Raw genomic sequence first — 133,162 nt, 5'->3', positions numbered from 1 at the left:
CCTGTGGTTTGAAAAAGAACACTGACCTCCCCTGAGCTTACTAATCCTTTGCAAATTTAGTCCAAACGATTAAAATATTATTTTAAGAAGTGAAATTAGAATTTTGTACCAGATTTATCCTTTGTGCTACATATCCAATGAATGACAAAGTACTATAAATTAATTAATAATTAATAAATTTTAAGGAGTATAATTTATGGACAAACACGTATTACTCATTTAAAGTACCAGTTCTTTACAAGTATTTTACTTTCAAATATTTAATTTATGATAAATATATCAATATTTGTAAGTAAAATTAAAAAATTGTTATAGTAATATTCTTGCAAAAAAGAAATCGATAGGTTATTTATTTAATATAAATTTTTTTTAAAAATAAATGGCCATAAAGTATTAATTTTTTATGATTTTCATCCATTACACGAGTAAAGTATTCGCTCTTTATGTGCATTTATTCTGAATCATTTAATTTATGTTAAATATATAAATGTTTGTAACTAAAATTGAAAAAGTATTATATTAATATTTTTACGGAAGAGAGAATGGTAGGTTTTGTATTTAAAAAAAATTAAATATTTGAAAGTAAATACAAATCTGTATTTGAGTGTAAATATTTGTATTAAATTAAATGTTTGAAAGTAAAATACCCTTAAAAAACCGGTACTTTAAATAGTTACCGGTTTTTTATAGGTAAATACGCATTACTCATTTAAAATACCGATTTTTTACTGATATTTTACTTTCAAACATTTAATTTATGATAAATATATCAATGTTTGTTAGTAAAATTCAAAAAGTGTTACAGTAATATTCTTGCAAAAAGGAAATCGGTAGGTTATTTATTTAATATAAATTAAATATTTTTTTAAAAAAATGACCCATAAAGTATTAATTCTTTATGGTTTTCATCCATTACATGAGTAAAGTATTGGTTCTTTATGTGTATTTTATTATGAATCATTTAATTTATGTTAAATACATAAATGTTTGTAACTAAAATTGAAAAAGTATTATATTAATATTTTTACGGAAGAGAGTTTGGTAGTTTTTGTATTTAATAAAAACTAAATATTTGAAAGTAAATACAAATATGTATTTGAGAGTAAATATTTGTATTAAATTAAATGTTTGAAAGTAAAATATCCATAAAGAACCGGTACTTTAAATAAGTAATGCATATTTGTCTATAAACTATACTCCTTAAAGTTTATTAATTGTTAATTATTTTGTAGTATTTTGTCATTCATTGGACATGTAGTACAAAGGACAAATTTGATAAAAAAAATTTTAATTTCACTCCCTAAAATAATATTTTAATTATTTAGACTGAATTTGCAAAGAATTAGTAACCTCGGAGTTCAGTATCAGTGCAAATGTCAGAAACCTCTTCTGCAATTATCCCTTAAAATTGACCTGCAACTAGACGTTGTCGTTTACGGTGATTACAGAATGCGCCCACAGTCTCGCGGTCGAATCAGGGGAGGAACAAGAGTTGATTTTGACTGTTTTGGGTTTGCGGTGGTGTCCTCTAAAAAAAATTGTGGGAAAAACATGTAAGATTTCCGTTACCGGAAATCGAACCCGGGTCTCCTGGGTGAAAGCCAGACATCCTAACCGCTGGACGATAACGGATCAAGTGTGGGCATTGTCAGAATTTTTTACACTTGAACAGAACATACAAAATGATGCAGAGAAAAATTTTTTTTTTCCTAGTGTGCAAAATTTATTGCTGTAAAAACTGTGGTAATGCTGTTCTGGTTAATCAAAATTCACAAGAAACACATTTGTGTTTCGAGAAATATTTTTGTGGGACAATTCTCATGCACATGATTATAATCTGGTCTTTTACTTTTATCTATAGTGTGCAGAGTTCATGTATCCAAATGGTGTATGAAAAGGGTAACAGAATTCAAGATTTTGGCCGTAAAATTCATATTATCCTATTTTTCAGGCGTATGTAAAATATTACCTTTACATGAAAGGAAGAGGGGTGTGTATACTGAGACATTCAGGAGAAGGCAATTTGTCCATGGTCCGTATGAAATTGGTAAAATTGAAGTGAAAGTTTCAAGCCATAATTACGGGATATATTGTAGCTTTCCTTTTTCGAATGTTGTGATAATAATTCTAAAATAAACTACTTATGTGCGACAAGTTTACAGGGTGCAAATTCCGAGTGCTTGCAAGCTTTTTATGTGTTCACAATTGTCAATAAAAGGGCAAGCTGATGATGACATGTTCTCAAATAGATTTTGAATCGTGTTTGTTAATTAAACTAATATTCATTTTTTATTCTTAATATTTTTTTTGGTTACATATTATTCAATACAATAAGTACTTATTGAATTATGTTTCCAAACAATATATTTAAAAGCACTTAAACAGTATATGAATATTTTTATTAGGAATGTGTTTTTGAATAAACTGTCGCAATCCCAAACCGGCCCTGATATTCATTTTTTTTTATTCTTAATATTCCTTTTGTTACATGATTTATTACAAATTGAGACATTTGCCGGTGGAAAGACAAATTTATAAGAATTATAACAACTAAGACTGAACACATGCACGTGTCCGAAATTCTATAGTTTTCGGTTCCTAATTCTTGGAACTCATGGCTACTTTGTATCCGGCAATAATTAATGTTAGTGCCTGTTTTTGTGAAACGCGGCACAAAAGGACTAGATCAGTGGTAAAAGTAAATGTAGGGTCCAATGTCCAAATATGATTCAACAATTTCTGATATATATAGAAGATGTAAAGAAATCTATTCCACATAAATGATAAATATTGAAACAGTGAACTACAGCACAAGCAGGGCAACAACATATTAGGCAACTCGAGCCTTTACAAATTACAATTATCAGGCAGATTCCTTCTCCACGCAGATACCTATACTAGAACCGTGGCACTCTCATTCCACTCCAAACCAAATACAAGCCACAAACCCAAGAATCAGAGAATTTCTGTGCTAGTCACCACTGCTCAAAAGCTACTCCAACAACTGAATTGGATTCCTCTGGACTCTTAGGCCTCTCCACCAGGATATTGACAAGCATTGTAGCCTGCAAAAGGTTCAGAATCAAGAAAAAATTCAGTTAGCATAGACAATAAGGCCATGAAACCAGCTTAGTCAGCCCCAGAAAAATGCGACAAGAAGATCAAAGAGGAGCATTTATTTGAATGGGACAGGTTTATTTGCATGGCTTCCTTTTTCGTATTCCTCATTTCACCTGATGATCAGATTGTTATTTATCGTAGTAGAAATGGGGAAATCATAAACACTACTTCTTTGATGATATTAAGTCAGCCCCTGAAAAGTTCGTAGCTCGTGCTAAAGATGAATATGAGTTATCAGTTTCGATACTAGCTCATTATCCCTATAGAAGTAAGTCTAACTCTGTGAAACTGATAACTAGCAGCGCCCATAAAATTATCCATGAAACTGTTAAGTATCATCAAGAACATGACTGATTAAGAAATGTTAAGCAGAAAATTTTCTCACAGCTAAAAGTAGAACTGTAGTATGGTCCTTGACCCAGAATGTATGCACGCCCAAACAAGTGTTTAAAGTTGTTCAAATCCAGTAACTTACTAGGATTAGTGGTTGAGAGGGTGGCAGTCTGTGAAAAATCACAATTCCATGGATTTCTGCCGGCAGTTTGGTACAGAAGGTTCATAGCATAGGTGGCATGTGATGCTATAGTATTTGGCTCAAAACAAGCCCCACCAGGTTGAATTGAACTGCAATCTGTTCCATGACTACAAGCATAATCCAAATTTGCTTGCAACTGGGCATCTGATACCCCGGCCTTAGGCACACACCAGACACTCTTCTTCGCCTTTGGCGCTGGAGTTGTAGGAATTGTAGGAGTTGCAGGATTCTTTGCATTTGAAGGAGCCTTCACAATTAAAGTAACTTGTGTCATTCCAGAATCCAGAGAAAGATATTAAAGCTAAGCATTTTCTTTTTTTTTTTTTCCAAAAAAAAAGGAACCAACTTGTAGCTCTGGATGGCATTAAAACTAGACCAAAAAAGAGGGAAGCCTTCGGTTATAGAAGTCAAGAACGCTAAAGGTAAGGGAGCTTCCCCCAATGTAGACAGATCACAGTCTCCTGAAAGTTATCACTGCGTAAAGATAAGATTTTGCATTTTGTGCTGTACTTATCCCAGTCCAGCTTAGAAGTACAGTATTATTTTGTCAATTAGTATCATTTTTTCACTGATCACTTTTGGGAATAGACTATAAATTCAGCAAAATTTCACTTTCATCCACTATTTTTCCAAAAAGACTTACGGTATCCAACAAGTGAATACAGATTGCACACTCCAATGGAAACTTTTTTGTTTGGTAGGTGGCTATCTCTTCAGGGATTACCTAAGCAAAGCTAAGCTTCTTACGCGGAACCCAGCAAAGATGTATGTACCACAAGAGACCCACATGGAGATAATCGTTTTGAGTTCAGGAAATCATCAGAAATTAAGTCAGTTGCACAAACATTTAGAACCCTGGTCTAAACGAGGAATAGAAGCAAATCAACTAAGTCATTAAAGTACAAACTAAGCAATTAATTAGGTTTCTGTTTCAATCGTCTGGAAATCACCTGACTGGTCTTCGAAAGTCCTGCATCATAATTCATTGTCATATCCAGCTTGAAAAGCCCAAATGCTCGCTCTGAACCCGGTCCAGGCTTCAAATCTTCATCGTACAATGCAAAAAGATATGTATCAACTGATTTTCCGGGCATCAATGGTGTTCCGACCATAGACTTTAGGTGTGCAATCAAGTTGCCATTGTAAGCCTTGGCATTCTCTAAACTCGGGCCAACCTCATTGCTGTCACCCTTATATGGCCAACCAGTCTCAGCTACCAAAATCTCAACTCCTTTGAAACCCATAGCATTTAAGGCAGATCTAACAGCATCCACCTAACACAACAACAACTAGTTGAAGCTTTGAGTCTGTAACCTCGTACAGTTTCCTTAAAAGGGGAAAAAGAAATCCTACACATCATATAGTGTTTAAGATATGATACCTCTTAATAGTAATATGTATCAAAGCTCATTCAAGTGAACAATATTTATTCAATGAAATGTTCGCTCTTCGTTACCCTCCCCACATGTAGTCTAATCTTTTCTTGATCAGATAAAGAAAGTTCTATCCTCCCCACCAAAAATCGAAGCTGTGTTGCTTTTACTAACCTGAGCATCAAACATGTTTGTGTACTTGATCTTGGTGCCTGAATCAACCCGGCCTGAGTTAGGCTGAAACAAGCAGAAAGCCAGGGTCTCGGGCCTGGGATCACTCTGGTACGCAAAGAAAGGATAAGGGTTGATCACCAAAGGTGAACCAGTGGCATTATTGAACTCCAATAAGCCTTTCATCAAGTCACCGAAGCTGGGATCAAAGCCGCCAGAAGACGGCGGATCAGACTGCCTCAATACAGCCATGGAATGAACCGTGGACACCTTAATCTTTCCATTTAAGGAAGCTGAATTTAAGGCATTTTGAAGATTCTGCATCGCCGGCAACAGCTGAGTCATCAGATTCCGGTCACCGGATAACAGCACCTCGTTGCCAATATTGATGTGAACAATCTTGCTCGCCGGATAGAACGGACTAACATTAGAATTAACCCAGTTTTTAGCAAAGCTGGGGTCCGTAGCCATCGCCGGGATGTCGCCGTTGGAAACTCCAATCATGATTCCGATTCCTGTATTGGCGAATGCTTTGATAATAGCCGGGTCTGCCCCGTACAGCCGAACTTTCTCTATTGAAGTAGACTGTAGCATCTTAGCCGTAGCATCAGGGGACGGGAGATTATCTGCTACTTGGCCGTAATTTATGCCGATAAATGATTCTGACCCTGCCAATAATTACAAAGCCCAGTAAATAATTCAAGTTCAACAACTACCTGTTGTCCAAGCTCCAAAATATAAGCAAGTTCTAATTAGTAAAAATCATGTACTCCATTTTTTAACTAAAAGGAGAGTAATACCAGAACTGAGAAACTTACTTGAGAGATGATTTAGTTGGAAGAAGAAAATTATAATGAAAGCCCACGTAAAAAGGCGATTTGCCATAGCTGAAGAGGGTTCTCTGTTTCTGCTCTGAGGTAGTTAACTGCCAGTGCAACTTTAAATGTCTGTTCAAGTTTAGGTTGCTTTATGAAGATGAAGATGAGAAGACGAGGAGAAAGAGTAGAAAGGGGAACGTGGCAAAACTGGAAAGGAGTTTACTTTTGATCGGAGAAAATTAATGTCATTGAAAGCACACTGTAGACACAGTGGAGCAGATGAACAGAGCAACTAATTGATTTGTAAATTCCACGGTTAACCGAACTAAGTACGTTATAAATACGTAATCTCTTCGGACCGGAGCCGCGGGTGCACGTGAGACTGCAGAAATCCCGCGTGTGTTCAAGTGTTTCTTGGGGTTGGTCATAGGGGTATAATGGGAATTTGAAGATGATATTAGTGCAAAACTCGATTTATTTTTGAAGACCGTTGTAAGAGTATGAAATTAGGGATATACTGATTGACGACAGTAACCCCTTTTATAGCCGTTACGACGTAGGAGTGGAGATGTAACCAATCCACCGACAGAGCTTCCAACTCTTCCAATTAATTTGGATAGCTTTTTTTCTTTTTTTTTTTAACTTACATCTTAAAAACATTTTTAAATTTATTTTTTATTTTTTAATCACTTTTTTTATCTCACATTTATCATATTAAGAAAAAAATACTACAATTTTATTTTTAAAAATTCCAAATAAATCCGTTCCAACTCCTTCATTTCGGTAATTAAAAGGATCTGGAATAAGAGTAACACAGCTAAACTCGTCAAATTATTCAAAAACATAAAATTGTACGCAAAGTTCCATAATTTCAAAGAGCTCGAGCAATTTAAACTTGATTTTTATCGAAATAACGATATAGTTAACTCTAAGCAACACAATAATTTGATTTTTGTTAGAAATCACAAAATGACGATTGTGATTTTCTAGCCAAAACTACCAAACAAAAAAATAGGCCTATCAATTAGGGCATTCGAGTTAAACTTTAATAAGCTTAGATTTGACTCGTATTGTTAATATCATTTTTGAATTCTGAATTGATAAATGCGAAACTCATACTTGTCTTACAAAATATCTGGACCGTGAATCCAATTTGGATTTAGTTCAAACTCACTTATTGTTCTTTAATTTTCTTAATATAATTACTATAACTATTAAATTCTAAAATTAATCAACATTCACGGGACCGCAACATTAAAATATATATGAACTAGTCACTATTCATCAAAAAATATATAAACTAAGAATTTTTCAACAATAATGTATCCAATTAGTCCAAAATACATGAAAAATGGAAATAAAATATGATTGATAGTTAAAACATCTTCAAAGATCCTCGATTTGCTTGTACTAAGACTTGTCCTTTTAAATCTTTTGACATGATTTAGTGTCATCGGACCTTGTCGGACGAATGAGCGGAATTCGGACCGACCCGGCTCCATTAACCATCCTTAGAAACAAGTCCTTAAACAAAAGTGCGTTTAGATTAGTCGCAATTACCCCTATCCCTTCGCTGGGGACGGGGAAACATTATTCCTTTTTGACTCGAGCGTGGGAGAATTATGGAAAGGTAGAGCGTAAAGTCCATAAGCCAGCAGATACTCACGTTCAAAGCAGTTTCCCAGCTCCTTCAGTCCATAGGGAAGTCTCCAAATCTGAAACAACTTTTCCTTGTACATTAAGAAATCACTTTTTGTCCTTTTAATTATTTGTTATTCATTTTCCAATTCGGATGTCTACTTTTCTCTCCCCAGAAACGTGATTACATTCGGTCTTTGTAAGTAGAATACTACGTTACTATTAGACTCACGAAAAAGGAATGGACCATAGAAAGAAAGAGCCTGCAATTTTAGCATTTTGGGAAGGAGGGAGCTTCTAATAGAATAGTAGAATAAAGGAGAGCCAACTTTGGGAAGAAGGGGAGCATAATTCGATCACAAGTAATCCTTCCACAATAAAAGCAACCCGTTTAGGTAAAAAGAAGTTTGCAACAAGCTGTCGAACATTAGACCTTGGGTGCATCACATCAACACATTTTGTCATCGTCTTCTTTATCCTTTCAAAACATATGTCAAGCATGGCAAGGCTTGAATATGCTACTCGGAAAGAGACCTTTATTATGAATAAATTGAGCGTGTTTCGACAGATAGAGGATTGTTTAGAAAATTTTTTTTTTGTTTTGAAATAATGCTGCAGTAATTAATATGAGACATATAATATAGGTGGTTAAAATGTTTTCCAAGTCAAGTGTTAAAGTGGGGCATAGGAATTATTGCCTTTTTCTTAGAAAACTCTGCTCAATTTTTTTTTTTCCTCTGACGAAGTGGGTATTCGGACCTTTGGCCCGACTAATCTCACTCCGGCTCGGGAGAGGAGGTCTCATTCCACTCCGAGCACGGTAGCAAGGGGGTTCGAACCCTGATTGTCCAGATAAATCTACTATGCCCTAAAAAGGAGGAGCTGACCGCTCGAGCTAACCCTTGAGAGCCTACTGCATTGGTTTATTAAGATGTTCTTAATGGTCTGCTTAGATGGCAACTCCACCCACATAAAGTTGTACTCTAGGGCATCTTTATCTTTGCCTTGCTCCAAAACATGGACCCGTCGTCAATTATTAGGGGAGACATGAAAAAGGCATCTTTCTCATCAATTTTCCTCTTTGCGTGCCACCGAGAAATGACTTTTATGGTGACGATATGGCTTCCTAGAATTAGTTATCGTGCGTTCCTGTTCTTGGTAGCTTGTGGTGATGGGCAAACTTTTTGTGCGCAGGCTTGTCAAACTTATTTCCAGATTCAGGTTCCTTTAGCTTTTCCTTTTTCCTTTTTTTTTTTTTTTTTGGGTAATACTTTTGAGACGACAAGTATCAAAATCTTCGTGCATACATTTACTACTAAAATCATATTTTCAACGTAAAAATCCTGCTGTTCATCTGCTGTACTGTGTAACAGACCTTAATGAAGCTAGCTGCTGTTATAGTTATTTGCTTAGAGTGAACAGATGAAAGCACCCACTTAACGGAGGTTCTTGACAGTTGACACCATCATCGAGATTCTTGACTATTATGGTTAGTTTCAATTTTCAATGAGTACCACCTGCTCAGTACTTCTTGGGACAGCAGAAGACAAACTAAATGCTTATCTTTGTTCTGGAGTCCTAAATGAAGAGAGAGAGAGAGAGAGAGAGAGAGAGAGCAATGGGGGAGGAGGATGAAGAATTAAGGAAACCTATCTCCCATATGTGGAGAGAAATTAATAAAGAGAGTGATTTGAAGCTATTCAAAAGAAGACCTATTTCGTTGATAAACGTTAAAGAACAAATGAGAATGAGACCTAAGATGTCTAAAGTCATATTTTCTTTTCACTAAATCTCAAATATTATTATTTTCTCCTCCAAACCTCAAATATTATTATTTTTTGTCCTAAGGCTATAATCCAAACGAACTACTTGTGAGTTACCCGCAAGTGACTGAGTTCTAATCGAGATTGAGCATGCTCTATTACATAAATGAACCAGGTTCAAGTATTAAGATACTGCACTCTCGAGTACTCAACGAGTTTAATCAAATAGTCTACTCATTTGAATATTATTAAATTACATATTTATACAAACTTGTTAGAAAATTTAGTACGATGCCATATCTTAAAACAATTATTTTTACAGGCAAATTAGTAAATATAGCACCCAAAAATCAGAAACCTATCCCTTGCAATCTTACGTGCGTTTCTCTGCGTACCTTTCTTTCTTCTCTGCAATGGCTTTCCTTCTTAAACACAGCACAAATACCCATCTCTCTCCCTCTCCTCTCTCGAGCTCTCTCTCAGGGGTGTCATCGTAAATGACACGAACTCAAAGGAACGACTTCTCTCTCTAGTTGTCCTTTTCTTTTCATCTCTCTCTATACCAATTGTTACTTTAGTGATGGAAGTTTAGACTAATTGCCGGGTTTAAAATTGGGAAGGCAGGGAAATCAAGGGTTAAAACAAGTATTCTTTTTCTCTGTCAATTGTTGCTGGGTCTTTTTTATTCTGGAAATTTTTTCTTATTTCATTATGTGATTTTAAGATTAAAAAGCTACATTTTTCTTGTAACTCTTGCCTTATTTCATTTGGTATTTTTAAGATTAGAAAGCTATATATTGTTGACTTATATTTAGTTGAATTTGGATTTTTAGGCTTATGTTGAAAATTATTGGAAATTTTGAAACTTGGTTTGGAATTTAATATTTGGATTTGTTGGAAAATGTTTGAAAACTAATTTTGGAAATCCAACTCGATCTCAAGTTGGAGTTCAAATTTTTACGAAATCAAGTTCGAACTTTATAAATCTAAACAAGTCAAAACTTTGAGTTAGAGCTTGAGTCAAGTTCAAATTTTAAAAATGTAAATAAGCCTTGGTTGAACTTGGATAGGTGAGTTCAAGTTTGTTCGAGTCAAGCTCGAGCATGATAGTTGGATAGGAATGTTCCTTTGAGCTTGAATTCAAGTAATGCTCAATTATTCGAAGTTCAAACTCAAAGATAGTACTAGCCCCCGACGGGTTGCTCGGGTGGTCGTGTAGGCCTCATTAGGGTGAGACGGCCTGGGTTCGATCCCGAACTCAGCAACTTGGCGTAATTTCCTGAGGATCGGTGGGGCCCGTTCTCTTCAGTTGGGGGACTAGTCGGATGTAGGTCCGGATACCCCAATTGAAAAAAAAAAAAAAAAAAACCCAAAGATAGTACTATCTTGAATGCACCCCAAATTTTTTCACCGAAGCCCAAATTTCGGCCTCCATCCCACTCTCAAACGAGAAAGGCGCCATGCAGAAAACACATGGGAAAAGAGCTAAGACGGGACACAACTAATTTAAGTCCCATAGGCGGTCGACAATCATTAAGAAGAAAAGGCCCATTAGATCGGACTTTAGCCCAAAAGACTCGTAAAACCAAGGGGGCATTGACTGCGGAGGTACTAGGCAAAATGCTGACGCGGAAACGCCGTCTGTGGGAATCGAACCCACGACCACGTGGTTAAAAGCCACGCGCTCTACCGGCTGAGCTAAGACGGCTGTGCTCTGTCTTGTAAGTTCATATTTTTAAAAGTCACAAACGAAGCTTTCGGGTGAAATTTACGCTTTTAAGTTGTAATGGCAAGATTTTCGACACATCCTGTTCTGGGACTTTCAGTTTCTGATTTGCCAATTCGGGTGATCAGAGACTTTCGTGAAGTAAAGCTGCAAATCTGATTCTCGGAGAGACGCTGCGTCTAATGAAGCCATTTCTGTATCCTCTCTTAGTCTTAGACCCCCAGAGAAAAAGTACGCCATATAAACTAATGCATTCAATAAAATTAAAAGGAGCATTTAACCATATTCTTCTTCAACAGTTTTAAATCTTTGAACTTTAGTCCCAATATTCTAAGTGGCGATGGGTTCTGTGCATGGTTCATTTGGCCAAAAGAGTTTTTTGGATTATCAATGGAGAATGGGAAAATCAGAAGGTAAGTGACAAACGAATGCAATGGCAAGAAAAACAGTAAAAATTTAGACCTTTTGGAAATTCAAATTTCCAGGAGAGAAAACACACACTATGGTGAAACTGGAGTTGGAAGGCTAGGATGTATAGTGGAAAATGAAGGTATCTCCGTGTCACTGTGTGTGTTACCTAAGTGCAATTGCAGCAAACCAGACGCCAAAAATGTGACTGAGAAAAAGAGTTTCTTTTTGTTTTCCGATTCCCTCGTTACAAAACTGCAAAAATCAGTTCAAAACTATTACATAGGTTTTTTTTTTCTTAAATTAATAAACAAAATACGATCTCTAGACTGTCAAGATGTGTGCTTTGAAACAATCAAGCCGAAACAGCAATGTGTAATAGATTACGTGTGATCTCATCTAGAAGTCCATTTAGTATATGCTTCTCTAAATCCTTAACAAGATCATCCTTTTCAAGGAAGGCAAATGTCTTCTCATTCCAGCCAAAATCCCACATGCTGCTCACATCTGCATGCCAATTTCGGAAATCCTTCTCCAACATCTTATGCAAGTAATCTGCCGCATCACAGTCTTGGCTCCCAATCGTCCCTCCATAAAATTTTAACACGTCAAAGTCCTTGCTCAGTTGCTTGACCAAATTATCCAATGACCTTACTTTGATATAACTGATGGACATTCCTTTGCATGGATAAACTGAAAATTCTTGTCTTTGTCCCTTTTTCTTTAGCAACTCATATCCACAGTCTAATATGAGTTTAGTTTCTGTATCTCGACCAATGTGATCATGGCCATGAAGTATGCTGACAGGTATGTTGAGTTTGAAAATTGCCTCTGCCGTGTTTAGAAATAGTTGACCTTTTATCAACTTTTCCTTGAGGTGCTTTTCAGATTCTGTGAGTAGCTCCGCTGCCCCTGTTGGAGGGATCCTCGTGTGATCACGACGCACCACATTACTAATTCCTCTACTTACTTCATCCATACCTGCAACATCAAGCATTGGGAGAACATGTCAAGGATGCATATCTACAGATAAATTTTTAGAACTGTACTTGCCATGGTTATATACGACTAGTTAAGGTTCTACCACATTATAAAAAATTTTGGTCGGAAATTTTTGATGTTAAATTAGAAGCAGTAGATGCTTTGGTGCCACTCCATGAAAAGAAAGCAAAGGGACAAAAGGAACCTTAGAGATGAATTAGATAGGTAATTTGTTCTGCAAAGGAAAGCTTTATCGTTGAAGAAGAGTGTTGATCTAAGAGAATAACAATCTCAGAATGTTTTCTTTTATTCTATGAAGTTGAGGAAATATTTTCTGCAATGGGAGAAATATAAACTGTTTTTAGGTTTGGCTAATAGTGTCAACTTACATATCACATCCCACATTTACCTGTAAGTTGAATATGTAAGGCTTTCTGAGAGTTCAGTGGGAAATCATTGGAGGACATTGTTGCTTTGTCTCCATGTTGCTGGTCTTCTGGAATTTCTTGTATGTCTGGTGTCATCTCATTACTCTGCAGGGAGCCAGTAAATCATCAAGTCAGGATATTCCAAATTTACCCACAAGTTAAATAGGTCAGAAGTATATGATTATTTTCCCATGTTAAACGATAGTTGATTCATGCAGCTCATAAGTTTGACGATGTTAATCTTTACATTGTCATCACAGGTTTGAGATTTTGAAGCTTCCAGAAGTGCATAGTCTTCTTCTCCCGAATTGGAGAAGTTCTGCTCTTCACATTCATTGTCCAAGGAATCCTTCCTCTTTAATGGTTCTGTGCTAACGTCTGGCTTATCAAGACCTCTGATGCCTAGATTTGCTTCTTCAGATTCAATGTTTGTCTCCTGGTTTACTCCGTTGGAGTGGCTGAGTTTCTCATCCTTCTGCTGTTTCTTCTCTTGTGGAATTGGGGACTGATGATTGATTGATCTTGCCTGGTCATCGTAAGTTCCATTTATTTTGTTCACTGCTGCATCTTCCTTCTGATGGGTCTGACCTGTCAACGTTTTCGTGTAATTAGCTTTTCCATGTGGCCGAGGGAAATGGACAGAATGTATTGCACGATGCTTATGGTGTCTGCTGTTGGCCAGATCTTTTGACGGCTTTACTTCAATGTGTTTCATTGCATTTTTCTGGTTAGCTGCAGCTGTAGCTAAATTTGCAGATGATTGCTTCTTTTGTGAACTTTTTGGTCTGTTCTTGGCCTTCAATGTAACAATTGACTCCACTTGATTTCCTTTATGTTCTCTAGCCTGCAATCTTTGTTTTGGAGGTTGTTGCCTATTTTTCCCTTCTGGATGATCACGTCTTTCAAGCATCTGCGGCTGTTGCATATGATTATGGTGCTTCTGTTGCTTGCTCGTGTGAATACTGCTGCCATTGCTATTTTTTGTTTGAATTGCAGTTCTATTTGCTGTTTGATTTGCATTTCTTTTGACCTCAACATTTTCTTCTGATACATCTTCACCTTCTGACAATCTGTGTCTGTCTGGTCCGTTTTGCAGCGGGACATCATTTAAGAATAGATCCTTCCTTTCGCCTGCCTTTCTGATGTTCTTTTCTTTGTCCTCTTTGTTATCTTCTGCTTTCTCCTTTTCTTGTAAAACTTTTGTGTATCCAAGCGTTTCGTCATGTTGGCTGATTCTGTTTTGTTGTTTACTTGCCACTGTGGCTCTTTTTGAACCTGGACTTGCATCTTTTCTAGCTGCAGCTTCGAAGTCCTGCCAACGGGAGTTTTTGTGAGAAACAACCACTGGAGAGCTGCCATTTGGGATGGACTGAAAGTTTTCTGCTTCCATCATAAGTCTGGCATCCCTCGTTGCTGATTTGTTTGATGATAGCGCGTTTTTATTAGCTGTGGTTGGTGGGTTACTCCCTGTTTCTTGAGCCTGTGATTCCGCAGGAGTTTGACTTTTCAATGAGACTGTCTTTTCCTTTTTCTTGGATCTCATTTCTTTTGGTGTGGTTTTCGACCCATCTTTTGGTGCAAGTTCTTCGAGACCCATAAGTTTTGCGATGACATTTGGTATTCTCCCTTTCTCAGGTTTTGAATGTGAAATCGAGTGACCATTTGGTTCCAAGTACGTTGAAAGAGCTTTGAGGTCTGGAACACAAGTAGCAGATCTTGCATGAGAGAATGAATTGGATCTACTTCGAGGTTGCTTTTCTTGCAGTTTCGGAGTTTCTTCCGGATATGTCAAGGCCATCAATTGCTGCTTGATACCATTCTGTGGTGCCTCCTTGGTGCTTTGTGATTTCCTGTTGGGCTTATCAAATGAGAATCTTGGACGAGCCAGTTGCTTCAAGTCAATTTCTTTTGCTGTCTCAGTTTCGTCATCTTCATCTTCCTCAATCAATTTGATCTTATTCTTCCTTTGAGAGTTGATCATGTAATCCGAAGCTTCCTGCAGGTTTACCAGCATTCGGAGGGACTCTTCCAAATCCATGGCACCTCTGAGCAGTTCCTTGCCAACTTCAACGGAGTATCTATCAAAATTGAGGCCATTGGAACAGGCTCTGAGAATCTGGTTTAATTTTTGCACCCCTTTTGATATTTCATGAATATGGATATGCGAGAAAGAAGGAAACTGAGTGGTTGAAGTATGCATGTCAATATTAGTCACTATGTCCATTCTTCCAGTGTCTAGAGATCTCCTGCCAATTCGCTGGAGAAAATTTAGCATTGGGTTCCCGCCTGAAGCATCTATTTTGTTGAACTTCCCCCCATTTCCAAAGGCAAACGCTAGAGCTGTTGACAGATCTCCTATATGCTCCGAACTTCTGCCTTTTCCATAGAGAACAATTTGATTTGAAGAGTCTCCAATGTGAAGCTGTCCAGTGCCACTACTGGTTTTTCTGATTAAGCCCCCAGATCTAGGACCAACCTGCAGGATAGCACAATGTTTAACCAGCTAAAAGTATGCTCCAGAAACTCGCCTGTCTCAGGCGGATTAAACAATTTTTCAATATCATCAAAATCAAACTTACAGGTTCTAAAGCTTTAACTTGTCGAGAGCCTTTATACGCTGGCCCTGGGCTTCCATGTGCACCTGCTCACGCATTGAAAATTTTCATGAAAACTCATGCACAAGCAATTAGGACGTGTGGTCCTGGCTACACTTTGATATGCAAGCCACAACAAGACAGGCTGATTAGATCTAAAGCAACTAAATAAACATGTGAGTATGTGCCTTTGCATGATATTATCCAAGTACAGCATGTATGCATTTCCATCACATATTGTGTCCTAACCAGTGATTTCCCACTTAATCTGCTTACCTTTTGGAATTGCTTGAAACCATTGAACGGTAAATGATAATACTCAAAAGGTAATAAACAGAGAATTTGATGGTGAAATGCAATAAATATAGTCGTAACTTCTTTAACAAATCTACAGTTATAGTTATACTTGGAGAAAGCAATGCTGCACTTAACAAGTCTTGTAATTGGCTGAAATTCTTTACCTCTGGATGTCAAATTTGAGCTGCTCGAGTTCTGAGCGGCAGCCATTCTCTCTTTCCTCAGCCGAAGATCGTGGAGCAGCTTCTGAGCAAAGTCTGATTTTGCGGCCATGATTTGGTTGATGCTATGTCCTGACAGCAGCCAAAAATAAAACGGTAAAGCAAAGAACCGGTTCAGCTAGAAGCGGAGAAGTAGAGCACACAGGTCATAATTTTCGGACTTTGGCAAATGGGAATAGAAAAACATCCTCAGATTTTTTTTGGGGCTCTGCTCTTTTTTTTTTCGTGTATAGATGGGACTGAAATGAGAAAGAAATGTGTTAATTCTCTTCACTTAGGTGCGAGGGATCTTTCAGGGTTGGGTAAGGTTGAAATGAAAGATTGACGTGAACGTTATGCCTCACTGCTATCTGCCTCTGCTGCTCTATTCTCCGTGGCACTCGAGAGTTACTCTAGACTTCAATTGTAATCCAAGCAATGTGGCCATAGGCATTTTACAGCTTCTTGTAAAAGCAATTTGAGGAGAAACAACTTTGCCTAACAAATCCCAATGTATTATGCATCATCAGATGAGTTGCATTCTGATTCTTAGCAAGAATCGTATGAGAAAAAGCAAGTGCATGCAGTCTGCAAAGAATCAATTCTGCCTTCTGATCAAAGTTTACCATGTGAAAGGCAATAGTGGATCTAATTCTCATTTTATGAAAGGCTACACTACTAAGCTTAACCACCACACCAACTTCATTTCAACGGATTTTAAAAAAATTGTCAGCCGAATCTTCTGCATGGTGGAAAATCATTTGAAAATGGGTTTGCATTCTGAATCTGGGAAAAGGACTAGAAAGATTGAATATGTAAGAACTCTTGTTGTTCCGCAGGCTTGATTTGGTTTAGTTGCAATGTTAATATCTCAATTTTTTGAAGTCATCGCTCATGCCCTAACAAATAATTACTCATGTCCATGTCTCAATTTTCTTTTTCATCAGTGATAGAGACTTATTAATTCCCAACCACACCAAGCCTTCAAGTTTCATCAACATTTATCATCCAAATTGATCTTCGAGACTTGATGGATCATCTGTAGTGAGAGATTATACAGCTTTGTTGTTTTGTGCTAGTAAAAAAATTAGACCTATTTTTTAATTTTAATTGAAAGATGCAAACTATTAGGGGGAAAATTCGTAGAACCAGTTGAGGAGGCCAATATATGGCCATCATATAGGTTGGAATGAAATTTTAATTTAGATATTAAGCTACCCTTTGTTTATATTATACTTTTTATATAAAAAACAAATTTCATTAACCCTTGTTTATATTGTACATTTTTTTTTATACAAAATGAATTTCATTAACCAATTGTTGGAAATCATCCATCACAATTTGTATTATACAGTTTGATTTAACTAGAAATTATAAATATTAAAAATATGTAATTTAACATATACAAAAGATCTAAAAAATTATAAATAGATATGAAAAATACAAGAATATAGTAAAATAAGATATTGCATCGTCAGATCTGCTAATCAATGGTTTTAAACAATATTTATTATCCAAATTGATCTTTGAGACTTGATGGATCATCTGTACTGAGAGATTATATAGCTTGTTGTTTTGTGCTAGTAAAAAAATTAGTACTATTTTTTATTTTAATTGAAAGATGCAAACTATTAGGGGGAAAATTCGTAGAACCAGTTGAGGAGGCCAATGTATAGCCATCATATAGGTTGGAATGAAATTTTAATTTAGATATTAAGCTACCCTTTGTTTATATAATACCTTTTTATATAACAAAAAATCATTAACCCTTATTTATATTATACTTTTTTTTGCTAAAAAGCTAATTTCATTAATCGATTGTTGGAAATCAACCATCACAATTTGTAGCATACAATTTGATTTAACTAGAAATTATAAATATATAATTTAACAGATATAAAAGATCTAAAAAGTTATAAATAGATCTGAAAAATATAAGAAATCCTTATACTATATAAAAGAGTTTGGGTTAAAGAATGGATTTGAATTTCAACCACAAGAGTAGGGGTATTTTGGGATTATGAGATTGTTTTGAGTTTAACTATTTAAGATAGCATATGTACTCTTGTGTTCACCGAAATATCATTGTATTTTAAAAGATGCAATGATGATTTGTTCAAATGTTTGGGTATTTTGGAAATATGAGATTATTTGGTCATCTTTTCTAAGATGGCTACAATGCATAATAGTTTTTTTATTGGTGTAATTACTTAAATGTTCTTACAGAGACATTCATTTTGGCTTACATCAATTATTAGTGTTGGTTTACTATTATAACTTGAAGACCTTTAAACGTCATTTTTATCTCCATTAAAGCAAGAACAACATGACTTATTAAGGAATTTATAACCAAGCATTAGTTTCAGCTTCAATTCTTTAAATGTCCACTCCTTCGCATTCTTCCGTTATGTTCCTTTCGTCTTCCAATAAATAGTTATTTGTATTGCCATGCACTTTGGGATTTCAATATGGTTCTCTGGTGAAGCTACTCTTGGTGGTTTAGTTTTATGTGAGCTTTCATTCTTTTTTTTTTTAATGGTATAATTTGCTTTGTAAAATCGTAGTTTCTATTGTCAACTAAATGCTTCCATTTTGAAATTGGATACTCGATTTGCGCAATTTAATGTTGACATTATTATTTTCCTATAAAGTTGATTGTTCTGTACAATTTAAACGGTGTGGTTTTGTTAGAATAGGTTTGGAAATACAAAACTTTCTCTTCTTGTCTATTTATATGGCAAAGGCTTTTTGATCGAATTTATCTTCTTTTCTACATATCACGCACACCTTAATGCAGTAGTTGTAGAAGTTGATATTGTAACAGTTTCAATTAACTATCAGCTCACCCTTGAACACTCTCTGCCTATTGCTTATGAAGATTCTTAGATTACAGTCAAATGGGTTGCCTATCATTCGAATGGTGAGGAACCTGAGATATGGTTCATAGATTATGCTGATTTTGATAGCGTGTTTTTTGGTGGAGACAGTGCTGGTGGCAACTTAGCACATAACATGGCGTCAAGGGTTTGGCTGGAGATACTAGACAACTTCATTTTTTATGCGATTTTTCTCAATTGTCTTTATTTTTTGGAAAAGAGCTAATCGGTATTGAGCTAATGAAATTACAGGTGAAGGCCTATGTTGAGAGGATCTGGCATTATGTTCACCCAAAATCTACGGGGTTGATTATCCATTGCTGAATCCTCTGATAGAACCAAACTTTTTAAGGTTTAGGCTGCAAAAGGATGCTGATTTATCATTTATGTTGTTGAAATGAATATTCTAAAAGATAGGGGATGGCTTTATAAAGAGACTTTAGAGAAGAGTGTGTGGGGGTAGAGATGTGAAGGTTGTAGGGGAAGATCATGTCTTCAATTTGTTTTTTTTCAAGGGAGAAAATGCTTTGTCATTGTCGCAAAAGTTGGCTACTTTCATCAACAAGAATGTTGTATAGATGCATCTTTAAATAGATAATCACTTTATTTATTGTCATTTTCTAATCGTTTGTGTACCTATTCGAAGTTCATTTAGTCTTGTTAATGAAAAACTCATATACAAGTGTTTGTTTCAAAATATATGAACCGAGCAAGATAGCATGCATAATTTCATTCTCCATCTCCTAGTATACATTATATATTTTGTTACTACATATTGTTACTTAATGTGTGTGAGTTTTTTGATATTCGTTTGAACTTCTGTAAAATCCTCTTAAACTATAGGCACCAAACACCAGTGCGATGGGTAGGTACTCCCCTCCTAGTTATATTATATAAGAATGAATTGTGATCAAAGATTGTATTTGAATTTCAAACACAATACTAGAGATAATTTGGAAATATGAGAATATTTGAAATATCATTAGAACATTAGGTACAAGTCATGACAATTTTGGATTTATTGTAATTACGTAGATGATGTTTTAGACATTTAAGGTTAAGGCTAGTTTGGAAATACGAGAATGTTTGGACTATGATTGCAATATTGAGTGCAAGTTATTCTAACTCTTATTTTGCTGTGATTACTTAAATTTTGTTTTCATCATCAAATGTAAGAGTAATGACTCTTCTCCTCTTTGAGCATTTGGTATGGTAGCCATTTTAGTCATTGAAAAAATATTGGTATCTGTAAATATGTAAATATTGGTATCTGTTGCAAAAATTTCTATAATAGATTAAAAGTGATTCATGTGTATATATATATATATATATATATATATATATATATATATATATATATATATATATATTAGCAATTGCTAAGCATATAATCTATTGTTGAAACTTATGAAATTAGGTACAAATGAGCTATACCTGTCTGCTATGGAATGAAACCTAAGGTATGTGTTTTATGATTCTTTTTTTGACCAATTTTACTTTTCCTTCCTATTGAATAACTTGGACATGAAATACCAGACTGTATCTCAATATTCTTTTAGACATATGTGTAGCTTAGAAACCTTTTACAAAATTAGGTGAAATTCTTGTTGGATATAATCTGAATATCATAGTGAATGGTGAATGATTATTTCATTGCTTCTGGATTTAGTTTATCTTCATGAACTACATTTGTAGTTCATTCATAGTTCCATTTCCAAACATCAACTCAAATGATTCATTAAACAATGATGGCACAATTTGTGCACAATTTTACTTGTATACCTTAATCAAGTGGAGATAAACTATAAATTATCAAACAAAAATTTATAAAACTTTCTCTATCTCATAATGATTCACTACCTTCAATCACAGGCACCCAACTCCCACGTGTTGCACGGGTTCTCTCCTCCTAATTATTATTATTATTTGAAGGCCTAATTCATATCAATCCACTTTCAATCGAGTGAAATTCTATGCTATTTTTTACTATTTTTCGAGGGCGTGTTAGAAGGAAGAAAATGAAGAGTTTAATATATGACACATCTAATTGGCTAATATTTTTAGATAAAAACTTTTTACTTGTTTACCACTATTCTATATTTAACTTATCAACTAATAATATGTAAAGGATTAATATTTTACTACAATGACAGTGTATATACTGTTATAGAATTATGCAATTACATATACACTAACAGTGTTGAATGAATGAAAATTATGCAAGAGTTGAATTCAAAATTCAACTTTTGTACATATATCATGAATTCAATAATGAAACCGTATAAACTATCTTACTCATATATCTAAATTGTAAATTGTAATTTCTAGATAAACATACCGATCCATAAAATTTAGCAACATCTTGATCCCTAGAAGTTAGCAGCAAAAGCAGATAAGTTTGGGGTATTTTCTTTTGTTAAGCAAGGGTTTTGAAATTGCAACATACAAGTAGGGTTAGCCGGTCAAATAGGGTTTAGCACTATTAAGAGGAAATTGTTGATGCATGCAAGACAACCACCCTAGCAGCGATCTCTATATAAAACCAAACAACGAAATTTACATATTTCCCAAAACCACGAAATTTCCATATTTTCCAGCCAGTGACAATGAAATCTTCAGGCCTAAAAGCTCCTACCAAAATCTCCGATAGCTCCCCTGCGACAGCCAAGTCAACTGCCAAAACATCAAAATTCGAAAGCGAAAAACCAAATCAAACCTTCAAAAACAAAGAACCAAAACAAACCATCAAAACCCTAGAGCACGACGAAACCTCCTCTTTCTCCTCCTATTCATTAGCATCAGCATCAGTAGCAGCAATTGTTATAGGCAACAATGGAGACCTCTTAATATAGATTTTACTTTACTAACCTAGAAAATCCCTCAATCGTTTCTGGTCCGTGTCCAAGCAGTGACTTTCAATCATATGCAGCCCCGACTTTAGGCATATCCATTATATTGTTGCCTCTGCAACATTGGTTTTCAAATGCTAATTTCAGTAGTAAGCATAAAATTAATTAAAAAAAATATCTAAATTGAAGAGATAATTAATATAAGTGTATATCCACATTGTAATTTTTTTGGCGTACAGTAAATGAAGTGTAATTAAAGTGTTGGGAGCACTGGTTGAGAGCACTTGTTAGAAAAATCTTTGGTAAATTTGGAATTAAGAATAGCATGAATCATAACATGAAGTCCTAGTGGATGTTAGTTTGATTTGCATTTGATTTTATCAACAAACCTCATAAAAAAAGGATGTATATGTTTGCATATTGAATTTAAGCAAGTCAGAGAAGCAGAGTTTTCAAAATATCCAATTTAAGCTTAAAGTTTTGAATATAGAATTTGAATATGGTTATCTCCATGGACTTTAGTTAAAATCCTTACAAGTTTTTTGATGAAAAGTCAACCCATAACCTCAACACAATATATATATATATATATATATATATATATATATATATATATATATATCCAAATTCTCTGGTGATGTATCTTTGCATTGCCATTAGCATATCCCTATTCCTCTTTGACGTTCTGATTTTAATTTTTGCAAATTTTCAATTTTCGATTTGAAAATCTTTATCAATTGTTAATTTCTTTTACACAAATCTAGTAGCTAGTTTCAGAATTATTTTCTAGTAAGACAAGTCATTGCACCGCTAGATCTGCTAATCATTCCAGTTTTAAACCCCAATAATAATGATGAAATCTATTAAAATGGATTCAATGTCCAAAAAAATTCAACCAGATATGTAATAAATTAAGGTGAGAATTTGATGGAGTGGATCCAAAAAACACAAGTTAGGTCCTCTGTCGCCCCATCACCCTTAAGATGCAGTCCTCGTCAAAAGGTCAAACAAACCACTGTGAGAGTACGTAGAAGGCCAGAAACCATATGAAAACATGAAAATCAAAAGTTGGGATATGTTTGGTATTACATATCAAAATATTATTTGTTTGTATTAGAATATATTTTATATTTTTAATTATTTTTTATTTCATGTGTATTATATCCTAAAACGTACTATCATATTTATTTCAAAAAATCTCCTACTCGAATATACCACATTCGGATCCAATTTCAATTTCAACAGTAGTATAATTTTGTTCTTATAGGAGGATCGTGGCGTGGATCAAGAAAACGGGTCCTAAAGTTTCAGTCTCTAAATTATTTATGTTAGATATGGAGCATCCAGCATTTGTTTCCATTTTGTATACGGGTAACGTAACTTTTATCATTAATGCAGAGGGCAGATTTAATAAAAATGATGATGTTTTTAATTAGAAAAAATCGTTCAAAACGTTATTCACATTTTGCAGAATGATTTTTGTTGTTCCTTACTTTTAAAAGTGTACTTTTACGTCCCTTACAAATTCATATTGATTAAATTTAATCCTTATCTAGGTTTTCGACTAGTTTTTTGTTGGAATCCACCACGTGCCTTGCACGTGATTATTTTTTAACGGTAAAATTGTCAAATCGAAATTTACATAATTCAATTTATAGTCTCTCACATTTTATAAAATGAATTTTTTTGTCACTCACATTTTACAAAATGAATTGTTTCATCCCTCACATTTCACAAAATGAATTTTTTCATTCCTCATATTTTACAAAATAAATTTTTTTATTTCTCATTGTTCATGTGTATGAATAATTTTTTTTAAAACTAATTTATATATCTATTTGATCTCACCTGAACAATACGAATAGCATGTGATATATCTCTATTTAATTTTCGCCTAAACATACTGTTTATGTGAAATTAAAATAGATATATACAGGGGTTTAAAAAAATTTTCAGTTTTTCATTCATGTTTATTCCTTTTACTCGAAAATTGAAAACAAATAAAATATTTAATTTTAAACATTATCAAGTGTTTATATCGAATTAAATTTAGACAGAAAAAATAAACAAAGGAAAAGTATGACAAAAAGAAGTAAGTAATTGACACTTTTAAATTTTAAAATAATCATAAGGTAAGAAATTCAACCGTTGGTCTTAAAGGTAGCGAATAAAATTTCAGATTTAAATTATAATTTGTTAGCATAACTATAGAATTCGAATTAATATCGATTAATTAGATACTCTTATTAAACAACTCAATAAATAAATTATTATTAAAATAGAAAAGACTACAAATATTGAATAGATTCACATGGTGAAATCACACACACACACACACACACACACACACACATATATATATATATAGGTTTAAAACAAAATTATTAGATATAAACCCATGTATATATCGATCTGTTTAGGTGAAATCAAATAGAGATATATTACATATTATTTGTACTGTTTAGATGAAATCAAATAGATATATTCATGAATTTAAAAAAATAAAAACTATTCGTACATGTGATCAATGAGAGATAAAAAAAATTCATTTTGAGAAATCTGAAGGATGAAAAAATTTATTTTGTGAAATGTAAGGGACTATAGATAGATTATATAAATTTTGATTTGACAATTTTGCTCCTAAAAAATGATCACATGCAAGACATGTAATAAATTCCGGTCAAAAATTAGTCGAAAATCTAGATAGGGACTAAATTTGATAAACGTGAATTTGTAAGGGACGTAAAAGTATACTTTTAAAAGTAAAGAATGAAAAAGTCATTTTATAAAATATGAGGGACGTTTTGAACTATTTTTCTTTTAATTAAGAGAAAAAAAGTAGGATAAGTATTGAAAAGCGTATAAATGGGATTGGTCTAAATTGGCGATTAGGGACCACAAACAGAGAAACAAATTATTTTAACGGATACTTTGTAAGGCCAAGCTGAAATCCAAACTTATCACGTAACCGTGAGAATCACGTTTATTTTGTTTTTCTTTTTTGTCGTGAGAAGCAAGTTGGGACACGTCTCAACTTATTCCATCCCAGTCACAAAAAAAGAAAATCAATTAGGACGGCATCGAGAATCTTCCCACCGCTTAAACCCAATAACAGCCGTCCGATTGAATTGGCCAGCTCATAATGTCGTAGTCAACCACAAACACCACCCACCGATATCCACGTCCACGCTTATTCTTAGCCGTTAAAATAATAACCCATCTCTCATTGCTAGCCGTCCGATCTTATCCCCACCTCAATAAATTATCGTTTTCTTCTTCATTTCCCTGTCTCCTCTGCTTTATCTTTCAGCTACCATTTCGCAACCTCTCCAGAGCCTTCTGACTTATGAGTTTTTCTTAGATCTATCCGTCCTCGCTACTCCTCTCCAATTTATCTCTCCCGATCTGAATAGATCGTTTGATGATCTATAGATTGACTATGGCATCGAGCAGTTTTGAGGATTGGTCCGGCTTATGTCGAGTTTTCTATTTGACTTATAAGCCGGCGGATGTCCAATCGGATTTGAAGTATTTTTGGGAGATTGATTGAGGTTCGTTCTGAATCCTTGGCGATGAGGTTAATTTTCTTGTTTTCTCGCTTATATATCTGTATTAATTATGTGTTATTGTTTGTGATGTAGAGGCTGGTCGTTATTTTAATTGGGTTCGAAGTATTTGGGACGGAAATTCGAAAGATTTTCTAAGGCTCGTGACAATTAAGATTTTGGTTGAGGTATTTTATTTTATAATTGTTCTACTTGGGGATGTTTTATTTTCTTGTACAAATGATTTAGAATTCCGGTATATTTGTCAATTTAATTCAATTTTGTGATTATCGTGCAGCTTGTCAAGAAGATTGGGCTGTGATGAATAGTAAGCTACGAAAGGTCTACGAGATCTGTTAGATCGGTTCGGACCTTTAAGATCCGAGAAGTCCAAAGTACGAAGATGATCGATCGGAAAGGGAGCTTCTGCATGGGGTAACGAAGCCTATGATCAATTAAACGGAGGTTTAGTTATCTGATCCACCGGTTGTTTAATTCTAGTTAATTTAATCATTGATAATTTGCATGGTGAATTAGATGGCATGTGTTTCTACATGTATTGAAGTCAATGAAGAAATACATCGAAGAGTCAGGAGAGAGAGAGTGGAAAAAAATGTGACGAGTTCATGTCCATGCCGACCTTTGCCATGCTGGGTGCGCTCGCATGGCAGGTCAAAAGATGCCTAATAAAAATTTACTTTTTGGTGTTTGAGGGAAGATGGCACGGGGTTTTGCCCGGCTCTTCCCTCCTGTGTGCGCGTGTCCTGTTGTTTATCTTTTGTTTCTTTATTTCCTTGTGAACTCCCGCCTGCGATCCTTCGAAAGTGGTGGCTTGGTTCGTTCCTTGAATGGTATGATGCTTTTAATCGAACCCATTCAAGGCGGAGCAAGACCACCTTGAGCAAATGGTTGCATCTCTCAGCAAGCTAGGATATGTCTCCAGATCCACAGCACTCACTGCAAAAGGTACTCCAATTAATGTTTTCCGTCCGTTTTTTACCTCGCAATCCCATCTATGCCGTATCTAAGCATTACGTTACTCTTATACCTTTATCCCCTTATCTAGCAATTTAACTGAGCAGTTAAATGTCGATTAGAACCGTTTTAATTTTGTTAAATGAAGTGAAAACTAAATATCAACTATCTAAGTTTGCCTTCATTTTCCACATAAAAGATTGTATTGTTAATATGTTATTTCTAGTTTGCAAGTTTGCAGTTACTATATTTTAAACAAGGATTCTACAGTGAAGGCTGAATAATTTTTTTTGGAAGAAGAGTGAACAGTAATTTGTAACTCTACTAAAATAGGTCGTCATTTTCTACACACAAGATTATAGTGTTAATATGTAATCATTACTTTTGTTATAATGTTTTAACGAAGAATTCAGCAGTCAATCTTCATTTTGGTATGAACTATTGACGGTTGAATCTGGTTGCGGCACGTCTTGAATCGGATAACCTGTCATTTTCATATCAGGAAATGGAAATTTTCTCCTGCACAATTTACCAATAGCTTCGTGCTGCAATATTGCCTGTAAGAACTTTAATTATTGGTCTAACTATAGATTAAAATGAACTGAAAATTGAAACTACTATTCAGGTATCTATTTTTGTTAAAGATAAAAGGCAGAGCACCGATTGGTCCAAGTGCCTTTCACTTTTTCATTTTTAACCATACAGATTCCTCTCTTGAGAGATGGTAACTTGCCTCAGCTCTCATAGTTATCGTGACTAACGAAGACTAACAAGGATTCTTGCATGAAATAATTTCGTAATTTTCACTTAGAAAATCTAAATGTAATATGTACTGGATTGCTTTCTGCCAAAAACAAATATTTTTGTTAATTGCACTTATCTTGGGAGTACGAAGGCCCAAGATCACAAGTAGATTTTATGTTGAAGAATTATGTTCAAATTATCGTTAAGGAGTTTAATTCAAGGCAATTAATGTACGCTTAGGGAGTGATCACTGACGCCAGTAATTGTGACTCATTTTTAACTCAGCAGATTCTTAACTTGCCTTTGAGAATGATTATTCTCTCTCCTTTTAATGCTGTCTTTGGAGTAATTCAATAATGTCCTTAGATTTTATGTAACGGTAGGGCAGATCAGTTGATCTTTACATGCTCTGGGACATTGTTGTCGTTAAGTGAGCATGTTGAATGGTCTTGACACTGTCATCGTTGCATATTGTATTTGTAGATGAATTTTATGTAGGAATTGGGCATTTAGCATGTATAATGGGTTGGTGCTATTGCCGGTGCTGGATACAGAGTTTTCCAATGTATGTGCGAAATCACAGGATTACAGGAAGTTTACTTGCTTATTGTGGAATATAAGCTTTAAATTTTGCGTGAATGGTGCTGTTTCAAAATATGAGGATTGAGTTGCTGATCAGAGACTGAAGACTGAGAAGAGGAGCGGCTGCAATGCAGGAATTCAATGTTGGTAGATTCTGGATGTTGCTGCTGAATGAGAGACCAATCCATACCATCAAGGACGCCTTGCAGAAGATTGCCTAATAACCGTGGGGAAAGGCTTACGGGGAAAAATTTGCATAATGGTTGGATTGGAGTCAACTCGTAGGCCGTTCCTTCTAAATTTGTTGGGGGCGTTCAGCGTTTTCCCAGGTGCTACATGCTTTCCCCGCATATGGTAAAGCAGGCTATGTGAAGCTGTCATCTTGATTCTGCTTCCTTGCTGCTGCATGTTGTGCTTCATGCTGAGGTACAAATACACTAAATTGGTGGTTGTCTATTGAGGTTCCCCTGGTACTTTACATCAAAGCTGAAAAGGATTCCTACAAAAATAATGTAGGGTTACTATGCTGGAGACAATCTCATATTTTCACATTTTGTCGTGCTGAAGTCCCGTGTGTTTCTCAATTGTGTATCTTCCCGAGTGATCAAGGTTATATAGATGTCACTATCAAGTCAACGATTCCCAAATGTTTATCTACGGCAAGCGATCAAGGTATAGATGGCACTTTTCAAGTTCTCGAATGTTTAATGTTCGCAGTAGGTGCCATTCTTTTTTTAATTTCTATTGGTGATGTTTAATCTCCTCTCCTACTTGTTTCAGTAATCTGTTTTTAAAGAGTTCTGGTAGATGGCAGATTTTTCTTTGGGGATGTCTGAATTTGTTGAGATTTACGCTTTGTTTCTGCTCCCTAGTTTTCTGCAGGTGTAATTGAATGTCGTCTCTCTCAGGGGGCCCGTGACACTATGAAAAGGCATATGTAACCATGTGTCGAAGTGACCCATATGTGGCACGTTACGTCTGCATGTTGTCATGGGTGGCTGTTCTTTTGACTTTAATTTGCATTTTTGTCATTCAAATTGGATATTTGTTCTAAGGGCTGTAATTGTGTGTTGTTTTGAGTTTTCGGGATTTTGTCATTCAAATTGGCATTTTTGGGATTTTGTCGAGTTTGTCAGGTGGACGGCTTTATGGGCAAAAGTGGAATATTATGGAGAAAGTGATATTTTTAGCCTCTTTGGATCGATCATCAAATAATAATATAGTTTGCCTAAGTGACCTTTTCTGACAAAAAAAATCATCGGCTTCATCAAAATTGTAACTTAGAGATCATTTTGCCGAGATAATCCATAGAGGATGGAAGCCCTAAAATTGATGTTTACCCTTTTGCTTGAGGGCCTGTAGGCCGGTATGGTTGATGGGACGAGTTTCAACTATTTTTCCGAATTGAATGTCTTAATTTAGATACTATTTGGTTTTGTCAAACTGAAGTTTATGAAACGAGTTTCATTGTGACTGGGGAAGTGGATCGGTAAAAATCTAGAGCAAGTAGAGGAAGACCGTCAGTAAATTATCGGTAATCTCTGAGAAAATGTTATGAAGCTTATAATTTAATTTACCCGAAGAAGTATACCAAGTAGTATAACTGTATCTTGTTGCTCTGGAAGGGTCCATAAGCTCAAAGCCTGGTAGAGCGCTCAAGTGTAAATTCATTTGAGAGGATGGTGGTTCGAGTCCACCTGGATCCAAATCTTTTGTTTATTTGTTCCAGTGTGCATGAATGTTGTAGACAAGGCATGTGTGAGGGCATTAAGATTAATATATATTTCTTGGTGTAGTTTCAAAATTGGCTGATGGTGATTTGAAAAAAAAAAAGGGCTAACGGTTTTGGTAGCTCAACGTTCTTTATTGTCTTTTACTGTATGTTTTTCAATAATGTGTTTCTGGTAAATTATCTTGTCTTCTCGCTCAAATAAAAATAAACAGAAGAAAAAAATAACCTGGTTTTTTTTCCCTAGAGCATAGCAAAAAAAAAAAAAAAATTTAAGATGGATATTTTTTCTAGAGCATAGCAAAAATAAATTTTAAACTAAACTATTTGAAATTTCCTTAATTAGATCATTAAGCTTTTTGTTTTCTTTTTATTTTCAACTTTTTGATTTGTTAGAATAGTCATTTAACTTGTGACAACTTAAGTTTTCTATGCCGTCCAACAGATAAAAGTTTTAACCTTTAATCATTCAACAAATGAAAAAAAGAATTTGAGGTATTATCACTTTACCCCTTAACATAATTAACATATGGTGTCATTATCAATTTTTTTTTAATGTTACTTTTTAATCAATTTATCTTTAATATTAACAGTCAAATTAATTTCATTTTTAGTCATTTTATTTTTAATACTAACGGTCAAATTAATTACATTGTCAATTTTTTAATGTGATTTTTTAATCACTTTAACTCTAACACTAATGATCAAATTTTTATTATTCTACCTCATATATTATAGCCTTATTATCAATTTGTCCCTAGAATTATATTTTAAACTATTGATCCCACTATTAAACCAACTTAATAAGTCAAAAAAAATTTAAAAAAAAATATCTTTCTTTTTGTATAACAAAAAGAATAAAAAAAATTTGAAGTGGCTCTTTTCTTTATTATAAAAAAAAAAGTCAGAACATTAATCTCTTTCTTCTTAATAATTTTATTAATATTAAAAACAAATATAAAAGTAGAGAGAGGGAGAGAGAAAACTTAATCCTTTTTTTTTTTTTCTAAAATACAAATAGAAAAGAATTCGATATCTTTTTTGTCACAAATGCGACTACTAAAGCAAACAATAAACTACGTAACTCTCAAATGTGGATGGACTCAATTCTATCTTAATTGAATCCTTGTGCTCGTCGTGGCATGCCATGTCCTATTTGTTGGTGTCTTCTGGAATATTAACCTACCACTTGGTTTCCAAAGTGTTTTGGGTGTGTTTGGATCCCTTGTTTTTGGGACTGTTTTTGAAAAATTGTTTTTCACATTCCAAATGCTACAGTAAATGTGTATTTCTAAAACAACTCCAAAAACACCATATCCAAACATTATATCAAAAACAACTACATATGTATATTTCAATTTCTATATTTCAATTATGTATATTATATATATATATTATATTATAGTAATATAAATTGAAATATACAAATTGAAAATTATATATATTATATATTATATAAATATTTATATAAATTAATATTATACATAATATTGTATATTATACATATATAATATACATAATATGTAATATTGTATACATAAATGTGTAAATATTTATACATAATATATTATGTACATTATATTATTATTGTATAATATTATTATGTACATTATTGTGTATAATAATGTTATGTATAATATATAATATACATAATATGTAATAATGTAATAATGTATATTATTATAATATATTATATCATGTATATTATATTATATATATATATATACAACATTATGTATATTATACAAATTGAAAATTATATATTATATATTATATGAATATTTATATAATGAAATATACAATAAATATTACAAATTGAAATATTATATAAACACCATATTTATAATATTATAATATTTATAGTTAATATTAATGTATATTATTTATATTAAATATTTATATATTTATTTATACATATTATAAATATATTTATATATTTATATATTTATATGAATATTATATATTATATAAATTATATATAATATAACATATATTATATATTATATATATTATACGTTTATATAAATGTACATTTATACATAATATATATATTAATGTATATTTATAATATACATTTATATTATGTATTATATATAATATAATAAATTTATAATATATTTATACATTTATATTAATATACATAATATTAATTTTATATTTATACATAATATTAATACATTTGTACATTTATATTAATTATATTAATACATTTATACTTACTATTAATATATATTAATAAAATTATAATTTATACATTTATATAATATTCATTTGTAATTTATACATTTATAATAATATATACTTATACATTTATAAATATATTTATATTACCTAATATATATAATATAATACATTTATATATTTTTATATAAATACAAAAATATATTTATTTATAAATATTTATAAGTGTATTATAAATGCATAAATGTATATTTATATAAAAATATATAAATTATAATTTATATTTTATATTTTATACATTTATATAATATTCATTTATAATTTATACATTTACAATAATATACACTTATACATTTATAAATATATTTATATTATGTATTATATATAATATAATAAATTTATAATACATTTATATATTTTATATAAATATGTAAATATATTTATTTATAAATATTTATAAATGTATTATAAATGCATAAATGTATATTTATATAAAAATATAAAAATTATAAATTATAAATTGTAATTTATACATTTATATAATATTCATTTATAATTTATACATTTATAATAATATACACTTATATATTTACAAATATATTTATATTATGTATTATATATAATCTAATACATTTATAATACATTTATATATTTTTTAGCGAATATATAAATATATTTATTTGTAAATTTTTATAAATGTATTATAAAAGCATAAATGTATATAAAAATAAAAATTATAAATTATAAATTATAAAAATACCCAAAAATATGTTTTAAAAATACCTCTAAAAATAATCCAAAAAAATCTCCAGTAAAAGTTTTTCATATAGTTTTTGAAAAACAACTCCAAAAACAACTAATCCAAACAGACTTGTATTTCAAAAACAAAATGCTACGGTGCTGTTTTTGAAAAACAACCCAAAAAACAGTTAATCCAAACGGAGCTTTTGTCTTTTACTGCTATTGATTGAGTTTCGCTATTCATTTCCCTTTTTTATGTTTTGGCAAGTCTTTGGGGTTTCTTGACCATTTAGCAGTAGTAGTATTTCGGTGTATTCTTTCTAGAAGGACCCTGTACTGATAAAACGGAGAAAAGAAAAAGTGGGTGCCAATTAGTCAAGAACAGGCGCCGATAGCACATTAATAAGGGTCTTTCTTTTTTGAGTGTGGACCAATTGACGTTTCCAAGCACAGCGTTGACTAATTCAAGATGGGTACAATTTTTGTGCTCATTCGGACCGAACTTGCTCTAGGGGTAATAGTGAACCATAAAAATTTTCTCGAATTTATCGATTCTCTTTTTTTCTTTTTTTCGTCCTCTTTCCAATGGCATTTGTCAATTTTTTATGTATAATGCCCCTGAAAAATCGTAGAGATCACATTTTCAATTCATTTACCTAAAAATTGTGTTTCAAATGACTATATGCTTTCTGGATGGCCGCAAACATTTTTTAGGCACACTACCAATAAAATCAGCTTACTCGGTATTTTTAAAAAAAATCTAAAAAATTTAAGAAATGACTAGATATTTTTTCTCTTTAAGATTAGGATTCATTTTCTATATACTAATAGTGTTATTATTAATTGCACGATAATTAATTTAAATTTAAATTTAAAATCTAAATTTTACATATGTACGATGCATCTGACTGTAATTGTGTAAATATCGTATATAATATTAACTAAATAATATTTTACTTGCATTATAAATATATTTCAAAATATTTTATATTTTTAACTTCCTTTTTATCTCATATAAATCACATAATATCACAAAATATACTACAATATCTTTCCAAATAATTTTTTCAAACAATCTCTAACCCAAACACACCCAAAAGGATTAACCTAGCTAATTTGCTACACTACATAAGAAAAAGAAAAACATAGAATAGAACCCACCAGAAAAAATGAACAATGCCAGCTTTTTTTTGCAAATATTCCAAGGAATTTGCTCAGGTTTTTCAAGTCAAGGGTAATGTGGCAGTTGCAGTGTTTTTCCTCGCTTCCTCAATTCCTGGTGGCAAATATGTGAAGGTCCCTTTGACAAAAGAAAAAAAAATATATATATATATATATATATATGTGAAGGTCCCTTGACTTCGAGGTGCAGATCTCTGATCATGACAGCCCCCCTGCGTCGCACATCCCATGAATGATCAACGCAAGAAATTACTCTTTTAAAATTTGACTTAAACTGTGCCGTTCGATTGGTTGCTGTGACGATTAACAATCTGACCAATCTGTAATTATAGCAAATGTTCTTCAGGGGACGGAATACCGTACCATTATCGTTAGAATTACAGAATTAACTCTCCCACAAAAATCCCATTCCCATCTCTCTCTCTCTCTCTCTCTCTCTGTCTCTCTCTGCCGTGTGTATACGTAGTACACAGTACACACTATACTGGTGTGTGTGTGTGCGCGCGTTGGAGAAAATCTTGTGAGCAAACTGCTACAAGGCAAGACTAGAACCATTTGCACGATCCTGCTTAATTTGGAAATTTAAACCCACCAAGAACCTCTTCATTTCTTCACTTCTAGCCTCCCAGTTCCTGCAAACCTGGTATGATCACCGGCTGATGCTTTAATTAATTTCTTTCTTTCTTTCTTTCTTTTTTTTTTCATAGGTGTCGTTGGAGTTGGGATTTATGAATAGGGATATTCTTGCTTGAGCTTTGTTTTCCTTTTTTTTTTTCTTTTTGGGTTTTTTCTGGGCTAGAATTGAATTAATGGATCTGTTGACCCTGCGGGTTTTTGGATCTTGATTGTTGAATGTTTTCTTGAAAAGGGCTAGTTTGGTTGGTTCTAATATACAAGTTTGAAGTGAGAAAAAAAAATTGAAAGGGACTTTTTGAGAGGGAGCTGTTAACGTTGAACTATTAGTCTGTTTGCTATTTCTAAGCCCAGTTCGTTGGTGGAAATGGATATTAACTGTGAAGGAACAGAAGCCTTGGAAAAGGTTTCATTTCGGGCATTCTGTTTCTGAAAAGTACGTTTCAACCTTGATTTTTTGTTCCATCTATAGTATAAAGGCAAAAGCTTAAGACATTTTTAAATAAGTATTTGCCTTTTTAATGTAGGTTCCTATACCATTATTTTTATCGGAATTCAGGAATTCATTGCTTTGGCACTGCTTTTATCAGAATTTCTCAGTTCATTTCTTTGAGATTTCCTTGGGATGGGTTAGCTCTGGTGTATGATGAGGTAAAATATTAAATTTTGTGCTTAGGATATAGTATTATGTGTGCGTGTATGATGATCATATTCTTGGTGGTAGGAGGAGGTTGAAAGAGTTAGCAGCTTAATAGCTACGCTTGGATCACAATAATAATTCTTTTATTTGTGGTCTGTTGGTTCCTCACCTGGGCTACCATCCATTCACTGTTACTCTTATTTTCTTGCAATTACTCATATAATATTTCAGGGCTAAAATAAAAGTTGCAGTCTTCTGCATTGGAGAATGGGCTGGTGTAAACATTGTTGAATTGTTTCGGACCGAGGGCTTTCTCCTATACTAAGTAGATCTAGTTTTAACAGTTGATATATACTTCAATTTGTAGAAGTGCATAACTTAATATTTTGGGCCAAAAGTGATCATGTTAAAAACTTTACACTTCATATTAGTCAATGTGGAGGTGAGCTCGTGTGTTACTTTCAAGTGTCACTGTATGTCTCTGACATTCAAGTGTCACTGTAAGTCTGTGACATTCTATGTGTTGAGGTGAGCTTATATGCACGTTTCGAAGCACTAGGATGACCTATGACCTGAGATTTTTTTTTTTACTGATTTCTATATGCGAATTAGCTGTTGCTGGAGCGTATTAATTCTGTCTGCCTCAGTTTCACAGTCAGCATTCAAAGTTGATATGAATTGCTGAAATGATAAATTCACTAAATATAATTGCTGTTGTTCAATGTGGATTGACTCCTCTAGCTCTAGCAATGTTTCGTCGGTGGAACAATTCACATCACGAGAAGGATTCTGATGAGCAGCAGGAAAAGGTATTGAGAAGTGTTAAAATGCATAATTCATTTAACTTCTTAAATAAACTAATTCATAATTTGGCTGCTTATCTGTAGGAAGATTTTTTTTTGCTTTTTAATACTGTTATTTGTGGGTTTCAATGTTTATTTTGCTGCAGCTATTCTCATCTTTTTTGGCGCACGCATGATTTTTGGTCGTTTCACTGGTCATGCGTTTGTGAATAAGCCAATGAGAAACTATTTGTTAGTAGGTCTAATGTCCAGAATTTTAGTTGGAATCATCTCTAGTAGCCATTTCAATTAAGTCTGCAAAGATATGGTCCTGGTCTGAATAGGTTTTAGTCCTTTTGCTTGGAATTTATGGTCTATTGACTCTAAAGTTTTAGTACAAAATGGGCTATATCACCTATTACCTAGACATTTATCATTACATTACTGGGCTGGCTCCCAGTAAATACAATCTTTTGTCAGATAAAAGTAATTTGTAACTTTACGTGCAACTACATAAATTGACTTACTTTTCTCATTTGACATTTAAATATTGACTTTGAACCCAAGTTTGGAGGTAAAAAGTGTTGTTGGTTTCATTGACGACTGCGGTCATTCCTCTTATGAATACTACTAATTTTGTGGTATGCTTGCAGGTTACTGAACTTAAGGCTGCTTTGGGTCCTTTATCGGGACGTGGTTTACAGTATTGCAGTGATGCGTGCTTGAAGAGATACTTGGAAGCCAGAAGCTGGAATGTAGATAAAGCAAAAAAGATGTTGGAGGAGACATTAAGATGGAGGTCAACCTACAAGCCAGAAGAAATTCGCTGGGTAAGAATTTAGCTTTTTGTTCATCTTTTTCATCCTTTATTCCTAATAGTTCTTTTGTTGTGACAATTCATAAGCAAACCTGCTCAATGCATGTCTTAGAGGAATCAATGATGAAATACATATTAGAATCAGACAGAATTTGTTTTATCAAAATTTTGAAATGAAATATTTATTTTTTTCCTCAAATATGTTTCCCAGATTTCTATGCTTTCTCATATCTCGTTCTCTCCAATATGCTGAAAATTGTGCATAATATAACTTTTCTATAACCATCAAACTTGTTAGCATGAGGTTGCTGTTGAGGGTGAGACTGGAAAGGTATTTAGAGCTAATTTTCATGACCGCCATGGAAGGACCGTTCTTATTCTGAGACCTGGAAAGCAGGTGAAGTCCTTGGACTACCAAATTCTAGCGTAGATTCCTTCAAATGATTTATTTTGAGTATCGGTTTGGTTTCTTTCTTCTGCGTAACGTGATCATCAAGGGATGCTGTTAAATGTTGCAGAACACAACATCTATCGACAACCAGATTAGACATCTGGTGTATCTCATCGAAAATGCCATCCTTAATCTGCCTGAAGGTCAAGAACAGATGGCTTGGTTAATAGACTTCACTGGTTGGTCTATAACCAATAATGTGCCAATCAAATCTGCCAAAGACACAGTAAACGTACTGCAAAACCATTACCCTGAGAGACTAGCTGTTGCATTCCTCTACAGTCCTCCACGTATTTTTGAAGCATTTTGGAAGGTCTGTAATGAGCTGAGTGGAGATCATGAGTACCACTGTTAATTTCTTTTGCAGATGTACATCACAATTGTAGTTTATTTTCGTCTCTGGGTATTTAGGGTCTTGAGCTATTGAATCTGTCTAATTTTCTTATTCTGGTTATTGCCAGCGACTAAAACCTTACACATTCAGATGCTAAAGTACCACAACTATCCAAATAAAAGTTGAAAAATAGACATAATACAATCTTCTTTATAAAGGAGCTGAGTAGGGTGGTGGGTTCTAATATTGTGGAACATCCTATAGGGGTTTCGGAACATATAACCATGTTCGGTAAAAGATTTTTGAACAACTTGCTATTTGCCTGATACGTGCTTCTGTGCTTGCAGATTGTCAAGTTTTTTTTGGATCCCAAGACTTTTCAGAAGGTGAAATTTGTGTACCCAAAAAATAAGGATAGTGTGGAGCTCATGAGGTCATATTTCGATGTGGATAATCTTCCGACAGAGTTTGGAGGAAAAGCCACGTTGCAGTATGATCATGAAGAGTTCTCAAGGCAAATGGCTCAGGATGATGTCAAAGCTGCAAAAGTATGGGGTTTTGACAAACATCCAAATGGTTTTACCGGAGCTGAGGTTGCACCTGAGCCGGAGACCCTTGCTTCGCCTGCCAGCTGAATTTCCATCTTTAATCTAGGAACGGGTGTATAATATATATTAACGATTAATGGGCTCTCCTGCTTGACGGTAGGCTGCCACACCAAGGGACCTAATAATTGTTTTAACTTGACAAAGAAAGCCAATTTCAAGGCTATTAACTTACCTATTGCTTTCCAATGCTGAAGTATTTGTTGTCCCAACGGGAGATGTTTGCTATAAAGAATTTGGATGATCTTGGTAATGTAGGGGCACAACTGTCATTGCGTTTTCCAACTTGCAAAGGTGGCCAAGCGTGCCTTGTCTCTTAGTAACTTCGGGTTCTTGCATTTCACCTCTGATGACAATTCTTCTGGGATGTGACCGTCAGTCTGAACCCATTCCGGGGGTATGGTCCATGGAAATTTTACTCAGAGAGTGCTGCTGCTGCCGGATAAAAACGATAGCTAACTGAAGTAGTTTAGGGAAATCGATGACTTCGTTTATACTGGACAAATGGCAACGAGCCTGTAAACAGCAACACTAGACAATGGAGGTGAATTTCATTAAAAGCACGGTAAGTTGCCGTCGATTATCCAGTAACTGCATGTACATTTTGAATAATTACAAAAAACTACTTCAAAGAGTTTGAGCCCCATGCGTGCTTCAAAGGTAACCAACTTGGCTCTTATCAGAACTCAGAAACCATCATCAGAAAACGCCTGCAACTTATTGCAATCCAAGATTTGGCAAAGCTATTTACAAAAATAATACAATCTTTGGAGTGCCAGTACTAAAGCTTACAGGGCATGCTATCTCTTGACACTCTTTATCAATACAAAAACACGTTCAAAGATGAAAACCCCAAAAAAAACTTGAAAAGGGAGTTTGAATATGGAAAAATACAATGTTAACCCCAACCCTTTCAACAAAAAGAGAGAAATTCACAGCTAGAATAGGCACCGAAGAGTCGAGACTCGCATACCAAGCGTATGTTAGCCTTTGGATTAGTTTTAAACAAATGGCGACGCAAAAAGAACTACATAAGCCGCCTTCTGAAGCTTCCGGTGGTGGCTTGGTACGTGCGAACGAGCAAACCCACTCCTATTCCGACTCCAAGACAAATACCGAGTCCAATGCCAACTCCGACCCTCACACCAGCATTGAACCAGGATATTTCTCCATCTTCACCTTCTATATATTCCATTCGTCTCCAGTACATATTGTTTAACTCTTCCTCACTTTCTGGTTTATAGCTTCTGTCCTCCGTTACCTGCAACAAAGTCACCAAAAGAAAGTCTTTACAGCATGCAAAGGCTGCCATTACATTGTTTAAACTCAAATGCGAAACAGTTAGTTTGTCTGACTTGCCATTCCAACTTAGATGCGGCAAATAACACTGCAAGTATTACAATCCCGGACAGACATTAGGATCACAGAAAATGCAGATTAAGTGGTCATGGCTTTTTATATACCTGATGGGAAAACATATTTATAATTTTTTTAAAAATAAATTAAGGCCAATACAAGACAATGAAAAGTAAAAGGCACAAGGCAGTTCAGATGATACCAGTTTATTAAAACCATAGTTCTAACTTGGAAGTTTATAACTCAACATAACTGCAAACAAGCAGATTTTAAGATCTAACAAGGAAAACTGAAAAAAGAAACAAACACTGTCAACAATCATAGATCAGTTACTGTCTCAGTTCTGAGCTACATCCTCATGCTACTAGTTTCTCTTGTAATCACCATCAAATCAGTTAGCAACTCAAATTCAGGTACTTGGAGAGGTTAATCCGACCAGGAATTTGGATGAGTTCCTACTTTGACCAATTCATGATAGGTCAACTAGTCCGAAAATATTCACAAAATAGATCAACACAGAGTACATATTCAGTAATCAAAATTTTTTCATGCCATCATCACATGGAAGGCTCCTTCACATTACTACACAAGAATCCACAGGATCCAATTGAAAAATATAATAACTATCCAAGTGAGAACAATTGTGTTACATACGAACAATTTTGATCATATTTTTTACAAAGTACAAGTGATAGTATGCCAAGAAGTCAAGACAGAACTTATTTATTTATTTATTTTTGGGCTACTCATGGGAAAAATGTGCAGTTTTATTTGACACACTCGGGATGCTTCAAATCTTTATAGACACAACAAATGTCATAACATTTTAACAAATTTATCATCTCTGTTGCAGAAATTGAAGTTTGTAATATAGAACTTAAAAGCAGCTCCAGTCCTCCGTAATCCGGGGCAACTGAGGTTCAGACATATTCAACAAAGTTGATTTTCTTAGATACACAGATGGGGAAAACAAGAAGTTGATTTTCAATCAGCAACTACTGACAAAATGGTGGCGGGGCCCAAAATTGAAATCACCAATCTACTTGATAGCTACTTAATGGGACCTTTGGGGGATGAGGTCCTGCATGTCAGACTCTTGCAGAGTATGGATAACATAAAATAAAAATAAAAATAAAAATTAGACTGAGCACCACTTTAAGAACTGTGCCCGACCATACCCCCATGACATGTCTAGGATAAGATTCTGTTTCACAATCCAATATCCAATTCCTAATAGAAATAGGCAAAATGAAACACAGAAACATGTTTCATAGGAGGAAGCATGGAGAAATTCCAAATAAAGGATAAGGTGACCACTGAAAGGTTCTTATGGTTATGATATATTTTATTGCATCATTAGCTCCAGATGACTCTTGAATATTTGAATATATTTTATGAAACAGCAAAACTCAGTAGAGGTTTCCTAGTCATTTGACATACATTAACTCATTTTGTTTTTGACATTTAAAAAAAAAAAAAGAGAGCGGGTAAATTTGAAATAATATACTAAAAGAAGAAAAACAAAAAGAATGAGAGAAGACAGCAGGTAAGACGCTGAAAATCCAACATAAATTTATAATCTTTTCATTAAGGACCCATGTTTTGACTTCCTGTATTTCTTTAGCATGCATTTCAAGTTGAGGTCGAATGCAGGGTTAAATGATACAGGGATACTTTCTAGTCAAAGCAAATGGTTCTTAAAAACATGAACAATTAGGAATTCAGAAACAAAATATGCATAAGTATTGAGCACCAAAACCAACATAGAAATAAAAGTTAGGCGGTGCCCACATTGGAGAATTTGGTTGCACAATCTTGAACCATCCAGACACAATATTCTGGTCCAGCACTAAACCAAAACTACAGTACAAACATGAAAAGAATGGATATCTAACATAAATCTAGACGGAAAGAATAAAACCTGCAAATCAGCTCTAGATCCATCATCCTTGTTGGTTGCTGCAGTATCATATTCCGGAATTGAATCCAGCACCACTTTTCTGTTTGGCTTCTTGCGGTGATTAAACTGCAAAGTCTTGGTTAAGATGACTGGTGCACCCAAGAAGCAACCAGCAACATAGACTTCAATGGTGGGTGACGAGGACTCGGAACTAATTATATGCTTGCCCTTCAGGAATCCTGCACCAGCACTCATCGCTGTTTCACAATTCATGCTCCATTTCCTAGGATTGCCATTATACTTCGAGGTGAAACCATTACTACATGACATCTCCAGAACCCCAGAGAGCACAAGATCTTCCTTATGGAAAACCTCAAATTTCACACTCCCTGATAACCTTATACTGTCAGTACTCACAAACGTAGCTTCTTCAGATTTTTTATCTAGCCTATCCCTTCGAAGAATGCATGATGACCCTTCTGAATAAATAGAACACCTTGCACCATTCACTTCAAGAAGAGTATCAGGGCTGAGAGGGATATGGTTGAGGGTCAGACATTCTGGGGTTGAATCATCCACCATAAAACTGCTGATTCTGACATAGAACACTCTTATATCAAGCCAAACCAATTTGCTGTGAGATTGGTAAGCAGGATGCCGTATAATCTGCATTGCAGGATCGGCTGGTTTACCATTGTTCAACGATTCATGAGAGCTGTCCATATTGTTCCAGGAGGGTGTTCAATCCTCACCAAAATCTTTGAAAGCTGGCTGACGTAAAATCATGGATAGATTCCAATCCGACGAATGTAAACAACATAGGCCGGAACATCCTGTTCCAAAATAACAAAATATTTGCTATTCAAAAAAGTAATTCACCCAATTGCTTCCAAAGAATTCTATTACCATAATAAGAGTCACTGCAGGCACTGGTCCTGCATCCAAAATCTTTTCTTATTTCTCGTGACTAGAAGCAAATAATCAGAGAACCAAAACTCCATATGCGTCTAAGAAAGAAACTAAGAATTGTCAAAGCAGTTTGTAACCTGGTTTTAGGAACAGAATCCTCGAAATCAGGAATAGAGAAGACGTAATAATAACTAAATGACGTACCCGTAACTGCACAATCTAAAAAACAGGGTGCTAAAAACCAAATGCCTCTTTTTTCTTTTTTTTTTTTTCTTTTTCCAGTCAAGAGTATTCGATCAAGATATATCAACCTCCCTTCAGGCTTAACCAAAGAACAAAGTATCAAACCTCAAAGACCAGACCAAGAACCAATCGGGAAAAATCAAAATTGTGGAAGCTAAAAAGAGAATATTTAGAGACAGCCATTTTAGGAACTCAAACAGACAGAAAAATCAGTGCATGATCTTTGCGACGCGAACCCACCATGACTTGCACGGTGATTTCAACGACAAATAAAGCAGAAACCTTTGATTTCAATCCACAAATTCTTAAGGGCCAAAGCCATCAGAAACTAAATCGAAAGCTCTCTGGCCTTTCTTTCCAGATAGACGAGGGATATATATTGAGGCATGAGAGTAAGAAGGCCAAGACAATATCCCAAAAAGGCTAACAGATCTGCCAGCAATTGACTACTTTCCACAATACAAGCATCTCAAAACCAGCCAACAACACACTCACCACCCCAAATTAGAAAATAATAATAGGAGAATAACGAACCCACAGAAAGAATAGATGAAACAATATGCATAAATATGAGAAACTTACCAAGAAAATATTGGTGCATCCAACCCCCTCCCGTTTCCCTCTTATATATATCGTTATTTCCCTGTCTCAAAAAATGCGGTATCCAAAATTCCGGCTATCTGTGGCGTATGGAATCGCTTTCAGGGCTCCAAGGCACCAGCTTTTGATGTCCTCGCCCACCCTACTTGTGGCCTTAATTTCGTACACTGACAACAAATCTAAATCTTTAGACGGCTTTCTAGCAAATCTAAACAAATTGGACTCGATGACTTATCCACTTCTCCCTTCCCGTCCAAAGTCTATGCCACTGGCCGTCAGATGCACTACAACCACTATATTTAGTCCAAGGAAAAAAAGGTCCGTTCCATTGGAACCTCCAAATATTAATTGGATCAACTTTTGGCCCTCCCATAATTAGAAATAAAAATTTGACCTCAAACCTATCAAAAAGTATCAAATTTTGGACCTTCTTTCAATTTCACTTTCACTAGTTAAGAAATTTTTGGATTGTTAATTATTTTAAATAATATTTTGCTTGAATCATAAATATATTTTTCAATCTATCTTTTTATATTTTTAATTATTTTTTTCATATACATCATATCATAAAAAATATTATAATAATTATTTTAAATAATACTCTATCCACTCATGTGCGGTCCACAAGAAATTAACAAGGGCATTCTCGTCCATCCACGATAATTCACCGAGTAAAAGGCAGTAAAAAAAAAATCTAATTAAAGGAACATTTTACAACCCCTTTTCTATACTCCCGCGGGCCACGTCATCTTCAATAACAATAAAGAAGACTTCATCTTCCTCTGCTGGTGCTGCTGTCGCTGACCCCTCTCTCTCTCTCAAAAAAATCTCTCAAATACAAAAGGAAGGAAAAGGGGAAAGCCAAAATACAAATGGAAGCCGCAGCCATCGTGGAGGAGAAGATGGAGTTAAATGTGACCATCGAGGACGTATCGAACAATATTCGGTTTGGATAAGTTATTATTTAAAATATTATTTGAAATAATTAGTGTAGCATTTTTTGTAATATGATGTATGCGAGATAAAAAGGTAAATTGAAAAATATTTTTATGATGCAAGTAAAATATAATTTGAGATAATTTCAATATCCAAACAGAGCCAGACTATAATGCCTCTGCTAATTCCTCGTAATTCATGCAAAATGTTCGACATTTAACACTGTTGAAAGATGGGAATTAAAAATTCATTTTAATAATTAGAGGGTCGAAAATTCACCCGATTAATAGTTGGGATCATTGGAATTTTTTTCCCTTCAGTCAATCATTGAAATTAGGAGTATACTTCAGTACCCTTTGGAAAAAGGAAAAATCTCAGCTTTTTTTCAATGGGACAGCCAATAATCTTGAACATTTGAAACAGCGGTAGCTTGTTTGGAAAGAGATTTTTCATCAAAAAACCTTTACGTTTTTATGAGTATATTTTTCATTTATCTTTTTATCTCGTATATATATATCAAATCGTTATATATATATATATATATATCAAATCGTTATTTTTCATAAAAACTTTAGAAAATTGCAATCCAAACACAAAATATTCTACACAAAAATGTGCCTTTTCTATAATTATATGCATCTTCTATATTGTATGGTGTACAGTGCAGCTAAACAATGGACGGACAGATGCGTATGGATCAACATAACATGTGGAGTATTTGGGAGGCAGAAGAAATGTTGATGGAGACTGGGGACAGGGGAAGCGTGGGATCATATGAATAGAATAGCCTAATCCAAATCAATGGACTCGGGGCAGGGACGGTTGCACCTGCAACCGTCCCTGGCAAATTCCCTCTTCATCAACAGCGCGTAACTTCTTTTGTTCACCGTGTAACTTTTTTTCCACAGATTATATTTTCACAACACATAGTGATGGGCCCCACACTTGACGCGAAAATCGAGTTACCACTTGTTATCTGAGCCGCACATTTTTTCATGGTCCAATCTGGACCATGAACCATGCAGGGACGGTCATACTGATGACCGTCCCTGCCCCAAATCCCAAATCAATACATTTGGCAGCCGAGGTCGGTTTCTTGGATTGATGAAAGTGATGTTCTCCAAAACGAGCGACTGACTTATCGCCTTGAGACAAATAACGCATATCTCTCATCCAATGTTTCTTAATTGCTAGTTAAGCAAAGGACGAGGGGTTAGTGGATCAATGGGTTTCAGTCTACAGTCGAATGAATTGGGTTCAGCTGATCTTGACATGTTTTAGCCCATTATGCAAGCAGCTTCAGCCCATTCATCTAGACTCTCAGCCCATTGTCAGTTCGTCCGTGCATTGGATGCCGCTAATTGCTAATGAAAGGGTTTGTTTGGATAAGATAGGAGTTTATTTGGATGATTTATTAGAGATAATTATTGAAGCACTTTTTGTGATATGATGCATGTGAGATAAAAAGGTGATTGAAATTTGTGAAACTAATTATTTTATTTCAAAACATTATAATCCAAACAAACCCATTATTGTTTGGATTGCCCTTTTTTCTTTTTTCAGTTCTCTTTGAATACATTTTCGAATCATATTCTTATCTTATATACATTATATCACTTAGTACATCTCTTTATAAAAGCTCTAGCAATAACAATCTTAACTTTCTCACGATCAATATAAAATTTTTTTTTGGTCAAATGTCAACTTTTATACGTAAACAATATGACGACATACAGATGTACTTGTACAAAAAACTAGCAACTGCCAAAGAGTCTTCATGCGCAACATTTCTAAACCTTTACGGTTTGTTTGGATTGTAAATTATTTGAGATATATTTACTGTAGTATTTTTTGTGATGTGATGCATGTGAGATAAAAAGGTAATTGAAAAGATAAAAAGCTGTATTGAAAATTGTAATAGTGATGTAAGCAAATATATTTGGGGAAATAATCCACTGTCCAAACAAAATTGTGGGGCACTCTCTCTGTTGATATCTCTTTAACTTCGAAGAAGGTCATTATAACCAATTTACAGGATTCAACCATTGGAGATAACATAAGCATTAAAAATTCATAGAATCAATAAATTTCAAAGCAAAATATACTCCTATTCACATCTGGAAAATGGAAAAAGCACATTATAGAGACAAGGCAAGTTGAGTTCCTTGGCTGGTCAAAAGAACAGATTCAAGAAGGACCCTTGTGAACGCGTGTGATTCAATAAAGAAACAGTAGCGTAGTAACGTTTCTTGCATCCCATTGAAATGGAAACAAGACAACGATTTCTTTTTGATTGTTTTTACTAGGTGGGTTTTAGTAGGTACTAATAATTAAAAAAAAAAGTACAATTTGGCAACGTTGCTTAGGCAAAAGTACTGTACAATTTGGCCAATGTAGCTGGTCAAAAGAGTCAATGAGGGTGTTGCCAACCCGAGTTAATATATATATATCAATGAGGCCCACTTTGGTTCACCTGCATCCGTGGGTCAAGTATCATATACACCTGTGATCCAGCTGGCCGTAGATGCTCATCGGATTGTCCGAATGAATCGAATCCAAGGGCCAATATTCACGGACCACTAGCTCAATTTGTCCACAAGAACCAGAAGATATACGAGAAACCCGCAAAGAAGAAGACACCAGTGGTCAGACTGAGACACTGAAGTGTGTCATAGACCGTACCCCACCTCTTTCCTTTAACCCCACTCAATTGTTGGAAGTCAGAACTCGAAATGGTAAAGGGTAAAGAGGAAAGAGTCGCCCAACCCTCCACCCGGGTCTGGTCATGGGCTCATAGTTCACCAAGTCACAACCCCAGCAGCCTCTCCTTTATTTTACCCCACCACTGTCCACTCCTATTTTAGTACTTGCCAGTTTAACACCAGATAGGCCTTGATTTCAACTGATTTTTGGACGCGATTTTGGCTTTTGATTCTAGAGAATCTGGTTTGTGATGTTTTTAACTAATTTTCTTATAGTTTTTGGGGGGTTTTTTCCCCCTAAAGCTAGAAGTCTAAAATTAGAAATTACGAGTCACTCCTTGCTTTTTAAAATTTAATTTTGACTTTTTGAAAATCAAAATTATTTGAGACAAAGCCCATAATTTTTCGTGTTCGACACAAGGTTTACAACGAGTTGTTTAGATCACAATGAGTTAATCTGGTGTTGAGGATTAAGGTGCTCTTAGTGCTCCTAGAAAATATGTGGAGATAGTGGCGTATTTACACGCTAATTATGAATAATTCTAATCAACACAAAAGTATTTATGTGACATGAACGTAATATGCTTTCCATTCAAAATCTTTTTTCTGGAAATCCAACCTCTCAAAATAATTGTTTCGATCGACTCCACAAATGTCAGAATGAATTTATCCTAATACTCTGCTCGTCCCAATTATTTAGTCATGTTTCAAGAATTCAACTTTTTAAAAATAGTGATTTGATTGTAATGTTTGTATTTCTCTTTTTAATTTTATCCTCACAAATTCAAAATTTAAGTTTGAATAGTAACATGCATATTGATCTCGCTCTTTTTGCCAATCACGTGACGTAGTTGCATGGCCAACTAATTGCACAATCTTGAAGGGAGGGATAATGCAACCATTTTAGAAGTTCAAATTATCAAATTTCAAACATGAATGACCAAGAACTCACAAAATCAAAAACAATTAAATGTTGGTGGCACAATATTTCATTTTGATATGACTTGATTGTCACATTTGCATTTTTTTGATGGCCCAAACTAAGCTTAGGTGTAAATTTTACTTGATGCGCTTATACCCCCTGAACTCTAAACTCAAGTGTAATTTTCACTTGATGTGCCTGTACGGCTGTACCCCCCGTTTGGCCAAAGCAGGATAGTTTTTTTTTTTTTTTTTTTTTTAAAATTAGTTGTTGACCAGACTTGATCCTTTTCTCAACTTAACCGCGGTTAGGCTAGGCGTAGAATTGACAGATAGCCATAGCCTTAGCCAATAATAGCCAACCCCTACTCACTTTCTCCATCTTTCGACCTCATTTCTTTTCTTTCGTCACTGCCCGTCTTTTCTTCTTCAGCTAAAACGACTAAAGCTAGCTTCATACAAGGATAAGGTAAACTTATGCATATTAATTGTAGTGTACTCATATTCAGATCTTTTCTGCATGAGACATCTTCTCCCGGGTAGAAAGATTGAAGAAAGACACATAGCTAGAGGAAAAAGGAGGTAATTTTTGTGCACATGGTCCTAGAAAGGTGTGTTTTAGCTTAGTGGATTTTGTTTCATTTCTGGTTATATATAACACCATCTGAGTTCGGTCTTTCCCATATGTATATTGCTATGCTATGAGTGGAAGATACATGGTAGGAGTATTCAAGATGGATTGCGGTGTTTTACTACTTTTTTTTAAGTGGCTCTAGGATCTAGGAAGAGACAAATATTTCTTATTGAAATATTACTAGTATTAAGTTTGTAATTCCTTTTTTTTTTTTTTGTGAATTTGAGAATATTAATCCAATACATATAGTTGCATACATGGAAGTGGAGCAATATGTATTGGCCATGTTAGAATTTCGGTAGCCAGGTCGGGAGCTAGTATATCTTGTTTTGGTGCTCAAGAGTTTGTTGGGAATTGATTGAAAAACATATTTATGGGTAAAAAGAAAGCGGTGAAAAAGACAAAGGAGTTATCAGTCGCAATAGCAGAATCATCATCCCTTGATGCAGAAGGACAGCAGCAGCCTCTGACTCCTAGGAAAAGAGGAAGACCCCGGAAAATTATTGCTGAGAAAACTGAGGTGGAAGAAGTTAAGGAGGAAGAGAAAACAGCACCAGAGGAGGAGGCCCATGATGTTGAAGGAGGTGATTCAAAGAAAGTGAAAACAAGCGATGAAAAAGAACAAGGGCAGCCATCAAAGATGAAAGAAGACGCCGCGACGACGACGACGACAACAACAGCAGCAGCAGCAGCAGTATCCTCTTCAAAAAAGCAGCTTTCGGCTCCAAGGAGCAGAGCCAGGCGCAAAAGTAAGCCAAGGAAGAGCAGCTAAATCTCGTAGTTGTTGGTTCCATTAATTCTTTCTTTCAAGATTTTTTGGTTGAATGGAATTCAAGAAAGAAGATTGGAGGAAAGATCATTAATGAATTAATTTGCCCCCCCTTTTTATTCCTCTTGTGTGGTTTGTGTTTGCTAAACTAAAACACCCACCAAAGGTGGGCTTTGGTTTGGGGAATCGTGCTAATGGTTTAGTATTTTGTTTCTTTTCGTTCTGTTTTTCAGTTTTTTTCTTTCGATATTAATAATTAATTCAGCGGTTGTCATCCACCTTTACACTATGCTTGGTTCTGGTCTTTCGTTGCCTTGTGCTGAAGTCTGCTGAAATCCTGTGAGGTAAGAAAATTTGTAGCGTTATCATTAAACAGAGAAAAGCTTGTAATCCAATCAAGGCCGTAACGAATTTTGTGTTGATCGTTCTCTACAGTCTACTGTACTCGAACCATTAAATAGTAGGTCAGGAACGATGGCGAATACACACTCTTTTTTAAGCAGACATGTATACTTTGCTGAAATAGCAGGTACGTACGTTATAAATGATAGGATAGTTTATATGGTCAGAAATGAAAACATCTCGTATAGCTTTCGTGTGTGTGGTTACGCTCTGAAGCATCTTTTATACCATGCAGTATTGATTTAATTACTAAATCCTTGGTTGGAACGAAATTCAGCTAGTGCCGGTGGTGCTGCTCAAATTAACTACCTCATGCTTGGCATCTACCCTTTTTTTTTTTTTTTTTTTCCCCAAAAAACGATAGGCCTATATCTATTCTATATTATGGATAAATGTATACTACGGGAAAGGGGAAAACCTGAAAAGATTCGCAAAGAAATCGAAGGGAACTGAATCACCTACCAGCTTAGACAATCCGGTAGCTACTTGAGGTGGCCTGTCATATTTAGTGACAAATGGTGGGAGGCAAGATCTGAATCTTGACCTCTCGTTTCATCAAGCCTTAAGGCTATAGTGGTGGCCATTGAACTAAGCTCAATGGTTCATACTTGGCATCTACCAGTGTGTGTGTGTGTTTTTTTTTTTGTAGAAGTTTTGTAGCATTTTATTTGCTGTCCACTGATGCTAGTTAAATGTCATGGGCTTTTGTTTTCATATGTATTTGCCAAACTGTGCTGCGTTGGCGGCATTAGTCGTGCCAACTCGGACAAATTTGCATGTTAGTGCAAATTTCCACTGCGTTGTTCTTGTTCTCTAGTCTCGAGTGAAAAAGAATAGTCTTTCGGGTTATCATTTGCAAGCAAAGATTCGGAACCTTCACGCCTGCCATCAAATTCTTTTCTTTTTTTTTTTCGAGTTAATCACACTTTTGCTTTAGATCTCTGGGATAGTCAAACTTTTCCACCTCCAACATTAGTAGTAGTAGTGGTTGTCCTCCTCGCCCCATCTGAAAATTCTGTTTCCATTCTTTCTTTACTACGTCTTTTTTCGTTATTCCAGGAACCCGGAAAACAACTCCCCACCAACACCCCCCCCCCCCCCTTCCCAAAAAAAAAAAATAATAAATAAATAGAGAAGAAGAGGATAAATGGGGCAATTAAGTCATCCAAGTGAACTTTCTCCTGGGGTAGGGCCAGTGGACGTTGATTGGGAACAAAATCTGTGACAGAAAAGCAAGAGAAGAAATGAGGCTGGAAACGCAACTGCTAAGTGATTGGCCAATTATTATCAAAAGCAATCGAGTATTTTCCATGGAAGGCTAGGCAAATAATATGATGGTTAAAATGGCGAGCAAGTAGAAGGCAGCGCGCCGTATTCCGTTGCGCACTTTGCCGACTGTCAACGATACCCCTTTTTCTCTCAAATCAAATCCAGGCTCAAGATTTCCCTGGCCCCCGAGGATGATGCTGTAGTGATCAATTTGCCTTCACCTCCGAGCCCTCCTCTTGAAGAATCGTGATGCTCCGTGGTTTCGCTCTTTACAAATTGAAGTTTCCAAATTCACTTTTCCATGCCAATGTGAACCAAAAGGCACACACTATTTCATTCCCACGAAGCTTCACTATAAATTAGTATGGACTCTGTTCGACTGCAACGTCTTGAAACTCGCGTATGGAGAAAAGGGGGTGGTCGTATCGCTCGCTCAAAATTAATAGACTTTGCGAGGTTCTTGTGCTGTTTGAGCGAGTTGAGACTTGAAAAGAAAAGGAGGGGAAAGGGCACATATATGGCATAGGAGAAGAAGCAACAGGAAAATAAGGTCGCAGTGGTCTGCACATGCCAAGAAAATAAGGTACAAAGATCATTAGCAAGTCAACGCGGTTCATAAATAAGCACTGCCACCAACCAACCATTTGCATAATGAAGGAGTACTTTGATCGCAAGATACAGTAGTAGCATCTGTTTGTTGCATTTCGTGACTATTCTACGGAATTAACTTTTCTAGGTGTACAGTAAAACCTGATTCTGCAAACAAAACTGCGGACTGCTCTAGCCATTCAACTTTCTCTCAAAGGGCGAAACTCCAACCTGACCGACCTATTTCAGCAACCAAAAAATAGTACCACACCCGCTCAGCGACTGTTTTTGTGATGCCGCTCTTTTTTGTAACGAGTTTGCTCCGGATCAAAACCACCTTCCTCTGCTCCATAGACGGCCCAACTTGGTGTTGGCGCCATGTAATCGTTGCTAGTGAATGATTTTCCAGAAGCCACCTGAATTTTCGGAGGATGAGATAGACATTAAATATGCATGCATGCTACGATGGAAATTTACTTCACTGGGAAAAGTTGCCTACCAGGTCGTGGAATTTTTCATAATCTATCCATGTGTACCATTGGCCATCCACCTTAAATTTCTCCACTTTAGCCAAAAGAACGCAACACGAATGTACATGCTCACAAGCAACCTCATACTCTCCGTTGCTTCTCTGACATAATGCCTCAGAAAACTCCTTTACATCATAATGCCAAGGCACATTCTCCATTGTCAACTTCGACGTAGCAGACCTGTTATAAAACTGTTCAGTACTTCACTTCCAATATCACTGTCAAAATAGAACAAAAGGCCATTTGGGGAATAAAACCACTGGGGAAGGTTTTCTTTTTCTTTTTTGGGTGGGGAGGTGCAGAGGCAGAGGAGAGAATGCTAGGTTCGGAACTCACGATCCACAATAAGTAACTCCTTTTATTTCAATGAAATCGGGATTCCCAGTGCCAAAGAGGCTAGAATACGCATCTACATCCTCTGTATTCCAACCTTTGACTAAAGTCAAGCGATAAACTGTCCGCTGTTGTTTGTCTTTTAAAGCTTTCAGGGACTCCTGATTAAGGCAAAAACAGATAGGGCAGAGTTACATTGAGGCAGCCAGGCATCCCAAAGCTAAACTAAAACAAGTAGAAGCTCCTTGTACAAGCACATCTTTCCTAATTTCTCCCTATTGACAATCAAAGACAAGTTTGAACACTTGGAAGGTTCTATGATGATAATCACGCAATCCAACTGGTGCTAGAATTGAGGGAATCCCATTCTCTTTTTTTGTTTTTTAAGCCATCTAGCATTCATCCAAATGGTTCAGAAAAGAAGAAAGCCTAAAATGAATAAATAATAGGTTTCCATATCATAAAGAAGAAAGCCTAAAATGAAATAAATGATAGATTTTGATATCAAAATGAAGAAAGCGTAAGATGAAATAAATTATAGATTTCAATATCAGGAAGATTCTCACAACAAATCGCTCCCAAAAATCTCCAAACAACGGCCGATCAATAGCTTTCAAGCTGTCCTTTGTTGCAGCATCTACACTAACGTATAACTGCATAATCAATTGAAAGAAATCAGTGACAATTAGTACCAAAACTCAGTTAGATGTTTAAACAGAACTGAAGACGGAAACAAAACAAGCAAACCTGTGTAACAGGCTTCAGCAACTTGATCTTTTCCGGAAATTGTGCATTTGTCACTAAAAAAGTAGAAATCCGTCTTCGATGCAACTCATCTACCAATGTATTGATCTCAGGATACATGATGGGCTCACCAACAAGAGACAAGGCACAGTGCCTAGGGGCAAGACCCTCTGACAGGCGCCCCTCCTTAACACCTGCAGGTACATATGCCTCTTAAGAACAACGCTAACAGTACCCACACATCATCCAGTTTTCAGGACAAAACTTTGCACTAGGGTGACAACTTTTCATCAGTTTGAGCAGTTAAACATGGACTAAAGAGGAAAAAGCCTAGATAGTGAAGTGCTTTAACTAAAAGCTCTCTCACCTTTTTGCTATTATACCATGCATTTAATTGAATGTTCTAATTCTCTTACATGAACGAGAGCTACAATGATACTCCATATGGGAAAAAAAGGTTGATGCAACCTTAATACTTGCCTGGAACTCCTTTCATTTGCCTTATCATTTTGGTATGCAACTCAATAGCTGTATTCACAATCTCTAAAGGATCATCCATCTTCCACTGCCAACTCTTCCCAACAGGATTTGTGTGATGCCTCCAACAGAAAACACACTTATTTGCGCATGCTAAACTCGGAGTTGCCTCCATGCATCTAAAGATTTGAAGAAGGATATAAATTAATCTCTACCAAACAGAGAAACATCCACAAAGTCATGCACCAACAAAAACCTGCACAGCTTATCAGGAAAGCATCTGCAGCTCTTAACCGCTAAAGCGCTCTTAGAACAGTTTTAAGTACAACAACTACCTTCTCTAAGAACAGATAACCTATAGGCTAATCATGTTAAAAATTTTACACAACAATTCAACAAAAGATTTACAATCATGTTGACTGGGGTTTACTTTAGGCTCTATTTAGTTGAGAAAGTTCGTAGATTGGAATGCCTTTTAAGAAAATTTTTAAGGCTGTGGAAATGCTTGAGACCATCTCACACATGAGGATCTGAAAGCTTTTACTTGGATACAGTAATGACATCCACATGATATAAGGTAAATCAGTGCTCAAGCCAGAGGAGACATATCTATGTAGTCTAATTGCAACTCTCAAACAAACAATAGTACAATAAGTGTCAAGAGTTGATAAAGTAAACCTGTGACTCTCAATCCCATAAAATGAGTGCTTGTAGCAGCCTCCACGGCCTCTTAGTTGAGACTTGGTCCATCTACAAAGCTTGACTCCACTGTGGGACCCGATAACTTTATACCCCTGCAATAGCCATAACATAGCTGTGAGTTCAAAAGCGATGGAGGACTTTACATACAGATCTACAGAAAACAAATTTAGATACAAGATATGCAGGTACATAATTGGCCTTTCACCATAATGTAACATGTTAGCAAACTAAGAAACCCAACAAAAACAAAGTGATTCCGCATGCATAATAAATCAAACAAGATGAAATCATCCCCCATGTAAAGCCTCAAAATTCACACAAAAGCAGAAGAAACTGTGAAATCCAACAGATATTGAAATAAAAATCATAGGACAAGGATTTGCAGAACAAAAGTTACCAACATAGAGGATATTAATAATGTACTCCTAGAGCATAATAAGACTAAAAATACACATCTTCAAATATGAGGTTGAAGGACAATGACGAAGATACAAACATTTAACTAAATTATAGTCAACGGATGTATTCTATAGTTTACCATCAGACAAACATTAGAAGCAGCTTTTAGTACTTCAAATAACTTATACGCAGTCTGAAGGCAAGCCATGATGAACACACGATTTAAGTCTCATTATTTCAAAAAACATACATTAAACTCCAAAGGTGCAAAAAAAAAATTTTTTTTTTTTTTTGTTTAAATATCAATCATGCATCCTAGATTCTTTAATATCTGAAAAACAGACACTTCATCGAACTACCTGCTTCTCCAAATTTGCCCTGATCACAGGAGTCACCATTGCTTTCTTGCCAGTCACACCATTCAATTCTCCATTAGCTTTAGCCTCCACCATCTCCTTCCTTCTTGAAGGTCCTTTACCGGCAATATCCTCAAGATCAACAAGCTCCGACTCCCCGCCATTCTCTCCTTCCTCATCATCCTCATCATCATACTCCTCTTCATCACTCGCCTCACCATCAACGCCATTCAAATTCCCAAAATACACACCATTTTCCTTCAAATTATCCGTTAACGCCTCAACGACTTTCTGACTCCACCCATCAAACACCTTATCCAAATCCCCGCCGTCCACATCACCCTCACAAATCTCCAACAGCTCCTTCGCCCCTAGTTTCCTCAAGTTCCCCGACAAGCCTTTGCCCACAGCATTGAACGTCTCCCCATAAGCCCTACTCCCAACCCCAAAAACCGCAAATTTACACTTAACCAGCAAAGCAGCGCCGACCCGGAAATCCTCCGCACTTTCATTCACCCAATTAACCAGAAAGGCCCCATTTTGCGGGGGCTCCCCATTTTCCCACGTCGAAGCGATTACTAAAACGAGGGTTTCTTTGCATAGGTCTTCCGGCTCGTAATCTTTGGGGTCTATAAGATCAAATGGGAGGTTATTGAGGGTCAGTAGGTTGTGGAGGCGTTGAGCTAGACCTTTGGATGTGGATGTTTGAGAAATGAAAAAGATTTTGCCTCTGGGATCGGGGTTTAGGGTTTTGAAGGTTTTGAGACGGTGGAGAAGGCGGCGGTGGGATTTGTAGAAAAGGTAGAGGGTGGTGGCGGAGAGGAGAGTGAGGAGGGTGAGACGCGTAGGGGAGAGAGATGGGGACATGTTTGGAATTAAACTCAGGGGTTTTAGGGAATACAAAAAACAGCAGGGTGGTCTGTCATCTTTCTGACTGATGGCTCTGTTTCTGATGATTGCAGTTACAAAATGTGTAATTATAAGACAAGCCCGGAAAAATCCTATTGGTAATATACAAAATACAACCACCAAAAAAAAAAGGTACACGGTTATTTTTGTTTATCAGTTACTATTATCAATTCTTTTTTTTTTTTTTGGGCAGAAAACAATTTTGTTGCCTAAGAGAGCAGATTTTTTTGGAGTAATTTAATGACACTTTTGTTAATGTCGTAAAGTTGCAAGCAGTTTGGAATTTTGAACTTTTAAATTACTTACAATAATAGATTTTTGGATTGCAGTTTTCTATTAAAATATTTTTACGTTTTTCATAAACATATTTTTTAATTCATATACGTCAAATCCAAACGAGTAGTCACCATGCATCAACGTTCTCAAACTCTTAGGCCTAATAATCATACAATAATATGTAGTTTTGCAGCAAGACAATCATCCTTCCCAACATAGATTGCATTTAACTGTAACACAACGTTTAGATTAGGCACAAAGTACACAAATTTGAAACGTGAAAAGAAAATTTTTCATATAAACTGATGTGTGTTGTTGCAGTACATCTCAATGAATACAGCTGAATGTAGTCACTGTACAAACCATCTTTCCTTTTCATTAGATGTCACAACAACATTGATTCTGTTTGCAGCTGGATGATGAATAGACAAGGTATGTACATCTTCAACAGAAATCGCTGAGATAACAGCCTTTCTTTTCATGCGAGTCTTCATCAAGCAATTCTCAGCTACCAAGCTTGGAGGGGAGGATAGCAGTCCAAAACTGACAATATAGTCAATACAACCAATAATACCTTCACGGTCGCCACCCGGTCTTCTGTGCACATAGAATACCCTCCCTATCCTTGCCAAATGTCAAACGAATCTCCCAGTGCAAGCTCCTCAATATTCCCTCAAGTGGATCAAGAATTTCTACCTTATCGCGTATGATCGCCCAACCACCAGGCCGTAGCATGCGGTCCATCTCAACAACAATTACTACTATAGGATGCTTACACCTGCAATGAACATTATCTTGGAATAACGCACACATCCATCAAGAAGTAAATGTTCCAAACAAATAACAACGGTTAAGAGAATCTAGAAAGAAAATCTTAGAATTTCCATTAAAGCATTCTTGGAAGTTTTTTATCCAATTATTCTTGTAAGTTTTTTCTTCCTCCTCACGCGTACAAGCAGTGCAAGCGAGTTGAGCTTTCAAACATCTGTGCTTCTGCATAACAATTTCATCTTATGTTCCAGATAAATGAGTGAGAAAGGCAACAAAACAAAAAACCCAAAAAAATCTTTACCTTGTAAGATCAGCAATCAATGACTTGTCTGCGACATAAAAGCAATAGCCAATGAGAACATAATGACTGGAGAAAAATTCCTTCTACCTGTTTTTAAGTCTTGAGAAGAGATGATCGGCATGCAGAAGATCATATGATCTTGGATAGCTTCCAAAAGACTCGCACCAGTCATGATATATGCCGATAAGGCCACGCTCATAGATTATGGGAAGTGTGTCAGGTGCATGTACAGGGACTACATTCATCACCCACACCTTCTGTTGTGAAAGAGCAGCTGCAAACCTGTAAACATGAATTGAAATCAGAGTCCTGCACCTCTTCTGGTTCTTGGTTTTAACCACCATTTTAAAGTTGATGATGAACATAGAGATACAAAAACAGTTATGGAATAGATTTTACTATTTGGAACTCTGGCCCCTTCCTCTTCACATCAAGATTCCAAGAAAAACATATTTCAAGAAAAGGAAATCTTATCTGGGCAATCTGATGGCATACCCTCCATTTATGGCTTTCATGTCCATTACATTCCGGATGCTGGACCAGTCGATGCCCATTCCGGTTAGATAGGAGTTGTTTACAATTGCTTTCCAGTGCTCACTTTCAGCAATCAATTTCTCTCGATTGTTTATCCAGTCCGGAAATGTTTCAAGCCTCTTTGGCCAACCCTCTGGCCACTCGGTCCCACGTTCTTCTACGGAAGATGGAATGGAGTGCAAGCAATTCTTTATTGAAGCATACCTAGTACACAAAAATGTGGAAAACATTATAAATAAGTTAGCAAAATGTGCAGTTGTCCAGATTCTCACAAGATCTTTTAGAGACTACTATTATCCATGTGACTGACAAGTGAGGTAGAACATCGTGCTTAATCTTGTTGTTTATCAAAACCAAGATGTACAATCCAAACTGGCTAGGTATGTCTTCAGATGACCAAGATAGATAACACGTCCATTTTGGACAGGCTGTCAAAGTATACTTCAGATTTAGTGCACAATAGTGCATGCTCTGTATCATTCAAGTGAAAGCTCCAAATGATCTTTACGGCAGTGACTAATATACAAAAATTTAAAACCATATAATAAGGTTCCTTCACAATTCTTGTTTCAACTACTTGCAACATAAGAATAAAAAGTGACAGGGACATCAAAACATAGAGAGACTGTTATGCTGAAGAGTGCATGTGTTTCACCAGCATTACCGTCTTTGCATCTTCTGGCAACCTGATAACATGAGGGAAGGAAGTAACCACACCTCAAAGAAAGAAAAAATAACCAAATCTAAGGATGGTGACAGTGCTACACACCAGACATAAATGATATACAGAAGTTCTTTACAAGACAAAAGATCATCCCCGCTTAGAACTTGAAAATGAGATATGGATCCTATAAAGAGTGAAAACCAACTTACCAGGCAGCATCTGGATTCTCATTTTCCTTGCATAGAGGTGGAACCTTTTTCCTTCTCAATTCATATATGTCATTTGATTCTGGCTTTTGATATATCTTAACATCAATGTCACTGACTTCATCACTTTTATCAGCCAGGATATTCCAACAAATAGAGGCTGTAAGTTTGGACATGGCTAGAGAAAGGGATAAATGACATCAATAAGATGTTATTTCATGAAGAAAAACAATTTTGGTTATTGAATGGAGCAAGAATATAACATAAAGGCAAGGGATCACACAGAGGAACTAGTTTTACCTCTTCAAAACTCCGCAAAATTCAGTCAGGAACTGGCTAAACTTCTTAAGGAGTCTACCATTTTGCCTTTTACAGCCATACATTATTCTGTACAAAGGTTTTACTTCATATCATAATATTCTAACTAAATCTCAGGAGTTTTGCATGGACTTCACCACTCAAAGGAACTACTTACGTATTCTAAGACAGAGACCAGAGTTGGGTGTTCATAAAACGATGACTATATGCACTGTCCGAACAAACCAGTTGAATAAATACTTTTGAACAAGGATTTTTAAGGTTCTACTTGAGCTATTCCCAGAATTTTGCAGATTGCAACTGGAGATGAAGAAGACAAAAGTATAACAATCCGAATGCTCTGATGACACAAGCAAGAACAGCTAAAGAAGAAGAGAACAAAAATTTTTGAGAGGAACAGCTGCTTCAATATAGCTGATGATGGAAAAACAAACTGCTGCTTTAAAGAAAAAGAATTTTTTCTCAAAGCGAAAAGGGAGAACCTTCTTCAATTTCAATGCTGTCATGTTTGCTTGACAAGATGAAGTATCCTCCAGGCCTCAAAATCCTATTCATCTCCAGAAGAAGCCTGCCCCCTGAAAATAAAACCCTCTGACATATCAACTATAATTTCTAATGAAACTCAGGTGAAACTAGGAACAGAACAAAGATAAGAGGACACAGACCATTAGAATGCCATGATATGCTGCATTCGCTGCAATGAAGTGCATCAAAAACACCACTAGGAAAGGGAAGACGCCGTGTTGCCAATGGGCTAACTACTGCTGGAAAACCACGCTCAAGGGCAAGCTGTGGTAGGTCCACTAAGTCATCTTTCAAACCTAGAGTAAGTGCCAACACATTCTTCTCAAGTAGAGAAGCCACAAAGCTTGAATCTGTGCATCCAACATCCAGCACTACACGAATATTATTTCCCCATTCAATGTCTGGCACCATCTACACAGTCCCGCCAAATTCAATTTCATATCAAGCACTTAGTTAATGTTGTGCTAAAAGAAAGTACTTAAATAGAGGTGATGAAAACTAACATAGCATACTAAAAAGATGTTGCATAACAATTGAGTTGGAATCTTGGCTTTCAAAATGTACTCGGTACTATGTTAAAGACTTAGGTATTGCAAAATGACACACAACACAAGAAGACATGTACACCAAACACAATTCAGAATGAGCACTTGCTGAATGATATTATTATTTGGATAACACATTTTCCAAAATTATTGGTACATTTAAATTTTAATAAATCATTATTACCCTTGTCACAATCATCTCAGATTGATCATCAGATATGTAGCTGTATGACATATTCATATAAGAATAAGAAGAGTTTCCCCCAGCATGAGAAGGCCAGTTTAATAGCTTGTTTCAAGACTTGGGCAAAAACCGCTGATGCATTAGAAATCAAGAGACCTTTCTGAAAACCGTAAACATACCAGCAGTTGTAAGAGCCAAGCCCAAAAACTCACCTCTTCAATGGATTCCAAATAATGTTGAATTCCACCCTTCAGTGCTGACTGATTTTCCGGTAAAGCCAGATATTCTCCAGCTTCAACTACCCAATTCTGTGACTTGACAAATGCAGCCAGTTTTGGATGTGCTACATTCTTGTACAATATCTGCAACTACAAGTCAGAAGAATAGAGAACTCAAAACAATTTCCGCCAATCAGAATCTGAGGTTGCGTACCTTTACTTTACTCTCAGGCCATTTTACTGGAGTCCCATAACCGTCATGGGGAAGGGGGACAAGACACAAAACAGATGTTTTGGGGCAGCTTCTTTCATGATGCCTATAGCTCTGCAGTTTTCCACTGCTACTTTCAATGTCAATACAAGGAATGTAGTTATGCTTGCTTCTTGTACTACATAATTTCCAAGAATAATGTGCTTTGGGATCGAATAATGGCCCCAATTTTTTTTTCTTATTCTTTTTCGAATTTGTTGAATCTCCGCTATCATCTTCGACTTTCTCTACTCCTTCCTCGTCCAAATCCAAAGCATTAGCTAAATCAGTATCCCCTTGGACCACTTCCCCCTCCTCATTGAAATTTGCCTCACCATTTTCCGTGTCTTCTTCACTGCCATTCACATCCTCATCTTGCTTTTCTTCCTGCAAATCATCGCTCTCAGATCCCTCCTTTTCTGGAATTTTCTGCTCACCAGCCTGTTTGGTATGCCTCGTACTTTTATCCCCTTGTTTCTTCCCTTTTGGTACATTTTTCTGATCTTTATGCATATTCCCAGATTTCAACGGTGGAGAACCTTTAACCCTTTTCTTGTCTTTTTCTTCCAAGATTTGACCTTTCTTTTCTGAGCTACTTTCTTTACCATTCTTGAGTTCGTTCTTGTTGAAATGAACCCCAGAATCAGTAACTCTTCCATTTGCAGACACGGGTTCAGCAAAATCATCAAAAGTCTCTCTTTGGGAAGTCACAGAAAATTTGGAGGGTGAAAAAACAGACCAAACAAATACAAAACAAAGACCCAAGATTACTACTGCAGTTAACTTCACACAGAACCCATATGATTTATAAGACCGTTTTGCCAGCCGACCAAACTTTGCTATCGCCATAAATGTTTTGTGTCTTTAACATCAGTACCTGCAACCCCAGCAATCATCTAAACCAATGTAAAATAAAATAGGGAAAAGTATCTGGGAGCCCAAGAACGATGGAAATGCACACTTCTGGACGGTTAAGAGGTGGAAGACAGTGAAGTTTTAACTGTAAAAAGAAGTGTAGAAGGAAAGGAAGATCAAGAAGTGGATTCGAAGAAACGAGAGGAAACCCAGGTCAAGTTTTAGCAGTGGGAATCTAATTAAAGATTCTAACGATCTGGTGATGCAAAGCAAGCAACTTAAGATTAACCCCCAAGATGCCCGGGGTTGTATCGTAATTAGGATCTAGGAGTAGCATTAATAATAGTACTACTGTATTACTTATTTCTAATTATCTATGGAGATGGTTAATAAAGAAGGAAATCTATCCATGTTCTTATACTAGAACATATAAATTTCGAGATTACATCGTGTTGGCAATTGCCAATGTTATCGGGGGCTGTCTTTGCGAGTTTCTGGGCAGCAGGAGGAAAGATGGTCAAAGGCCATTGGCCTGCACTTAAATATTTAATCAAAACAATTTTACAGTCATGGTTTTTCTCTTTCGATTGTCTGGAAAATTAAACTCATACTAAGATTGATTTGGGAGAGTTGTTGCATAATATCATATGTGATGGATGATCGGATGAAGTTGTACTTAGGGTGGCCACGGTTAAGATTTGAACCCGTATCTATAATTTGTTGAATCGGAATCAAAATCAAATTTTGGAAATCGGAAAAGGAACTATAACCAAACTAAAGATTTAATTTAGGTTTACCAAAATTTTGAATTAGAACAGACAATTTAAAACTCGTTCAAATCGTATACAAAAATATTTGCTACCTAAATTTACTCCTTCCGTTCCACTTTTTTCATCTATTTTAAATTATAATTCACTTTTTAATTAAAAAATATAGTTAATTTTTAATTTCTCTAAAATATTGTTATTTAATATACTTTGTTATCACTAAATATAACCCATCTTATTCAATAATTGTTTTAATTTATGCCTTGAATAATACAACTTTCTATCAAAATTATTGTTATAATTAATGTAAAGGTATCATGATTAGTCATATTATTAATATTAACGTGAGGGTGTTTTAGAAAAATAGTATATTAGATTTACTTTTCCAATAAAGTCAACTAATTTTTCTCAAATTATGTGCAAAAAAGAAAAAAGACTATCAAAGCGAGACTAAGAAAATATTTGACCAATTTAGAATTCAATATTAATAGGTAACATCTAATACCAGTAGTTCCAATCCTAAACCAATCACCACCTATTGTCCTATTCTATTAGTAAGTCTATATTCCATGACTAATATAAATTCAAGACCAATCTAATTTAATCCAACAATGAGATTATTTTTTCATAAAATGTACATCAAATTTTCACTTTCTTTGCACATAATAATACAATAAAGTTCTTTTTTTTTTTTTATTTACATTCATTGTCATATTTTCTTAAAATCAATTTTATAACGACAACCAAAACAGAAATCGAAATAAAAAATTCAAGAACAGTAACGGTAACCATTCCTACAAGACAGGTTGGTTTCACCTTTCTAAAAAATCGAATTTATCGATTTTTAAATTAAAACCGACTATTCTGAAACTATGGCCATATCTAGTTGTTCTATATATCAGCATCTACACACAAACAGTCCAAGACGAGCCACAAATCTTTAACTCACCAGTAACAGAAGAAAATCCTTATCACAACCCCAAGGACTTAATTCATTGTCTAGATATGTAGTGTTCCACAACATATGGGAAAAAGTAAACTGGGCGCCGGTGGAATACACAGCTCGCATTCTTCTTATGTCCAAATTTGATAAAACTTCTATGATGAAATATATTGCTTTTTTCAGAAGTAGAAGTATAGCATTTGTTTGTAAGTTACAAGAATATGATACAATTGATCCCTTGGAGCATCAGACGGAAAGCCTAGCGATTGTACAGTGAACGATGAGAACGGCTAAACGAAGCTCCCTTGAACAGTTTAACAGTGGTACAGTGTGGCAACTGGAGGGCCTGTTATCGTGAAGTTCTGGCGTAGACCGGCTGATCGCTGTGAGGACCAGGAACCTCTGAGGCAGTATGTGAACGAGAAGACTCTATAGCATTTAATTCGGGAAGCTTTTCCTGCGACGCATTCATATTAATCTTAATCCTGCAACAGAAAGCATTTAGTTAATATGTTTTGTTTATGTTCTCAACTTTCTTCTAAGAGCTTTACTTGTGTTTAACACTAAAGCATTTTAATTCCCGGATGAATGGCCCCTCTTCGCTGGCATTGTGAAGAAATTATCCTCCTAACCCTCTCGCGGGATGCAGGGGCCAGTGTTTTGACAGAGGCTGTAAGGCTTTTTGGCATAGACAACCAAGACTAAATCTTGTGGGAGTTGGCATGATCTTATTCAATTTACCCAAGGATTTACCTATGAAGCCTGTGATAAACCAACAAATGGAAATATGTGCTTACCTGTTGTGAATGTTTACATACTCGTCAGTTTCATCCAATATCTCCTCCTGCCAAAAAGGTATATGCAAGTGATGAAGATTTGTACACAAGGTCTTAGAAGCAGCTAACAATCGGTCAATTCATTAAGCTTTTAAATACTCATAAAGGGTGCATAGCCACTGAAAGGCCCAAATGTACTTTAAAAAGAATTGTTCTGAAGAGTGAAGACAAAAAAAGAGCCATCAATTCTTCATGCCCTTGTAAGCAACAAAGACCTATGGCCACTAGTTCAAGTTAAAAAATGACTAGAAAGAAAAATATGATATCTCAAGTACCTGAAGAAGCTCCTCGATGACATCTTCCATGGTGATTACACCTAGCACCGCATGATTGGGTGGGAACTCAGGGATTGGGGTATTTTCCAAATCCAAAATGCAAAATGAACAACCCCTGTGTCTCTTCTTAAAAGCAGGAGTAGGAGGAGGACTTTTCTTCTTCGCTTGATCTGCACCTCCCTTGCTCAAGGAAGCATCAACTGAGTCGGATTTAACTGCAGCAGTGTCAGGATCTGCAATTGGGTTCACACATCAAATTCCATTACTTGCCAAGCCAGCTGTCATATTCTCAAAAATAGTTCGCTCAGAAAACAGCATATTCGTAAAGACAGCACAAAAGCATAAAATTGGTCAAAATAGACGAGGCTAAGGAAAACAAAAATCTACAAAAGTGAAAAGTTAGGATTGACTTGGTTTCACTAGTAAGGAAGCTTAAAAAACATAAAAAACATAAGCAAAAAGAGCATTGACAGTTTGGACTTAAGTGAGAGTTTAACTTAAGGGGGGGAAATCACATGTTGCCACAAGTTGCAAGAAGCTGCCTCAAAGTTTCAACCTTTAGTTTTCTTTGGTGTCCCTTTTGTCTTGTTGAGATCTTCATACACAACGGCAATGTGGCTGTGGCCCTGCTGAAACTCATTCAATATATCATATAGAGGCATGTTTTCTGCAACCCTGAGGAAGCACCAATAAATTTTTAGTTACACAAAGAATCTTATACAACTAATGCTCAAGAAAGAACCAAGAAAAAATTAGTATGACAAAGGCATGCAAGTAATTAAAATGTTAACTGGCATGAAAAAGAAGGCATCCCCAACAAAATATCATATAACAACAAGGGAATATGATATAGACAGCAAGAGAGGTGATGCTATAGGAGAAATAAGCAATTAAGAATTTATCATACTTGTGTTAAGAGAACAAGTCATGCAATGCTTGTCAAAAGATCAAGTGCGTAAAGAGAGATAGAAACACTAGGAATTAAGTTCTTCCCTTGGTCAATTGTCAGGTAGAGTCTATCTGACCTCCACAACAAGTGAAGTAGAAGTCATTGCAATCAAATTAGAACCTGAATCAAACCCATATATCAAGATTAGAGCTATTCCTGGAGATTAATCAGATTTGACCTAACTGACATTTACAAAGGTCAGTATCCAAGACTTTCACTATCAGAATTGTCAAAGGTGATCTCTAATAAATGTATATCACCAACTCTTTACTAGCATAGAAACTAGGAAAGCCTTCAATTACTTAAAGGTGTTTAACACCAAGAACTGCTTCTTTTGCAATCTGGTGTTGTTGCAGAAAATGTGCAGCTACGATTACAGAGTCGAGACCTAACTATAACAGTGTAACTGCATGACCTAAAAAAGGTCTCATTCTAACCAGCCACATAAAATCTATTCAGGAGTACCAGGGATTTATTGGGCCTGCCAAAGAGAGATTGAGGTCATCCTTACCGAGGAATTTTTCTGATTGTCATTTTCCTCAAAGGAACTGAATCTTCTGGGTCAACAGCTAAAAGATTTTTTACCTGCACATAGTAGAAATTAAAGAATATATTATACAGAAATTCGCTCATAAATCTTGGCATACTAAATATTAGGTATACAACCAAGTGCAAAAAAGATAATCATCAGTAACAGGCCTAAGCCACCCATGAAAATGTGCATTATCAACAATCCATTAACGAGACCACCCACATTAAGAAAAATAATTACCAATATAAGACCACCGACATTAAGAAAGATAATTACCAATATAAGACCAATAATATTAGTCGGATCTTTGTAATAAACAGGAACTCTACTATGGCCCATAGTCATTATAGCATTAAGTGTCTCCCTGCACATGGACAGGAAGAGATTAGACAACAAACATCACTTCAAAAACAGAATAATCAAATTTACAAGCAAGAAATAAACGCACAAATTGAGTGTTCCATCCAGATCAAGAGAAAATGCCTTTGATATGGGGGTCATGGCATCTCTTGCGGTCTTCTGAGTCAATTCAAGCGCTCCAGCAATTATTGTTGTCTCATCATGTGTCAAATCACCACCTTTTCCAGCCTTTTGGGAGAATATGAACATTGGTATTGTAGGTGAGAATCAATCCGAAGAATAACCAAGTTTTTCTTTTAAAAAAAAAACATAAAACTCTTCAAATCAGAAAGTATTCAGAGACTACTGTGTCACATTATGCATTTGACAAACAGACACATATAGACGCAATAACATGCATCTGTCAATGTAAACATATGGATCCAATGAACTTGGCAAACTATAAATTTTGATTGGATACCTCTTTTTCATGAAAATCCACAAATGTTTTAAGCTCTGCTCTGCGTAAAAGGGCAGCATGCCCTTTCCCCAACATCCAGTCCAGTACCTAGAATCAAATCGATAAAAGATATTAAATTTAAATCGGAGCAATAATAACACGGTTACCTGATATCATAGCCATTTGATGAAATGACTAACTTATTAGGTTTTTAATTTGTTTCCACATACAAAAAGATGACATTTCTTCTCTAATGAAATAGCTGTTTAGAGGTACGATAAGAGTACCTTACTGATTGGATAAGCAACAGGGAAGAATATCCACAGAAGAAGATGGACAAAGGGTGCCACTGTTGCCCCAACAGTCAATCCATAACGAGTGCAGATTGCTTGAGGAAGTATCTGCAACAAATAACACTAGCATGAGAAAGATCACATAATCCCCGCACAAGCATAAATGGTCAAGAACCAAGGATCTAGAGTTCTGTTGATAAGGGAAAAAACCTCTCCAAACATGAGGATGAGTGTTACAGATATTAGAATTGCTGCCCATGGAGGCACAAGCTTGTCCAACAAAATAGGGAGAGACTGTGGGAGGAAAAAAGAACAAGAGTGGTCAGTATCGGAACTTTGAGAACAAAATGTCAGCAAACAAATAAAACTTCTACAAACCTCCATAGCTAAAGAGTTGCCGATCAAGAGAGTACAAAGCAATAGGTGTTGATTTTTTACCACTGGAAGTATTTTAGCTGCCAAAACAGATGGATTTCAATAGGGATACTAAGTTACTAACCACACATACACGTCATATACCTTGACCTTATCGTGAATCAATCATCATGCAAAACACAGCATAGCAAATCCAATACTATTTTGATAGATCAAACAATTTGCCCCTAACTTTATTTAAGCACAAGTCCGGTCTAGGTTTCAATATTGTTTTGCTCTAGAACAAAAGTATCAACATAAACTTATGTAAGCACAACAATGAATTCTTTCAAAAGTTTATAGCTAGTAGTGTTTAACTTCATCACATTCCATTACTATAATACTACCCTGATGCTTCAGGAAATCAAAATTCTGAGACACCAGTACTATTTGTCAGCACGCACAACAGACAAACATATACAGTGCCGACAACAATTAAAGAAAAGGGCAAGCTCTAATCTTTATTAATTTTTTTTTATAAAAAAAAGCCCTTAATTGAAATCAAGGATCTCGTGTTAATCCAGCTGTAAAACCGTAAAAGCGACAACATCATCACCATTTAGTTCACACAGACACTAGGATGCAGAGGAATAGAAGAAACACAGACAGGCGTGGATACGATCTTGGGGGCGTCCAGATTTACTAAGAACTTCGAGGTCGACGAGTCCCAGTGACATAAGGCCAAGGGTGAGACCAGCCATGAGCCCAGCAAATAGCACCAATCCCACAATTATTGCTAAGAACAGAAAAAACTCCGACTCACAGCAATTAACATCGTCCTGTGCCATATCCTCCTACTAAGGATAGTAGAAAACCCACTCGTCTTCTTCTCTCCCCGCAATAGAAAACAACTTCACCAGCTTGCTGCCTTAAATTTGATGTTTTCTTGGAAAATGGAAGACCAATAGGCAAGCTGGTTTTTTCTCCCTCTCTTTCTCCTTCCGATGCTGTTGTGCTTGGTTTACAACTGTAGTAGTAGCAGTAGTGGTACTTTTATTGCTTTTCAATCAGCAGTGAGGTGTTTTAAGTTGCCTCGGTTTGATCACAATCCGAATTGACTGCTTCCGTATTAATGTGCAGTTTTAAGATTTCGTCCTCGGATGTTTGTCGGGCACATCTGGTTCTTGGATAAAATGGCTAACGATGGCTTTCAGTTTACGTCGGATTGGAGATTATTTGAAATAATTTTTAAAAAAAATATTATATTATTTTTTTGACATGATATATATAAGTTTAAAAAATGATTGAAAAAAATATGTTGATAATATAAATAAATTAATTCGTATAAATAAGATGTAAATAATATGCAATCAAAACACGTATAATTGTATAGAGATTATTGAGATTATCCTACCTATAATTTCTTGGGTTATTCATTTGATATTTCATATTGGTAATTTCTTTTATGTTACTGAAATTCAACAAATATTAAATGTCATGACATTTACTTATCCCATCAAATTGCTAATATATAAAACCACGGATTAATTTATCTATTAGATTATTTCCATCGGATGATTAATTTCATGTATAAAAATGAATCAAACAATGGATAATATTAGACTACTAATCTTATCATACATTTAAATGGAAAGATTTAAAGGCGTCAATTTTTGTTAAGAAATAATTAAGATGGTAGTTTTTTGTGTTTACCTAGCAACAACTCCAGAATAACAACATATATTTACAGTTGAACACAAAAAAAAAAAAAAAAAAAAAAAGGAGATGCAGTAATAATGACCACTATTTTGTTATATTTACATGCTCATGCAAAAATTATACACCATCAACCTACTAATCTAAAGTTTTCACAAAGAAAGTATCTATTATAGATCACTCGGTGAGTTCAATGTATCTCGCTTAATTGGATGTAAGCTAAGGAATTACAATAACAGCCAAATCATCACTCTCTAGGTTCTTAAACAACCAGATCGATCAAAGTTATGCACCATCAACCTACTAATGTAAAGTTTTCACAAAAATTATAGATCATTTGGTGAGTTTAATGTATCTCGCTTAATTGGATGTAAGCCAAGAAATTACAATGACAGCCAATTCATCACTCTCTAGGTTCTTAAACAACCAGATCGATCAAAGTTATAGTCTTATGAATTATAGGAATTAATGTTGGATATTGCAAATACTTGTGCGAAATGCCCCAAGTTTTACGAGGGTCAAAATCCTAATCCATACGATTTTTAATTGTCTAAACTACTGCTACTATCATTCTGCTATTCTTAGAGTCTGTTTGGATTGTTATTTTTTGAATTTTTATAAAAAAAAAGTCTTAAGAATTTGATGTATATGAGAAAAAAATAATTAAAAAATATGCTTACGAAAAATATAAAATTTTTTTGAAGGAAAAAAATAGCAATCTAAACAAGCTAGTAGTATAGTGTTTGTTTGATTTCCAGCCCTTGGTGGCTAATTTTTGTGACTCAAATTTGTGTATTATTTGGCTTTTGAGTCTCCAAGAAGTTGAGGGCATTTGTCATCAAAAAACTGTCCGGATTCGATTTTTCCCACTGCGTGTTTAATTGTGCTATCACTCTTTCAACTTTAATTTTTATATATATTTTTTCTTATATAAAAAATAGACTACTTGTCGTGTAAATGCAGAGAATCGTGGTGGTTGCGAATATGCCCGACGGAATCTAATGAGCACTATTGGGCCAATTGGGAGTGTCGGAACGCGCATACTTTTCACTTGCAGCCATGGGCCATGGCCTCAGAGGCCTACACACAACACTGCCAAACGCTTTTATTTTGTTGGGGCCAGCAGGTTTAGGATAGGGCCTGCTTCAAAAAGCCACCAGCCTACACCATCCATGATCCACATGCATGTTGGACTTACAAATTAACCTTGGTTGGATTGTGGTTTTTTGGAGAAAAAAAAATAAATAAAAATTTACGTTTTCGGTGAACACATTTATCAATTATTATTTTTTTTTACCTAAAACACACCAAATTCAGACCGTATATTTTCTTACAAAAAATTCTAAAAATAACAATCCAAACAAGGCCTTGAATGGAAATTAAGGAAAATAAAAATTTTCAAGATATTTCTAAGAACTTGAGGAATGCTAAAGGGACGGTGGCTGTCTCCCAGAGAGAGAATTTCTTTGAGCTTAGGTAACAGCAATTAATGTATGGAAATTATATGGATTTCTCTTCTTTGCACTTGTGTCGAATTGGCTTGATGTGCACCGCACCTTTTGTTTTTGGGTTTCCCAAAGAATGCGTTATTTGTTGGTACATCGTTTTCAACTAGCTCCAGATGATCCCAAGTCCCAGGAAGAGTCCAAACTTCCACCACGTATCGCATCAGATTATCAGTAAACTAACACCTAGCAACCCCAATGGTCCAAAGCCTCAGAATTCAGCAATGAAGCATCTCCTGGGATTCTGGGACTGCCGTTTCGTTTCTCCTTCTCGCATCTCCTTCCCTTCTGTTACATATCAAATCTGTTTGGATTTAGGAGCTTTTGGCTACCGCATGATAAAAGGCACTATACAGATATATAGGAAACTACGGGCAACTAAGGGTTTGTTTCGGTTGAAACTAACTACGCACTTCTTCCCATGCAAAATAAGAAAATTTATCTCATTGTTTAACTTTAAAAAATTTCGGAGAAATGTATATATGAATAAAAAATTTCTCCTTAAGCAATAAACAAATTGCTGGCCATTTAGTGTCAAATATCAATCACATGCAATGCTTATTGTGACATATATCTTGCACTCTCACTGTTGAAAGTTTCTATAGAAAAGAATGTCCCTATTATACATAATTAATTACTAGCATAGGATGAGCAGGATGAGGTTTTTTTTTTTTATTTTGAATATACTAGGAGGAGGGTTGGGTTGAGCGGTACGAGGGAGGAAGTGTAAGGAAGAGATCTTTGGTTCAATTCCTCCTATTTATACTATAAAAAAAAAAGGAACATACTACAAGATATTTTCAGTAAGTTTGGAACATACTACAGGCGGGATGCATGCATTTCGAAAAACAACTTCAGTAAGTTTGGAAGGGAAGTTGTTTTCCATAAGATGAGTGAAAATATTTTACATAGAAAAATGTTTTCAGTAACTTTTGTGTAATCAAACACGGAAAATTAGAAAAATATTTTCACTCGAAACAAACGGACCCTAAATGCAAAATGTTTTTTAATTTTAACCACAAAACACCATTTATCTCGGCGCACCAAAGTCGACGTACGACTAACAAAAACAATATTGGAAAGATGGTTGATTGCAACCATGCTAGACTAAAGGACAAACGAGAACCTAGAGGGACAGCTTACTTTTTTGGAGTTCTGAAACCAATTGTGGGAACCACCCAATTTTGAGAAGAAGTCATTGTTGGTGGGAACCAATTTCTGCTACCTTTTTGCAACTTGGTAGAAGGACAGTTTACATAGAGAGGAAGAAGAGGAAGGGGAGGGCTTTGGAGTTTAAAAAAAAAAAAAAAAAAAAAAGGGAGGAGAAACAACATGGGCATGTGAAAAGGTGGGTAGTCGTGGACTCTTTCGTTACCTTCCTTTTCGTTTAGGCAAAGACGCTGGATACGATTGAGCTTTTTCTCAGACGTCGGTTGTGTGTGGCTCTCTTTCCTTATCCCTTAGAATCAAATTCCTTCTACCTAAGCATTCCTCTAGCACTAATGCGCTATATATTTCATGGCCTATCTCTTCATTCGCTCTCCTCTATTAGTCCCTAAAGCTCAGCATTGCAAAGAAAAATGGCCGATCAAGAGATCGGTCGATCAAATGACGTCCAGTCCTGGCCACAACTGGAACTACCTGACTTCTTGTACACTGACGCCATTCAAGAAATCCACAGAGCTATACAAAATGACTGGGATGCCACCCGCCAATCAGCATGTCAGACTGCAGCTGGAAGAGCGTTGTGGAAGCATGCCGTCCATGATCCACTAGCCGAATTGCTAGCCGGAGAGACAAGCTTGAGGACTGCGCATGAAAAGATCAAGAAAGATCGCCTCAACAATGCCAGAGAAGTATCTGGAGTTATTCTTGCTGTTAGGACCCTCTGGTTTGATTCAAAAATTGAAGCAGCTCTCAATTCCTTTGGTGGTGGAGCAGCGCAGATTGTCCTCCTTGGTGCAGGTGAACCCCTTCACTAACCTGCTGCATTTGCACTTTCACTTTTAGTGTCAGATGGGAATAAAAAAATAAAAAAATCAACTTGTTTCTTCTTGCACCTATGGAAGATGCGAAGCATTACAACCAAAGCTAGTTAGTAACAATTGAGTTGAAGCATCAAATTCATTTAAGCGAATTGATGGATAGCAAATGCATATTTCATAGACGATCCATTGGTTTGGTTAGATACAGAGGATCGGAGCGAGCATGCTAATAATCATGGTTAATTCATTTGATGTGCTTTTCAGGGGAAGGGGAAATGCAAGACAGTCTTATAGTATGCGGTACCTATTAAATCAAGAACTCGTAATGCTTCAGACAAGGGATTCAGAGTCCAGTTCCTACAGAACCAAACCTTTCACAATGTTACTCAAATAAAAAACAATGTTTATTTTGCAAAATGTTACATATTTTCCAGCAACTCTTTTCTCCAATAAGTACAATATCTGCCCAGATTAAACTTTTGCAAATCACGTGCAGTTAGAGGAAAGATTAAATGCTCTCGTCCCTGTATCAGGCGCTTCTCTTGATACTTTCTAAGCCAGTCAAAATTTTCTGCTTACCCTGCAGGTATGGATACAAGGGCCTATCGCTTGAGTTGCTTGAAAGAAAGCAGTATTTTTGAGGTTGATTTCCCTGAGGTCCTGCAAACAAAAACCACTATACTACAAGCAGCAGCAGATTCAACAACTGAAAATCAGAATCCATTATTGACAGCAAAATCATTAAACAGAGTGCCAGCTGATATTAGTGAAAATGACTGGCTACAAAAGCTTCAGAAAGTGGGATTTGAACCCAGGAAGAATACAGTGTGGGTATTAGAAGGTATTCTGTACTATCTAACACACTCTGACGCCGTTGAAGTACTGAAGATCATTGCAGAGAATTGCAATCTCACACAAACAGTCCTACTAGCAGACTTCATGAACAAGCAATCAACCACGTTGTGCGGCTCTGTCTTCCGTTTCTATTGTGATTGGCCGGAACAATTGCTGCCATCTCTTGGTTTCTCTGATGTTAAGCTCTCTCAAATTGGTGATCCAGATGCACACTTCGGCCTGTTGCATGATCCATTAAACTTGTTCAACAAATTGCGAGCCTTGCCCAGATCTCTTCAAACTCACCCAGATGATGGAACACCATGCTGTCGGCTATATTTGGTCCAAGCCTCTGGCTTACCCAATCAAACTATTCAATGAACCAAGTCCAACTATTAAGATTTATACTAGCCTAACTTTCAGTATATAGATACAGGTTCAAGCGCAATCGTTTTTTACTGTTCCCAGGAGTATAGCAGTGCAAACTGCATTCCAGTGACAAAATAATGATATAGTTCTACAAATTATGGTGATTTCCAATCAATTATCTGTTCCTTTGGGAGGCTGAGGTAAAGGAGACGATGACAACACAACCAGTCCGATTGCATTCTTTGAATGTATAAATTACCTGCGGAGTTCTTGACAACATAGCAAAGATCACTTAGGAAACCACATGGCATCTTTATTATTGGTTGGACTTCTATAACATGTCAGATTACGTTCTCTGCCAACCTGACCATCTTAAATTCTTTCTCAACAGCTAAGAAAAATGAAAGCAGCCAACTTGTGTGCAGGTATATGATGAAAAAATAAAAAAGAAAAACCATATTTGTAACATTTGAAGTCAGTTTCTATTCAGTATAGTTTTTTTGGTCAGATAACATCAAATAATAACACATTTTACACACATTAGCTGTTAAGAGGTTAGTAGGTATAAGTAGGTATTCCAAAGTAAATACGTTAATGAAACAATGCATTTACTAAATTACCTGTCAGATGCTCATAAGCTAAGGGGCATAAGCCAGTCTATGTTTTTGAACCATTTCAGTTTGCACTAAGATTTTGGCTGGAATAATATACATATTGTCACAAAATGAGAACATAAATAAAGAAAGACAAAATTGAACTAATAAAAAGCAGTCCCAACTTTCAACCATGATGTAAATAAAGAAACACGAAATTGAACTAATAAAAAACAGCCCCAACTTTCAACGATGACATTCTTGGACCTCCTCTTTGCAATATATTTAATAAGTGATTCACCGTTAAAATCTTTCTTGCTCTTTTTTCTTTTCAGAATCCAGTATCTGAACATTAAATTTCAAGGCAATCTTTGATTCCCTGCTCAAAGTTGTCAAGGGAATATAATGCATCCATAAGAGCATTTGCAACTCTTTGCCTGCAGAAATGGGTGAAGCAGAAAGCATTGGTCAAGACACAAGTTTTAAAATGCTGGAAATTCATAAAGTTCATATTACAATACCTGTTTGAAGCAGCTTGACCACCTATTTCATTGGTCATATCACTGAGAGAAGTAAACGATCTACAGTTGTTAAGCAAAGAAAATATCATTGACAAATTTAGCTGGAGGGATTCTGAGAAGATATGGTTTCATTACGTTGCATTCATTTCTAGCAGTCTAAATATGACTAACTGAAAGATGCACGATGCATCTCATTTGGACAGACCCTAATCCCCATCACCTTGTAAGTGCAGAAATGTCTCCACTAGTCGTCAAACAGGTAGGAGATATAAAGAACTGAAATTTTGGACAACTAAATTGTGAATTCAACGCTATGCACAAGTCTGAGGCTCAATTAGCCAGCTATGAAAAGAGATTTTCAGCTGACCAACCTAAATTGAAGAAACATAAACTAATGACCTTCACAAGTCATCCATGACCATGTCAAAATGTGAACAGATTGTAAAATGTCAATTTTCAGCAAAATTTGACAAAAAAATACTATGAATTTGGTACCTTATCAGATCAGTGAGCTTGGATTCAGCTTCTAACTTTGTGGGATCTTTATCATCAAGCAAAGAAGATGCATTATTCACAATTAACCGGAAGGTGCAGACCTGAGGTTTAGACTGCTCCAGTTAGCATCTGATTTAATATGCAAAATATAGACCTATTCATTGCCATTCTTATATTCTATTTTTGCCTCGATTTTCTAAGGTGGATACTCCACATTTACCCAACCAAGCTTCTACAATTTGTCAAATGCTATAGTACTATTTAAAAGAGGAGGATAATGCTTATCCGATTTCAAGTAGTAATTTATACTTAAATTCAAAAAATTAAGAAGGTAACTACTGCAAAAGATATCAATACGTAAATCAGTAAATAAGAGAAAGTAACCTCTACTCCAGTCTTAGCTTGGAAAGCCACAAATGAATTCCTTTGTTCAGCCACACAATCTCTAGTAGCAGATTTCACCAACTTTTTAACTTCTTCCAAGTCATTCTCCTCATAGTCCGTTTCACCCTTAGCTAACCCCACAACAAAAACAAACAAAAATCCAATTAGACTGGCATATTAGTAAATAAAACAGAAGGAATAATTGCAGAAACAGCGAAAAAGGGAGAGGAATATGTACTCATTAGAAGATAGGCAGAGCGGAGGATGTTCCGAGAAGCATCAACCGGAGCTAACAGGAATTTGGACGACTTCTTCTTTTGTTCTTTCAGCCAATTCTTCGGTCCTGCTGAGACATTCATTAATTGTAGTAGGGAGAAATTCATAATCAATACCTACCCACGAAATTCATAATCACTTTGACAAAAGAATTGACAATGAAAAAAGCAAAAGAGTGGAGGAGATTCAGGAGCAGCAGGTAGCTTACAGATGCCGAGGGAGAATGCGGAAGCTGTGGGCGGGTCATGCACTGAAAGAAGTAGAGGAGGGACGGTTAAAATTGAGAGCAAAAAGGCTGCGCGTCGGCGTGAGACTGCGATGGTTTCATGAGGGGACGGGGTGGGGGAGAGGTGAAGTGGTGAGACTGGCGCGGGTGATTTTGGAAGGAATGGGGCGGCGAGGGTGGTGCTAGGGATAACTGGAGAGTGAGTTGGTGGTGCTGGCGGTGGCATTTTGGCCGTTGGTTGAAATTGGCTCCATCTAACGAAATAACTGACGTTTAAAAAGAAAAAGCGCTGGAAAAAGAAAATAACTGACCTTTAAAAAGGAAAAAGCTCTGAGAAAAAGAAAAAGGAGAATAACTGACGTTTAAAGACAGAAAGCGCTGGGAAAAAGAAAAAGGAGGAGATGGAAATGGAGATGCGGGGGATCGAACCCCGTGCCTCTCGCATGCAAAGCGAGCGCTCTACCATTTGAGCTACATCCCCCGGTGATCAACGTCGTTTTTATTATACATAATAAAAACTAAGATAAAATAGAGAAAAAGAAAATGTATCCAACAAGTGGAAAGTCGGAAGCTACTCTTCATATCAGAGCCAGGTTTCGATCCTGGGACCTGTGGGTTATGGGCCCACCACGCTTCCGCTGCGCCACTCTGATTTATTGAGATGGAATGCTATCTAAAAACTTTAATAGTATCATAAAGAGACGAAGTTCAGAAATTCTGTCCCTTAGTGTCGTGCGACCACTTATTTAGTCGCAACGATAGAATTTCTATAAACTAATCTAACATATTATGCAAAATTTCGAAGCTGGTTAAAAAAATGATGGTTTATAATTTTGGAAAGTTTTTGTTTTACGAATTTTTCAACTCATAGCCGGCGCCTGATATGGTCTGCATAAAGGGTTCATTTTAGTACCAGAAATAAAAACGTGCTATAAAATGCCATTAAAAGCTTGAAGTTTTATGTTCTGGTAGAAGACCACTTTTGCTCTTTCTTCTTCTAGTTTTCTAAATATTGGACCCAAAAAAAGAAAAAGGCAACAAAAAATTATACAAAGTGAGGGCATAACTTTGCAGTTTATTCCCATGTTCGGATATTCCCATGCTGCGAAGCACAGAAGCAGGAATCCAGATGAGCATCTGATGCAGAATTTCTGTTACACGTTCCATCTGCGCATATGCTGCTTCTTCTATTAGTAATTTTTTTATGTCTATATGTTCTCCACATTTTATAATATTGAAATTAGATCAATAAGCTTTCTATTATACTATTTGAATAAATGAACTAAGCACTATTATAGATAATCAAAAGAACCAATTGGCTGTACCAGTTATCTTGTTAGCTTTGTGGCCTATATTGTCTTCGGGTTCTCTTCTGAAATATAAAATGAAATGCAAATCCAAAAAAAAATCGAAGGAAACCAATTTACTGAATCAATTTTATTTTCCGAATCCTTACGAAGTAAAAAAAAAAAAAAAAAAAAAGGTTTGATTTCTCCATAAAGTTTACCCTTCAAATTATTTTTGAACACTTCTGGACAAAGAGGTTGACTATCTATTGCTTTCGTAAAAAACTAAAAAGAAAAATAAATAATTGACTGCTTTCCAAGAAAATTACAAACAAGCTAGGTGTTACAATTTTACTACTGTATAGATAAAAGTTCATTTTTAGCATGTGACATAGAAAGCGTTACTTTGATCGTTTTCTTGCTCTAGCCAAACAAAGATTACCATTACAAAAAAACCGTGAATTTTGCAACAACTTGCATCCCATCACTTACACATTAAAATTAGATATTGAATACCAAGAATGATGACTAAAAGAATTTATTTAACTGGTGCTCAATTTAACATCAATTAAGACCGACATTTAATGTTGGCTCAATAACAAAAAAAAAAAAAAAAGGACGAACATTTTATGTTAGCTTTTTAGAGAAATAAAAAATTAATTAGAAAAAAAGTCAAAAATATAAGAAAGGGTAAGAAATTAAGTACACTTTTTTAGATAATTAAATTAGACAGATTAAGTGTACAATATCTATTAAACATTCGTTAAGTATACTCTTACCCCTAATCTAGTACGAGTTTTCACATTTTTTTCTCATGTTAACTTTTTCTTTTGAAGTTTTCACTAGACATATGCATGATGACGTTAGCTGTTTCACTGGGCATCACAAACCTCCAAAGAAAATAAGAGATCATTATCAAGACTCAAGAAGAATCTTCAGTTCGATTCCAATACTAATCAAAGGAAAATCAGCCAACAAAATGAAAGGACAGAATTCTTGATTACCAACGTCTGTGTCCTTGGTTTGATTCAAATACTAAGAAATCACCAACTATGAGAATCGGTAATAATCCAAGCCATCATCCTACAATAAAGTCTCCTATGACCATTTTAGGTAGTCTGAGCCTGCACAAGTGAAAGTACTTAACTTTTTACAGATTCTTCGATAATGATTTAAGAAATCATAAGAAATCATCAATTATGAGAACTAGTAATAATCAACTATCATCCTACAATAAAGTCTCCTATGGCCATTTAAGGTAGTCTGAGCCTGCAAAAGTTAAAGTATTTAAAGATGTTTACAAATATTTCATTTGTGACTCCGGCTTGGTTTCAGGATAATTGAGATTTTTACAAATTCTTCATTTGCGTTTCCGAATAATGTTTCACTAGCATTCTCCTTCAGTTGCTCTTTCATTTTCATCTCTTTGCTATCTTTCTGTTCAAACTGCAAATGAATTTTTCTTTTTAGCTTAGTTTTCAATTTTGCATAATACCTAACAAACCACCACCAAACACTGTCTCTCAGTGCATTTTTTATCTTCAAAAGAAGTTACATAATCCGAATACTGTACTGCAACGGGTAGTTGTTTACAAAAGAAATAATGTCTTGCTCGCTAGCTGTACGATTGTTGTAAAAGAAACCTATGGCACCAGCTAAATATATGCTTGCCGTACTGATTTTTTTTCAACACAACAGCATCTTGGATTTTTTTTTTAATGACGTGCTACCACGTTGAATATTTCATTTTTATGGGGACTATGTTAGCTAGGTTGAAAGAGAATTATTGATAAATGGGTGGAGTAAGAGTAATCCAAACCAAATAGGGTTGAACATTTCCATGGAATCCATTCTACATTGTCAAAATTGGCATGAATTGACTTTGGACGGGAACAAGGGAAAGACATACTTATAAATGGTGTTTAGGAGAATATAAATTTGAATTTGCATTTATCTTCCTCCCTTCACGCGCCTTTGTTGACAAATGAAATAGAAATTCACACGGAAGAGAAAACAATTGTTTTAAAAAATTGGACATTATAATTAGACATTTATTATTAAAGTCTTATAAATAATATCCATAAATATTGAAATAAATACGATTCATTAATTAATGCATGTAGTATGATCATATCTCTATTTATAGATATTGAATTGATATTAAGTCCCCAGTAGCAAGTGACTTAACAAATTACATGTAAAAGCGAAAAAATTTCGAAAAAATGTTGTAAAGTATTCTAACAAATTCCAGTAATTTTTTTTCTACAACATTTTGATACGTAACAAAAAAAAGAAAAAGAAAATAATATTTCATGGTCACCGCATTTTAGACGTGTAGCGACCCTATGTGAGGAAGAGGTTCCCACATAACACAAAAAACATGTGATATTTTTCGAAATGAGCATTATTGGTAGAAATTTGTGAAAAAAAATAATTTCCTTTTTCTTTTCCCCTTTTAGCTTTTCGTGAGGAAATCGGAATTGGTCTTCAATCCATCCAATTATATTCATTACATGAAGTTGATTTATTTTTTATTCATTTCTTGATATCAAACTACTAATATGAGAGAAATGGAATGAAAGGGGTAATCAATTAAGGTCTTAGTGTTTTACCTAAGAAAAAAAAACCTCACACTAAAATCTTGATAAAATTTGCAATGTTAACTATTGGGACCAATTTTAATCCATTCTGGAGCTTATATTTTTGGTGTCGATAATTTATTTTTAAAATCAAATGTGATAAATAGTGGTTTTCGAGAGGCACCTTAAACAATATACTCCTTATTATAACATGAGAAGATAGGCTAGAGATTCTTGACGAGTCATAAAAAGCACGTAGCAATTTGAATTCATCAATTGACAGTAGACTCCTAAATGGTATGGAACGACATTTGAGATTGGTTTTGCCGGTTTTTGAAGGTTGTTCGGAGAATTAGATTTATTTATGGGATAATTGCAGAAACCTCCCTTGAGATTTCTGACATTTGCACTGACCTCCCCTCTAGGTTTCGAAATTGCATTCACCTCCCCTGAACAGTAACAATTCGTTGCAAAAACCTCCCTGACAGCTTTTGTAGAAGTGAGATAAGAAATTTCTTCCAATTTTGCCCTCTTCTTGCTTGACAATTATTATTTGCTTGACAATTGCTTAACTAATTATCTAATTAGTTAATAGTTAAACTAATTAACTATTAACTAATTATCTGATTAATTATTAATTAATTAACTAATTATCTAGTTAATTAATTAACTAATTAACTAATTTCTATTTATCTAATTAACTGCTTAACTAATTAACTAAAGCTATTGTCTGTCCGAAACTAACAAACTATTTGCACGTTAAACTAATTAACTAATTAACTGCTTAACTAATCAACTAATTAACTAACTAACTAATTAACAGACTATTTGCATGTTAAACTATATGCAGTACGCATTACCTATTTAAAGTATCGGCTCTTTATGAGTATTTTATTTTCAAACATTTAATTTATGATAAAAACATCAATGTTTGTAAGTAAAATTTAAAAAGTGTTACAGTAATATTCTTACAAAAAGGGTGGGGCATAGGGCCATAAATTAAATGTTTGAAAGTAAGAATATTGATATTTTTTGTAATATTCTTACTTTCAAACATTTAATTTATGGCCCTACACCCCACCCTTTTTGTAAGAATATTACTGTAACACTTTTTGAATTTTACTTACAAACATTGATATTTTTATCATAAATTAAATGTTTGAAAGTAAAATACCTATAAAGAGCCGATACTTTAAATAGGTAATGCGTACTGCATATAGTTTAACATGCAAATAGTTTGTTAATTAGTTAGCTAATTAATTAGGTAATTAGTTAATTAGATAATTAATTAGTTAATTAGTTAAGCAGTTAATTAGTTAATTAGTTTAACATGCAAATAGTTTGTTAGTTTCGGATAGACAACAGCTTTAGTTAATTAGTTAATTAGATAAACAAAAATTAGTTAATTAGTTAATTAATTAGATAATTAGTTAGTTAATTAGTTAAGTAGTTAATTAGTTAATTAGTTTAACATGCAAATAGTTTTTAGTTTCGGACAGACAATAGCTTTAGTTAATTAGTTAATTAGTTAAGCAGTTAACTAGTTTAACATGCAAATAGTTTGTTAGTTTCGGATAGACAACAACTTTAGTTAATTAGATAATTAGATAAATAAAAATTAGTTAATTAATTAATTGGATAATTAGTTAGTTAATTAGTTTAACATGCAAATAGTTTGTTAGTTTAGGATAGACAACAGTTTTAGTTAATTAGTTAATTAGTTAAGCAGCTAATTAGTTAATTAGTTTAACATGCAAATAGTTTGTTAGTTTCGGATAGACAACAACTTTAGTTAATTAGTTAATTAGATAAACAAAAATTAGTTAATTAGTTAATTAATTAATTAGATAATTAGGTAGTTAATTAGTTAAGTAGCTAATTAGTTAATTAGTTTAACATGCAAATAGTTTATTAGTTTCGAACAGACAACAGCTTTAGTTACTTAGTTAATTAGATAAATAGAGATTAGCTAATTAGATAAATAGAAATTAGTTAATTAGTTAATTAGTTAATAGTTAATTAGATAATTAGTTAATAGTTAATTAGTTTAATTATGCAGAAATAGTTTGATTAGTTAATAACTATTAATAATTAGATAATTAGTTACTTAGTTAATAGTTAATAGTTAATTAGATAATTAGTTATTAATTAATTAGATTATTAGTTATTTAGTTAATTAGTTAATTAGTTAAACTATGCAGAAATAGTTAATTTAGTGTAATTTTTATTAACAAATGTTTTGTTGGGTTTGATGAAAGTACTCATCACATGCATTTGGTAAAATTAAATCATGTCAGGGGTACTTTAGTAAATTGACCCACTCTTACCTATTAAATTGCCTCAAACTTTTGATAGGGGAGGTCAGTGCTATTTCAAAATTAATAGGGGAGGTCAATGCTATTACTATAAAAGTCAGGGGAGGTTTATGCAATTATCCCTTTATTTATTCCAAAAAGTCTAAGTTTCCTCAGCTTTGACAAAAGACAGAAAATTCATTATCAGGAGGCTTGGGGAGTCTTTACTTCTTAGCAGCGGGGCACCCTGTGGGGTTTTCTATCCCATATCGGAATTGGGGGGTTGGGTTGATGGGTAGATAAGTCCCCTGGACGCCTTCAAAAGTTGCCGATTTTTAAAGGTTATTCGAAGAATTAGGTTTATTTATTCCAAAAAGTCTGAGTTTCCTCAGCTTTGGCAAAAGACATTTGAGATTGGTTTGTTTGGCATTAAAAAATTTCAAGATGCTGTCGTGCACAATAGCTCTCTAAATAAAAAAATAATAATAATTTTTGCCTGCCAGCACCACAGGCATGTATTTAGAACATGGCTTTGTCCAAAAAGCATTTATGCGACTTTTTTTTTTTATTTTTTTGGATAATATTTAAAGAATTACCCATATAGATAGACACCAGACATGGACATTTTCTTCTCATAATAGCTTTTTTAACCACTAAATTTTGGCTCAGTGGTCACCAAAAAGAGATGTAAGTCAGGGTTCAAATTCCACTCATTTGATCTAGTTAAATTTATATACCTGCTAATTTTTTATATAGATTTTTTAGATTCCCTTCCTTGCAAAATAGGATATATCAGGTTATATAAATTTTATCGCGAGACTCCCGTTCCCTTACATGGTCTCTTTAGACTCTCTCTTACTATAAAATAGGATATATTAGATTATAAAAATATTATCGCGAAGCTCTCTTCTTGTAGAATAGGATATATTAGGTTATAAAAATATTATCGTTACAGAAAAAAAAACTCCTCCCTTGTAGGATAGGATAAATTCTATAGTAGATTATAGAAATGTTGTTGCTGTAGCAAAATCGAGACCCAAGAAGACTCTTTAGAAGGCCAAAATTCATCTTATTTTACCGGTGAAAGAAAATTCTGGATAACGTTAACCACACAATACACGAAGGAAAAATAAAAATGTGCCAAAATATTCGAGGCATCGTACCCATCGAACAGTCCACGTCGATTGCCCCAGCCAAATGTAACCCAATCCTGCCCGCTGACTTTCTCCTTCCTCCGTTCCATTCTCTCTTGAATTTGTTGTGCAAGTTCCAACCCCAGCCCCCCGGACGCGGTACAACACCACTGTACATACAATCAAACAAGGGGGAAAAAAAAAGAAAAGAAAAACTGTTAAAATCACTCTCGCAATCACACCGCCGTCAAAAATTACCGCAACCGAGGCGTCACCCACCGCCGCCACCTGACACTGGACTAACCATCCACGTGTGAGTTCCAGTGCGTTAAAGTATTTGCTGATCCGGTGGGAAAGGGAGGATTGGATTCTCAATTCTGTTTCCTTTCGGTAAGCTGGAAAAGCCATGCAAAACAGGATTTAATCAGCTTTAAATGCCTCAAGTATTAGCAAATCCAATTACTACATCAGCACAAGCAGCAATATCGCTGGGAAGAAGGCGTGGCTTTATAGCAAAAGAGAAGGAGAGGATTGGTGGCTCAGGGATCAGTATAGTTAAGGGAGCGGTGGAATCCGTGTCGGTATTCGTAACCGTATCCGTATCTGTATTAGTATCCGATTCCTCATCTTCTAGTAAATCTGCTGGCCTTCCCAAAATTGCATCATCAACATCTCCAAAATCCAAATGTCTATTTAAGTTGAAGATGCGAATTCCCAAGCGTCCTCTTCCTGTTTCCGTCTCCCGCTGCCTTTCTTACCTTTTCTCTCCTCCTCCCGACCTACTACTCTTTTCTTCCTCCTCCTCTTCTTATCCTTCTTTCTCTACATTTCTCCATTTCCATTCCAGAATTCTCGCTTCAACTTGTATTTCTCGTCGTTCTTCTGACGCAGCCAAATTCCTCCGTCCTAAAGGTTTGTGCTTTCTTTTTTACTATTTCCTCCTTTTTTTTTTCAATCATTGGATTGCACCTCTTTGCCTTCTTTTTAGCACTTTTTATTAGCTGTTAACTTTAGACCCTGGCCATCATCATTATTGTTCATTGATTGGCAGTTCTTGAATTGTCAAAGTTTTTGTTCTTGAAGAGGGGAATGCTTGTTTCTTTAATGGTATCGTTTTTGGATGCCATGTTTCATGTCAACATGCATGCTTGTTTTGCTGTTATATTTCTGATGTATATTGCCTTTCTTCTAGTTTTTGTTAAAGTTGTTGCTTTTTTCTTATTTCAATAATTCACTCTTTAACTATTTTTTAGTCCGTTCTCCGTTCCTTGAAATTTCAATCGTTCTGATTTTCTGAGTCCCTTTCTAAATTTTCTAGGATTCAAGTTTATCAATCAATTGTGCATGCATGTTGTTTATTCATTTAAATAATTCTTTTAAAATCTGTCCTAACAATTTCAACAAAATTTTGTTTCGACTTTTCTTTTTCTTTCATTTTAACGGGGATTAAAATATCAGTGCTTGATGGTGTGCCTCCTTTCCTTGGCTGTAGTTTTAAACTTATTAGGAAATAGATATTACAGGCTTATTTGGGTTTAATGAGTTTTTTACTATACGGTTGTCAGGATTGAAATTGCTGTTCGTGGGATAAAAGTTGTCCCAGCTGTAAAACATGTTGGGTCATAAGTAGAAAGAAATGAATAGGGATGAAATGTTTATGATCAATGCTGTTCACTAAAAAGTTATCTTGTTATTGATTTGTCCTAGAGTTGGCCTTTTCGGGGTCTCCATGTTTATCTTTTTATCACTCTGGTCTGCATGGTTTGGTTTGCTATTTACATTCGGGGAAATTTGGTGCTTATGAATTTTCTGGATTAGTCATGACATGTGATAGCGGAAATTCAGTTAGTGGATTGCCTAAGAGTGAAAGATTTGTTAAATATAGGTGTCCCCTGGAGCATATCTTGGAGTATAGGCTTACAAGTTGGAACCTAACTCCGTGCCTCGTTGTTCATTTACAATTATATCTGAAGGTAAGCTGCTAAAATTTTGGCTGTGGGACAGAATCTTTTCCTTTCTTCTTTCCCTCTTGGTGTAAAGTTCAAATTTGAGGCTATAATGCTTTCATGAAATTCACTGAAGTGGGTCAGTATATTTATGTTGCCTTTTGTAAGTCATCACACTTGCGAATTTTGGTTGTTTTAAGTTTATAAGTAAAACTGACAAGGTTAAGTTACTTGCTTAGTCCATTTTTACTTTCTCTGTGCCTTGTTTTCCTTCCCTTGTCTACTTAGTCAATGGCTATTATCATGCACTTTGTTTGATAAGCAGGCTTGACTTCATGTAACATGATCTTTACTGTATATAGTTTCTTTGTGAAATATAGCAGGAAGTAAACAGATGCATACTGGCAGTAAAATGGATGGGACTGACTTAGATGGCAAAACTTCAGACTTTGAGAGAACCACCGGCAGATTTGGTGGTCAGCACCCTCATATATGGTCGTCTCCTGAAGGAGGGCATAAAATTGACATAGGAAAACAAATCTTCTGCAATAGATCTTTAAACATGAAGAATATTGTTGCTGTCGGATTTGACATGGATTACACTTTGGCACAATACAAGCCCGAGACTTTTGAATCTCTGGCTTATGGAGGCACAGTCAGAAAGCTAGTTTATGATCTAGGGTACCCTTCGGAGGTTCGTACACAAACTTGAGCTTGTACTTGATTATGAGAAAGGGTCTCTAACCTGATTTGCCTTGGGTAATACTAAATCTTTTATAAGGAGTAAATTCTGAAATAGTGGCACTTTTCAAAAAGAGTTCGCAAATAGTGAGAATTCGAAACAATGTATTCACTGAATGCGTCTTTTAAACAATGCCTTTAGTGAATGCGTTTGTTAAGGAAAAATGCCTAGACAAATAAAAGAATGGACCTTTTAATGCTTTGGCTCTGAAGCAAGAAATATAGCCTTTTAACTAATTTGGGTTCTTTGTAGTTGTTGGAATGGACCTTTGATTGGAAGTACATGGTCAGAGGTTTAGTTCTTGACAAAAAGAGAGGCAATATTTTGAAGGTTCGTATTCAAGGCTGTTAAAAAAGGTTTTGGTATCAGTTAAGTTTATGTGCTCCACATAGGGCAAGTATAACACTAACAACCCTCTTTATTTTGTTATATCTCAGATGGATAGACACAAGTATGTCAAAGTAGCTTACCATGGATTTAGGGAGATGTCAAAGGAAGATAAAGTTGCTACCTATGGAAGTACTTTGATACGGGACTCATTTGATGAGCCAGATTATGCTCTCATTGATACTCTTTTTTCACTGGCCGAAGCCTATCTCTTTGCTCAGCTTGTGGACTTCAAGGATAACAATCCTGGAAAACTTCTGGGCAGGGTAGAGTAAGAGACTTACCATAGCTTTCAGATATTTTGATGTTATGTCAGAAATTCACTCTCTGCTTCTAACTTCAATTAGTTTAAGACCTTGTGCTGTGACTATGTTGGTTCTGGGGATATTGATATTGGTAACTTTGTTCCTTGTGTAATACATGTTTTGGTATTCATAGACACAGACACCTTTTGGGAAGGATAATTAGTGGTTTCTGAATTATTAGTACGTAAAGACATTTGAGCTGCCTACGCATTAGGTAATCATTTTTGGAAAGTATTTGAGATCATAGATAACGTTTTCCTTGTACTGCTTGATATTTAATTCTCAACCTCATGCAGATTAGGTTGCTTAACAGTGTACAACAACTGAATATACGGACAATTTAAGTACATCTAATTCAAAACCAGCATTAATAGCATGAAACCCAGTCAGAAATGCAGCATAGCAAAGCTTATCGTCATATCAAACTTACTGATTCTATTAGATTGTTTCTTGAAAATGAACTCGTGCTACGCATCTGCATATCATCAAATGATAAGAATTTAGCTAGTTATACAGTTGTCATTTTTCTCCTCGCTTTCTGAGTTTTCTAAATTCCTATATGATTACAGCTACTCTCAAATGTACAAGGATGTTAGAGCTGCAGTGGACCTGTGCCATCGTGATGGGACTTTGAAGCAGATGGTTGCTGAAGATCCTAAAAGGTATTCAGAATGGTTCTTTCATTGATATCATATGTGAACGTATAATTTTTTTACTTTTTAATGTAAAAGATAGCATTGTATGCTGGTTTTAAAATGTTTGGACATAACTTTACAGTGTCTAGTAGTTATAATATTTTCTTTCATCTGGAAGTGATATTTATCTGTATTTTGTGCTACTTATCAGGTATATTAATGAGGATACTGCAATTGTTCCCATGCTCAAGATGCTTAGAGAGTCTGGACGTGCAACTTTTTTGGTGACAAACAGGTGATGACATTTTAACTTCCCCCATATACCCTTTCCATAGGTAGCTTTTAGCTTCAGAGAATTAGCATGAATATGTTCTATACCCAGAATAAAGAATTAGAATATATTCCAATAATATGCTTGGTTGATATGGTAAATATGTCAAAAATGAAGTTATTGATGCAATAACCAAGGTTTCTGATTTAGTCTGACTTGTTAGTTTACTAAACCTTTCTATTACTTCCAATTAGCTATTTCTTGAGGGGGATGTTTTATTCTTGTTCTTTAAATGTGTTCTTGTAAAGACAAACTTCTAGGTTCAATACATAAGCCCATAAATCTTTTTGGAAATATATCACTTTCTCCTGGGTGGGGGATAATAGAAGTTGAAAGCAAATTTTCATCTGATTCTGACCAAAGATGAAAAACCAACTTGCCACGTTGCTGAACCATATTAAAACTCAATTCTCTGATGCTCTTTGCAAATGAACAAATGCCTGCCCCTCCTTCATTCTCTCCATCGCAAGCAAATCATGCAACTCACCAAACATGAAAAATCTACTGCACCAAATTCATAGTGTAATCAAACTAACCTCCTTGGATCTTTCTCTCTTATGGGTGATGTGGGCTATAGGTCTTTGTTCGTACTGTTAAGGATGAGTTCAACTCTTGGGAAGAACGTATTTTTCAGAAAGATCTGGTTTTTGACAAATTTAACTTTGACTTTGTAGAAGGATTAAATGTTCAGTAGGATTCACTAATGCTAATAAATAGCATGGCAAATGACTTGGTAAAGACTAGCAAATCAAAAATTGAAGGGAGGAGCACTTTGGGGAAAAAGAATAAAAGAAAAAATTTGAAGCGGAGCGAAAGCTTGCAAGTTGATTCAGGTTCTCTGTGCGTTTTCCACCTTAACATCTTTCCTTGTTTTGAGTGGGTGAGTGGTGATGCTATGTTTAAAGCATGATTCAAAATCCTACTCATTTATGCACTTAGGAACTTCCAAATTCTATTGATGGTCTTGTACTAGTGAAAAAATGATATGCACTCGCAACTTTTTCAGCAAAATTGTGTTCTTCCTTAATATATTCCTTAGAAGAAAAGAAGGAGATGAATTCTGTGGATAACAGCCATACATACTAGAATGATGTACTCTTGCAAATGTGAATTTTGATGGTTCTTTCTTGGCTGAGAATTATTAGCTTCTACAGGAATTTCCTAGATTTTTCAGTAAATTGATGCCAGCCATGTGGTCAAACTTTGAGCATTGATGGAGATAAAGAATTAGATAATTTATTGGCAGCTAGGTCTTTCATTAATTTGAAGGATAAGATAGCAAAATCGTAAAGTTGTTTTTAATGCAGCCTATGGGACTACACCAACATTGTCATGAACTTCCTTTGTGGACCCAGAAGTGTGGATGGCTGCTCACCTTTGAGTTTTGATTGGCTGAGGTACTTTGATGTGGTCATTACTGGCAGGTCAGTTTTTTCCTCTTAGCTGTAGTATATCCACTAATAAGCAGTAGGCCAAGCAGAATGGTGTTTTATCTGTTTTCTTGATGCTGCTATTCTTGTAACTACTTCACACTTCTTACTTGCACTGGTCATATCATTTCTTTGAATCATAAACTTTTCAGTCGAGTCCTTTTGTTTTTATTTCTGACTTGGTGTGAAGTTGTATTTTCAATTTTAAGTGAGTAAGCTATTCTTGTCTTGCTGAACCAAAGGATATGCATGTGGACACGTAAGAATTTTCTGATGCCGTAAGTTCAATTGAACTTCTGTGATATGGCTCTTATGAGATTTCACCCTACAAAAAAAAAAAAGAAGAATAAATACTTGGCCAATGGCCATTGTGGATGACTTACTTTGGCTTAATTTCTCGAACACTTACTACAAGATCTGCCTAGAGTAAAGGTTTGGTTAAGTGGTTGGATGCAAAAGTGGCATCCTTTGGTAACTTTCCACTTTCCAAATTGAAACGTTCTTTGGCTTGTGCCTGTTCAATTCCACTAACACCGTAATCTTGTATTCTTAATGGTGCTCGTAGTAATGTGTATTTGTGGGTTTAATTGGGTCATCTTCAATAATTCTTTTTTAAACTTTTGCGAGTCCTATTTTTGGTGACTTAGGACTGTGATAAGAGGTTTTAATTTTAATCCATTGTTCTTCTGCTCTTTTCAGCTTTTTCATAAGCTGAAAAAGTGACACTACAGTTGCCCATATTGGGGATGTTGGCAGTATTGGTATCCTAGATATAGATCGGGGAAATAACGTTCATTGTATGGAGTTGTTAGCCAGACGTAGTGATGTTTCTGAAGTTGATTGATACTCGCACTATTGTTTTTTTTTTTTTTTTTTTTTTTGATGATCAGTTTTCCCATACTGAAGTATTAAAGGAAACTACTGACCTGCAGTGCCAAGCCTGGTTTTTTCCATGATGAAGTTCGTGCCAATCTATTTGAGGTTGTTCCAGAGACTGGCATGCTTCTCAATACTGATAATGGAACGCCTATGGCTCAGGTCAGTCTGATATCTTGTCGATCTTTATAAAATGACATCTCCCGCCATTCTGTTCTTTGATGTACCTCACTAACTACATCAGGTAGATATATGTTCCCTGATTATATGTTATTCCCAATCTCTTACATGTTTTGAGATCCATTATTGACTCTCGTCTACACTTCCTAGGTAGGAAATACTTTATTAAGACTGCCATCAAACGGTCTGAACAAGAAATGCAAAGTTTTCCAGGTAAATATTGAGCTTGAGATGTAGTAAAAAAATAGCCTCTATGCAAAAAGCGTAACATATATCATTTTCTTTTAGTATTCGTTTCCGAATTTGCAATCTTCTTAATTATGATAGTTGAGTTCATTATTTTCTTTCCAGGGAGGAAATGTCGGCCATCTGCATAAATTGTTATCTATTGAATCAAGCTCGCAGGTATTGGATTTATCAAAATTTTTTCCTTCACTTCTCTTATACTTTTCAGGCATTTACAAAGCGGTGTTGCTTCTGTTAGTGCAAATTGCTGCGAGTAAGCTAGAATTGATTACTTGTACAATCATTGCATTGGTACATACATAATTGCATGCAGGCTCCTTTATGGCAGAGTGTTGAGAAATAAATTGTAGTATTTTTAATGATCATGCTTATAATTTTTGTTCTGATAAGGAAAGGAAGTAATAATTCAAAGATACATTATGCTGATGCTTATATTGTGTAAAATTTTATTGACTTTTATGGTGTAAAATCTGTTACTAATGGTCTGTCTTTAGGTACTCTATGTTGGGGATCACATTTATGGAGATATCCTACGCAGTAAAAAAGTTCTTGGTATACCTTCTACCATTTTCTCATGTGTTCCTATCCTATAATTTGCTTAAAGTTGAGTGCGAATAAAATTTCAAAAAGAACTTTATTTTCTCAAATAAAAAGGATTCTTAGTTTTTTCTGAAACATCATAAATGTTTCCTGCATACCTCGTTGTAATATTAACATGCACTCAGTCAAGTTTATTGTCTACGAGATGAGGACACCATGCTTATAATTATCTGTTTGGCACAAAAAATGTTAGTCATTATCAAGCCTCCCAAAATTTTTGCTTTAAATTTTCTAAAATTCCTTTCATTTGCACGTCTTTGTTGTTGATGGAAATCTTTTTTTCCTTTTTGATTTTTCCCTTTGGTTAACTGGAGGAAGGAAGCTACCATACTTGAATCTGTTTAAAGTTGCTGAGCATGTGCATCCCAACGACATTTGATCATAATCTGGTGTATGATCTAGTAGAAGTTTTTACGCTTTCTTTTTTTTTTTTTAATCTCGAATGTGAATCATGTACTTGTTCACAGAATGTGGTTATTATGAGGTATCATCTATTTGTTTCTACCTATATATGTAATCTGCTAGACGTCAGCTGGGCAGCAAATTAACTTAAATATTAAAATGGTAAACCTAATGCTCAAATTCCTAATAAGTTCTAGACTTTGTTTTCTCCACTCACAACTTTGGGCCAACAAAAGTTACTATAATTAGTGGTGAGCTGCTGAAATGAATAGCATAGAGATATCACCATATCTAATGAGTGCTGTTTCTCACCTGTTTTGTTTCGAAAGCCAGAATGAAGTTGAAGATATGTCTTTTGAACAGGGTGGAGAACAATGCTTGTTGTTCCTGAGCTTGAGAGGGAGGTCGAACTTCTCTGGGAAATAAGGGATACACGCAAGGTGTAGATGCAACTAACCTCTTCAATCTTATTATACGCAGATAATAGACTTTTAAAAGTGAATAAGGTTATCATTGTTTGTAAGTGTTGCAAAATTAAATACTTTGTTATGAGAAATTGATTTTGGTTGATTTTAGTTGAATATTCTGGTAATTTTGCAACTCCTTCAAGACAACTCGTTAAGCGAATGAGCCGGACAAATAAGCTTCCTCTTCTTTCACAAGAAAAGAAAATCATTTATTTTCCTTCATGGCTAAGTGAAGTAGTTTCAAAAAGTGACATTGTCTTCATATTATGTAATTAGAAAATAATGTAGTGACAATTTATGCTTTCAGAAGAAGGATAGTACTACTGAACTGTTGAGTAGAATAGTTTTCATGGAAACACTTATTAGATATTTCAAGGAAGTAGAAATTAATGATTGTTGTTGATTATTTCTCCTTTTCTATCTTCTCTTGGTGTGCGTGCACACGTACGCGTGCGGGTTGTATTTTATTGTCTTTTGCAGAGAGCATGATAGTTTGAATGTTCACCAAATCATAGTTTCATGTGGAATAACTTTTAGTTTTTCTTTTCTTTACATTTTTCTACATGAAGAATATGAGAGGCATGCTAAAACGTGCTTCTCTCTAAATAACTAGGAAAAGCGAATAGGATTGAGTATTTGAGTGCTTGAGCAAATTCATACTCATTGAGATTACAATGGTGTCGACAATAACCAGAACGCACTTACATTATGTTTGAAATTCATGTTATTATCCTTATGTTCTTCATCAAGCGATTAATTGTTCTCTGCAGCAACTTCAGTCGTTGAGGAGTGAGCGTGACCACATTGAAGATAAGATACATCATTTGAAGTGGTCTCTCATGTAAGTGCTCTCTTATCTGTCAGTTATGTGTAGTAAACCACTACCTTCCTTTCTTCGGGCCCCAAAATGTGGATAAAAGTAAGAAAAAGTGAGTGAGGAGGCGGTTGTACACACTCTTTCTCCCTTGCTTTCTTTTTACCCTCGAACATTTTCGTTGTCCTGAAGTCACCCAAGTTTTGTTGGGTCCGAATCATGTACGTGAAGATTGTTGGAGATTAGTTTCATGGAATTTATCTTATTTTGATATTCAGCGTATTTCTTAATTTCACGCTTAAATGTTCGTATGATTCAGGTTTGAACACGTGGATATTAACAAGGAAGAGATGTCATCTGAGATTGAAAAACTACAGGTAGTTTATACACCTATTGAGGCATGAAATTGTCAAAGATGACTTTCAACCAACAATGTCTATACATTACTGACTTTAATGAGAATAATAATATTAAACAACAATAACATTACTGTTTGGGCAAATAAATGATCCAAGACATTTTTGCTGTTTCCTTTTATATGCTGTACATGTAAATGCGTAGCTTGTTTTGCTTACAGTGGTTTGTAATCTTTTTATACATATTTGTGAGTGTTGCTATTTATTCTCTGTGCTGGAAAGTATCATTGTCGTCCAAAGTGTCTACAGACGAGTTTCTGACTGAATTATTTTACTCCAGTCTCTGAGAGAGCAAGTGAGGCTAAGTCACCAACAGGCCCAACGGGAATGTCACCAAAAGGTAAGCAGTTCAAGTGTTTTATGTATCTTGCTTGGCCTTACAAACTTGGACTTGCGTTTGGGAAATAGAGAATGACGCTGGCATATTTTGGTGAAGATTGCCAGTTCAAGAAAATCCATGTTCAGCATGACATTTCTGTAAAAGCTTATTTCATATACGTTTTTGAAATCTTTTCAGTTCCATAAAGCCTGGGGACAACTGATGAAAACTGGCTATCAAAATTCTCGCTTTGCGCATCAGGTGACAAGAAATATTCATGAGTTTTTCCTCTCTTTTTTTTTTTGGCAAGGAAGTATCCCCTTTTTTTTTTTTCCTTCTTTTCTTTTTCCCCTGAATTCAGTTGAGGATCTGTATCAGGTGGAGAGATTTGCTTGCCTCTATACAAGTCAAGTGACAAATTTGGGTCTCTATTCGCCAGACAAATACTACAGACCGAGTGAAGATTTCATGCCCCATGAATTTGATATCCTCTCTGTGTGAAAGCATTCTTCACTCTGGATTAGGTTGACTTGGCTTATGGGGCTTTATGGCTTTTGATGCTTGAATTGTCTTTTCATGGCAATTAATCTAGGGACGATAGAATTCTGTTTTAAGTTAAAGATCATGTAATTTTCTTTCCTGCAAATTGTGGTGTATATGGCAAGGTTGTAAATAAGTGATTTTTTTTTTTTTTTTTTTTTTTTTTAAAGAAAGGGTTCAAGGCATATGAGCCCCTCCTGTATTTAGTCGTGTAAGAAAGGTAGGAATTTTAGCTAGTTGCATTCCATCGAACTAAAGCACCCCATTAATAAGCGATTTGTCTCCTAGCATCAGAAAAACGGTTTTATTGGTGGCGATGGATATCTCCATCCGATTGTACTAATAACAAAGTACTTTAGCAAAATCATCAAACAGAGTGCCCGCTGATATTAGTGAAAGAAAATGACTGGCCGCAAAAGCTTCAGAAAGTGGGATTTGAACCCAAGAAGAACAGTGTGCGGGTATTCTGTACTGTCTAACACGCTCTGATGCCGTGGAAGTATCATTGCAGGGAATTGCAATCTCACACAAACAGTCCTACTAGCGGACTTCATGAACATAAGCAATCAACCACATTGTGCGGCTCCGTCTTCCGTTTCTATTGTGGTTGGAGTTAATGGAGGTATTGCAGGATGAACAAGCAATAACAGGACTTCATGAACTATCTGCAGGTTTTGCGGCAGACTGGCGGTCTATTGGGATTATACTATTTGAACTCCTTATAGGATTTCCGCCATTTACCACTGAACTTCCAGAGGCAGTGCCCATTATATTGATTTGAGTAGGCTCTTAATGTTTTTCGACGTCGGAGCAAGTGATTACAAAAGTAGACAAAATGTTAAGTTTTTGGTTTTTCATGCATCATTAAGATGAGGAAAAAGCATCATAGACTAAGCGTATATTGCTTTTTATTGTCTGCAGAATGTTTTTCCTGCAGAATGTGGTCATTATCAGCTTTTGTTTGCACAAATTACTTGAGGAGAAAAAGGAATATCTTGAATTTAAGAATAACAACTCTCAGAATGCTGTTTATACTATCTGCCAGTGATTGTTTTCATAGGCTGCCTTTGTACCACAACCTGAAAGTATGAATGACACAAGCTATTTTGTCTCCCGGTATAATTCAATTGGACTGCAAGATGATGGGGATTGTAGTGATACTGTTTCTGATGCTTCTGATCTTGTGCTCAAATTCTGGGCTTGCTGTATATTAGCTGGGTCCTTGATTGCTCTCTTTACTCAAATATACATATTGCAAAATGCTAACACTTTTATCTGCAAAGGCTCGGAATCTCAAACTAAAATTGCGTCCTTAGTGTCTGATCTTATGTCATTTCAATTCAACATCCTAAATGTTCAATCATGCCTCTGGTGCCCTGTAGTCAAGCATGTGATCTGTAACTACTTTTGATTTTACATCAGGAACTGTAATGAACTTTAGCTTTTCTCTGTCTTCTTAGTGGGCTTGTGAATGATATCCATTTGCAGGGATCAACGAGGGTGGAGTAGGGAACCGTTATCTGTTGTGTGAATTTCCAGAAGATGGACAGATGTGGTGATCTTGCTGAGTTCGACACTTCTCCCCTTGATCTTTCTTGACAAGATCAACCTTCAAAGTCTTCAACCTGACAAGATATGGATTCCGTACTAGCAAAGGTCATGGGAAACACTACTGCATTTTATAATTTCTGAAAATCGATGGGCATGACCATGACCGAGGTTGTGAAATAACAAACCATATGAAAGCGAACTGTTTTAGTGCCTCGTAAAGGTAAATAATTCTGTTTACTGTGACTATAGCTGAGGATTACCTGGTCAATGTATCTCCTCATTCGATCTTCACGTATCATTCTTGAAGCAAATTTCTTCATATTGGTAATCACTTTTTCTTTTTTCTTTTTAATCTAATCATGATTCTTAATCATAATCTATTGGAGCCTACATTCACAATTATGCAATAATTTGTGTAATAGCATTTAGAATAGAATTGTATACTAAAATTAGGATTCTGCTCTCTCCACTAAATTTTTTCTTTTATATCAATCAATGTATTCTTATTTAATTTTTGATTAAATTAAATTAGAAAAGAGATGCTCTTTAAGTTTTTCAAGGCTAAAGTTTCTTGCCCACGCAATTTCAATGTACTCAAGAAATTTAATCGGTTTCATTAGTGATAATTTATTTTCCAGTTTACCACCTGCTATAGTTGAATTCCTACAAGGGGCTCTTTATAGGAGCTGGAGTCCGCTTGTACACATGTTGTCTCTGTTTGATACATCAAGCAACTAAACGATGATGCATTTGGGTTCCATTCGTTGGGCTACAAACAAACTGAATCTGAAGCTTGGGTTTCAGTTCGAAACTTACATGAACATAGAATTTGAGGTCAAAGTCAGATTGGACCTATGTTGGATAGTATTGAGCTCGTTAAATTCTTTTTTTGTGCATTTCAACATATTTTTGCCAAAATTGGATATTTAAATTTACAAAAAAAATATAAAAGTCGATTTGAGCTTTAACTAGCTGAATTTTCATAAGTTTGAACTTAGATTCTATAAGCTCGAGCCAGAGTTGAGGTCCTAATATTTGAACGTTGTCAAGTTCGAACATTTTTTTTTTTTAAACATTATTGTTAGGTTTGAGCTTGAACCAAATTTTTTAACTTTCAGACAAATTAGAAATCCAAGTTTTGATTACAATTTTCTATTTTTTGAAACAAGGAAAAAATTTTAAGCTTCAAAAAAAAAAATTACTTTTAACACCTTGATGTGCTCCAGCTTGTAGCCTAGTTTAGTTCCAATTAAGCCTCATGTAGATGTGGGCTAGACAATAAATTATTGGAGTGCAAATAACATTTTAAAAATCCTAAATTATTGGAGTATGTCTTAAACGCACATTTCCCTAAACCTTAAAATATACTAGTAGTATGGGATTTGATTAAGAAAAGGAGAGCAAACTTACTAGTAGTAGAATACAAACTACGGCTCAGGCGGAACAGCCGTCCTTCTCCGCTACTTTCACCACCGACGGCGGTACTTCTTCTTCTTCCTTTTTTTTGGGGTAACGAGACATCTTATCACCATCCAAACAAAACCTGCATGCTTCACAATCTATTTAAAAAAAAAAAAAAAAATCTCACAGTTTGTACACTATAATATATTACTGGTTGAAACTCAAAAATTACATTTGGAGCCATTTTTGGAAAGTGAGAATGTTCGGTGAAGATGTCGGCTTCCTCCCGAATGCGAACCTTCCCAGCCCTAATCGGAACAGACTTTGGAAGGAGGAGGTACTGATCCATGTAGAATACTAATCCAAGGAAAAAAAAATAACTTCGGTTAGTATTAGTGTGACGGCCCCACCTTCCCATAAGGCGGATATTTTATGGCTTTAAATTAGTGCTTCTTTGTTGACTCATGCAAGTTATTACTTGATGCCCATAAATTTTGCTTGATATCCATGTAATGCTTGTTGGTTAGATGAAAATGAATGAATGATGTAAATTTTTCATATGGGTCTTTTGGAGCTTCGTTAGTTTCCTTTGATCATATTTGTGTGATTGTGTTCATTCGATTAGATTTTTGGTTAGTTGGTTTGGAATTTGTAAAATATCATTTCATTAGTTGCTAGAGTGCTTTTTATGCCAAGTTCCTTGTGACATAGATTGCACCCAACCCGCGCGCGATCGTGCCCAGTCGACTAAGTTTTGCAGCACTGTACATAATAGTCTTGGTAGAAAAGTTGGGACCGTTAGTAGTCCCACACCTTATTTCTCCAACTAAGTGCCAAATCTTGTAGGCTTAACTAAAGCATGAAAATTGTGTCACAAGTTGTTAGAATTATGTAGCATATATTAGAAGCTTGTGAAACGTTCTAGGCTATCCAAGAGCCATGTGGAATGATCTAGAATCTTGTGGATAAGATGCGATTTGTGTAAATGTTTCTAGAGTCCAAGTGTAGACACACTTTGTATAGAATATTTTTAGAGATCATGTTTAGGTGTACACTTTGTAGAATCCTTTAGAGATGTGTAATGTTTTTGACTTGTCTATAAATAGATCAAACCCTTTCCATTTGTAGTCTTGTACAAGAGTTTGAGTGTAATATAAGCTTTTCTTTGCCACACATACTTCTATCTTTGTCTACTACTCTTATGCTTCTACATAACTTCCGCATACTTTGTATTTAGACTGAAGTAGCCAACCGTTCATAGTTTAAGTCTTGAACGTTTGCTAGTGCCGCACAATGTGTTGGCTTATAGGAAAACAAGCAACCCGTGACACTTGTCTTGCTTGACAACTACCAAAAAAAGGGAAAACATAAAATAAAACAAAGGAACTTTCACTAATCAAAATGATGTTTGCGATTCATGATATTGGAGGATCAGTATATATTAAGAGATGGATTTTGTAGAATTTTGTTCATTCATTTTATCAAGAAACTTAAATTCATTCCATTCCAGCTTTTCAATGTGGAATACTAAGATTAATTATTTAAACCCAAAACTGTAAAAAATGTGAATAATTATAACATTTTTTTTTTTTTTTTAGAATTGTGAAAGAATGACAATCAGGAAAGGTAAGAGTATTGGTGGCCTAGAATATTGGTTTAAATTTGACGAAGAAGAAGGAGCAAAAGTTAGAGTTTGGACCGGAACATTGAAGATGGTGGACCCTGTGAAGCGCTCATTTGTCGAAATGAAGGACAGGGAAGAGATGGAACGACATTCACCGTTCTCCGGGATACTAACCATGAACAATGTTGAGATATTTGATCAAATACATTGGGTTTCTGGTTCAAAGAAATCACAGGAATTTTGGCTCGTCGTCGAGCCTTTGAATGGAAACTTGTTTACGCTTCTTTCTGAATACAAAAGGTCAAGAATAGAAAGTCCAATTGTCACTACTTTATGCATTATACAGTAAGTAATATTTAACTTTTCCATTGGTTTACAACTTGTTTAAATAGCATAAATTCATTGACATACGTTTTCAGGGAATTCATTGGTGGGCCTCAGTCTCGTGAAGAACAAATTAGCAATTGCAGATATATTTTATACTGGAAAGAAGGCTAAAATTGTCTGTGCACTGGCGAAACTTGATGAAACAAGAATTGATTGCACGACTAACAATTGGATAGTTGTTAAAAGCTTGTTTGCGCCTTTTCGGACGGGCGGAATGACTCTTAAGCATCTAGCTGAGAAAATCAAATTTTCATGGTACAGCTGATTATTCTGATAATTTTTGACCACTTTAGACTTTTCTTTCCTTTTCTGGCTGTTATTCTGGCAAGTCTTTCTTTTACGAGTTATCAAATAGATAGTCAGTATATTTTCTTGCAAATTGTTGATTTTTTCCTTTTTTTTTGTCCTTTTTTCTGATTCATTACTTGAATCACTGCCAATTGTGTAATGAAGTTTATATGTGATTTGCCAGCATAAGCACAGATGGTTCATATCCCTGTTAATAACCCTATTTTGTTTCTAACCTGTATTTTACGGTTCTAGTTACTTCTTGATTTGTTAGGGTATCCAAGTATAATTATTTTGTAATGACTTAGCCCTATTGTAAGAATAATATGATAGTATGTAACAATGTGGTATTTGAAAGGCTGTTAACAAAGAATAAGTAGCAATCATCAATTCTGGTTCTGAGTTCAGATTTACCTTCAAATTTCACTAACATATTTTTATTTTAGTCATGATGATGTTGTGAAGGCGGTAGCTCATCCTCTCTTCCTATCGAATATTGATAGATTTTGACTTGTAGTTGTTAGGAAATTGTAATAACTACAAGTACAGAAAATGACTTTGGCATGAATATTCACTTTGTTTAAGGAAATTTGCTTCTACTATTTTACTACCAGGTTTGCCGCAATTTTCAAGTGCCAATTTTTTGACCATTAAATTTATACTCTAATTCAATAGTCAACATGACAAATGTATCTGCAATTTTGAAGTTTCTCTCACCATCCAAATTTATTTGAATAGGTGTGCACTTGATTATAAATCTTTTTCATTTTTCACACACTTTTAATGTGGGATTCATCATTAACTATTTCCTATAGTAGTTATGACATATGATCATTTTCACAGCAAAGCATTCAATCTAGAGTAATATGACAATTATAAGAAATCATTTATAAACACGTATAAGGAAAGGGGGTTAGTGTTTAGGAATTGGGCTGAAAGAATCAATGACGAGAAAAGCGAGTATTTTTATGTCTATCAGTTTCATCCCAAGGGACACGAAGGTACAGTGACGATAGTTGGGGTGTCCTTCACTTTGCACGAAAAAGCTATTTTCATGTTAATTTTGTAGACCACATCAATGTCGTGAGAACTGCAAGAAACCGTGGCAAGGTAATATATTTTAAGGTTAATTACCAAAAACCTTCTAATCTTAGTTTAGGATTAAATTTCATCTCTAAAGTTTCGACTATTAGGAACAGATAAAAAGGAATGAAGTCATTGGAGCAAAATTGTATTATCTCTTTCTCGACCTGTTTATTACTATTTACGAGTTCTTCAATCGTCCAATACTTTTCTCTTTGATGAGGTAATATATTTTGACTTAATCTTTGAAAGAAATTGTCAGAATTATTATTGTCTAATAAGCTTTATTTTTACAGCAATCGCATGGTGCCGTTCAAGATATGTCGTTTGCAAATCAAGAAGAGATTGCGCTAACCTATAGCAGTTATGTCATTTCTCGCGAGAAGAAAACACGTAAGGGTTAAATACCAAAAACCCCCCTGTGGTTTGCCTAATGTTCACTTTACCTCCCTATGGTTTGGAAACCTATAATTTGACTCCTTGTCGTTTCAACTAAAGTAAAAGTCTAACGGAAAACATCTAAACTAACGTCTGAAAGGAAAATGTCAAAATTGCCCCTCTATAAGGGTTTTGCGTTAAGTACCAAAAACCCCCCTGTGGTTTGTCAAATGTACACTTTACCTCCCTATGGTTTGAAAATATACAATTCAACTCCCTGTCGTTTCACCTAAAGTGAAAATCTAACAGAAATTCCGTTAAATACACTTTAGTTGAAATGACATGGAGTCAAATTGTAGGTTTTCAAATCATAGGGAGGTAAAGTGAACATTAGACAAACCACAGGGGGATTTTTGGTATTTAACCCAACACGTAATGATGGGAAAAGAAAAGCTGAGACTGGTGAATCATTAAAACAGAGCTAGAGTTGCAAATGAAATATCTGTCAAATTTAGAACATAATCCCCCTCCCCCTACCCCAAAACGCCCACCCCCTTAGTTAAGCTTTGAGTAGTTATTAAACATATAGTATAAGAATAAATGACCCCCTGCCAAGTCAGCATGATCGTCCGCCCATGTGGCGATTAGAGATTGGTTGGTGTTGATGATGTGAAACTGATGCTAGTTTTTTTTTTTTTTGCCTTGTTTATGCAAAATTTTAGAGATGTAATTATGTGAGTTTCAATGATTTTAACATTTTTCTTTAGTTTCAAATTTAAAATTCTCCATTCTATTATGTTTTTGCTCTGTTTTTCTTGATGTGTTGTAGCTGGACTAACTGTTTGCTACATTTACGTATTTTTCAAATTCGTGATGCATTTCTGCCAAGAAAAAGTATGTTGAAACCGAATTGCTCTTTCATTTGTTGGTTTCAAAGGTTTGTCATGCTTCATGCTGATAAAGATTAAAAAATTGTTACGATTTTCTTCCGTGCATCTAGAAGATGTTTATGTGTTTTCTCACAGTCATGAAATAGGATTGCATCTTTCTGCTTCTAGCATATGTAGCAGTGATTTCAATATAAAACTGAAAAATTAGTGCTGAACCCAGTTTTATGCATTGTCTCACTGTCGTGAAATAGCATTGCGTCTTTCTGCTTCTAGCATATGTAGCTGTGAATTCTCGACCCAAAACTGAAACATTAGTTGAAATTAGTTTTATACTATTGTGGATTTCAGAATTTTATTGACCATTCACAAAATGGGATGAATTCTCTGGAGAGACGCGTAAATGGTCTGGAGAAAGCTCTTGATGTGATGTGTAGTGATCTAGCAATATCAAAATGTGATGTGATGTGTAGAGAAAGCACTTGATGTGATGTGTAGTGATCTAGCAATATCAAAATGTGATGTGATGTGTAGAGAAAGCACTTGATGGACTCGGGGCATGGACGGTTGCAGGTGCAACCGTTTCTGTCAATTTTAGTCATTATCAACTGTGCGTAACTTTCTTTGTACATCGTGTAACTTTTTTTTTACAGGATGTATTTTCACAACAGATAGTGGTGGCCCCACACTTGACGCGAAAATCGAGTTACATGGTGTTATCTCAGCCGCACAAAATTTTGAGGGCAAATCTTGGCCCTTAACTGTGCAGTATGACCGTCCCTGCCCCAAATCCGCACTTGATGTGTTGTGACGGGACCCTAGTCAACCATCGGCTCTGCCCCTTGTTTCTTCTCCTCTCTTCTTGATTTCGCTGATATTGGGTATTCATGGTGAATTTCTTTTTTTTTTTTTTTCTGAGTAGCAATTGGTGGTGGGTTTTCAGATTCGTACAAACTTGAAAAAAATAGTTTGTTAAATTTCAATTGAAATTTTGCTTTTGCTAAAATTGGTGGAGGTGATTTGAAGCATTTGGCTAAACTCGTGAAGTTTTGGAGACTATTATACATGTTTCGTGATGTCACGGGCTGTGGTCATTGGCTGGCATTTGGTGGTTTGGCTCCAGAGATCAGCCGATCCCATTATGAAGCAAGAAAAACAATTGAAGAAGCCAAGAAGGAAATCCATTATAGTAATAAAAAGAAATTGAAAAATATTTAATAGATCCCGTTTGCAACATAACTTCCAAACAACTGAAAAGGAGGAATAGGCAAAACCTGTTACCATTGAGGAACTTTTGATACTCATTGCCATTGCCATTGTGAAATTCGAACAAACGGGAAGTCCCGAGGCCACACAACTCCCTATTTTGTTTTCTGCCCACCATTCGTTATCAAGTTCTCACGTTATGCTCCATGTATATACGTACATAACTTCAACAATCTTTTGCCGTTTCTACATGTGATATTTCGTCTCCTAGCATCAGAAAACGGTTTTATTGGTGGAGATGGATATCTCAATCCGATTGTACTAATAACAAAATACTTTAGCTGGATGCCTCTGAATTTGCGTGAGATCGTGAAAAACTAATGCTCGTAATTACATTGAATGGCTATTTACATTACATTTCATGCAGGACAAGTGCAAGAATCATAGCTTGCTTCAAACCTCTTTGATTTGGATCCAAAGGCTCATCGTCATTTTCTTGGAGGATCCCCAAATGAATCAAAGTTGTAGAAGGCTCTAAATCAATGACCTTTAGGAGGAGGCAACTTTCAAGCCTAAAGCCTTTCGACGCACACAAATTGACACGGACTGCTCGATACCAGGATGGGAAAAGATTTACTGGCAACATCACTCGGAGCTTGCCTAGTTCTCATCCTGCTTCTCTAGATCTTGAATATCCACTGGCTCAGGGAAAATCTCGCTCGAGGACCTTTTGTGTGAAGATGAGTATTCATTCATGCCACTTCCATGAGACCCCGCTCTCCCTGTCTGTTTTAGATCACTGGCACCTTCTCTTCTTGTTTGGCCTGGAAAACTGGCACTCTCAGACGAGCTGTGATGCCAACTACCGAAGAATGCAGTGGTCCAATAACTTCTGGATGATGTTGTTCTTAGCCTTCCAGAGCTGAAATTTTCTTCCCTGACAATCTTGAAAGGATTTTCCAGTGCTCTGAGGATGTGTCTCATCAGGGGACGTCTGGAAGGCTTGGGATTTAGGCATGACTTGGCCACTATCGCCACAGCCCACACTTCTTCAAGTAGATCATCATCTATGATAAGAGACTGATCAATAATCTTACCCACCTGTTCCTTTTCGTGTATACTGATGTAAGATAGATTGCTTTCCAACCACTCATTTGTAGAGCCCTCATCTTCAAAATTGCAGATGTCCAGCTTACCCGAGACAAGCCCAAGTAAGAGCTTTCCAAAGCAATATACATCATAAGCACAACTTGCAGATGGTCCTGTTGATTTGCAAAGAGCATAGCATTTAAGCAATTGCCAATTGCATAACATAATATGTTTGGAAAACCCATTAAACTCTGTGGTTCAGATATTTAGAAGTCCCTAGTGCAATATTCAATGACCTATAGGCAAAGATAGTAGAAGTAGAAGCCTACAGGACTCTACAGGTTATTGCCAGAATGAAACAATTCTATGGAACCCAAAATCATGCATGAGTCAACAACATGGTTTGAAAAAACCCATTTCAATTAATCATAAGGTCTCCCCAACATGATATAATGTGATAGGCCAATAATGGATAAGTCAAAGGGGATTCAAGCTATGTGCAGGATTTTCGTCCTTGACCAAGTAGGAGACCGACCTCAAACATTGCCTAGTTGCTGATGCAAAACAAGTGATTAATCCTCAGATATTTCTACTCATGAGTATGTATGGGAGTTTAGTGTACCTGAAGGTCCTTTATCAGGAGTCCTGCACGTTGACAAAATTAAAAAGGTTAACGTTTCTGACATAAAAAGATGAAACAAAGAGATCGCTTACATCAGGAAGTGGAAACTATACAAAAGCATGGGACCTTATCATCTTTGCCATTGAAATTTGGCATGAATGCACACCTAAAGAACTTGACATGACATCGTCGTAAATTATCTTTTCTAGCTACTTTAAGCTTGCTTGTGATTCTCAAGCATGTTTTAGTTTAGAACACAATGCAGATAACCAGAAAACTGTTTCAATCCCTGATCGTAGAGCACAGGAACCTTCCAGTAACGAACCTAATCACCCAATTAACTGGGAATATGACAAGCCCACTTTGCATGCACTCTGACATAAATTTTGTTATGTAAACTTAATCATGAAAAGCTATTGTCAAATGCAGGCACGAGTTGTGATAATGTAAATGGTAAAAGTACTTACTGTGCCATCCAGAACATTCTTGAAATCCTTTGCTGACTGTTCTCCACTCCTTGTGCACAAACCTCACTTAAACTTCCAAGTCGTACATCATATTGATCATCAAGAAGGATGCTGCTTGCTTGAATATCTCTTCAAACACAAAATAATAGTATGAATAAGATGACGAGGTAGTCAAGCAGGATTTCTTCTGAAACATTTGGATATGCATCAATTGCCTTTAAATCTAGCCATACTTTGAATCAGTCCCGAATGTCATTAAGATATATAAAAGCTCTCTATAGTAGAAAGTAGGAATGATACATTACAGCCAGAAAGAAAGAAATGTGTGGTACCTGTGGACAAGTGGAGGATTACACTCATGGTGCAAGTAAGATAAAGCCTCAGCAGCTCCTATTGCAATTTTTAATCGTGTGATCCAATCCAAGGATTGTAAACAATCATCATCCAAATGGTTAACCCTGTAAAAGGAATTGGACAAGTCTCCATTTGGCATATATTTGTAAACCAAGATCTTTTCATTTTCAAGCTCTAAGCAATGACCAATAAGTTGGACTAGCCTTGGGTGATTTATCTTGTCAAAAAGATCCAATTCCGAAGTACATCTCCCTTTCTTGAGAACTTGTAAATCAACTCTCTTTATGGCTACTAGGTTTCCACCCTCTAATGTTCCACGGAATATGTCTCCAGAGTGACCATGCTTGATGAGGTTTGTTTCGCTGAAGTTATTTGTGGCATGGAGCACTTGCTCGTATGTAAATTCTTCTCCAAGACCTGAGAAGCACAAAGGAATCTGAGGAGGTGGCCTACTATCCTTTACTGAAACATGCCTGACTTCTGCTGTTCCTCTTCCATTTCCAGTTCGTTTGTTACATACTTTTAGCACATATGCTAATGCTACCCCTAAAATCAAAATGCAGCCAAGTCCACCAAAAGTTCCCACCAATATAAAGGTAAGTTTGTTTTTCTTCTTTGAATGTTTCGAAATTGGAGGTTCTGGTGACTCGGGAACATTGTTGCCATCAAAATGAAGGCCTCTCTTGGCATAAAATTGTTGGCAGTCCATTATACTCCTCTGATCTGGCAGGCTCTGAAAGCAATTGGTGCTGAGATTGACACTGCTTTTCGTAGTAGTAGGAGCCAATCCTTTCAAGAAGTTATTCGATAGATCAAGTGAGACATTTCCGCCAATTTCGAAGGGTACATTTCCGTAGAACAAATTGTTTGAGAAATTGAAGTTGGTGCCGGCATTATCAGAGAAAGCAGTAAGGTTTGGCAATTCACCTGTGAAGTTATTCTCAGAGATATCTAGAAACAGTAAATGCGGCACTGACCGCAAGACATCAGGAAATTTACCATCAAATTTGTTGTTCCTGAGAACTACAAATTCCACAAATTTTTGATCCAAAAGTATTCTAGCTGGCAGAGCACCTTCTAGCTCATTATTCCCAATTAACAACTTCTGTAAACTACTTATGCGTCCTAAATCCTCAGGCAATGGCCCCGACAAAAAATTGTAACCAAGATCAAGCTCCTCCAAGGCAGAAAGATTACCCAGCTGAGCAGGAACAGAAGAGCTGAAACTATTGTTGTGTAACCTTAAGAACTTAAGACTAGAAAGTGAACCAATCTCAGTAGGAATCGCCCCAGAAAGGAAGTTTGAAGACAAATCAAGACTACTAAGGTTCCTAAGAGCTGAAATAGCGCTAGGAATTGGCCCTGTTAATAAATTTTTTGAAAGATCAAGAACTGACAAGGAATTCAGCTTCCCCAATGTAGCTGGAATTGTCCCAGTAATCGTATTTTCAGACAAATACAAAGAATTAAGCCTAAACAAACTTCCCAATGTGTCAGGAATTGATCCATAAATTGAACAAGACCTGAGATCAAGCACCTGTAATGTAGCTAGTCTTTGGCCTAGCCATTCTGGAATTGGCCCGGGAAGTAGAAACCCTGAAGCATTGAAGGAAGATAATGAGGTCAAATTGCTTAAAGGATAAATAGCAAACTGTGGATTTCGCTTTCCAACCCGAGTTCTCCTTATCCCAGATAAGCTTATTCCTGTCACCCTCCCATCTAGGCATTCAATCCCTGTCCAGTTTAAGCAAGGCTCGACCTTTTTGGGCCAGTATCGAGCTCTAATACCAAGGGATGCCCTGAGCTCCAGCAAAGCCCATCTTTCCGAGCCGGAGCTTGCTAGAACCTGCTCCGTCTGCATAAAGTTGAAAAGCAAGAGGGAAAACAATGCAACCTTGAATTGACCGTCCATGACCCTTGGAACCAAAAATGAACTTGCTAAGGTCTGTAGCATGTCAATGATACAATCCAGCTGCCTCAAGGTGAAAAGTGCAATTTTGATATGAACACGCACAAGCACAACCTTTTACGCTGATTAGGCACTTGCTAAGGTCTATGTTATAGTAATCCAGCACCTTCAAGAATAAACACGTAATCTTGATTCAAAGTCTATAACCCGATTCAGCTGGTGAGTTCTACCATAAATTTGAGCTCCCTCAAGAAGAAAAAATGCAGTCTTGAGCTCTGTTTCCACTTTGGGACCGGTAAAGCAATAGAATGGAGCTTCCGCCTTATTTCCACAGCAAATGTTGGTCTGCCCTGATCATTAAATGAATAAGCTTGGGACAGTGACAGCAAAATGGAGCATAAGAAACTAGTATGATAAATTTGTTTACCCAGCGTAGGAACTTGGTAGTTTGGCGGATCACCAGCTTTGCCTTTGATTCTTCAGTTTCAACACAGCAGAAAGGCTTTTGTTTTGGACCATAAATCAAATGAACGAGGCCATGAGGGGTCGTAACTGTCCGAGTATCCGACCGTGTATGACTGCTGTGCGTCCCTGTCTCTGACTCTGAGGGTAATAATGGCGGGAGGAAGTTAATAAGTAGTGGTAATACTGGTATGGTAGTAAGGTGTTATTAATGGCAAGAGGGCATTCCACAACCGCCACAACCGTTCATTTCAATTTCAACACACGTCCCTTTCAACTCTATCCAGACCACAGCTCCATTAATGCTGCAATACTATCCTGTGCACTCTGAAGTCCGGATGACTGCTGAGTTGAACAGGTTGAGGTTTAAGAATTCTGAGTTGTGGGAACTGGGGAACGGGGATTATGATTATATTGGGAAGTGGAAGAAGACTCGAGGAATAACGGTATCCGTGTCTCTCCAGCCCCCAGTTCGCGCGCTTCTCTTGGTGTTTTGCAATTTCGCGTGGAAGTTTTGTTGTTTTCTGGAATCCAAACTACTAGAGACTTTGGATTCAATAATGTCAAGTCAACCATCGCCATTAGTTTCCGGGAAACATAAAGGGTACTTGATAGGCCAAAAGATGAAGATAAGACTGAGTTGAGACGTATGAGGTTTGATTTTTCTTCTCTCTTTTAACTCATTAGAGATGGAGGAGCATGAACTTTCTTCATTCGAGCAAGTAGACCCATCAACTGGTCCAAGACATCTATTGTGGTGTGAACAAGGAGGAAATAAAGTTTGCAATAACAAATTTTTATTTTCTTGATAACAGCATGTTATTAATTACCCCACTACTACATCATTTCTATCTGTTCTGTTCTGTGACTAATCAAATCAATCGTGATTCTTCCATGAGTTTGTAATTACATGACTAAATTAATTCTGCAAGCCCATCTAAAACATCTTGGAACAATGAAATATGTGAATATGAATAGCTTGTTTATAGGGATAATGACACAGGTCAAACTACAATTACTAACCAAAAGTCATTGGTCAGAATCACAATCTGAAAAGAATATCTGGTTGAATTAAGTGACGACGTCTTCAATTCATGGTAACTAAACAGGCGCAGACCAATATTTAGCAAAGATTAGAAGCAAAAGTAATGTAATAAATTCCATATTCGCAGTTTTAGAAGTACTAACTATTCAGTTTGATTTATTCCAGTTAGAACCAAGGCACTAAGAACTAGGAGGCGGCTGGCTGATGGACTTAAAAACACGAAAAAAAGAAGATTCGGCGTCACTTTTTTTTTTTTTTTTAACAGAAGAAAAGATCATTTCATTTAATAAGCCTACAATAATGACTAGAAAAAATACACGCGAATGCATATAGACTTAAAATCAATGAATACAATGAATCTAATAAATTTCAATAATGTCATTGGATGGACAATCAGACACTTGATTAAAGGTTGGATTATAGTTTTCACCAGGGATGACTAGGATTCGCGTCAGTTGACTTGGTCTTCTCCTAATCATGCACTACTCCAATCAATTATCAGCGTGCAGAATTATTACAAGAGACTATTCAATAATTGAATCCCTTTTTCACTTGAAATTGATGTTTTCCCTCTTGGACAGGGAAATTGTTGTTGTCCGATTCGAAGATATGATTCAACGTCCACATTGATTATTGTTACCAAATTGGCTACAACAGTTGCATACTTCCGCGTGAGTCAACTCCAAGTGCCTATCGCCTACGTGTACGTTGAAACTTTGATCCCTCGCTCTAACTAGGGTCGGGCAAAAAATTCGATCCGATCCGAAACTCGATCAACCCGATCTGATTCAATTCGAAAAATAGGATATTCGATCCAATTTTTCTTGGCGTGGCAGATGCGGGTCGAGTACCCGCAAAAACGGATACGGATACGGATCAGCAAAATAAAAATCCGCGGGTACCCGACCCGCAGAGTATATTATATAAATATTAAAAAAATAAGAATCCATTATATAATTTTATAATTTTTAATCCTAAGTGTAAGTAAAGTGGTTGACAACCTCATATTTTAATCTTATATGATCCGCCTCTCATCATCTTGTCTAGAATAAGTGAATATTTTTGGTGAAACCTGAACCAAATGAATAAAACAAAGAAAAATTTGTGAAACTCTATCATAAAAATTGTTCATCCCTTTTATCATTTTTCATTTTTATTCTTCTTCTATCGATCTTTTCTGTAAAATTTTGATCAATTCAATCAAAAATTTGTGTTTGGAGCTCCAATTTTCTGTTAGCTAGATAATTAAAACATTTGTGTCTCTTAAATTTGTTTCCTTTATTTTAGTGCAAGAATTTTGTTTTTCTTTTTCATCACCTTTAATGCAACAAGGTCTATTCCAAAGATGTGAGAAAGTTGGGGAAAATTTTTCAAGATTATTTTGGTTATATTTTCTTCAAAAATTATTAACTCTGTTCAATTCTTTTCCGGACATGATTCCATAATCGACTCATTTTGGATGCAATCTTGTACCATAATATCCTTAAGGAAGTTGGAAAAGTTGCTATATACTTATTATTCTTGTGTTTGTTATGTTGTAAAAGGATGAAATGCGTGAGAATGATGATATACTCAAAATTATTATAAAACTTCATTTTATCCTTGTGTTTGTTATACTTGGAAAAGTTGGAAAAGTTGCCATACACTTATTATTCTTGTGTTTGTTATGTTATAGAAGAATGAAATGCGTGAGAATGGTGATGTACTCAAAATTATTATAAAATTTCGTTTTATCTATTAGATATTATAATTCTAATATGTACTAAATTTATAAAATCGGTTTGATTATTGGATAAAATGTGTGAGAATGGTGATGCATGAATTTTGATTATAATATATCTACCAATGTTAATTGGAAAGCATATTTTTTTTTATTGAAAAATATGTTGATATTAAGTGAAAAATATTTTTTTTATTGGAAAATAGTTTTTTTTAGGGACGGGTACCCTATGACCCGCCCCTTTTTTTCGAGTACCCGAAAACATTAGGAGTGGTTAGGATCGCAAAATGGCTGATCTGATATTTTATGATCGAGTCAGCTATATCTTGTTAGGGACGGGTACCCGACCCGTGCCCACCCCAAACTCTAACATGACTCGATTTAAGGTTGACTCTTCATTGCTCAGTAAATTAATTTGCAAAAGGTTTGTAATATGACTCAATTTAATGTTGACTCTTTATTGGTCAATAAATTAATTTGCAAAAGCGAAATCAGAATCCATAATTGAAATTCCATTGCAAAAAGTTCTTATTAATTTGATTAGTTTGTTGCGACGGCCTACCGCTACTTGTTACAACAATTTCTATAAGTTACAAATTATGGAAAAAGAAACATACACATAGTAGATAGAGGATTATTTGCTTACATTATCATTACAATTTTCAACACATCTTTTTATCTTTTCAATTATCTTTTTATCTCACATACATCAAATCACAAAAAATACTACAGTAAAAATATCTCAAATAATTTACAATCCAAACAGAGCCAGTGTAATTTGAACTCCGAATTTTTTTTAACTTTTTCGATCTCAATCTTGATTGCTAGACTAAGGATGCATATGAACATGGACTTGGGAATGCTTGGCTATCATAATCCTAATGCTTCAATGGGCTCAAAGGTACCCCGAGTCCTTATGTACCATGCTAAAAAACTGATACCCACTTTGCTACGCTTGAAACCAATCGTTCGGGATCGGGTAAGAGGGCCCAAACGTATTTTGTTATATGGTGTACAAGAAAGAAACTGAAAAAACCAAATGGATTTGGACAGAGCCTTTTTAGAAAAAGTAAAAAATGTTTTCAGTAGGATGCTGGGCTTACGCTTGTCACGGGCTTCTGTTCATTGTTCTCGGGTTTTTGAGGAAGCATGCATGGTTCCCTTTAGGTTCTGTTATTTCCAAGACTTCGTCCTTTCTCTTATGAAACTATTTAATATTCGTCTACAATTGACTGAAAAAAAAAGAGCAGTTTTAATGAGATTAATTAGCTTTGTCTCTCCTAATTTGCTCCCCTAGACTCGATGCTAGTAGCGTTGTTCATATTGTTCAACATTATGATCAGTTGATCAGTCCAAGGCAATCTAGGAAAATAAGGAGCTGCATGCAGGGTTTAGTTTGGGACCTAAATGCTGAAGTCTCATTCTAGTGATGGAAAGTATGTGTAAATAGCTTCATATGTGACTACATTAGTAGCCAGTTTAATAAGACCTTAACACTAGCCTGTTAGGCTTTTATCCTGACGATCAGCTGATTTCAAATGGTTCCAAAAGTACATTGCCAAAGCAGCAATTTGACCTTCTACTTTGGCAAGGGGACAAACTTTTGAACTCTGAACTGACATGAAAGACTTCCACATATTCTCAGGTCTTCCACTGAAAAGAGAAAGCCATCCACGTGCTTTTCTGAGCATAATGAATTTATTGTCTTCTTTCTGCATTCTGTGATAGCTGCAGGAAGATAAAAATGGCAATGCCACTCTGTGAGCTATAGATTATTTATCTCTGTAAGCAACCTTAAAATCACCTGATCACAGAAATATTTTGCTTGGATATGGTTCATGGGCTACGTCATAGTATAAGGACATTTCAGAATTGCTTTTCCGTATTACAAGTATTTCAGCTGAGAAATAAAAGGTGGGTAGAAAATTTTTATTTACCTCCTTGTTTTATGTGATGAATCTCAGTACCAAAGATAGCATAAAGAGGCAAGAATCCTTATCTTACCCTTGAAGGAGGCCCTGCTGAATCTTCGTACAGTATCTGCTTGTCAAATCAACCTTCATTTTTTTGGGTCCTAGACAATTCCCGGATCTATCCCTGATGCATGGGATGTTAGGTTCTCTCTATTCATTCCGGGCTGGAAAATTCTGCACTTTTTATCACCTTCCTAGCTGACAGTTCCATTAGATAATCCTTCTGATATTATCCTCAACAGATTCAGTGCTAAGCAAAGCGGAGATGTGTAAGTAGTTCAACTTGCATCGAAAATTTGAGAAAAACTAGGAACATTCATTCGTTTGTTATTTAACCCCTTCTTTGCTTAAACGAACTATCAAGTACGAAGTTTGAATACTGAAAAAATTCAAATTGTGGGCAAGTTTGGTTTTGGTGGAGGCAGCCCAAGTGGATAAGTAGGTGGGGATCAGCTTTGACATCCTTTCATATGCCAACATGCTTTTGTAACTATTCTCTGGTATTTCAGCATGAACTGCTCTGAAAAGAATTGGCTAATTACATCTAATATCAAGAAAAGTTCTAATATGATTTGTTGGTCATCAAAAGCTATACTTTTTTAACTTTGGCCCCCCAAAAGATCAAGGTCCTTTCCCTGAACAAATGAGGAATTTCCACTTTTGCAACTCTGAACATGATTTTGTAAAACCTATATGAATAAGGACAAGATTGGTAGGCAACACACTTAATCTTCGAATCAGTCTGAAGAATCTCCAAAGGAATCAAAAGTTTACATCTTGGACCATTGGGACTGAGGGTATCCATCTATCCTTCAACTTGTAAGCGGAGAGTCAGGAACCACGAAGAAAGTAGGCAAAGTTTTCTGAAAGATTTTGAAAGTGAAAGGATTGGTATCTGCAAAGGACTTTCTGCTGCATATGATCAAGGATGATAAGGAATCAGATATCAGTACCCTGGTGTATCTCTTGACTATCACCTTTAAGAATTGTTCCACTAATGTTGTTGGAACTCACTTTCATCAGATATGCATTGCTGCTAGAATACAAATCATATCTTGGTCAAGTGCTTAAAAAACTTGGGCAGGACAATACTTCTACTGATGTTGAAACCCGATATCTGATACAAGTACTAACAGTCTAAAGATTTATAATTGGATCCCAAATTAGAGGTCAAAGTTCTAATGGAAGAGCAACCAATTACAACATTAGCTTGGGATCGTTCAAGCCTGTAGGTATGTGTAGCACTTTGAGTCTCTGAACTCCTAAATAGTGTGAAAATACTGGCACTGCAAATTATTTTAGCCTCCAGCAATGTATGTAAAGGCCATTCCCTGATTGAGTATCAGTTGTCATTACTTATATTCCATCACGACTTCTTTCTACAACCAGTTATCTCATGGAGTTTATCGACGTTCTCAGGATCAAATGAATAAGCCATGCCTTCTTTGTAGAATTTCTTTTTCAAAAGTCAACAATTCTCATCATGTAACATTGCTGAATCCATGGAGTCTTAGTCACAAAAGAATCAATATGGAATCAAAGGTCTAGACCAACTTGCAGTCTAGGGCCATGGCAACGGAAAATTGTTCATAAAGCTTATGGGAGATAAAGGTCTAACATCCACAAAGATGAAATTTTACTGGACATCCACGTGGATGATAAGGATTCCATCTAGAAGCAGGATTGCAATGTACCTCCATGGACCAGTTTCTGGTTAATTTGAAAATTTTAGTTAATTACAGGGATTGGTGGACCAAAAATTACTGTTTTTGAGCTCAGTAACAAGTTGGCGCTTGACAGGATAAATCTTCCTAATCTCGTTCAGCAGTGTTTTCAATGGCTTACAGTGAACAAGAGGGCAGGATAGCATTCTGGTCTTAATCTATACTCCATATGCTTAAGTGCTTAGGGTTAAATCCAGCAACACAAGCAGAATCATCAAGTGTTTCCTTTTCCTGTTGCCTTAGCTGCTGCAAAATTAATCAACAGAACAAATCCTTTACGTTTCTCAAGTCGTCATTCTTGAACTCAAGGAAAATGGTCAGTGCTAGATAATGTTTCTGCTCCTATTGCAAATTGGGGTGAGAAAGACGATCTCATAGAGAAAAAAGAAACTGAAAATAATAATTTGTTACAACTTCATATCTGAGTCTAATCTTCAGTCGTAGGTTTAAGGAGACGGACTTGATGATAGTGAATGCTTGTAGATTAGTCATGGACATAAGCTTATTCTAATGTTTGATTACTGCCAGATTTACACCACAGTGACAAGTCCATTTCTTGCAAGACAGTTCTGACTTTGGCTACAATTTTTTAGTTTTTTCCTTCTTCAAACCAAAAGACCTGCACCATGTAGTTGATCTTGGGGAAAAATAATAATAACAAATTACAGATATAAAGTGTACGATCTCTCACGCATCAAGGACCAGGATCTGTATGTATAAGAGTCAGAGGATAATAAAATACTCTAGCAAGCACCGTTAAAAGAAAATTATTTGGTAAAGATCATCGTTTCTTTGTACAGTCAACACAATCTTTTGAACGTTATGCACGCATTGATTCAGACTTCTATCTCAACCTTTATACTGGACATATTTTTGTTATGGAAAGATATATTCGACCGTAGGTTTTTTACCACAAAAGATTTAAAATGCAGAATTTAAGTGATATGGCTGCTCAGTGATGAGCTAAAAAAGGGAAAATCATTTAACTGGTTGAATGCATGAACAACAACTGTTCCACGCACTAATCCGGCCAGCTAAAGTACATTAGGAATTTGGATCCTTGCCAAGCATTCGGGTTATGGTAAAGAAGTACAGCCACAATACGTTTCAAAATCTACTAGAATGGAAACCGTCCAGCATAGAAAGGTACTTTAGTTGCCAAACAAAGAAGATGCACAGCTTGATCTCACTCTGTAAAAACATGGAAAATGAAACCTGGGCCACATTGTGCCCGTGAGCTTTAGTACAAACAGCCGCAGGATTGGCCGTTGTTTTCACTTGGACCCACCTTGTCGAGATGCATTTTACTCTACTAAACAGATATGATGAGGTGAAAGTAGGAAAAAGAGCAACTTTTTCTTGATGAAAGAGAAGCCTGTCTGGACTTGTGTTTTTCTTGGTTTTAATTGTTCTAAGCAAAGCCAATGTTTGGCAAGTGCAGTTAATCACATGGATCATAACAAATTCTCCTGATTTGCCAGAAGACATCATATAGCTGCGCGAAAAGCACCTCATCGGAGCCCACCAGGCCCTGGCTGTATCTATCCTCCACTGCTATAAATAGAGTGACCATTCTAAGCTCATTCACATAAGAATAAGCAATAGTAGTTTCCTCCTCGTTCACAATTTCCATCACCTCCGATTAACTCTTCTTGAACAATGGCCTCAAACTCGACATGGACCGCTAAGCAAAACAAGCTGTTTGAGAATGCATTGGCCACCTATGACAAGGATACTCCAGACCGATTCCACAATTTGGCCAAGGCTGTGGGTGGGAAGACAGTGGAAGAAGTGAAGAGGCACTATGAAATGCTTGTGCAAGACATAAATCATATCGAGTCAGGGAAAGTGCCTCTTCCCAATTACAGTTCCAATGGAAATAGCAATAAGGAATATCAATATATGCACGAGGAACAAAGGTAACTAATCATCTTAATGTGCGACTACTCGTTTCCATGTTGCATATTTATCAGACGGTGCTGATTTCGACATCCCTTCCATGATCTGCAGTATCTGATTGCATAGATAGTGCTACATCTTTTGAACTTCTAATATTCGCTACGGAGCTAATTTCTAGCCTCGAAGCTACATATCTCTCAAATATACAGGTGACTGATAATATGTCTTCCTTTTCCAGGATGAAGTATCTGAAGCTGCAATAAAGCAAGGACAAAGGATCCAAAGTCGGTTACTTTCGTCTCTTGAACAAATGCAATAATGAAATGACAATTAGGATACCTTGTGACTTTGTCCTTTATCAGTTTGTCTTCCATCAAATCATTGTACCTTATTTTTATGTTCTTTTGCATATAGAAGAGTCATTGAAAAGTGACTTAAAGCTTTCCCCTATTGTGCTGATGTCAAAAGAATTCAAGTTTAGCTGCAAATTTCTGTGTTATATCTTTCTTCTTCCATCGCATCTATGAAATAAGAAACAAGATCAAATCCTGATAATCAAGTATTTATGTTTGAGAAAATGAGTTAAAGACCTAATCATATAAAGATTACTGACATAATCAACCTGCATGTATGATGTGTAACTGGAGAAAATGGAAGATGTAAATGACTCGGCAACCATTTACGGCTGTGAAATTACCAGCGCTGCGATTCACGTAATCTTGCATGCATGACGAATTGGTGATTATGATTGATCAGCAGCTATGCCTTCCTACAATCTTCAAAACGCTAACCACCTACTCTAATTGATCACCAGTAATCTTGGTTCTCAATGCAATTTTGGATATATTATGCTAAAAAAAAAAAAAAAAAAAAGAAGCAAGTTTGGTTGCACCTATGTGATTTTAGTCTTTAAAGTTTCAGCAAAAATAAATACAGGCTCTAATGTTTGGTATCTAGTATGATATTAGTCCTTAAATTAGTTCTAAAAATAAATCTGGTCCTTAATGTTACCAATTTGAATAAGATTTAGGATAATTGATAGATTTTGCGAGTCACTAACGAAATCAGTCACGTGCAATCATATGTTTGTTAAATTAAACTTCCTAAAAAGAAGAAGAATAGCAATTAACCTTGAACATTAAGAATAATTTACGCCATGGCACGTTAGTAACTAATTAATGAAAAACCAAAAAGAGAAAGAAAGAAAATTTGTTAAACTATACACAAAAGTTACGCATTAGAGTATTTTGCTTGGGAATAGTGGGGGATAGAGAATAAAAACGAGTTTTAGATCGACGAATTGGGTGCTCCAATTAGCTTCAATTTTGTAGTTTAAAATAATTTTTTTGTCAGTTAGCACGTAAGTTATTAGTCTTCAATTTTTGTTGTTTAAATTAGCTATTAATGTAGTTTTTATTTTTTTAAATTTAATTTAATGGACACATGATTGGACATGATAAAATTCTATTAGTAGTTGAAAATATTATTCAAATGTCTTAATTTTGCTTTAAATTGGATACATGTAGGACCAGATATGCTCTTGTCAAAACTTTATGTGCTAAAATTGTACTTGTAGAAAACATTGGAACTAGATTTACTTTTGTCAGGACTTCAAGGACTAAATCTATAGAGGTACTAAAAATTGGATATCAAAACTTCCTTACATCTAATTGGCTATATCTTCATGGATATAAGAACAATAGTTATGTGACAAAGATCACTATTCTAAAAGTTATATACACATGTACATATATCATTCGCTTGATAATGATGGATTTAGAAAAGAAAAAATAATGGTTGAGGTTGGCCCGAACTCTGAAATTCTGAGAATCATAAACGTGTCATCTTCATATTTTCCTTGCGTTCATGCTAATTAGAATTACATGCCTTCTGCAATGACTGGACTCCCGATCCAAGATCCTGAGCGATGTGATTACTGAAGGAGATAAGCACAGGAAGGGGGCTTGCAACCAATGTCTACCTATACCTATACAATAAAAGAGACAGTGCCAGTAATGTAATAGCTTATCTTTGTGTCAAATGTATAACCCTTCAGGTATAAATCTAGAACCCAATTTTGCCATTCTAAACTTTTTCTTTCCTTGTTATTTTTGTGGATTAGATGTTGGCAACAGTATCAGCGTTCAATACCTTTCTCATGCGAGTTGACGACAGCCAAGAGCCTATTTTATTGACAACTTGAACTCAATTTTAACCACTAGATTAAAATTACGGGTATCAGCAACATTCAACATAATGAAATGCGACCCATGGCATCGGACTAGATGATCGAAGTCATAAAACTACCGGTAAAGCACACCGGATCCTCAATGCCACTTTTCCAGTGACAATTCAGTGCCACTTCTATATTTATGTCAAGTGTCTTGTTTATTTAATTTATCATGTGCTATTTATTTAAATTTCTTCTATCATCACGTGATAAGTGGAATTGACACTAAATTTGGCACCGAATAGTGGCATAGAAAATCCCAACTGCCAGTAAGGTAACAAAGGTTTAGATTTCTAGAATTAGGCTTAATAACCACTGCAGCCTTTCAGAACTCAATCCCCGCCCTTTGAAAACGACTACAAGGGAAGCAATGGAGGGGGAAATTCTATCCTTCAGTTCCCTAAAATCACCGAACATCGGAGAAAGGCACGCACGATATCAATGTCTATAATTCTTACGAATTCTTAAGCGTACTCAGTCTCAGAGTGAAAAAAGAAACGAGAAGCCTGCATTTCTAATCATCTTACTGAAATACAAGGCGGCATTCCCATTTATTCTTTCCTTCTCGCAACAAAATTCAGCTTTGGAAGGGATTCTGTTGTAGGTGATGATGCTCGAGTTCCAAAGGCAAACGACAACCTTTCTCATTCTATCGCAAGATGTTAAAAACATAGTACAAGAGACATGGTGGCGAGAATGCAGCTTCATACACAAAATCATGAGAGCATTGACAAAAAAAATGCACACGCGGGATCCAGCCTCCAGCAAACTCAAAAGGCTTCTACAGAACCTCCTTTATCAATCTCTCTGTAAGAGTTTTGGGGAGTCCCATCACGCTATCAGTCGCCCCCACCTGCCAAAAGCAGAGGTGATTACCACCTTTGGTAAGCAAAGAACCAAAAACAAGTGCCCAAGAAACGACAGAAAAGTGATGTAGATGCAGATCTTTGGAGGCATTGACATCAAAAGCAGAGTTTGCCTTACCAAAGGACTTAAACCTCCTAAATAGACGGGATCCTAATCTTTTTCGGTATTTCCTCAGCAAGACAACATGATCCTAGTCTGAAGAATCTGAACAAGTGAGGATACCATCTAGAAACACAGCTGGAAAGGTTTCTGGTAATGCTCCAAGCAATGAAAGAAAGCCGTATCATCTATGCAGGCCCATTACAGACAAACACAACGAATTCTATTACGGGAGAAATTTTATAATGACGCTACAATGGTGAGAGGCTGAGAGCTAGTTTATATTAACCAAATACCATTGGTCAACCGCAAGAAGTTCTTTGCCATTTCCATCTCTCTCTCTCTCTGTGGGAGGGTTGCAGTGGCTGGGCATTGAGGAGGTTATTTATCCAAATATTGCTTTTCTTGTCAGAATTTTTTTTTTTTTTTAAAAACTGTTACTCGCTTTTAATAGAGAAATTGACTTCCTTTGTCAGAAACAAAAGAGATCCAAGATAACAAAAAAGAGGACCATAATACTAATCTTATCATAAGAAAAGATGAGAAAACAACAAATGACAAACCCAAAAATTAATCTTCTCAGAACATGATGGCCAGTCAGAGTCACAAAGTCAAGACACACTGCTTATTGTACGTGCCCCTTCTACAATGACAAATCAATTTTTAAATTTGAGAAAAAAAAAAATCACCCTATGAAATGTATCCAAAATTTCGCCATTGGATGGCAAAGCAGCCAATATAATGACAAAAAAAGAACCAAACTCGGTTGGAAAAGGGCACATAGGGCAAACCAAGAAAGGCAGAAAGAGGGAAAAGTTGTTGTTTTGTTGAAGAAGGGAGACGGAGAAATTTGAAATTTGCTGAAAGGGAGAAGAAATAAACGTTTCTTAGATAACCGAGTCAAATTCTATACTTCTAAAAAAAATTAAAGCCAACAATATTTCTCCTTTTTTTTTTTAATTTCCAATAAAAAAGACACTATTTGGGTAGATAACCCTTCAGGTTGTATTCAATTTTGACTCCCATATCTTTCTGTCAAAAGCATGTAGAAATTAATCAGATGCCATCTCAATTAAAACTTCATGAAAATCATAGAAAGCTTGCAGACAAATAGAAACCAACCACTTCTTTTACGTATGGCAATATAAGGGGATGTTCGATGATTAGTGCCCCAGCAACATTCAGCACATTTCCCTCCTTGATCTTCAAAAACAAACAAAGCACATCATTATGCTCATCAAATAACAAATAAATATGCAGGAGGTTGGATAAAGGTCATGTACCAAGCTGTCTATCACTTGATCTGGTATGTCCTGGAAACGTATCTGCAAGAGATCATCATTCATCACATGGTTGACTTTCATAAAGGTAAATCACAAGGATTTGGAAAACAAAAGTACAAGTAAGCAACCCCCACAAATCAGAGAGGGCACCCTGCTCATCTAAGTTGACACCAACCAAAAGTGGCTCCTTAGGAGAATGTATTATGCATCAGTTTCACTAAGTTCAAAATCACTCAATAACAGAGCTCCATACCACTAAAAGCTCCAAACCAAAAGCTTTGTATAGAAATACATGCATATATTGAGCTAAAAGTTCTGTCCTGAGTGTTCTCCAACAAAAGAGTAACAGCCTAACAGGTGATGGAATTCTAGTTCTTCTAGAGAAACAAGCTGACTAAGAATCCATTCTAGCAGTAGCAAGTCTATCTGGTTGACAAAGCTCAGCTAAAAAAGCCAATGCATGTACTTCATTTGATGCGACTAATGTACTCTATAAGTTTTGCAAGGCAATGCATATTAGATCAAGTATATTTGAAATGTTTCTGTATAAATCTTCTTGAAGTCATGTAAAGTATCTGCCACTGGACTTCAAAATGAATTATTAACTAAAATTGATTAAAATCGTACCTCCACTTTGTCCCATTCTCCTTTTCTGATTCCTGACTTGAGGTTGGTAATAACAACAGAACTTACAGTAGCAGCACATCCCCCAGAGTAACCTACAATGTTACCACTTAAGGCTGCCAAAACAATTGAAGAATTTATAGCAAGGATCTGCAAGATTAGGAAGGTTTACCTTTAATGTAGTGGCGTGCTTCATCTTTGCTGGATGGCTTTTCCCTGATATTACCTTCATATACCACCACCTCCAAATCATTTCAATATAGTGGTAAGATTAACCCAAAAGTTCCATTTAGCAAAAAACTACTCAAAGAAATCAGACAATCCTGAATGTTCTAAAAAACATGTCCCACCACCTGAAATCCATATTTGCTCAAGGATACAAAGAGCATGAGGACTACAAACATCTAGTTACCACATACTTTACTGCTAGCACATTTACCAAGATACAGGTGATTAAAGAACACACAAGAATAACAAAATTCAGACACCTTTGACTTGCATGCTTTGACGGAAACAGCATATTTATCTTCTACAAGATATTCATAATCGAAAAAATAACATTTCAAAATAATTATACAATTTCTAGGCAAAATGAACACACGAAGCCATTTGATAAGTAGTGAAACTGGACAAATAGATAATCTTGATAAACTGGCCAAAGTCTCCTGACTTTTGTTTCTCGCTAATATGTTGCTCACAATAAAATAAACTTGCAGTTGAAAGCAAATTACTATTTTTAATTGATGAAGCAGTAAAACAGAACTGTGCACTGCCGTTTAGAATCTCAGATACAAACCATACGGAGTATCGGCAACATTTATAAGACATAGAAATTCAGTTAGATAAAAAATCTAACCTGTTTGAAACATAAAGAAGTTGACTGACTACATCGAACATGCCATTTAGATACCAAACTCGTTACTTAAGTCTTTGAAAGCAACTCTCTCATCATTCAATCGTGTAAAGTTTTACAGATGACCAAGAAAATGTGATGTTTCAGTGGATAGTGGAGACTTTCCCAGTTTCAAACTGCTTTTTAGTTGCTATGAAATAGAGCCCATAACTGCCATTCCATGCTCAGTTAATGGGCTTTATGAACTTCCAACCTCTATCTGCTAAGACTTTAAAGGAAAAGCTTCACCTTTAAGTCAACAGGTTGTCAAATGTACAAGTTTTTTGGAATCCATAATACATCAAAAAAAGAAGTTCTCAGTTTAAGTGTACCATATTACCAATTAATAAAACTAAAACTCACCATGATATATCAGCAAATTTCAGTCAAGAAGCTCAGAAAGAAGCACAGTCAACCATTTTTTACATCAATGGCACATATATGCATGTAGATAAGTTACGCTGACAGTAATTTACTAGAAATTAAAGCATAAAAAGAAGACAAAGACAAATCTTACATCAAAGAAATTAGAAAGAACAAGAACATCCAAGAAACATAATGACCATAAAATGTTAAGTTCATGAAGATGTGATATACTTGGTCACATGTAATTAGAAGTGCTGGCTCAGCATCCATGTTGTATTCTTCAATTTGGAGCTTTGGTATGATGGCTTCTGCCTAATAAAAAGTTTGATTAGCTAAAGTAAGTTCCTAAACCATATGATCCTATCAAAGCAGTTCATGAAGCATAGAAAAACCAAATGAGATCCCTACTGCATTGAGACAGGCCAAAAACCGGCAATAGAAATATGACTCTGCCCCATGCATCTATCTTCTGGTTGAAAATTCAGGAAAGAATAAGATGTTAACTCAAAAAGATTTCACAAAGCAAGGCAATTTCGGAGACTAAAACTACAAACATAGGCTCAGTTGTATCCTCGACCAAATTGTGGTAACAGGTTATGGGACATGCTGCACTTACTATCATCGAAGTGGGAAGCACTAATAAAACGGACAAAAATAAGGCACATACTGTGTCTGCAGCAATTAGAATTGTGGGTTTGACATCCTTCCCTTCATTTTGAATATTTTGAAATTTTGATATGATGGCATCTGCCTGAGATGCAATTGCAATTTAGACCACCTCAATCGAAAAAAAAAGTCTAGTTATATTAGACAGCAATAAAAAGCCTATGACTTTTAGTGTTGGGTAGGAAAAGAAATGTACAAGTCAAGTACCTAAGCAGAAAAAGTACAGTTTTTAGTGCACCTTAAGTTCTTTGCACTCATAAAGAGTCAGAAACACCATAACTGAGCACTCAAAAAGGAAAAAAAAGTAGTTTTACCATTTCAAGAACGAAAGGCCTCATCTGCAATGCTTAACAAATTGACATATGAATTTACCCAGCAAATTTTTGCAACTCCAACAAAAGTTCAAAAAATGTACCTTTGCCTCAGCAAGAGCCATGACCAACTCCTCTGGCTTTTCTTTCCGTATGGCTTTCTCATCTATATCTGCAGACTAGAAAAACAACCACCAGGTCCATCAAACTGAAAATATCTACACAAACATAAGCTGAAGAACTCTAACAAAAGGAGGGATCCCTTAAGCAGCACGGCATACCATTGTAGTAAATTGATATCCCATGTCAGCCAAAATCTTTTTGCGGGCAACAGAAGATGATCCCAAGATTACCTGCGACAAGAAGTAACAAGAATATCTCAAAAATTTCAGCAAATCTACTTCAATAATGAAACAGAACACTTTCAATATAGAAAACAAAACAACAATGCTACTACATCCCACCGCCTTGAATTTAAAAGCAGGATTCATAATTTACCTTGAAATTTGAGTTGGGATTTGGTTCCATATCTCTGGGGAGTCGAGCTTTCTTCCTCCACTAGCAGAGCAGCAATAGAATGCAGGGAAGGATGGTGCAAAGGAACAAAAGGTCAGTTTCGGGTTGGCCAATAACGGAACCGGAATTGCTACCGGTAACCGAGGTTGAGAATGGCCCAATTTGGATATTACAAACCTAAATATAACAGATTAGTTAGCCCAATTGTACGAGGCCCATTCTACTTTTTAAAATCTGACCCAATTATTGTTCTGAACCTTTGAAGCAAAAATTTCCCTTCAAAGTTTATTCTCCATTCTCCATTTTTTTGTTTTTATAAAAATTACAGAGGACAAGGAATTTTGTTAACAATATCATCATTGCTCTTAATCAATCACGTTGGATTGCATTTTTTTTATATATATATTTACAAAGAGAATTTTGTTAATGAAATTGCTGAAAATCGTCCAACACGATCTGATTTGCATTACAGAAATATATATTAATGGCAGGTTAAACGCGCGCATTTTTTTTCGATTGAGCATATATTGCGATTCTAAACTCAAAAATTGAGACGATTGTCCTCTTCAGTGAATTATTGCTTTTGGGAGAAAACAAAAGGATAGTCAAATGTGAATTGTGAAGTATAATAACGTCGAAGACGTTTATCGGTTTTACTCTCAACAGTCCTTTTAAATTCAATAGTTCCAGACAACCGAGTGATTTATGCGGACAAGTTATTTCTTTGCTTGATTGATTGGTAATTCCATTTTCCAAAAAAATTTCACCCTCCAAAACTACATTTTGTGAGATTGAATTTAAAACTTTTTAAATTCTCGAATCTCTATAACTTTTTTTTTTTTTTTTTGTCAGCAACGATACATTTGTATAACCTACTCTATCCTAATTTAAGGGGGAGGGGAGCCTGAGGAGGCTGTGGAAGGGGTTAGTGGGTATACAGACCCTACTAGACCAAGGGAGTGCTATGGCACAACTCTTAGAGTTTTTAACGGGATTGGAAAATACAGCAAATACAAGTTTTTCTAACATCAAAAACCTTGGAGACATAAATTTTTGGGCGGGTCGTGATCTGGAATCAGATTCTGACATGATATGCGAAACTTCGTCGTCACAAACGCAGGCAAATGGTCAATTTCCACCTCGCTGGCAACTTCGGATGTTGATGGTGGCAAGGCAATGCAATGCGGATCTTGTCAATGAATCAAGTACAAGTACTGATTCTACTGATGGTGTGGAAACGATAATGTATGATGGCATGGACGTGGTAATATTTGCATTTGCATACCAATATATTTTATGAGATTTTTCCAGATATCTGCATTAATGTACGGACACCTACTGACGGAGAGGAAGATAAAATTTAGAAAGTGCTGGACAGCAATAAGAACAAAAGGATTGGAGACAAAAACGAGAAGGACTACGTCCTCCAGCTCTGCTAAATTTATGTGGAGACAAACCTACGGCCCACCGGGTTGTACGGTTGAAAGTATGAGCTGGTGATTTTTTATTTTTTTTTTCAACAACAACATAATATTTGTATAATCTACTCTGTTCTAATCTACTAGAGAAGGAGGAGAAAGAAGTCACAAATAGTGATAGGTGAGAGTCAAAATTCGAACCCCTAAACCTCATGTCCAAAACCAAGACTTTAAAGTCTATTGTGGTGGTGGCTAACAAACCAAAAGGCTATTGGCACAGCGAGTAATTACTTGCTCTTGCAATTTCGCCGGCTATTATTATTGCCATAGTAGCGGAGAAAATATTAACCTATCCCAAACTAAATAACACTGCTATCACCGTCGAAGATACGACAACTCATTTGAATTTAAATTTTGCTCATATATCACGCATTCAATTGTAATAGAGGATATATACTGCCAATACATATAAGCTTAACTTCTTTTTATATAGTATATGTGAAATAAAAAATATGATCAAATAAATAGAAAGATTATTAAAAAAAATATGTGTTTGTAATACAAGTACAACCATTATTTCAAATAATCATATATCCAAACACTCTTTGGGTAGTGCTTTTTTTAAAAAAAAAAAAAAAAAGAGAGAGAACTATTGGAGTTATCAAATTAGGTACATTTTCAACTGCATTGATGATGCATCTCATCATCATCAATTACAAATTTACACTACATTTTTCAGGAAGTGATAGTTACATTTTCAAACTAGTCTCTTGAACTCTTTGAAGGCATATTATTTAGTGAGTGAATTGTTGCATTAGAGGCTGAAATTAGAGGGCGAATGCCAAACCTTAACTAACATCTTAGGGCAGCAAAGGGGTTTTTGATAAACGTTTGCTTAGTCAAGGGATTAGACTGGGAGTGTTTGGATACAAAATTTATCCCAAATAATATTTCGCTTGCATCATAAACATATTTTTTAACCCACATTTTTATATTTTCAACCACCTTTTTATCTCACATACATCACATCATAAAAAGTGCTACAGTAATTATTTCAAATAATACCATATCCAAACAAACCCACTCACTGTTATTTGATTAAACCTCAAGGTTTGACTGGTAGTTTGGCTAGACCTTAGAGGAGGTAAATGTAATTAACCCTATATCAAAAGGTAATTAATCTCAATTAGAAGCTAATCTTTTCAATTCTCTAAAGTCAATGCACACAACTCCATCATCCCTCACGTGCTCAAAGATTGAATAATGAGCATTAGACTATTGTATAGTACAAACAAAATAAGTAATTAGACCGCAACAATAGTACTAGTTGCATTCCATCTGTAACGACACAATTAATAGAGGTGGTTAAATAATCTCTGACTCGGTCATTTTCCGCTAAGTCATTTACTGCCTTCGGCCCATAGGAGGGAGCGCACGTTGCACGTTTCCCGTTTAAAAGTAAGTTATTTTTCCTTATCGTCTACATCAAACAGAAACAGACGTAACCGAATAAGTGCCTTAAATGGCTGCAAAAAACAATTTAAAACTTGACAAAGGTTAGAACTATTTTTTATGTTCCGGATACTAGAATTGGGCTCTGTGTGTGTATATCCAAGCGAAAAAACTGTTCAAAATGCCACTCATATTTTGTCAAATAAAATTTTTCATCCTTTATTTTTAAAAAGCAAATTTACATCCCTTATAAAATCATATTGATAAAATTTTAACCCAACTTAAATTTTGATTATTTGTTACCTTGAATTCATCACATAACCTATACATGATATTTTTAAAAAAAAAAAATAGAAAGATTAAATTCCATTTGAAGTTCAACAAATAACCTGATTCATATTTGAAGTTCAGCAAATAATCACTTTTGCTCCTGAAAAAGTGAATTTGATCTAAATCATATTTATTTTTCTCCTAAAAAATTGGAATCTAGCAAAAACCATATTCATTTTTGCTACTAAAAAAGTGAAATATGATTTTTCTTGTATATAAAAATAAGTGCATATGAGTCATATGATGATTTAGGCTAAAAAGTGGTCGGAAGCTTAAATAGAAATCGGATTTTATTAATTTGAATTTATAATGGACATAAAATTAATATTTTAAAATGAAATTTTCTAAGAATTCTTACAATACTTGTTTACACATCTCATGTTCACCTAACCTACTATATATATGTATACTAATAATTACTTATTCTTTCATTCATTTATATATTTTTTCTATTTAATTTTATTTATTTATTTTTGTATTTATTTACTTTCCTTGATTGATCTTATATTTTCAAAAGTATAATATTTGAAAAATATTTTATTGAGTGTCCTATGGATACATTAGACAAGCCGTATCAAAATTGTGGGAAAATGTGATAGATATTTTCAACGATTTTGTTTGACCGCTACTGTATCCACCCAACTCAACTCGGACACCCGAACCGGTATAATCTCAGAGTCAGCGGCATCCAGCGGCAGGCCCACAGCTACAGCAAGCAGGAAGGATAGAGCAGCAGCCCTCTTTTTTTTTTTTTTTTCTTCACATTTACAATAAGTCGAACACCTTCAAAGCTCTTCTCGTGGTCTCAGAAAGCTTTGTTGGATTTGGATAAATCCGACGTACTACTGTAGCAATTCATATCCTCGATTCATCTGCTCTGCCCATTCTGCCCTCCCCTCCCTCCCTCCCATAACCATCTTTAAAGGGAATCATCAAAATCACCACTCCATAATTTTTTTTTTCCGGTCAACTGATTCTTCTTGTAGTCCCAGCTTTGGAGTAGCCGTCAATATCCCACCGCCAATGGAAGCAGGCGGCAATGCTCCGGCCGACACCAACCCAACCGCCAGAACCAGTGCCAGGGTGGGAGTTCAGATCCAGCAAAGCAGGAGACTACCCGATTTCTTGCAAAGCGTTAATCTGAAGTACGTTAAATTGGGCTACCACTACTTGATCTCTCACTTGTTGACACTTTGTCTGGTTCCCGTGATGATTATCATATTAATTGAAGCTTCCCAAATGAACCCAGATGATATTCGCCAATTATGGCTTCATTTGCAGTATAATCTGGTTTCTGTAATCACTTGTTCGGCCATTTTGGTTTTCGGGTCAACGGTTTATATAATGACCCGGCCAAGGCCGGTTTACTTGGTCGATTATTTTTGTTATCGAGCTCCCGATGAGCTTAAAGCTCCATTTGAGAGTTTTATGGAGCATTCCAGGCTTACTGGGGATTTTGATGAATCATCCCTCCAGTTTCAGAGGAAGATCTTGGAGCGTTCTGGGCTGGGGGATGAGACTTATGTCCCTGAAGCTATGCATTTCGTTCCTCCCCGCCCGTCTATGCAGGCTGCCAGGGAGGAAGCTGAGCAAGTGATGTTTGGGGCATTGGACAATTTGTTTGCCAATACTAAGGTTAAGGCCAAGGACATAGGAATTCTTGTTGTCAACTGCAGCTTGTTTAATCCCACGCCTTCGCTTTCGGCTATGATTGTGAATAAGTACAAGTTGAGGGGTAATATTAGGAGCTTTAATTTGGGTGGGATGGGGTGCAGTGCTGGAGTTATCGCGGTTGACCTTGCTAAGGATTTGCTGCAAGTGCATAGGAATACGTATGCTGTGGTAGTAAGTACAGAGAATATTACGCAGAATTGGTATTTTGGTAATAAGAAGGCTATGTTGATACCTAACTGTTTGTTCCGGGTTGGGGGTGCCGCGGTATTGTTGTCTAACAAGTCAGTAGATAGGAGGAGGGCCAAGTATAGGCTCGTCCATGTTGTGAGGACTCATCGGGGTTCGGATGATAAGGCCTTCCGTTGTGTTTATCAGGAGCAGGATGATGCTGGGAAGACGGGGGTTACTTTGTCCAAAGATCTCATGGCTATTGCTGGCGGGGCTCTTAAGACCAATATTACCACTTTAGGTCCCCTCGTGCTGCCAATCAGCGAGCAGCTTCTGTTTTTCGCCACTTTGGTGCTTAAGAAGTTGTTCCAGAAGAATATCAAGCCTTACATCCCTGATTTCAAGCTGGCATTTGATCATTTCTGCATACATGCTGGGGGAAGGGCTGTGATTGATGAGCTGGAGAAGAATCTGCAGTTGCTACCAGAACATGTGGAGGCATCCAGAATGACCCTCCACAGGTTTGGGAACACTTCGTCGAGCTCCATTTGGTATGAGCTCGCATACACCGAGGCCAAGGGAAGAATACGCAGGGGCCAGCGAATTTGGCAGATTGCATTTGGGAGTGGGTTCAAGTGTAACAGTGCGGTGTGGCAGGCACTCAGGCATGTAAAGCCGGCTCCAAATGGTCCCTGGGAGGATTGCATCGACAGGTACCCCGTCAAAGTTGTTCAATAGCAGCGGAAGAAATCAGTCGTAGATCTTAGCAAATTCAGAGTACTGCCATGCCAACCAGAGCCAGTTGTTGGTCTTTAAGTTTTGTTCCTTTTGTTCCTCGTGTGATTTCTTGGTCTGAGCGCTGAATATGATAGGGCAGTTTCTGGCCTGCGTCCGCCTTTATTTTTGCTTGAATCAATCAATAGTAGTAGTACCGTTGACACCTGAATTGCTTTGCTAGTCGGGTTGTACTATAATTTACTGCTGGTTCTTTTTATTATTATTACTATTATTATTATTTAAATCCTTCTTCTTCCCTTCCATCCATGCATGTTCGTAGATTCACATAATTTTGGGCTCTTGATGCCTCGTGCAACCTTTTCCTATTCAGCTTCTTTGCCAAGTTTAAGGTCGCCTGCGGTTCATTTTCAACGCTAGCCTAAGTAGCCTTCGTACCTTAATATCATTAGTTGCCAAAAGAACATGCAGATTATTGCTGCTGCTAAGCCAGATGAGTTCATTTTGCGCAGCAACTTGCCGCAGACTTTTTCAAAAATATTGGACATCCCAGATTGTGGAATGCTGTCGTTTAATGGTTGGTTGCTAATATGCTATTCCTTTGGATGATCACCAGTGGTGAAATGCTCAAATGCTAGGAGCTTTACCGTTAGCGTTGCTTGCACTTTCCAAACGGGAAATGCCAACTCCTGTGGACCACATGACTTTGGATTTATTGAGGGACAGGAATCAGGCATGTTCTGGAAACAGCCTGTGGACAAAGCTGGAAGGATCAGCGTCGTTTCCAACTTTGCTGCCTCCGATGGAAATAGCCGTCTTTTTAAGTCACAATGCTGAATTTGACGATCGGGTTCGATGGTTCTGTTTGACGAGTCCTACCGCCTGCACATGCACATGTGTACGCGCAAAATTCTTGAATGTAACTTTTGTTGCTATTTGTAATTTGTGGTTGGATGCAACTTATTTTATTATATTTGAATTCCATCTACTGTCCCCTGGCCTGCAAAATTCTTGAATGCAATTTTTGTTATTTGTAATTTGTGGTTGGATGCAACTCATTTTATTATATTTGAATCCCATCTACTATCACCTTGTTTTGACGTTTACAAATTAACATCGGATGTGTTATGGTCACATATTAACGCACCTGCGGCTCACCTAACTTATCATGTATATATACAGGCACTAACAATTACTATTTTCTTTTACATTTATACACTTGTCCTAGTTATCCCCCTATATTATATATATATATATATTTTCTAATTAATCTTATATTTCTAAAATTCTAACACTTGAAATACATTTTAACGGATATTCCAGACCGTATATTGAATACTTATTAGGTAAGCCGGGGGGGGGGGGGGATGACTAATTTCCTTCAAATCTATTAGGATTTTGGTCTAGTTTTAGACATAAGTAAATTTGAAACGCGTGGATCTAAATTTACGAGTTTCAATCCAAATTCTTTCCATTGAGATTGAGATGCCGTACAACATTTGTCACCCTGCTTGATCATGAAACTAAGTAAAGTTCTTGCGATGCTCCATAAGAAGAGAGGACAATTCAGAGTTGTGATGATGAAGTATGACTTCACAACAATTCAGGTGTTTGTGTTTGACTGGCATCAGGCTCATCCTCTGCTTTTAAAATGTCTCTCTCTTTCTCCCTCAAGCGCAAATCAATGACATAAGCATTGAATTTTATTGTGCATTAAAAAATAGACTTTTCTGTTAACTAGAAAGGATTGTAATAGTAGTATTGATTTTTTTTTTTTATGAAAAAAAAGAGAAAGGATTGCAATATTAGCAGAATGTATTTTATTCAAGGACGAAAACGAAGCATATTATTAGCACTGTACTAAGAGGGATACCTACTCGTTCAGATTTGTTTATATTTGGTCTTGATATTTATTTTTCCTGTGGAGACTTGTAATTTTTCAATTAAAAACTACTAGAATTACCAGCTATAAGTAAACCTTTTTGGAGCAATTACCAGTAGATTAGGAAACTTTTTACCAAAAAGGAAAAAAAAAAGATTAGGAAACCAAAAAAATCTTTCCTTTTTTTTTTTTTCCAATTCCTCTTGAATGCCTGTCCAAATCTTCAGTTGTGGATGATATGACAACTCAGAGTCGTGAATGACTGAACTAAGTAGGGATGGCAACGGGGCGGGGACCCCTCCCCCATCCCCCGCCCCGCTACTTACAAACTCCCCCCGCCCCCGCCCATCCCCCGCCTCGCCCCTGTCCCGCCCCGCTTCCCCCGCGGGATTAATAAAATTTTTTCCGCTAGGTTAATAAAATTTTATTATAGTTAAATTTTAATAAATAATCAAATACTAAAATATCAACACATCATCAAGTTATTATTCATTTTAATTTTACAATTGAAACTCATAAAAACAATCAAACAAAAATTATTTGAATACAATCCAATATGATGAAATAAATACAACTAAAATAGTTAAGTTTTCACTTTTGATACAAATACAATCACTAATTCATTATTATGTTTGTGTTTTTTTTAGAAAAAGTGTTATTCTATTAAGTATAATTAGAAATTTAGTATAAATGTATTAGTAAATTTAGTATAACTAACTAATAAATTCTATTAGTAGACATGTCTAATTATTCGTATAATTGATAATATTAATTATATTACATACACTAATATACATTATATAATACATTTAACTAATAATATCATTATCATAAGTTTATAACTAATTAAATTACATATTATATATAATTATATATATAATTTTTTTTTGCGGGTGGCGGGGCGGGGAATGGGGCGGGGGTATACTCCCCTGCCCCGAGAGCCCCCCGCCCCCCATTGCCATCCCTAGAGCTAAGCCACCACCAAAGTTGGTGGGGTGGGAAGTCAGGGGATCAAACCCTGTCTCCCATCATTGGCCACAAAATATGGCAAGCTGCTTCAAGTGACTTCCAGACGAGTGCGAGTCCTCTCCGGTTTTCCCTCGACCTCTTCAGGTCTTCCCCTTCCCTTCCCGTAACATAGAATAATTGTAGGTCTATCGTATCGACAAAACAAACAAAACTCAGAGTAGAGGATTTTGAAGTATTCTCCTTGTAATTTTTCCATCTTTTAGTCTCTCTCTCCTTTCTGTAGGTATTACCCTATTCTTCATTTTATTGCTCTCTAATTACATAAAAGAATGACAAAATACGAGTTCAAGTCAATGGCATTTTTCTTATTCTTGGATGATATTGATAGCTTCCAAGTATCCTGTGGAGAGTTGACACCTGCAAGCATTATTATTTTTTCCAAAATTATTAAAAGAGATGAGGCTACAGTTCCAGTAAATATACTATGGAAAACCAGTCCCTCTCAAGTATCTGGTGGAGGGTTGAAGACTTTTTATTCTTGGATGATAGCTTGCAAGTATCCGGTGGAGTATTGAAGCTTGCAAGCATTAATATCTTACAATATTATTTAAGAGAGATGAGGCTACAATTCAACTAAATATGCTATGAGAAACCGATCCCTCTTAAGTACCCAAAAAAAAAAAAAAAAAAAAAAAAGAAAAGGTCTTGCAAGAAACCAAATATTTGCGACGTATAAACGAATCCTTACCCAGCCAGAGATTTCCGTACTCGTATAATTGCTTAAAATGACCGTGCCAAAATAATTGGACAGAAATAATTAATTTTTTTTTCTCCCCTCTTTCTCATTCCCACTTTATGGCCTTGTTTTTGCTTGTTTTAGATTTTACATAAGCTTGATTATGGAAAGTAATTATAGAGAATAATGAGAATCAGCAAAAGCCGCTTTTTAATACAGCACGAATTTCAACCTTTTCGACTATTAAAAAT

The 133,162-nt window shown here is 35.7% G+C and overlaps 15 protein-coding genes, 1 long non-coding RNA gene and 3 other non-coding genes across 34 annotated transcripts; 7 read left to right on the top strand and 12 right to left on the bottom strand.

Moving 5' to 3' along the window:
- Positions 1 to 1,560: 1,560 nt before the first annotated feature.
- TRNAE-UUC (transfer RNA glutamic acid (anticodon UUC)) lies at positions 1,561 to 1,632 on the bottom strand. Its single transcript has one exon. It is a non-coding gene; the product is annotated as a tRNA-Glu (tRNA).
- Positions 1,633 to 2,725: 1,093 nt separating this feature from the next.
- On the bottom strand, positions 2,726 to 6,296 carry LOC113712345 (glucan endo-1,3-beta-D-glucosidase-like). Its single transcript, XM_027235731.2, has 5 exons — positions 6,018 to 6,296; positions 5,203 to 5,867; positions 4,606 to 4,929; positions 3,596 to 3,902; positions 2,726 to 3,065 (listed from the first exon to the last, which is right to left on the bottom strand). The coding sequence occupies exons 1-5, from the start codon at positions 6,082 to 6,084 to the stop codon at positions 3,028 to 3,030; spliced, it is 1,401 nt and encodes a 466-aa protein (XP_027091532.2). The 5' UTR covers positions 6,085 to 6,296; the 3' UTR covers positions 2,726 to 3,027.
- A 4,757-nt stretch (positions 6,297 to 11,053) lies between these two features.
- Positions 11,054 to 11,126, bottom strand: TRNAK-UUU (transfer RNA lysine (anticodon UUU)). The gene has a single exon. It is a non-coding gene; the product is annotated as a tRNA-Lys (tRNA).
- Positions 11,127 to 11,877: 751 nt separating this feature from the next.
- Positions 11,878 to 16,441, bottom strand: LOC113712560 (uncharacterized). Its single transcript, XM_072066684.1, has 5 exons — positions 16,017 to 16,441; positions 15,541 to 15,602; positions 13,209 to 15,437; positions 12,943 to 13,066; positions 11,878 to 12,533 (listed from the first exon to the last, which is right to left on the bottom strand). The coding sequence occupies exons 1-5, from the start codon at positions 16,123 to 16,125 to the stop codon at positions 11,908 to 11,910; spliced, it is 3,150 nt and encodes a 1,049-aa protein (XP_071922785.1). The 5' UTR covers positions 16,126 to 16,441; the 3' UTR covers positions 11,878 to 11,907.
- An 8,621-nt stretch (positions 16,442 to 25,062) lies between these two features.
- LOC113711628 (uncharacterized) lies at positions 25,063 to 28,817 on the top strand. The gene is made up of 5 exons (XR_011821766.1): positions 25,063 to 25,328; positions 25,419 to 25,510; positions 25,621 to 28,049; positions 28,140 to 28,295; positions 28,496 to 28,817. It is a non-coding gene; the product is annotated as an uncharacterized lncRNA (long non-coding RNA).
- A 5,044-nt stretch (positions 28,818 to 33,861) lies between these two features.
- Positions 33,862 to 37,971, top strand: LOC113712912 (uncharacterized). Of its 2 annotated transcripts, XM_072067944.1 has the most exons (7): positions 33,862 to 34,525; positions 34,617 to 34,740; positions 35,471 to 35,538; positions 36,165 to 36,341; positions 36,627 to 36,725; positions 36,847 to 37,092; positions 37,461 to 37,971. In XM_072067944.1, exons 3-7 carry the CDS (start codon positions 35,479 to 35,481, stop codon positions 37,746 to 37,748), a joined length of 870 nt encoding a protein of 289 aa, XP_071924045.1. In that variant the 5' UTR covers positions 33,862 to 34,525; positions 34,617 to 34,740; positions 35,471 to 35,478; the 3' UTR covers positions 37,749 to 37,971. The 2 variants fall into 2 exon arrangements, with proteins under 2 accessions (XP_071924045.1, XP_027092349.1); XM_027236548.2 differs by lacking the exon at positions 34,617 to 34,740 and having other exon boundaries at positions 33,862 to 34,099.
- A 443-nt stretch (positions 37,972 to 38,414) lies between these two features.
- Positions 38,415 to 43,045, bottom strand: LOC113712684 (uncharacterized protein At1g01500-like). The gene is made up of 3 exons (XM_027236193.2): positions 42,709 to 43,045; positions 40,996 to 41,807; positions 38,415 to 38,979 (listed from the first exon to the last, which is right to left on the bottom strand). Exons 2-3 carry the CDS (start codon positions 41,695 to 41,697, stop codon positions 38,746 to 38,748), a joined length of 936 nt encoding a protein of 311 aa, XP_027091994.2. The 5' UTR covers positions 41,698 to 41,807; positions 42,709 to 43,045; the 3' UTR covers positions 38,415 to 38,745.
- A 4,572-nt stretch (positions 43,046 to 47,617) lies between these two features.
- LOC140015423 (uncharacterized) lies at positions 47,618 to 48,906 on the top strand. The gene is made up of 2 exons (XM_072067994.1): positions 47,618 to 47,754; positions 48,169 to 48,906. Exon 2 carries the CDS (start codon positions 48,293 to 48,295, stop codon positions 48,689 to 48,691), a length of 399 nt encoding a protein of 132 aa, XP_071924095.1. The 5' UTR covers positions 47,618 to 47,754; positions 48,169 to 48,292; the 3' UTR covers positions 48,692 to 48,906.
- A 2,048-nt stretch (positions 48,907 to 50,954) lies between these two features.
- On the bottom strand, positions 50,955 to 55,453 carry LOC113710878 (S-adenosyl-L-methionine-dependent tRNA 4-demethylwyosine synthase-like). Its single transcript, XM_027233938.2, has 8 exons — positions 54,492 to 55,453; positions 53,710 to 53,825; positions 53,035 to 53,210; positions 52,558 to 52,748; positions 52,377 to 52,463; positions 51,814 to 51,971; positions 51,447 to 51,657; positions 50,955 to 51,363 (listed from the first exon to the last, which is right to left on the bottom strand). The coding sequence occupies exons 1-8, from the start codon at positions 55,353 to 55,355 to the stop codon at positions 51,223 to 51,225; spliced, it is 1,944 nt and encodes a 647-aa protein (XP_027089739.2). The 5' UTR covers positions 55,356 to 55,453; the 3' UTR covers positions 50,955 to 51,222.
- A 489-nt stretch (positions 55,454 to 55,942) lies between these two features.
- LOC113712559 (probable methyltransferase PMT28) lies at positions 55,943 to 61,294 on the bottom strand. 4 transcript variants are annotated; one of them, XM_072067919.1, is made up of 8 exons: positions 60,154 to 61,294; positions 59,934 to 60,083; positions 59,133 to 59,403; positions 58,950 to 59,042; positions 58,153 to 58,327; positions 57,241 to 57,483; positions 56,833 to 57,027; positions 55,943 to 56,451 (listed from the first exon to the last, which is right to left on the bottom strand). In XM_072067919.1, the coding sequence occupies exons 1-8, from the start codon at positions 61,036 to 61,038 to the stop codon at positions 56,250 to 56,252; spliced, it is 2,214 nt and encodes a 737-aa protein (XP_071924020.1). In that variant the 5' UTR covers positions 61,039 to 61,294; the 3' UTR covers positions 55,943 to 56,249. The 4 variants fall into 4 exon arrangements, 2 of the variants coding, with proteins under 2 accessions (XP_071924020.1, XP_071924019.1); XM_072067918.1 differs by having other exon boundaries at positions 59,934 to 60,089; positions 60,154 to 61,176; XR_011822037.1 differs by having other exon boundaries at positions 56,299 to 56,451; positions 56,746 to 57,027; positions 59,934 to 60,089; positions 60,154 to 61,176.
- A 1,485-nt stretch (positions 61,295 to 62,779) lies between these two features.
- LOC113712283 (DUF21 domain-containing protein At1g47330-like) lies at positions 62,780 to 68,000 on the bottom strand. Of its 4 annotated transcripts, none has more exons than XM_072067357.1 (12): positions 67,460 to 67,998; positions 66,817 to 66,893; positions 66,649 to 66,732; positions 66,433 to 66,546; positions 66,167 to 66,253; positions 65,795 to 65,934; positions 65,623 to 65,710; positions 65,326 to 65,399; positions 64,422 to 64,540; positions 63,866 to 64,098; positions 63,552 to 63,598; positions 62,780 to 63,239 (listed from the first exon to the last, which is right to left on the bottom strand). In XM_072067357.1, the coding sequence occupies exons 1-12, from the start codon at positions 67,638 to 67,640 to the stop codon at positions 63,104 to 63,106; spliced, it is 1,380 nt and encodes a 459-aa protein (XP_071923458.1). In that variant the 5' UTR covers positions 67,641 to 67,998; the 3' UTR covers positions 62,780 to 63,103. The 4 variants fall into 4 exon arrangements, with proteins under 4 accessions (XP_071923458.1, XP_071923459.1, XP_071923460.1 ...); XM_072067358.1 differs by having other exon boundaries at positions 67,409 to 67,603; XM_072067359.1 differs by lacking the exons at positions 62,780 to 63,239; positions 63,552 to 63,598 and having other exon boundaries at positions 63,948 to 64,098; positions 64,381 to 64,540; positions 67,460 to 68,000.
- A 3,328-nt stretch (positions 68,001 to 71,328) lies between these two features.
- On the top strand, positions 71,329 to 73,376 carry LOC113712751 (uncharacterized). 2 transcript variants are annotated; one of them, XM_072067611.1, is made up of 3 exons: positions 71,329 to 71,978; positions 72,263 to 72,298; positions 72,585 to 73,376. In XM_072067611.1, the coding sequence occupies exons 1-3, from the start codon at positions 71,594 to 71,596 to the stop codon at positions 73,211 to 73,213; spliced, it is 1,050 nt and encodes a 349-aa protein (XP_071923712.1). In that variant the 5' UTR covers positions 71,329 to 71,593; the 3' UTR covers positions 73,214 to 73,376. The 2 variants fall into 2 exon arrangements, with proteins under 2 accessions (XP_071923712.1, XP_027092105.1); XM_027236304.2 differs by lacking the exon at positions 72,263 to 72,298 and having other exon boundaries at positions 71,339 to 71,978.
- Positions 72,697 to 75,969, bottom strand: LOC113712752 (uncharacterized). The gene is made up of 6 exons (XM_027236305.2): positions 75,679 to 75,969; positions 75,433 to 75,540; positions 75,195 to 75,325; positions 74,811 to 74,911; positions 74,316 to 74,375; positions 72,697 to 74,231 (listed from the first exon to the last, which is right to left on the bottom strand). The coding sequence occupies exons 1-6, from the start codon at positions 75,920 to 75,922 to the stop codon at positions 74,147 to 74,149; spliced, it is 729 nt and encodes a 242-aa protein (XP_027092106.1). The 5' UTR covers positions 75,923 to 75,969; the 3' UTR covers positions 72,697 to 74,146.
- Positions 75,970 to 76,104: 135 nt separating this feature from the next.
- TRNAA-UGC (transfer RNA alanine (anticodon UGC)) lies at positions 76,105 to 76,177 on the bottom strand. The gene has a single exon. It is a non-coding gene; the product is annotated as a tRNA-Ala (tRNA).
- Positions 76,178 to 83,092: 6,915 nt separating this feature from the next.
- LOC113713073 (uncharacterized) lies at positions 83,093 to 94,681 on the top strand. Of its 4 annotated transcripts, none has more exons than XM_072067427.1 (18): positions 83,761 to 83,900; positions 84,874 to 84,961; positions 85,318 to 85,628; positions 85,929 to 86,006; positions 86,114 to 86,334; positions 86,938 to 87,030; positions 87,215 to 87,298; positions 88,642 to 88,758; positions 89,697 to 89,802; positions 89,971 to 90,033; positions 90,172 to 90,225; positions 90,561 to 90,618; positions 91,432 to 91,508; positions 92,306 to 92,376; positions 92,669 to 92,726; positions 93,046 to 93,105; positions 93,283 to 93,345; positions 93,463 to 94,681. In XM_072067427.1, exons 3-18 carry the CDS (start codon positions 85,329 to 85,331, stop codon positions 93,583 to 93,585), a joined length of 1,626 nt encoding a protein of 541 aa, XP_071923528.1. In that variant the 5' UTR covers positions 83,761 to 83,900; positions 84,874 to 84,961; positions 85,318 to 85,328; the 3' UTR covers positions 93,586 to 94,681. The 4 variants fall into 4 exon arrangements, with proteins under 4 accessions (XP_027092592.2, XP_071923526.1, XP_071923528.1 ...); XM_072067426.1 differs by having other exon boundaries at positions 85,315 to 85,628; XM_027236791.2 differs by lacking the exon at positions 84,874 to 84,961 and having other exon boundaries at positions 83,093 to 83,900; positions 85,315 to 85,628.
- Positions 94,682 to 102,799: 8,118 nt separating this feature from the next.
- LOC113712557 (probable LRR receptor-like serine/threonine-protein kinase At2g16250) lies at positions 102,800 to 107,714 on the bottom strand. The gene is made up of 5 exons (XM_072067411.1): positions 107,298 to 107,714; positions 104,940 to 107,215; positions 104,608 to 104,736; positions 104,141 to 104,163; positions 102,800 to 103,691 (listed from the first exon to the last, which is right to left on the bottom strand). Exons 2-5 carry the CDS (start codon positions 106,913 to 106,915, stop codon positions 103,090 to 103,092), a joined length of 2,730 nt encoding a protein of 909 aa, XP_071923512.1. The 5' UTR covers positions 106,916 to 107,215; positions 107,298 to 107,714; the 3' UTR covers positions 102,800 to 103,089.
- Positions 107,715 to 115,398: 7,684 nt separating this feature from the next.
- On the top strand, positions 115,399 to 116,192 carry LOC113710911 (protein RADIALIS-like 3). Its single transcript, XM_027233984.2, has 2 exons — positions 115,399 to 115,713; positions 115,932 to 116,192. The coding sequence occupies exons 1-2, from the start codon at positions 115,454 to 115,456 to the stop codon at positions 115,954 to 115,956; spliced, it is 285 nt and encodes a 94-aa protein (XP_027089785.1). The 5' UTR covers positions 115,399 to 115,453; the 3' UTR covers positions 115,957 to 116,192.
- Positions 116,193 to 118,409: 2,217 nt separating this feature from the next.
- On the bottom strand, positions 118,410 to 123,701 carry LOC113710953 (uncharacterized). 5 transcript variants are annotated; one of them, XR_011821985.1, is made up of 12 exons: positions 123,530 to 123,701; positions 123,313 to 123,384; positions 123,136 to 123,210; positions 122,722 to 122,805; positions 122,286 to 122,366; positions 120,969 to 121,038; positions 120,800 to 120,891; positions 120,173 to 120,214; positions 120,012 to 120,092; positions 119,186 to 119,921; positions 118,908 to 119,039; positions 118,410 to 118,776 (listed from the first exon to the last, which is right to left on the bottom strand). XR_011821985.1 is itself a non-coding variant. In XM_027234043.2 (10 exons), exons 1-10 carry the CDS (start codon positions 123,557 to 123,559, stop codon positions 118,705 to 118,707), a joined length of 699 nt encoding a protein of 232 aa, XP_027089844.1. In that variant the 5' UTR covers positions 123,560 to 123,700; the 3' UTR covers positions 118,410 to 118,704. The 5 variants fall into 5 exon arrangements, 3 of the variants coding, with proteins under 3 accessions (XP_027089844.1, XP_027089846.1, XP_027089847.1); XR_011821984.1 differs by lacking the exon at positions 118,908 to 119,039; XM_027234043.2 differs by lacking the exons at positions 118,908 to 119,039; positions 119,186 to 119,921 and having other exon boundaries at positions 123,530 to 123,700.
- A 3,734-nt stretch (positions 123,702 to 127,435) lies between these two features.
- LOC113712741 (3-ketoacyl-CoA synthase 4-like) lies at positions 127,436 to 129,610 on the top strand. The gene has a single exon (XM_027236288.2). The coding sequence runs from the start codon at positions 127,771 to 127,773 to the stop codon at positions 129,325 to 129,327; it is 1,557 nt and encodes a 518-aa protein (XP_027092089.1). The 5' UTR covers positions 127,436 to 127,770; the 3' UTR covers positions 129,328 to 129,610.
- Positions 129,611 to 133,162: the final 3,552 nt, after the last annotated feature.

The sequence above is a fragment of the Coffea arabica genome, chromosome 10e, assembly GCF_036785885.1.
Source record: "Coffea arabica cultivar ET-39 chromosome 10e, Coffea Arabica ET-39 HiFi, whole genome shotgun sequence".
Classification (NCBI taxonomy): domain Eukaryota; kingdom Viridiplantae; phylum Streptophyta; class Magnoliopsida; order Gentianales; family Rubiaceae; genus Coffea; species Coffea arabica.
This window is presented reverse-complemented; position numbering and strand designations above follow the sequence as displayed.

Bases quoted from the DNA above. Each gene is read 5' to 3' on its own strand.
- LOC113712752 (XM_027236305.2), bottom strand. From the start codon at position 75,922: ATGCCACCGCCAGCACCACCAACTCACTCTCCAGTTATCCCTAGCACC. The intron at 75,541-75,678 runs GTAAGCTACCTG...TGAATGTCTCAG, and splicing joins CGCATTCTCCCTCGGCATCT to CAGGACCGAAGAATTGGCTG. The intron at 75,326-75,432 runs GTACATATTCCT...TTGTGGGGTTAG, and splicing joins CTCTGCCTATCTTCTAATGA to CTAAGGGTGAAACGGACTAT.
- LOC113712557 (XM_072067411.1), bottom strand. From the start codon at position 106,915: ATGCTACAGACCTTAGCAAGTTCATTTTTGGTTCCAAGGGTCATGGAC. The intron at 104,737-104,939 runs GTACCACACATT...TTGTGTTTGAAG, and splicing joins AATCCTCCACTTGTCCACAG to AGATATTCAAGCAAGCAGCA. The intron at 104,164-104,607 runs GTAAGTACTTTT...GTCAACGTGCAG, and splicing joins AGAATGTTCTGGATGGCACA to GACTCCTGATAAAGGACCTT.
- LOC113712751 (XM_072067611.1), top strand. From the start codon at position 71,594: ATGGCCGATCAAGAGATCGGTCGATCAAATGACGTCCAGTCCTGGCCA. The intron at 71,979-72,262 runs GTGAACCCCTTC...TGTGCTTTTCAG, and splicing joins GATTGTCCTCCTTGGTGCAG to GGGAAGGGGAAATGCAAGAC. The intron at 72,299-72,584 runs GTACCTATTAAA...CTTACCCTGCAG, and splicing joins AGACAGTCTTATAGTATGCG to GTATGGATACAAGGGCCTAT.
- LOC113710911 (XM_027233984.2), top strand. From the start codon at position 115,454: ATGGCCTCAAACTCGACATGGACCGCTAAGCAAAACAAGCTGTTTGAG. The intron at 115,714-115,931 runs GTAACTAATCAT...TTCCTTTTCCAG, and splicing joins TATATGCACGAGGAACAAAG to GATGAAGTATCTGAAGCTGC.
- LOC113712559 (XM_072067918.1), bottom strand. From the start codon at position 61,038: ATGGCGATAGCAAAGTTTGGTCGGCTGGCAAAACGGTCTTATAAATCA. The intron at 59,404-59,933 runs GTGAGTTTTTGG...GGGACTGTGTAG, and splicing joins ATTTGGAATCCATTGAAGAG to ATGGTGCCAGACATTGAATG. The intron at 59,043-59,132 runs GTCTGTGTCCTC...TTTTATTTTCAG, and splicing joins CATATCATGGCATTCTAATG to GGGGCAGGCTTCTTCTGGAG.
- LOC113712345 (XM_027235731.2), bottom strand. From the start codon at position 6,084: ATGGCAAATCGCCTTTTTACGTGGGCTTTCATTATAATTTTCTTCTTC. The intron at 5,868-6,017 runs GTAAGTTTCTCA...AATTATTGGCAG, and splicing joins CCAACTAAATCATCTCTCAA to GGTCAGAATCATTTATCGGC. The intron at 3,066-3,595 runs GTAAGTTACTGG...AACCTTTTGCAG, and splicing joins CCTCTCAACCACTAATCCTA to GCTACAATGCTTGTCAATAT.
- LOC113712741 (XM_027236288.2), top strand. From the start codon at position 127,771: ATGGAAGCAGGCGGCAATGCTCCGGCCGACACCAACCCAACCGCCAGA.
- LOC113712560 (XM_072066684.1), bottom strand. From the start codon at position 16,125: ATGGCCGCAAAATCAGACTTTGCTCAGAAGCTGCTCCACGATCTTCGG. The intron at 15,603-16,016 runs GTAAAGAATTTC...ATGCGTGAGCAG, and splicing joins CTCAAATTTGACATCCAGAG to GTGCACATGGAAGCCCAGGG. The intron at 15,438-15,540 runs GTAAGTTTGATT...GCTATCCTGCAG, and splicing joins AAGTTAAAGCTTTAGAACCT to GTTGGTCCTAGATCTGGGGG.
- LOC113710953 (XM_027234043.2), bottom strand. From the start codon at position 123,559: ATGGAACCAAATCCCAACTCAAATTTCAAG. The intron at 122,806-123,135 runs GTACATTTTTTG...ATTGCATCTCAG, and splicing joins TGGCTCTTGCTGAGGCAAAG to GCAGATGCCATCATATCAAA. The intron at 120,892-120,968 runs GTAAACCTTCCT...GTAACATTGTAG, and splicing joins AGCACGCCACTACATTAAAG to GTTACTCTGGGGGATGTGCT.
- LOC113713073 (XM_027236791.2), top strand. From the start codon at position 83,423: ATGCCTCAAGTATTAGCAAATCCAATTACTACATCAGCACAAGCAGCA. The intron at 86,335-86,937 runs GTAAGAGACTTA...ATATGATTACAG, and splicing joins AAACTTCTGGGCAGGGTAGA to CTACTCTCAAATGTACAAGG. The intron at 90,619-91,431 runs GTATACCTTCTA...TCTTTTGAACAG, and splicing joins ACGCAGTAAAAAAGTTCTTG to GGTGGAGAACAATGCTTGTT.
- LOC113712684 (XM_027236193.2), bottom strand. From the start codon at position 41,697: ATGGACAGCTCTCATGAATCGTTGAACAATGGTAAACCAGCCGATCCT. The intron at 38,980-40,995 runs GTTTTATTCTTT...ACTTTGTTGCAG, and splicing joins GATCTAGAGCTGATTTGCAG to GTAACGGAGGACAGAAGCTA.
- LOC113712912 (XM_027236548.2), top strand. From the start codon at position 35,479: ATGTTTCGTCGGTGGAACAATTCACATCACGAGAAGGATTCTGATGAG. The intron at 35,539-36,164 runs GTATTGAGAAGT...GTATGCTTGCAG, and splicing joins CTGATGAGCAGCAGGAAAAG to GTTACTGAACTTAAGGCTGC. The intron at 36,726-36,846 runs GTGAAGTCCTTG...TAAATGTTGCAG, and splicing joins TTCTGAGACCTGGAAAGCAG to AACACAACATCTATCGACAA.
- LOC113712283 (XM_072067357.1), bottom strand. From the start codon at position 67,640: ATGGCACAGGACGATGTTAATTGCTGTGAGTCGGAGTTTTTTCTGTTC. The intron at 64,541-65,325 runs GTAAGGATGACC...GTGCTTCCTCAG, and splicing joins ACAATCAGAAAAATTCCTCG to GGTTGCAGAAAACATGCCTC. The intron at 64,099-64,421 runs GTTGAAACTTTG...ACCCAATTGCAG, and splicing joins GACACCAAAGAAAACTAAAG to ATCCTGACACTGCTGCAGTT.
- LOC113710878 (XM_027233938.2), bottom strand. From the start codon at position 55,355: ATGTCCCCATCTCTCTCCCCTACGCGTCTCACCCTCCTCACTCTCCTC. The intron at 53,211-53,709 runs GTTTACTTTATC...TCAAATCTTTAG, and splicing joins TATGGGATTGAGAGTCACAG to ATGCATGGAGGCAACTCCGA. The intron at 51,972-52,376 runs GTGAGAATCTTC...TGCCTTAATCAG, and splicing joins ATTTTTGGGAGCGATTTGTT to GAGTCCCTGAAAGCTTTAAA.
- LOC140015423 (XM_072067994.1), top strand. From the start codon at position 48,293: ATGGGTAAAAAGAAAGCGGTGAAAAAGACAAAGGAGTTATCAGTCGCA.